The sequence below is a fragment of the Scleropages formosus genome, chromosome 2 (assembly GCF_900964775.1).
Source record: "Scleropages formosus chromosome 2, fSclFor1.1, whole genome shotgun sequence".
Classification (NCBI taxonomy): domain Eukaryota; kingdom Metazoa; phylum Chordata; class Actinopteri; order Osteoglossiformes; family Osteoglossidae; genus Scleropages; species Scleropages formosus.
Window position 1 is genome coordinate 15,807,550 of NC_041807.1, and position 135,981 is coordinate 15,943,530.

Below are 135,981 nucleotides of genomic sequence, written 5' to 3' on the forward strand. Positions count from 1 at the left end.
AACGAGTGAAAACAAGAAATAAACATGATTTCTCACCAAAATGGACTGAGATGCGGATTCTTCAAGTTTGCAAAAGCTACTTACACTGGAGGTGTGATCAGAGGGGAGCTCAATACATTTTCGGTCCCAAGAGCCTTTTGCCGATGCCCATGGAGAAGACGCGGGTGCCTGTCGTCCACATCTCCCTGTGTGTGTCCCACGTGGGGATGTCTTACTCCTGAGGGTTTCACCACACATTTCTGCTTCCAGGGACCACCTTAGCTGTTCCACTGCAGAAGATGTGAAATATGTCATTGTGTGATTTACCTACTCACCTACACTAACCCCAAAGGACTGTAGAGCACAATTTTTCACACTTTACCTGTTTGTGCTGCTGGAGGGTCTCATTGGACCTGTTCATGGTAGGTAAATTGCTCAGGGGTACAACAGAAGGGCCCTAAATCATCCTGAAACCTGTTTCCCTAAAACGCCAGACTCTTACTACACCAACCGCATTACCGAACGGCACCCCGAGGCCCTTCTCTGCAGGTCTTGTGAAAACCTTCCTCACAGAAACATTGCTCTCAGTTACTTGAGTTCCACAACTTGTGTGTCTTTATCACGGTAACATCAGCAGCTCACCACGCCTGTCATAGAATTTCAGTGCCGCTAACACCTATCTATATCAGTCGTTTTGAAGCATTTTTTGTTGAATGAATGTTAAAAGTATAAGAAACTAAATAAATGACACCTGGGGGGGGGGGAAATGATTTGGAAATTGGGAGACTTTTAAGCCGCATTCCCATTTGGAGAAACTTCAGTTTACATTCAGTTCTGTAAGTAAGGGACACGCAGTGTCTGAACTCCTCACCCTCAACTTTGCAGCTGTGTGGTTTCTCTCGAAAGCACTCGGCACCATGGACTTTTTTTTATTGGTCATGAAGAGGAACCACGGAGTGAGAACACTTTGTGAACTGCTTCTGGGAGTCAAAACCCTTTTTATGACAAAAGGTGCGTTCGGTCCGATGTTATTAGTAACCACTGCTACTGATAGGACGCAAACGTGACATTTCATGTGAAACATATGAGTCATTACTCTGGTGCACAAACCACTGTGTTCTTATTACTATACATATTGTGGTGCACAGCACCATGGGTTTGGATGGGGTGAAGAGTGATGCAGAAGCAGCGTTTATCTCAAACGTTTTGTTTGAATGCTGGTACCAGGGAAATAACATTCTTGGTCAGAGAATCCTATTTCCTCCAGGAGTCGTGCCTCCAGCCAGCCTTCCCAGCCTGCTTAGCACCCCCAGGCTCTCTCTCAACACGCTGCCAAACACAGTCACCCCATCATTTCCCCCAGAAGTGTCCCCATTGGTTGCACACTTACATTTCACATTTTTCCCCATAATGCAACTATCTACATTTAACAGGTTTCCTGCCTAAAACAGTAACGTGGGTCGTTACATTGCCTCCCCCATCAAAAAGAATAGCAGCGTCCTCACTGCTGCCTGCCCCACAAATGTCCCAATGTCCAGTGTTGTCTCTCATGTGCCTCCGGTCGGGAGTACAGGTCCCGGACGCTCAGCGCTGGTTGTTAGGGCGGGGACAATTGCAGTAGCCCGCCATGGCGGCGCACTCCGGGGCCGAGGCAGCCATCTTCGTCGCCTGTCCGCCCAGCCTCGGTCCCAGCATGGCTCCTTTCCTTGCCCATGACACGTATCAGGCTTGGTGGCACCCACATCGCTTTTGCCAACCGCCTTGTGCTCCCTGCAGCTGACCAGCTCATCTGGGACTGTCGGGTCGACTCTCTGCCACTGCTCTGCACTGTCCCAGCCCCGTTGTCGGGGGCGAACACCCCTCTTGCGCCCCAGCCATCTTTCGGCGGAGGACCTGGGCAAGCCGCCCTGCTTGCCGCTCACGCCTCTGCCGCTTTGCAGCACACCGAGGCTGCCACGATGCTTGTAAAACTGGCTGCCTCCGTTTGTGCAGCCTTCCTGCTTTTGCGGCGTTTGCTCTGACGCGCTGCGCTAACTTTGGAAAGCTTGTTGGAGCTCCAGGCAGGCTGGGCACTTTTTCCACGAAAGTGGTGAAATCTTCATCTGTGGGCGAATTCACGTTGGCAGGTTCACTCGCCTCTACCACGAAACCCTGCCTGTCCACAGGCGAGGCATGCTGCTCCGTGACGTCCAGCATGTTGCCCGATCTCGTCGGAAAAGCGGTGCTCTCCACTGGGCGACTTTCCTCAGCACCCGCCGGCAGTTCGTTGCCTTCTTCTGCCGCTCCTACTGTGGGTGCAGGGAGATCGCACTCGACCTACTCACCTCACAACTCTTTTCCAGCGTCTTCACTACAGCGTGCACTTCCCCGGTGTCCCCCTGGACACCGGTGCTCCGCAAGAGCTTCTCCACCTCGACCGTTGCAGGCTCTTCTTCTACCAGATACCGTTCCACTGGTGCGCCGATTTCCCTTTCCTTAGCATTCAAATGCTCCCGAATCCAGCCTCTCATGGTCCTGCACCATCCCACTCCTAACACCAATGTGGTACACAGCACTATGGGTTTGGAGAAGGCAAGGAGGGATACAGAAGCAGCGTTTATCTCAAATGTTTTATTTGAACACTGGCACTAGGTAAATAACCTTCTTGGTCCAAGGATCCTGTTTCCTCCAGGATCTGCACCTCCAGTCAACCTTCCCAGCCTGCTTTGCGCACGCGCTCTCTCTCTCTCAACACACTACCAAACACGGTCACCCCATCAATACCCCTAGAAGTGCCCCTAGTGGTTGCACACTTACAGTTCACATTTTTCCCCATAATGCAACTACCTATATTTAACAGGTTTCCCGCCTAAAACAGTAATGTGGGTCATTACACTGCACCCCCAAAAAGAAGAGCAGCGTCCTCACTGCTGTCTTAACTATAACACCCTTGAGCAAGGTAGTTACCCTAAATCATCGGCACATCCCCCCCAGCTCTCCAAAAACTGTACTCGTCCAGAGTCAGTAAAAGGGCTAGCAAAATCATTGTAGACCCCCTCACATCCAGGCCACTTCCTCTTCGAACCTTTGCCATCTGGCCGGCGCTACAGAGCACCGAGCACCAGGACAGCCAGGCACAAGAAAAGTTTCTTTCCTCAGGCCATCTACCTCATGAACAGCTAAATCCCCCCTAGAGAGTAAACCAGTGCAATACACAACGCTATTTATATTTATATCTATCTATCATATGTCTTACTCACATTCCCTGCATTTGTATAGAACATACCTGTACATACATGTCTAGTGACTATTTTTTGTATATTGTGTACTTTATATTTTTTATAAATTTTTTATCCTTTATTGTCATCTGTGTCTTGTTACTGTCATTCTGTCCGTGCTGTGGAAGTCTGTCACCAAGTCAAATCCCTTGTATGTGTGAACATACTTGGCAATAAAGCTCGTTCTGATTCTGATTCTAAATTGCTCGAGTATAATTACCCAGCTGTGGCTATCGGTTAATAACTGTAAGTAGTTTTGGAGAAAAACGACGGCTGTATCAGCGTATGAATAAATGAACAAATGTTAAGTGTCATGTTTATAATCATAGCAAATCACAGCAAAATGCCATAAGACACGTGTACGCAGTAGGATCGGATTATTAGTGGGACGTCTGGTGGCGGAAGGAGAAACTGCACTTCGTTGAAACACTTCAGGAGGTTCTTAACCTTTTCTAGGTCTATAGATCCCTTGGAAAAATCGTAGGAACGTAAAGGAGCCTCCCGAGAAAAGGTCCATAAATAAATTGGGTGAAACTTGAAAGTATTGCACTGAAGATTGACTACTTTCACTTCGAGTTATTCATAGGTAATAACGGTCCGCTAATATTTTTTTTAAACTTTAAAAAACTTTTATGTAACGCACACAGATTGTATTTTCTGTAAGAGGTACGTCGCTTTGAAAAGAAAAGCGTCTGCTAAATTGATATGTTTATATAATATGTACAAAAATTATTATTAAAAACATTAAATATTATTTGTCTAAGGGAAAACTGCGCTGGCGGACCGGTTCAGTACATCATCATGTCACCAAGTGCGTAGACCCTAGAGTAATACGCATTGCTGGTTTAAGGGATGTTGCGAGATTAAAACTGAGTTTGCTTTTTAAAAATATCACAATGGGGAGTGAGTAAAAAAAAATTAAATGGAAACCGTGTGTATTAAAACAGTAAATGTATGTTCATACTAGGGGGACACATGCAAACTGAACTTCCGGTTCGATCTTCGGTGAAACTCGACATGTCATGTGGCAACTTTTCACTCACGCTGTGTTCGCTCGTTTTAGGGTCAATACGGCAGGCGCTTCAAAAGTTCGCTCGGAACGCACCCGCACGTGTCGCGGCTCTGACAGACTTTCCGCGGCTCTTCGATGCGCCTGCTGCTCGTATTATGGGAGTTGACTCCGGGAGCTTTGTGCTCGCGGTCGACGCGGACGTGAAGTGCATAACATGCGGGCGCGTTCTGGAGGAGACGCTGTGCGCCGAGTGTCTCGCTCCGTGGGCGGCGCTGCGAGCGACCCTCCCTGACCCTGGGCGACCTGCGCCGAGCGCTGTCGCAGTGAAGCGGCTCGTCGGGAAGCTGGCCGTTAGGTGTGGCTACTTCTCGAGGGGCTGCAAGGAGGAGGTCCGGTTGCAGGACCTGCGGGGCCACATGGAGACGTGCGTCCAGAGACCGGCGGTACGGCGCGACGGTGGCGGTGCGCGCCGCGGACGAACTCGGAACTCGGGCGACGCGGGGTCCCACGGCGCGCCTGAGCGCTGCCAGAAGGGCTGCGGTCTCGTGTTGCCCCGCGAAGACCTGGCCGAGCGGCGTGGCAACCACTGCTGCGTCGCCGCGCTCCGAGCGCGCAACGGCGCGCTGCGCGCGATGAGCGCTCGCCTGGAGCGGGAGAGCCAGACGCAGAGGCTGAGCCGGGACCGGCGGGAGCGGCACCTGCTCGCGCAGGTGTGCGCGAGCCAGAAGGAGGCTCTGCGCGCCGCGCTCGTGTACCAGGGGCGGCTGCGCGACTACATCAGCCGCATCCAGAGCGTGACTCAACAGGTCGTCGACTGTCTGAAGAAGGTGGGAATGACTGTGAGGTGTGAGCGGCCGTATATTGTTAATATAAGCGCACACCTGTAGTTCTAATCGATTTCCTGAGAATAAAGCAATAAAATGCAGTGAAGTATTAATATTCACGAATCACGTCAGCTTTATCCGTTGCGAACTGTTGTTTCCCCTCGTGCTGTAGTAGCAGCCTGACTGTCAAGTTGACGAAGCGAAGGTACTTACCTGATTTGATACAGCAAGAATACCTTGCTTGCTTCAAAAATGGGTAGAACTAGAACATTGTTAATCTAACAATTTTGACTTGAGTACCTTTGAAGAAGCTAAATAAATAATTATTATCCGGGATAACATTTCTGTAACGGCCTTTGCTCAGCCTTCCTTCAACTTGTCAGGTACTAAAAGTGTATGGTGGCTCCTGCTCTGACTGTTTACGAGCTAGGAAAAGTAATCACATTATGGTTGACATTTGATTTAGGATTTTATTGTGGAAGTTAGTTTTTAAATCTGTTTTATATTTCCCCCCGGGGGAAAAAAAAGTACTGAGGCACATTAAGGCTTGCTTGGACATTGTGGGACATCTGCCCTCTTCACTTTGAGACATGTGTCCCTGATGTTAACTGATGCCCAAATTCAGTAGTAAATCCCTGCGTTCAGTGGCCTCCAGCTTTCACTTCTATGTAGTAATAGTGTAGTTGAGACATAAAGCCTGACAAGGCATTTACTGTCCTCTTAGCTGCCGTGTGGATGTCATACTTTGCATTTGTTTGTGTTATTACATTATCCAGGACGGAGATGTGGAAAACATGAACGTGGCCCTCCACAAGGAAACGGAAATGCTCGGACCGCGTATCACGGACGCAGCCTCTTGTCAGGTAGGCGGTCTCATTTTACCTGGATTTTGGGTTAGGCAGGTCTGTGTTCCTTCCTTCCTGCAGTAGTATACTTCTTTCTTTGAAAAACCTTGAGTTTGTGTCCATGTTATGCTCTGGCCCCTGTTGTCTTTCTCCCCATGATTATGAGACCTCCGCCAACAGGACCACTGTTGGGTTGTCCTACTGGACTGGGCGGGTATGGAAGTAGGCTCTGCCTTAGTGCTGTGCCTAGACCTTTGTAAGGCAGCCAATACAGAAATAATTGTGTTCCTTTAATCTACACCACTTTTGTAATCCTCTCCTCTCAGACATCCTTTCGTTTAAGACATTAACTGGTTTTGTATGACATCACATGTTTGGAGTTTACAGTGACACAGGAGCCTTGTTTTCCAAAAAAAACCTCATGGCTGTGGTCTTTCAAAATAAGTGAGTTTGTATTTGCTCAGGTTTTTTTCTTACAGTATTTGGATTTCAGTTGTGAAGTTGTAGTATGTAGGATTGTATTTTGGATTGTGGTTGTACCATGTACCACAGTATTCTTTGCCATGGTGACAGTTTCTTCTTTTTATGCCTTCCAGTCCTCCTGGGGCATAGGCTGCCAAAAAGGGCTCTCCAGGCATCCCTAAGAGCTGAGATGTCATGAAGTTTCCTTGTTGATGTTTCTGTAGTTCGCAAGGTTTTTGCGGTGTGGGGTAGCTAGCCCCACGCCCAACCCTCCTCCTTTCTCAGCTGGGCTTGGAGTCGTCCATGGTGGAGTTATGGTGACAGTTTAGGCCAAACATAAATCTCACCCTGTAAGTGACATTTGTCTCCTGTGTGAGGGACAATCTTGTGGTGCCACTTTCTGTGGGGGTTTTGTTTTCAATTGTTTTCTGTGGCAAGAAAACTTCCTTTTACTGGGTTTTAAAAGTAAATTGATAACCAGCTTATAATGACAGATTTTTAGAGTGTCTTATTTGATGTATAAAAGAGCTAAATTCCTGCTGCTAGTCCAGCATTATCTGTTTTTAATTTCTTTAGTGGTTAGGTAAGTGTTTATAATGCCTATAATAAGGTTTACAATGCACACATTCAGTTTTGCTTAATAGATGCAATTGCTTGCCTTCTGTTGCCAGTGCTAGGCAGTGAAATACACACCTTCAGGCAAAAAGGCACTGGTTCCAGCTTACTTTCCCAGTCCCTTTTTACCACGTGTTTCCTGTAATCTCCCAAAGGCCATCTTTAGCAGAGCAAATTTCAGGAAATTAAAAAAACTAAATAGCAGACGAGGTTCAATGAAACCAAAAGGAATAGCTTTATTTTATACAAGATTTTTCTTTTTTTTTTTTTATAAATCTTGGTTGCATTTTGTGAAAAACAGAGTTCCAGTATCCCTGATGTTTCATTTCAGTGGGTCATTGATAAAGTATTTTTCCTCTTAGGTAGTCGACTTCCTGTCTTCTGTTTTGACTGCCAGAAAATGTTGTAGAACTTCACTTGTTCATGTGCTTAATTTTTCATTGGTGTTCTTGGCATTCTTACTTAGAGAAGTGTGTACAACCAAGGTGTCAGAAATGTAACTGATGCTGGAAAAAGAACATGCAGCATTCACGATGCCATCATTTGTAAAAAAACAGAGGATAGAAGAGATGTGTCTTCATGTAAGATGCACTAAGGGAAGGAAACAACTGATGAAGGTTTTGCTTTTTTGGAAGTCAGACTCAAGATAGAAGATAACTGATAAACCTGAAGACTTTCTGTCATTCTGTATGAGTTCTTAGATAAATATGCTTTATCAAGTTGACTAATGAAGCAAGACGGGTAAACTGAAATGAAAATGACAGGGTGAGCAGAGTGAAAAAAACATTTTTGGCTGTTGATAGGAGGTGCTAGGCAGACAAAGCAGTAACGGAACTGTGCAGATACCTCTGACATGCCGCGATGGCCACCTTTCTTAGTCCGTGACCACGAATGAGGTCAGATGCTTGTGGTACGGTGTGTAGAGAAGTACAGTTATACAGCAGTACATCCTAGCCAATCTGGAAGCAGATCTGGGAAGAGAGATTGGTAGCACAGTCTTCTAACTATTAGGTTCTAATGCTTATCATGCCCCTTCATGTTTGCTAACACTAATTTATTACAGAGATCTTGTGATGCATGTGGATGTGTCATCAGTGATTTAACCTAGTGTCACTGGATGTTTCAGGTATTTCAGCTTCAGATCCCCTCACCCAGATGACCTGAGCATGGTTGATCAGATGCCAGCTTGTGTTCATTTAGCATTGCTTGGAATGCAGAACTTGCCACAGCCCTTCTGATCAATAGCCATCTAGATGACTTCTCTACATCCTTGTAACAACCTTGGTCTCTTTCTCCCCCCCTGTTGTTGGTTGCAATAACCACCACACTGTAAGCTCTAAGCAGTGAAATCCCTGAAAAGTCCCACAGCGTATTTCGACTGCTACGCGCTTTGCACTTCAGCCTTTTGGGCAGTACTCTTTCACCAGCTCCTTATACTTCAACTTCTTCCTGTGAGCATCCACTTTCATGTATTTTTTCCATGGAGCTCTATACTCAGGCAAGACAACGTGTCTAGAAATGTCTGACAGTTGGACAGTTTCTGGTCTTAGAAAGCTTTCGTTGATGGTGATAAATCTTGGCTGTCTTCCTAAGTCACCAAGTTACCATAGGTGTTTTACATGGTTCTAAATGAGTGACTGTAAATGAAAAATGCAACTGGTTTTTTGGTACATTTTGAGTCCACCCAGTATGGATGAGTGCTGTTGTTGATGATTAAATATTTGGGCAGTTGGGGTAACAGTTTTCTAGGGCTCAGTGGGCCCTAGTGTCTGTCAAAGCACATGCTTGACTACCCTCAGGTTATTATAACCAGTTAAGTTGGGGAGGGCAGTGGTGGTAGAAGCACTTATGTGTGGTTTCCACACTGACACACATGGTTGGGAAAAGTAAAAAGTAAATGATCCACAGTGAAGGGAGTTGGGGTGACATTTTCTTTTCCACTTCTGAAAGCCAAATACTAAGCATCTGCCAGGATTTTTATCACAGAAACCCTCATTACTGCATTTGGCTCATTTGACTCATCGCTGTATCTCCACTAAAGGATGGGTGGGAGTCTTTTTCTGAGTGAAACTGTTTGGTTCGTTAGGCTATTTGCAATTAACTGCCATTGATTTTCCTCAAAAGTTGGAATATGACCCTTTTGGTCACCCAAGCCAATTTTTTTTCCTTTTGATCTTATGGCTGGGGCAGTATTTAGAAAGCATAGAAAGTATGTCTGGGTTTTAAAGGTAAAAAATTAGCTTATGCTCACCAACAAATTATTCACACCTGCAAAAGCCAGTGATGTTACTTTATGCCCAAATGATTACCTGATCTCTGGAGACAGTCCTCCTAGGACATAGTTGGTCACCCCTGCTCCACATCAGAGCCTCTAAAAATAGCAAATATGATGGTACAGTACCTCCTGTGTACGGTCTTCCCTCCTTGCAGTTTTAAAGTGATGAGTTGGTTTGGCTCTGGAGTCCGCGGTGAGGCTGTTACAGTGGCACCGAGCATGTATGCTGTCATTCTGAGAGGCAGTAAGATGGTGTGGATAAACTTGAGGTTATTTCGTTTGGCAGAGGTTGTCTTGACGTGCATCCTACTGGTTCTTTGTGGCCAACTTCAGGCGCCTGTTATTTTAGGCAGGAACTGCAGAGCTGGGAAAGATCCCGGCAGAGATGACTGCAGCTGTGGTTGCTCGTCCATTGGGGTCCTGCTATCAGTACTGAGTTGAGTTTTCATAGGTTAGCAGTTTAACAGGAGCTCACAAGCAGAATGCACCGTTTCCGTGTCATGTTCGGATTTGCTTTCTTGGTTTTTCGTAATTGTGTTTGGACACACAGGAAATCATGCACTTCTGTGAATAATATCCAAGTCTGGGGATGTTTTCATATTCTTCATAGTAAGTGTAGTCGCTTTAGATCATACAAGTCACGAAAACCCTGCTACTTATACTTTACTGTTTTGGATGGGATTACTGAATCGCTGTGGAGGGTGGATGTTTGAGGTTTGAAGTTGTGGTCTCTTTCACTTACTTTACCCTGTGTTCAGCTCATACCTGTGGAATCACGTGCCTCACCCACAGTATAATTTCTGGAAGTGCATGTCATCAGCTTTGTCCGAGATTGAGGAAACTAGTGGAATAGGAGTCTTGCTGTCATCTTGTCATCAGTCTGCATTATTAACATTAATGTAGCTTGTGTCTTTATTCAATGTCTTGCAACATTAGACAAGCAACTTGGCAATGAATTATGCATTTGTACATTTAATAGGGTATTCTTACTGCATTAGTTTAAGGTAAGTACTGGTGATCAAAGGTACTACATCAGGAGTGAGGATTCAAACTGGGAACCTTCTGATTGTACGAAAGCAGCAGTAATCAACATACTTACCTACTGCCCTCATGCAGAGGATAGAGAGACAGCTGTAGCTTGAAGTAAGTGTTGATCTGTGCCTTCAATATGCAAACGTCAATGTGTATTGCTTAGGATGTTTTACTTCACATTGAAGAAATTCTACATGGGAGACGAGTTTTTAAAGAAACACCCATAAAGTTACAGTGGTCAGCTGGCTTAGTCATTCCTGGGCAGTACAGCAAGGAGCTTTGAAATGATGTTGAATAAGGTTCCCTGCAAAGATTTCTATGCAAAGCCTTCCCCTGTCTTATTTGTGGTTGTGTGTGTGGGGAGGAGACGTTTGATCACAAAGAAGTGTTGTTTGAATGTGTCTCATTGCAGCTGTTTGCTGTGCGATCCAAAGAAGGTCTTTAATCATAAATCACTGGCCATGTGGTTTTTAGCTGGCCTCCCACGGCCTGTGCCTGGCGTCTTGATCCTCACCTCTTCCTCACGCAATCCATACGTTTTACTTTCCTCACCAGCTGCGCAGTGGTCCCCTGGCCACCACATTGCCTGACACGCTAATGAAGGACAGATGTGGGTGAGTCTGCTAGTGCACTGGACTGACGTGTGTGGGGTCCTGTCAAGTTACTGTGCTCTGTGTGGCAAGTGGCCTAGACTTAAGTAGATGTGGAACAGGATTATAAGGGGAGCTGGGACTCCCAGGTGCCACATGGGTTTCCTTAAAGGGTCATTGTGTGAGCTCACATGTAGAAGATCATTCTGTTGTACATGTTCACTTGTTGGAAGGGACATTTCCTGGTCTCACTGAGGGAGTTTTTAAATTGTCTTTGTGTGTTTATTTCAGAAGCACATGAAACCTAAGTTTTTATTAATATACTTTTATTATTGCAGTTTATGTATTTACAACTATTCCTTCTGACTCAGCTTATGAAGAAGTATAGGACAAGGCTGCGCATCCCGGATTAAGATTGCAACTCCAAAAGCAGGGTTTACAGCATGCCGCTCACACAAGCACTTTATCTTTTTGACTTGAGGGGAATAGATGTGAGAAAATATCGTTTTGCAGAAAAGCATCAGATAAATGTAAATATGTAAATGGCCCTCAGTCTTATTTTTTTGTAGTTGTGTGCTCTGAAATGCAAACCTTAGGGCTGCAATGTATGCCAGATGTTCGGTTGGAGCTGGATAGGAGGGGTGTAGATCAACATCCACTCATGCAGCTATGAGTGCACTCAAGGAACATTTTTGGAAGGGAAATGTTATAGGTTTGAACACAAGACATGTTTTGTTTTCTTACAGAGAGCACTTTGATCAGTCACTCCATTATGGAACGCCTCTAAATGTTCGCTCTGTAACGACAATGGTTGGACTTACTGTTTGTTTGACTTTCTCTGCCTAAAACAAGAGGGCTACAGATGACCTGGGTGCTGAAGTGTCCGAACCATTGAATCCTGTTGTATGAAAATTAACTTTATGGTGCTCTCTAGTTTGATGCATGCAAATCACATGTTCTTTTCATAGCGATTTCCCATCAATGACTCTGGTGTTTAAGATGGATTTAAACATGTGCAATGTTTCTTGAGAGGAATTCTAGACCTTTGTTCCAAAAAAATTCACCCATGAATATGCATTAGTTTCATCATTTTCTTTTTTATGGAGTTATTTGACTTGAGGACAATGACTCAGACAATTAAAGTCATCAAAGAAGCACTGGTGGAGAAGAGCTCCGTTCTTTGTTAGCAGGAGAATGAACGTAATCTGACATGAATAACAAACAGGAGCAGGCGGGCATGCATTGTTTGACCCAGGAGGAAATGAGAAGCGACAGGCGCTCGCATTTTATTAAAGAAAAGAGCCCCCTAATTTAATTCACACCATCTTTCCTTTTTCTACCTTTTTTATTTTTCTTGCTGCAACACAATAGAAATGTGCATCCCCTGCATGGCCTGATGAGTTTTCTGTCTGATTATGAGAGGGTGGTCCAGGAGACCTGGGCAGAGTGGAGGAAAGTGAGAGGACATAATCCTGGCTTTTTGAATGCCATAGGGTCATGTGAAATTTGAGGCTCCATTCCTCTCATGGTGTTGCAGGTTCCAGTTTGCACCATACCTGCTCACTGTAATGTCCACATTGCCAGCAGCAGTAGAAAGGTACATTGAATTTAAGCTCTGGTAATTATTACTCAAATGTGCTTTGTTATAGGTCTGATTTCAAGGGCAAAATAGTCAATTTGGCTTATGTGTATGTAGCAGCTTTAATTTTAAAGGGACTGGATTTACCACTTGAGTGGGTAATTCCACATATACTTGTACAGGTGAGCAGAAAAACCGGCTAGAAAAACTGGTGGAGGAAATTCCTGGAAAGTGAAGACAGTGAAATGGGATATTTGTTTTTTGTTGTGTTCTTATGTATATGGCAAAGCAATTTTTTCTTTATAGCGCATGCATGTTGTCTGTAAGTCATATATTGAATGGAATCATGTAGATGATATGGTACATTGCAGAGAGGATAGCTGTTTCGATCACCTACTCAGTGCTGTTCCACTGAAGTCCTCAAGGTCCATGTCCAGGAAGATTCTGTTTCTGTCTGGCAGTGAACCACCTGGTTAAACATACTGTACTGGATCCAGTTTATTCCCTCTGAGCTTCTATTGCTGAAAGCCTCAAAACGTGCTGGCCCAGCTCGACAGGACCGCAGCTGAATACCCATCCTGCACCACAGCAATTATTGGTTTTCCAATTTGTGCTGTCTGTACCAGCCACATAATCAGGGCTGTTCATGTTCAGGCATAATAGCAAAGAGCTCTGCTGAATCACTGTTTTTTAATTGGCTTCAAATGTTCTTCAGTGGCATTGTTTGCAACAACAATTGGACCTGATGAGCAGAGACGTCCTAATATATCATTAATGAGGGTCTTTCAAGGCATCCAGTGATCAGAAGTCATCCCTGTTGTCCAGTTTAAGCTTCGTGGTGGAAATACAGAACTGCCCAATGATCTGCATCGAAGATGTCGGGGGAGACTCGCCTGTCTTCCTGGCCTGGTTTCCTGCCTCCTGAGCTATGTTCCTCCTTAACTGGGAGACCTGGTCATACAACACTAGTTTTATTGCAGTCATGCAACACATCTTTGTTTTTTTTTTTTTTTACTGTCATTTTCTGAGGTAAGCACTCGATTAGTTGCATTTGTTACAGTAGGTGTGTGTTTAGTTGAAAGTATTTCATGAGAGCCCATAAAACTTATTTTCTTTGGTGTGTGTTCTGGAATTGCTACTCCTTAGTGATTACCTCTCTTTTGTGTTTCTGCTTCACTTCTGCATGTGTCCTTCACTAGTTTTTTTTTAAATTTTTTTTTTTAAACTTGTCTGTGACTCGGTGCCTGTTCCGACTCTGAGGAACCACAGGTTGTGCTGTGCTGTTGGTAGGTTCCTGCTGTGTGTCTGAGCGAAGCAATACTAGCGGCAATGATGCTTCATGCTGTAACCCCCCTGCACACTTGCCTGTTAGCTTGATTTCCCATATTAAATGTGGACCTAGCAGGTGCAAATTCTCATCAGCACACGTACTAACCCACACGTACCCAGATAAACATGCACATAAATATGAATACAGATCTGTACTGAATGTCATTGTACAGAGAGAAATTGTACTTTCACACACTACAGTGACTGAGTGGAGTTTGTTCTGTTTTATCATGAATGTGTAAAATCTCAGTAATCTGTGTTTTCTGTGCTGTTTCATACAGAACTGGAAAGTTATTGTTTTTTTTTTGTTTTTTTCTTTCCCCCTTTCTCTTTCATTTATTCAAATCCTCTGTTCTACTAACTCTCTTCTACAGGAACAGCTACAGGGCTGGGAAACTTCAGATGCTCTTGGACTCATCGCTTTGTCTTACAGCTGTAGCATCGTTGCTCTGCCAGCAGATGGCAGGAAATTCATGTTAGCAGAGGCAAAATGCCTCGCTCTAAGGATACAGTTCAGATGAACACTGACTGCCGTGGAAGACAAAAAGGGCTGTGTTTATTAAAACTATAGGGTTCCATTTTGTTCCTGGCTGTTTTGAAGCTGCAAGAATGCCTGGAAATAAACTGATATTCCACAGTGTTTAAATGGTTGTTGCCAAAGAGGTGTGAAAACAGGCAAGAAGAACCACATTTCACTGGATGGTGGGATTTGGCTTTACTACATTAAATTTGGTGTGAACAGAAGGGAAAGGTGTTGCTCACAAATTGTGCTGGCTGAAAGACTGTTGTGATCTGTTGCTTTGTGGTTCTTAGGTAATGTGGCAAATAGAGGGCACAAGGCCCATCAGCTGAATAATGTGAATGCAGGTGATGATGGCAAGAAATTCAAAAGAGCATAATATGAGTTTCCTCATCCTGAGCATTTTAGTGTTATGGAACTTACCTATTTACCCGCCTACAAACTGTAACTTTCACTGGAGCAATTTAGGAAAAGCATCTTCAAGGTACTATAGCAGGAGATAGGATTCACACCTGGGTTTTTGGAGTTCTCTAGCTACTCTAACCCCTATTCCACTTGCTGCCCAGCTGTAGGCTTTGGGTTTTTTCCCCAAGCAGTATGTGCCTTATGGTGGCTAGATGAAGTGATTGTGCCTTTGTAACCAAAAGTAGAGTCTGAGCGTACAGTCACGCAATTCTTACACACACTCTGAGGTTCTGGAGTTATTCAGTGGCAGTGTGAATGTGGTAGCCCTTTCTTTAGTTCTGCATACTTTACGTGTTTGCTGAAGCTGGCCATGGACTTGACATGAAGGCCACCCTCAGATGGCTTTATGATGTCACTTGTCCCAGTTGTCTACATATTGTTCCCATGTTATGCACCATGTTCTTTTGTTATGAGCTCTTGTTTTTGTGTTCCCCCCCCTCCTCTCTCCCATTTGGAAGCAGATAATGTAAGGTATAAACTGGCAGCAGCCCCTTTGTTCATTTCATCCAACTAGGGGGCAGTTTCCCAGTGGACCCTCGCAGAGCAGGGCAAACAGCTGACACAATGTGGGTTCTATTGGTGGAGTTCCAACATCTTGCCTTTTGCTGGACTGCACCGGTGCGCTTCTCACCCAGAATGAGTCGTTCTCCCCTGGAACTCGTCCTCTAAACAAATTACAGAAATTGCAGCAGCCAGATGGGGAAGGAATCAATAGGCCATTTTACAGATGTGTAAACACTCAACCAATAGAATGGGACAGTTTTTCCTTTACTTTGGGGTGGTTTCAGCATAGATTAGCTCTAAGAATTATTGAATCTTGTGCTATGTAATAAACACCCCCCCCCCCCCCCCCCAGTTTTGTTTTTTCAGTTCATGACTAACACTTTGATTATGAAAAGTATACATTAAAGGATTTGTTTGATGTATGCTATGTTGATGTGGCAATGTATTAGATTATATATTTGTTCTTAGATCATGAAGAAGGTCTCGCTGTATATTGTTGATACTGGATGAAAGCAGATTATTAATATTTTATTCAGGGTATGTGGCACAAAGGAAGATTTGTGTTCTTCCCTCCAGCTTTGTGCTTTTAAGACCGTACTGTTGTCTCATTGTACTACTTCTGATTTATGTATGCAAATATAGAATGTGTATAGCATGTGTACATTTTGATATTTCCATGCTATGAATTTTAATAGAATATACACTTTCTTTAATTTATCTGTGCTCTAATGGCAGAAAGGTAACCACATGACTAACATGGGCCCCTGAGAGATGCATGTTGATCCCTGGCATGTACATGGCTGCTCCTTAGGCCCAGCTGGAGACATGTAAATCGGCAAGCATTAGCCCCATTCGCTGATAATAAACTGGGCAAATGTGTTGGAGTATGCATCTGGCAACAGTCTTCTTCAGTGCCTGGGGGAGTCATGTACTGCTGCTCCCCTTTTTTCCCTCCACTTCCTGGGCTGTCTTTTCAGCAGTACCAGTGGGCCACCATAACATAGGGCAGTATTTGTCAACTCTCCCCTTGCCACACGATAGGTTTCCTGTGATTTTTACCAGTGGGTTGATGGGGGCTGGGGATTAGCTTGAAGTGTTGTTGCAGTTGTATACACTGGCTGAATGACAGACCCAGCCATTTGTATATCAAATGAGAAGGGTTCATGAGGTGTTCTGGATAGGAGCTTGCTTCTTAGAATGACCCTGGGTCATTAGTTGGCTGCTGAAATGCTGTTATTTTCATTTATTTAGCTGTTGCTTTTGTCTAAAGCGACTTACATTGGTAAGCTCTTATTTACACATCTATATTTATGCAGCTAGGTAATTTTACTGGAGCAGTTTAGAGTAAGTACCTTGCTCAAGAGTACTACAGCTGGAGGTGAGATTTGAACCTGTGACCTTCAGGTCCAAAGGCAGCAGCTCTTTACATTACGGTATCAGTTAGTCACTACAGCACCACCTCAGCGGTTGGGGGTTAACGTTCTGTACATTTGTACTGTTCATATGTACTTCTCTTTATCCCGTATATGGTTGCAACGTGTAAGTGTGGCTGTGACATACAGAGCTCTTGTAAGGTCCATAACCTCCTTATCCTGTATTTTGATTAAGATTTGCATGATGGTACAGGACTCTGGAAAAAAATTAAAAATTTAAACATTTACAGTAAGTAGAAGCCCTTTGTTCAAATTTAAACAATAAATGAATTATGCAGACTAGCTGTTGAACTGAAAAGTGCTGCCTGTGGTTGGTTGCTAGCTAATGTTCTGCTGCTGCCAGAAGAAAAAGTTCTGAGAGTTCTGTGTTGACCTGTGTTTGCCATCCATGCAAAGATTGTGGCTAAAATGTGTGGAAGGGGAAATGGTGTGGAATGATGGGATTTATTTAAAATGATTTTCTGCATCAGCATTCGACTTTGAGGTGGCTACTGGATGTGCATGCTTAGCATTTGTGTCACGTTTAGGGAGGAAAAATGACCCACTTACACACATTTCGGGGCAGTACATGTGAGGATTCATTATCATCTGCCCCCCCCCCCCCCCCCCAGTACCCCATCTCTGGCAGTGTTCCATGGTTATGATAAAGGGACTGTTGGATTCATGCAGGCCGTAATAGCTTTACTGTTGATGCTCCCAATGTTCCCCATGTCATGTTGGATGAAACGGTAGACAGTATCTATAATCTGCTCGTCCTCCATCCTAGCTTCATCTGTGTTTTCAATCTCTTGGCCTGTGTACTGCATTTTCAACAGTGCACTGTGGTGCTCAGTCCTGCGGGTCTGTTTGGAGTGAGGTGATCTGATCAATGATGTGACGGAAAAGGAAAACACATGGTTGTTGATTGGGGGGCTACTTATGTTCTCATTTTAAAGTAAAATACGAAGTTAATTCTTTCACACATACTGCTATTTTGTGTACTGCCTTAGTACTATATGGTAGATATTTCTCATGAAAGCTATTTGGCAGTGTTTCCTTTGTGGTTCATTAAAGTCCATAAACAAAAGCAGCATCAGCAAAGTTTGGTCATTAAGACCCATTTAGATATAATTATTTGATTGCTGTTGTGATTTACTTTCATCGCTGTCTTCATCTCAGTTTTATCACCTGAAATGTAAGATCAGAGGTTAACAGTTATTTAAAAATCATGGTGTTTAAGTGGTCATAATGAATTATTCTTCATGGCTACCTTTGTGTGTTTTGCTTCCAAGGTGTGTTGTGGGTATGTTTTACAACTACCATATCTAGCTGCCACAGTGGCATGTTGACCTTGGCTAATCATTCATTGTTATGCATTTAAAAATGCTATACATCAAATCAGCTTCTGTTTACAACAGTTACAAGACTTCTGCTAATCTCTTCAAACAATAACTGGTTGCTTACGTGTAATTATATTGCATATCATATATTTTGTTAGCTCAGTTAGTATTGCTGTTTGGATGATAATAACTTGATTTTATGCTTGTGTGAATAGAAAATACACTTATGTGAAATAACATACTAAACTAAAGCTCTACTATAATGAACAAAATTTAGATTATTGATTAACTGTAAGCATTTTAGTGTTACAAGTTTTATTTACTTGTTTTATAATTCTTAAATGGGTATTGTTACATCTGAGAATATTTTTGTATTAATGATTAGATCAACAAGGTATCCATTTACATTAACAAGTCAATAAGATGAGGGCTCATGAGTAAGTACCGTTTTATTAGCCATTTAACAAAACCATTGGCTACATCTCTGTGCCATTCGATCTGTTGACTTTTATTATGGTGCTGGCAATAAAACCCCAGGACTGGTGCGTTTTATGAAAGGAATTTTTGCTCACTTAAGGTTTATTGCATTGCAAATATCCACGGAGCGGTACTTCGACCCAGTGAATTACATGGCTGAGTATGATGGATTTTATTATTATTTAAGACCCTACCTGGGGGACATCTTAGGTTTTAGGGACAACAAGATCACAAGTTTGTATTGGTCTCATCATCCATTACACCCCTGCTGAAGGATTTGTTTCATAATGCAATTAAATAGTGCAGTGGAGGAAAGGGATGAGGTGGCTTGTTGTCTTGATTGCAGCAGATAAAAGATGTCGGGATATTCTATAGGAACTGAGTACTGGAGGACAGTGCAGTAGGTAATTCTGTCCTTTAGTAGTCACTTTGCATGAAGTCCCTGGATCGCAGAGTGGTCATGGTGGAGGAAGTGTGAACCAAGGAGTGTCAGTGGTGAGTGGTGCTTCTTTCACATGAACAGTTGACACAGATGGGCCAGCAGGCAAGCAATAAGAAGTGAAACCCCAGCTGGCTTGCCTGGACAGAGGTGGAGTCTCCTGCTTACCTTTGACATAATGCGAAAAGGCACTTGCCGTTCTTTTTAGATAATTACATAATCTGTAACATTAGCTTATATTTACTTGCATCTGTAACAGCCTATATACCTGCTTTATTTGCTGGTTTTATTATTGTTACTCTTTATTTGGCTGATGCATTTTTGTCAAGGATAGTCAGTTCAGGTATAATGCACCCATGCATTTTGCATTTATAGTTTTCAAATAGATTTAGAAAATTCCTTAAATTTTCTTTCATTCATTTATATATTGAAAAAAGCAGCATTCTTCAAGGTGGTATGAATAATTTAAGCATTGTTTACTGCTATTGACCTGTGCAACTATATGAATGTAGTGTGGGAATCAGGTTCTGTGGTAATATAGTCTTTAGAACAGGTGAAATATCAGGGGAGAAAGAACATAGAGTAGATGTGGGGTTTAAGTCCAAAGTAATTCGAAAGGCAGTCAGTGAAAATGAAAACAAGTTGTTTGTGTCTTTGTTGCTTCTTGTAGGCCTGTGTGAAGAACCGTATCTTAGCAAATGAAGAAGCAGAACAGCATCTGATGGTGAACAGAAACGGGCCCCTTGTTGATTGCAGAAGCATGGCAGTGCTCCCTTGCCTGTGTGCTTGAGAAGGTCGCAGCCTTAAAGTACACACCATCAATCAGGGCATGCGACTGGGTGTCGTGCCCGCGTCCTGTTGCCAGCCTCCCCCACTCCCCCTTCTCTGAAGTGACAAATGGCTCCGGCATTGGCGTGCAGGCGGCTGAGCGGCCAGCATTGTGAGCACTCATAAACCCATCAAAGGTACAGTAGCAGATTGAAATGAATGGGTAGCTTGTAGAAGAGGGGCTGTTGGAGACTGTGGGTGGGGGATGAACTGTCACACCATGATTTGCCTGGTTTTCTCTGCAAAGATCTTGGGAGCTACCCTGTGCCATCTGGCTTGTCACTGGGAACCAGAAATATGATTTATCGAAGGTTTCTTGTCATTTGCTGGAGCCTATACTGTAGCCTTCATTGAGATTAGCTGACATTGACAGAGAAAAATTGTGCTTCAGCTTTTAAAGGGGTTCAGTTTGCTCTTGCCCTGCACACCTCTGGCAAGATGTATTTTTTGTTAGTACTGGTTCTCTTAACTAGAAACAAACCTCAGAGTCTTGAGCACCTCACCTTAGTGAAGTAGTAGAGTTGGTGTTGTGGTTATGATGGTGGACTGGAGACCAAAAGGTGCATTGCCAAGAGGAGAACCCCTGTTCATCAGGGAGCTACTGTAGATGGCTGCCTATGGTGCAGGAAATGAAATATTGGTAACAATTCTGCATCAATGGGCAGAAGCTTCTGCCAAGCTAATAACTCCACTGGTAGTAAAATGTGAATGTCCAAGGGCTATTGTGAGGGAATGGATGACGGATGGAGGCAGCAGTGGAGAACCAAAGTAGTTGGACCAAAAAGTTTATTTTTCTTTATATAACAATATGATCTTCAATAATAATAAAATACTTTAACTCAAGCCAAATAGAAAAACAAACATTGAGTTACAAAAAATAAGGCATAAAATAAGGGCTTAAACCCCTTGCACCAACAGCAATACACAGCTCTCCCATTCTCTGTGTGAGTCTGACTGTGAGACTCTGAGTGACCTAATACAACCTTTTATAGCAGTAACTCCACCCTTCTGGCTACACCATAACGGCCTCAACTAATTCCAAAATACATATACCCCGACAATAACACCCAACAACATAAATACAAAAACAAACCATACAAAACATTTGTCAATTATAAATATCCCTATTTTACAATATATGAAAACCATTCATCCCATTACACAGTAAAACACCCCTATCAAGTTGGTTGTGCCCAAGGACTCCCACCTAGAAATACCCTGAGTGGTTCACTCCTCTTAGTTTGCAATACAAGATAACCAGCACAACAAAGATGTTAAATTGCTGAATGGTAAGCAAAGAGATTACAGAAGTGATTTTTAAAAACTGCAATAAATGTGTTTACTTTTTAATCACCAACTGCATGTACTTGTCATACTTTTTTAATAAAAGAAATGTTTATATATTTTATATATATATATATACACACACACACACACACACACACACACACACACACACAAGCAGACTGAAACCACTTGTCCCAAGCAGGGTCACAGCGATCCGGAGCCTAACCCGGCAACACAGAGCATAAGGCTGGACGGGGAGGGGGGACACCTAGGACGGGATGCCAGTCCATCACAAGGCACCCCAAGCGGGACCCGAATCCCACACCCACCAGAGAGCAGGCACAGACCAAACCTGCTGCACCACCACGCCACCACACCCTGCTAGGAATGTTTATAGTTCATGAAAAACATGGACACCAGTAGGCCTCTCCCGACACCCAACCTGGTTGAAACAGACGATATTAAGTGAAATAATGGACCAAAATGAACAGTGTAACAGTACAAAGTGAAATGCATGTCAACAGGCAGCAGCAAGATTCAGTTTTTTATTGATGGTATTTTTGCCGGCTTCTTGCTGAATCTTTGCTACCAGCGTGTCCGTCACAGCTCAGTATGTGACAACTATGTTCTAAACTCTTGAAATGACGGTATATTACAGATGTTTCTGAATCTTTATCTTGATCAGGTATTTTCATCAGTAGACATGCTCTTTTAGTGAATGAGACTGAGAAAGTGCTAATTCTTAGTCACAGCTTGTGGTTGTGCCAAGTCAACTGGAGTCTTGCTCATCATTAAATGATTCCCCACCTTAATTGGAAAGGGTCAGCAGGGGCATTGGTAGGTCCTTATTCTGGAGGTTCTGATGGGGATTTAAACCTGAGTATCTAGAAAGAATCAGCAGACTAGCAGCATTTGAACCTAGTTGCCCCATGAAGAAATGGCAGAATCAATACTTCACCATAGTCAGTCAGTTGATTTTGTGCCACCTGTTTCATTCATGGCTGTGCTGTTAGAGCTGCTTCATTAAGATACCCTCAGTCCAAAGACCTGGTGGTCAGTGTGCCTGTTTGCCAGTTGTGTGCAGAACTTGGTCATAATTTCTCTGTTCTACCCTATCCTTTTCTCTGTCTTCAGTTTGAAAAGATCTTTGCTCTCATTGCTCTAAGTTCCTGGATCTTTGCTCTATAGTTGCATTGGCTGAGGCAAATTGCAATGTGCAGTTTACCTCTGCCATTTATAGTATACAGATCTAAACAAGTGACTCTCCCAGAAATTGTCCCAGACTGATTTGTGACAACACCAGTACTGTCACATACAGTAGCATGATTTTATCTCTCACCATTGGATTCTGTTTTTACAAAAAACAGATATCTTGTTTGTTGGCTGGCAATTTGGAGGTTTCTGCCTTCAGATTCAGGTGTCATTTTCTCGTCCACTGCAGTGTCTAAGCTACATTCATCCCCTGCCCATTATGATAACTGACATCTGGGTTTTCCATTTGCGACATTTCTATATGTCTTTCCTTGCAGAAACCTTAGTTTCCCAGAATGCAGAGGTCATGGGCTGACCCTTATGTATATGTATGTGAAATCGGTTTGACATAGTAACATTGAGATTGACATACTAACCATAATGAGATGCTGTTAAAAATATAAAATTTATAACTAATGAGCATGGGAATCCTGTGAGGTTTTTTTTCTTTCTAAATGGCAATGCCAGTCACATTAGTTATGATGAGCCAAGGGCACCTTTATTATTATTTTTTAATTATATTGCTTAATGCAGGCCTGTGTTATAAACAAGCTTTGCAGAAGATCTGATTTATGTACAGACGTGCGTCGCTTAATGAAGGGGATACGTTCAGAGAAATGCATCATTAGGCGGTTTTGTCGTGCGAACATGGAGTTGTACTTAGACAAACCTAGATGGTATAGCCTCGATGCAATCAAGAGACATGGTAAACAAGATTTTTGATGCTGCTGCTGGCAAAACACAGCATACTGTTTTACAGTAAACTTTTTTTACATTTATTTATTTAGCAGATGCTTTTTTCCAAAGTGACTTTCAGTGAACACTATGTAGTGTTATTAGCCCACACACCTTATTCACCAAGGTGACTTACACTGCTAGATACACTACTTACAATGGGTCACTCATCCATACATCAGTGGAAAACACTCTCTCTTTTTATAAATAGAAAGAGTATACTCTAAAATAATAAGTACAGTATAGTAAATACATCAACCAGTAACATAGGTGTTTATTATTATTATCAAGTATTATGTATTGTCCATCCATCCATCCATCCATCTTCCTCCGCTTATCCGGGACCGGGTCGCGGGGACAGTAGTCTAAGCAGAGCCCCCCAGACTTCCCTCTCCCCGCAAACCTCCTCCAGCTCCTCTGGGGGAACCCCAAGGCGTTCCCAGGCCAGCTGGGATATGTATTGTACATAATTGTATGTGTTATGCGGGGGTGCGGTGGCGCAGTGGGTTGGACCGCAGTCCTGCTCTCTGGTGGGTCTGGGGTTCGAGTCCCGCTTGGGGTGCCTTGTGACGGACTGGCGTCCCGTCCTGGGTGTGTCCCCCTCCGGCCTTACGCCCTGTGTTATCGGGTAGGCTCCGGTTCCCCGTGACCCCGTATGATTTGGGTCATGGGAGTAACGCCGCCGGATCACGGGTCGGCATCGTTTAGTGGGGGGTGCGGTGGCGCAGTGGGTTGGACCACAGTCCTGCTCTCCGGTGGGTCTGGGGTTCGAGTCCCGCTTGGGGTGCCTTGTGACGGACTGGCGTCCCGTCCTGGGTGTGTCCCCTCCCCCTCCGGCCTTACGCCCTGTGTTACCGGGTAGGCTCCGGTTCCCCGTGACCCCGTCTGGGACAAGCGGTTCTGAAAATGTGTGTGTGTGTGTGTGTGTGTGTGTGTGTGTGTGTGTGTGTGTGTTATACTTTTATACGACTGGCAGCACAGTAGGTTTGTGTACACCAGCACCACTACGAACATGTGACTAACACGTTGCATTACGACGTCGCTAGTTGATAAGAATTTTTCAGCTTTGTTATAATCTTATGGGACCACCGTCGTATATGCGGTCAGTCGTTAAGCGAAACGTTAAGCGACACGTGACTGTATTTATGCTGTTTTAGCTCCATAGATGAGGAACCTAAAAGAGGAATTCCTGTTTTGATTAGAGGAAATGCAGGATGAAGAAATCTCTGAATTCTGTGGGTGGAATTGGTATGCAGGACAAATGCTTCCTTTTCTCTGGCATATTCACACCATATTTGAAGCCATCTTGGGCTTCCGAACTCGGAGTGCCAAAGGTGTGGGAAAAAAATGTAGAATTCGCCTCAATTCTATTCATGAATTCTATGTAAAGGTTTTGATTAAATCACAAAAATACATTTGCTCAAATTACTTTATTCAAGCACTGTTTTCACTTGCATGTCTAACACAAACACATCTAGGATTTTCAGTCACTGAGGAGAAATTGAAGTGAACACCAGCAACTTTTATACCTAAGCAGCAGATCAGAATTTGGAAGACTATCTGAAGGTGCTCCATATCTCACGGTACGTAAAGGTTGAAAATTTGATCTGTTTTTTGACTTGAGGAAGTGGTTTACTTTATAAAAACAATGTTGAAGTTGTCAGTTTCAGTAGGTCTTTCAGATTATACATACGGATGCATACTCTTCTAATTTTACCTGCTTTCTATTTCATAACAATTGTATAGCACTGAATTCATCCAGTAGTACAACACAGTAGTATTGCTGTGGATGTCAGGAAGATCGAGTGTGTATATGTCAATGTTAGATGTGGGTTCTTGAATTTGTATAGCTTACTCCCTTTCCTGGCTTCTGCTGAGAATGATTCTGTGGGTGGAGGGTGATACCTGGACTTTGTCACACGCTGTGGAGCTGATTGGCCCTTCCTGTGTACACCAGGACTGTTTTATTTTGAGACATGCCAACCCCATTAAAACTCATTAAATGCTTTGTTGGGTCCAAAGCTCCAAGTTAGGTTCTCTGAGCCTGAAGTGAAATGGAAAAACAGAGTTTTGTATTGCAAAAGGTTTAACTATAGACCTTGGTGAATATTAGTGAAAGTTTGAGGAGACTTCATGCTGCTACACCTAGTCAGCCTGCTTTACATTCAACAAGTGCTTTTTTTTAATGACTCGACATGACTAGCCATTCTGGTGGTATTACCAGAAATTTGTCTATCGGTATACCAGCATAGCTTTTATTTTGATTGGACCCCCACCTCTTCTGGATACCTCATGAGAAGGTTTGATTACCTGACACACATCAGTACCCAGCAAAGACTCTTTTTCTCTTGCCATCTGCCTATAGGTACGCTGCAATCGGGGCATCTTCAGTCAGTCCTCACCCCCCCACCCCAGTGTTTGCTCCCAAGGTAAAGAACTTCCTTTCGGGGAGGGGGATGGAATCGGTGCAAATTCGGAGTTTTTACCATAATTCCTCACAGTGAAAACAAAAGCTATTTGCTGTGGGATTGGAATGCTTTCTGAACGGGACCAAGTGTAGCACCAAGGGGCACGTCTGCAGTGTGGAATGGGTTATCTCTTTTGTGGGTGTCCTAATACCCCCTTGCAATTAATAAATCTACCACTATACTTTTCTTTTTTTTAAAATCAGATGTGGCACGCAGGGTATGTGCCTGGTTTGGGGGGTCACCAGCAGCAGGCAGACAATGAAACAAAACCCAGATGGCCTTTCACTTATAACAGTACTACTACAAAGCAAAGGACCAGCACAAGTGAACTGTGAGGTCTAACACAAATCTCTTGAATTCTCAGTTTTTTTCTTTCTCTGATGTTCATGTTCTCCAGAACATTCCCAAAAAGCCCTCCTTACTCTCACATCTTTGAAATGTACAGACTCTTGAGTCTTTCAGATTGGCCACATCCAGTGCTTGTGTTCCACCAACAAGTTGGTGAGTGAATGTGGTCAGGGTCCTACCTGCCACAATGTATTACAGATGACAAATGATGGGGACTGCATACACCATTCTCATGTGCAAATCTGTTAATTCCATACCCCCCAACTCTGCTTCTGGACAGCACCTAATCCTATCAACCGGGAGATAATGTGGTTTATTACTAGACTACAGGAAGCAATTTGCATAAGAAAAAAGGTTGTTATTGGGAGCAGTTAATTGAAGTTAATCAGGGACAGTGTTTGTAATAGACAGTGATGTTCTGAGGGTGGAGTGGGTTTAGCTCATCAAGAACACCTTGAAAAAGGTTCTTAATTAGCAATGTTAAAATAGAGGCTCTTGTAAGAATTGAGCTTGACAGTTAATTACAGTTCTGACCAATGTAAATGACAGTTTGCATACACTGAGGACATGTTTCTGGTTTTTGAACTCATTACACTGGCTTTTGTGTGTTTGCAAATATACAACATTGAATTCATGTCACACAAATCACTTTAGAACTTAGTCATTCCTTGGACATAGTACTTAAATTGCTTCAGCTGAATATATAAAGACGGGTAAATGTTAAAGAAAAAAAATACAAATCATCAGCTTTAGCGCTGTATTTGAACAAGACTGTTAATTAAATGTTAACTTTGATAGTGTGAGATGCACATAAATAATGTAACATTGTTGAAAATTATACAGAATTTCCATTTACCTCTTGTCTGGCCCACTATGATAAGACTGTTAAGATTTCCAGGGTGGCCTGAGTTAGGTAAACTTCCAGTTGCAGGGGGGGGAAAAAAAGGGCTGTCAGTCACTGCCTTCCTTGCCACTTCAGTTCACTGCCCTTTTGCTGCACATCCTTGGTGACAGACAACAGATTAAAAAGCCAAGCACTTAATATAATGGAAACTACCTATTTCCCAAGCAATGATATAATCAGTGATAACATATAGATGTGTAATTTGCAATCAGAACCTGCCATCTGCCATCCATCTATTTAAATCCCATAAACTAAAATATATGATCTCCATACGTGTCACACTGACAGTTAAATGCGTTCTGTCAAGTTCTTATATTCTGCTTTTTCAGTACTTGCCTTCGCAGAGGAGAGCCAAGCCATGATGATTTCTGATGGTGTAGTTAAAAAGGGTCTTGGTAAAAGATGAACCCAGACAACTGCAGTGCTGTGATTTGCACTAAGTGGCCATATTTTCATCCAACCATTCCTCTTATCTGTCATAATAAAAGAATTGGGCAGCAATTTTGTGTGCAATCTCTACTACTCCAGTTCTCTTGCTTTAATTAGGTCGCCATAGTCCATGACATCTGTATTTTTAAAAATCAAATTATGGATTAGCACAGCTAACCCCATGCAACAGGAGACGTATCAAATCATGTTTCTGTGTTTAAAAAAAAAAAAAAAGTCCTTTTCAATTAGATTCCAGCATAAAAGGATTGCTTAATCCTTCTGTTGAAAATCTTGTAATGAATTTCTTCAGCCTCCAAAGCTGTGATCTGCTGACGTGTGGTGTTTTCATCAAGCTATTTATTTGTTTTTAGTGTCCTCAATAGATGCAAATCCATTCAAACTAAGCAAACATTTTGTCAATGTTTACCAAGTTTCTTCCACACATTTTATTGAGAAGCTGAGCATGTGGCCCAACCATGTACGCCAGCTGTCTTTCGTGACGGCAGTCCACCTTTGGGGATGGGTAACTTGTGACTGATATTGTGTTCATTCAGCACTGGATGCTGTGTGTGTGGTTTTTTTTTTTTTTGGTCTGTGCACATTACACAGATTAGACCTTCCAGATGTCCCACCCATTACCTTGTCACTGGTTGGCTGATCCTGCTAATGACCTGTTTTTTTGAATGGACCCAAGGTGCAAAGGGGGAGGCTCACTGAAAGTAAGAGGATAAACAGAGCTTACATTCAAGCCCTTCTGTGGTTTATCAAAGCTAGGTTCCTTTCATCAGTGCACTTCAGTACTGTGGTGACAAATGGTCTTTTCTTTGCAAAACAAAATTTCCACCTTTATAGCATGGCTTTTGTCACACTTTCTCAAGACTCAGTTTGGTAGCGTGAGTGGTCTGGGCAGTAGAGGAGATGCATAGGTAAAGGGCCCTATTCAGGCCATCAATTGTGGTGTGAAATACAGGTGAAGTATTTCCCTATTTCAAGACCACTGCTGATTAGGCCCTTGCAGTTATTTCCTTTCGCTGAAATGCACCATGTCCACTGACCTATCCGTCACTGGCTTGCATTCAGCCTCAGTTGTATCCTGTTGATGCTCTACATAAGTACATTTATCATAACTGAATATGTTCTGGAAATTCCTGAATGTCTTCAGCGAACTGACTAAAGTGTTGTAAGTAAAAACAGCTACATACATTTGTTGCATCACAATTGCCATAAGTGTATACTATGAAAAAGAGTAGAACTAATTCAAATAGATTTTTGTGTTTTATTTCTTCTACTTATATGTAAATGATCAAATACATTACACCGCTACTTTTGGATGTTGTACTTTAATTTCCCTTGTCGAGCTGTTCAGTAGGTTTCATAGGCCCTAGTCTGTGGGGGAATGTGATGAGAGGGCAAAGGTCGTCAGATTTTGATATTTCGTTTCCACAGTAACCAAGGGCTAAAGATCCTAAAAGCAAAGAAATGATACATAAACAATGCGACGCTACAAAGTGAAATAAATTTTTACGCACGGATTCATTCCATGTCTATTTTTATGTTGTGATTGGGGAAACTTGACTTTCTCTTTGCTTATTGATATTCATCAGCAGAATTTGTCTTGTTCTTAAACCTCGTCACAGAAGTTTTTAAGTCCTGGTTGGTGTTTGAACTCCTGCTCCAAAGATAAATATACTGCAATTAAAGGGTGACTCTGCTCAGATTAATACAAGATTTCCAAGGGCAGCATATGAAGATCCAGTCGAGCCAGGATCGATAACCTGCGTGAGGGATCAGAGATTACCCTGTTTTTACATAACTTTTAACATATTGCATTAAACATCCTGCAGGTATGGGAAATGCAGACTTAGAATCTGTTTCAAGGAAGAATACATGTGGTTTCCTTTGATCGGTCCAACCAATCCCAACTACATCTAGCAACATTTAATATATGCAGTGAATTCATTGCTTAGCTGATGGCTTTATTCAAAACTACTTACAGCTTTTTGCTATTGTGTACAGCTGATTGTTTCTACTGAAGCATTCACAGTATCATCCTTTTTCAAAGATACTGTTGCGGTAGCAGGGGGTGGTACTTGGCTTGGCAACTCTCAAGTTACACGTCCATGGTTTAACATTGCCTCCAGCTTTTGTAAAATGGCATGCATCTCTGCTTGTGTGGTTTTATTGTAACAAATGAAAGAATTCAAATGGCAGGTCAATTATTTCTTGTAATATAGTGGTACGTTATGTGCGATATGAACTGCAGGGGGTATGGCATGTAGCGTGGAGTGTACTATGAGGGTGCCTTGTGGTTGTCTTCTTGAATTAGCTTAATTCCTCCAGTTAAATATCCTCTGTTTGAAAGGATTAAATTGTAACTTGAGATAAGATTGCAGACTGAGCATCAGACATTTGGTGTTTTTTCTTTTCAATATATTAATACCATAGCTACCATGCCATCGAAGAGGTTATAGTGTTGAAACTGCAGTTTTTCCTAACAGGCTTGTCTTCACCTTCCTCAGTTAGTACTGTGTCTTGAGATTCCTGCCAGTCCAGCTGATTCTTTTCTTTAGATAAACTGGCTCTTTGTGGGAGTTAGCCAAGCAGCTCAAAGAATTATGATGTACATTTGCAGTCAAGCACCTGCTAGACACACAGCTAAATCCTAGACACATTTGCCTAATAGCTTATTGTTCATATTTGTAAAAGAACTCTAGGAGTGCTTGAGGTTTAATCAATGCATGCTTCAGTTGAAGGCAATTCACTGTCATGGATTGATGGGTGACATCAGATGTCCATATGGATGGCATTCTTTCTTTTATCTGCACATATATTTTGTCCACAAGTAAAGAATCATTGTGCTCTATAAATAATTAGTAGAATGGTTGTGGATATGTGAATAAGCAGGCCCCAAAATATCATAATCATTAGTCGAGAGAGACGGGGGAATGGATTTTGCGCTCTTTCTCTTGCTGTCCTCCAGGGTTGAAAAGGTGACGATTGGGTTGCATGCTGCTTTCCATGTGTCCGCTGCTGCCGCTTCAAGTGTCTTCTGCTGAGGGCTTTCAATTTCCACACTTGTTACAGAAATTAGACAGTAATGGAATATCCGAAAGTGACCCTGTGGGGTTAGGAAATGAAAATGAAGGAAGGGAAAATGAAGACTTGTTGGGTGATGACACAGTCGAGGAGCGGCTGACGGGCCAATGAGAGGCTGAAATGGAATTTCAAGTGGTCGAATGCTATTGCAGAATAACACTCTTGCAATTAACAGCAATAACCTTGAACCACTGGAACTTTCAGATAATTGCTAAAATACATTTAGCTTCTTTTTTGAAAGGTTATATGTTGCAGCCACTTGTGGTAGGAAGTTCTGGAGATTATATCTTTCTCTTGAGTGGTGCTCTTGTACATTTCCTGTGGTAGATTTGGAGGGAGCTGTTTTGTGTCTAAACAGAAACATCAGTGGCTAGAACAGATGCATTTATATGTACAATAATTAATGATTAAAGTGGTCCAGAATGCATTTAACAAGCAAAGGGTATTAAAATGTGAATGTATCCCATTAGCTTCAACATAACATGTGGACCTATAACAGAAATGTGCACTCTGGGAAACAAAAAGACATTAATCATGCCTATTAAATTTTCAGAAAAACCTAGCAAACTGAAAGCAACGATAACACGAGAGTCGTAGCTTGCTGCTTTCTTGCCATTAACATCAGCAGGAGTTCTGTTGGAGTAGTTGGTTTTTTAATGAAGTATTTCAGAAACGCTTTTAAACGTGTCTTCGTTTTGTTCTTAATGGCAAACACATATCTTCATACATCACTCCTTGTGTTTAGTACTGAAACTTATTTTCCCTGTTTTGCTTCAGATTACTATAACATGACTGCAGCCTGTGGGGTCAGTCAGCAAAAAAGAATTAATTCATTTTTAATAACTTCTTTTTCAATGAAGGGTCAGGGTGGTCTGGAGCATATCCCACAAGCATAGGGCATAAGGTAGGACATTCATTGCAGGGCAATTACTGCATACGCACTTATTCACTCATATGCACACATTAAGGACAATTTAGTCAACAATTAACCTGAAGCATGTCTTTGGACTGCTGGAGGAAACTGAAGTTTCCAGAGGAAACCCATGCTTACACAGGGGAACAGGGGAATGGAAGAATGTACAAACTCGACACAGGCTGAGCCAGATTTGAACCCATACCCAAATGCACAGCCCAGGAGCTGTGAGATACAAATGCTCCCCAGTACCCTTTATATCTTCTTCCTGAAGAAGTTGGCTGGTTTAGTTGACAGAGCCTTGCTATTCAGTGATGGAATATTTTCCCCTGATAAGTATTATATGGTGGGCAGAAGAAAGCTTAGAGTAAACATCTTTTGTTGTAAAATGTCCATATGTAACAAGTTTAAAAATGTGGAGAAAAGGAGAATGTGCTATTTAAATCCCTGAAACTATAGCTGTGAAACTAGTTTTATTGCAGCTGTTGCCAGAATCATTAGTGCCTCCATCTCTTATAACCTCTTGACCCATTGGGTTCTGCAGTCAGCAGGAGGAGTTATATTTAGTCCAAGTCAGCCCTGGTGGGTTGCTGGATTGTACCTAGTGGAATATCTGAATACAGGTCCCCCAATCCCCCATAAAAAAAAAAAAAAAAAAAAACTATTTGCAGTTTTGAACGGTCTGCTGACCTTTCCAATACAGAGTGAGCGTAGCGTGACTTTTTAAACGCTGCTGGCTCCAGAGACTCCAGCATCTGCCCATGCCACACTGGCTACAGAGACAGTCCTCTGTGCTCATGTTCGCTCTTTTCCCACCACAGTGGTAGCAGACTTCTTCAGCATTTGTTACTCAGTGCATCGAAAGATGATGGCCTGGCAGTTAAACTTCTCTGCCAAAGGCTGAGATGCTCCACCTACATTTCTTGGAAGCGCAGTAGACGCCATCTCTGTTTCTTGTTCAAGCAGCACTGACCAGCTTACATCAGCATTTATGGGCACAACTGATGCTTTTGCAGGTTATTGATCCACTTTCAACGCAGGGCCTTCCAAATAGCTCTCCAAGCCATAATTGGCATGTAATATAGCCAGGTGGAAGAACAGCCACTCAGGAATACAACAACCTGTCATCATCTGTATTTGTTAGGTCAGACCTGTGTCTGGTTGTGAAATGGCACATTTCTTTTTGTCGTAAAGGACTGATTTAATCGGGCAGCTTGTGCGATTTGTGGCGTAACAAGCAGGTCATGTGACTGGGGACACCATTGAAATAATGGAGCTTGAACCAGGAGCTGAAACTTCCCAGTGGTTCACATGCCTAATGTGTGTGGAAATCCAATTTTGCGTAGCCATAATTGAAATGTATTATGTTACTACAATGCTGGCCTACATCATTTATTGAGCTATTTCATGCTTCAGGACATGTCTGCACACTCTTTGCACAACATGGTTAATGCATGGACAAATAAATGAACCTGAAGCTTTTACATATAGTCACGTAATTGCTGTTGAGATATTTGACTAGTTACATACAGAATAGTTCATTAGAATTAAAACACGCAAGAATCAGTTAGAATCTGGAATCACTCTGGTCAAGGGGCCATGATATACAGCTATTAATCTTGATGTGTAAGTGTAATTTTTTACAATTTAGCACAATCTGAGGTGGTTCTCTACCTCCCAGTTGCTAGATATTATGTACATTTTTAATTCATTTTATTATTTAAAACCTTCTATTGCAGCCTAATTCACCAGAGGGAATCAGGGAGATGGCTAAGGAGGGAATAAATCAATGCTTTTAATTGCCACCCATTAATCATATGGAGAGTTTTTACTTTTCTTATTTCTACTACTTTTCCTACTTTTTTATTACTCATTTTTGAGTTTCTGTTCAAGTTCAAGTTTATTGTCATAGATACAAGTACCATGTACAACTATCATGAAATTCTTCATGAATGCTTCTCCACAGACGATGGGCAAAGACAATAGAAATACTGCACAAACAAGACAATGACAGTGAGTAGTGCAACAGCAATAGCAATAAATAATGGTAACAGTAATAATAATACCAGTTGACAGCCAGAGAACTCAGAACAAGAGAATAAGAATGAGAATGCTTAAAGTGGCAGTGTAATTTACCAATGTGCTTAGGAGGAGCAGTCCAACTCTAGTTACTAAAGGTGGCACATTGGTTAGTGTTGTATACTCGTAGAGCAGTGGGGTAAAAGTTGTTCCCGTACTTAGCGGTGCGGGTTCGAATAGACCCGAGCCGCTTTGCAGGTGGCAGAGAAGAGAAAAGTGCCCGTGCGGGGTGACTGTGATCTTTCGCGATGCGCGTCGTCTTTCCGAGGCAGCGTGTGGCGTAGGTGTCCCGGACCGCTGGTAGCTGCGCGCCGACGATTCCCCGAGCCGTTTTGACCACCCTCTGTAGGGCTTTATCGTCCCGTATGGAGCGGCTCCCACCCCGGGACGCAATACGCCCCGCGAGGACGGACTCCACGGCACACCCGTAGAAAGCGGCAAGGACCGTAGCGGACATCCGGGTTTTCTTCAGACGCCCGAGGAAGCGGAGACGTTGATGGGCCTTTTTGACGGTCGATGCTGTGCGCTCAGTCCATGTGAGTTTGGCAGTGAGGGTGACCCCTAGGAATCTGAAGCTGTTGACCCTCTCTACAACATCCCCTCTTATGTATATGGGTGCATGAACCGTATCCTGTTTCCTGAAGTCAGTCACCAGCTCCTCAGTTTTACTGACATTGAGACAGGTTGTTGTCCTGGCACCGCTCTCCCAGGAGCCTCACCTCCTCTCTGTAAGCCATCTCATCGTTGTTGGTGATCAGACCCACAACGGTGGTATCGTCAGCAAACTTTATGATGGTGTTGGAGCTGTGACTGGCCACAGTCATGTGTGAACAAGGAATACAGCACTGGGCTCAGGACTCTTCCCTGTGGAGTGCCAGTGTTGAGAATCAGTGGGGAGGAGGTAGTACTGGCAATCCTTTTGTGGACACCCTAGTTTTGTATAGTTTTTTATGAACATTTTTATTGTGGACCAGGGAAGATAACACAAGCATTGCCAAAATAGTGTACGGTGCGCGCACACGCACTGAGCCGGAGCCTAACCCGGCAACACAGGGTGCAAGGCTTGGGGGGGAGAGGACACACCCAGGGTGGGACCCCAGTCCGTCGCAGGGCACCCTAAGTGGTACTCGAACCCCAGACCCACCAGAGAGCAGGCACAGGCCAAACCCGCTGCGCCACCGCACCCCCCTAGTGTACAGTGTTCAGGACTTATTTATCAATCAGAAAAAATTATTGCTAGGAGTCTCATTTCATTCTGTTCTTTTTTTTAATCAATCAAAATAATCCTCTTTCGTTATAATGTAGTAGGCTGTCCTGTGTGCTAATCTATGTACAGGAATATGGACAACTGTGCAAAGTCTCATTTTATTCATTCATTGTTGCATTTTAACAGTTTCTGAACATTCATGTAAGGCGTGTGAATATGTATAAGTGGAACCATAAGGTTACTGTCATGGTCCTTTGCTGTCACAGAAACAAAGGTGTGTTACCTCAGTCCTTACCATGATGGTGGACATGGACAGTGCAAATGTGGATATCAAACTTTTATTTACAGATTTTAGATTTTGGGTTCGTTTGACTGTGAATTTTTTGATGTTTTTTTCTGGTTGTGTATTTTATTGATTAAACTTTATTAAATAAAGTTTAAAGAAAAAAATAAAATGTGGATATCAAATTTACTTACTGCTGTTGTCCCAGAATTTAATTTTATAGTTATAGCAAATTTTTAAAAGGCTCATTACTCATTTTAATTTTCATTTTTGTGTCATATTAATAATACATTCTGAAACGTTTAAGGAACTTTAACAGTTTAGTGTTTCTGAAATCCTGTTAAGTGTCCTGTTGTTAATAAGTCTGGGTCACTTGCAATAGTTGTTGCACATGGTGCACAATTCCCTGAATAGGGGACGTGGCGCTCTTGCACATGAAACCAATGAAACCAACCCCTTGTGCTTGCTTGGAGAAGCAGGAGGAGAAGAATTAAAGCAGAGACTCAGTGGAGTGTATCAGTAATCAATCATGAGCAGTTTGCCTAGCTGTCAAGAGTTCCTGCTGATTAACTGGTGTTTAATTTCCCAGATCAACAACGCATTCCTTACCTTTCCCAGACTCAACAGCAGCTTGCAGGGCCACGCATGGGTGCAGAAGGTGTGGCAGATTTACTGAAGGTGTGCTGATGTTAGAGCCGTGTCTTTCTCGGCTGGGCAGAGAAAGACAAAGCAGAACCTTGTGTCCATAGAGCACCAGGCTCTGTTTGACTTGATATGTTAATAAGTAAAGTTTAGGGCAAAGGATCATGCAGTCCTGCTTGTACATTACTGTGCAGTACTGTATTCTGTTGGCAGATAAAACTAGGGAATGTGGTACTGAGTGGCAGAATGGTGTATGATTTGCATATAGTTTATGAACACAAGTATACAGGGATTCTATGTCTGCTGTTGTCTGCTTTTCCGATTGTGATTGAATCAAGGGGTGAGCAAGATGTGCTGGTTTATCCCATGATGGGTCCGGGTCGTGTGCGCGCGCGCACGCATGCTCTTTTGCACAGGCCTGCTACATGCTGCAGGACCAGCAATCCTTTTCATGGGTGATGAATGGGTGGCTCTCAGAACGTGTCAGCCAGGCCCAGCAAGTCCCCATGTAACTGAAGGGAGAGAAACCCAACAAGAGCACCTCTCCTAACATGCTGAAAAATCTCTTGGCTGTAGAAGGGTGCTCAGCCTGGTAATAACAGTGCACTTAGGTTTATTATGAGCAGGATACATTGTGTGCTGAGAGAATATGTATGTAGTTGGGACAGAATACAACCCTGCTTTGTTTTGTAGGTGAAATGCGCTGCAGACAGAGGCGGCTGTGTTTGGGGATGCTGATTAGTGCACTGTGTGGGATTTGTAGCTTTATGCAGATTCTAAAACAACAGTGGGGCGTGTGTGTGTCAGGGCTAAACAAACAACCAGCGTCCTCTTCCAGATTAGCCCCTTCCTTTATCTGCAGACCAAGGCCATTTTATGGGGGAGTGAAAGACTGCTGCCAACTAGCTTACTGTCTATGTCCCCTTGAAAGCAACAATGAAACTACCAAGCGCAGTCTGGTAATCCTCACATTGTGGTGTCATTGTCTTCTTTCTGAAGTACTGCAGATAAAAGGGGTATGAAACAGCACAGAACTGCTTGTTGGCACACGTGAAAAAGAGGAACGGAAGTCTTGGGAGTGTTTGCACAAGCGCATGGACTTTTTTTTTTTTTTTTTTTTTTTTTTTTTTTTGTTCTTCACTACTTCTCAGGAGCAGAACACATGCACCATATTGCTACAGTGTGGACTAGGCAAAGCGCCCACCTACATTTCTCTTCATTAGACTGATATGAGGAATGTTCTTGACAGCGTGCCTATCATAACTGATGACTGACCACATTGTGGAAATACTGAGAGTGTGGTTCCTTGACCTTTAACTTCTGACTGTTCAACCCCCATCTTGTGACGTGTGAAAGAGCCAATGGCAGCAGTGCATAGTGGTAGTGTCGGACCAGTAATGACTACGCCACTGTTGCTACAGTGTGTGGAGGTCAGAGATGGAACAGGACCAAGGTGAAGTTCTTCCTCCAGCAGCTGATCACACTATGGCCTGTTAACCCTACTGGATGAGCAGGAAAAGGAAATCAGGTATTTCTTCCTTTAGCCACAGAGCATCCTTCCTTGTATTGACTTAAAGTTTATGATCCATGGTGCTATCCTAGTACACAGGCCCTAATTCACAGAGATAAATCTTGCTTTTAAAGGCTGTTAAATAGATAATGGAAACAGCGGCAGTCATACATTCTGTGAAAAGCATTAAATATCATTTTTGCAGGGAATGGAAACTCATATACGGTGCAGAATACTGTGCACTCTGACCATTTGCTATTGACAGAACAATTTATTTTTATAAAGGACAGTGAAAAATTCCAATCTACTTGCTGAGATCACATTATCACAGTAATATACGACTGCATCTAAATATAAACGCAGGGTGCAGCACTCAAGTTTCTGGCAGCTTCACTGAAATGTGTGTTTTGCGTCCAATGACACAGGCGGGACAGTAATTGAACGCATTGTTTCTCTGCAGAGATGTTTGAGACCATTCAGGGATGGGTAGAATGATGTTTCTTTTGTCTTTTCCCTTGCATAAACTTTCATTTCAACAAAAAATTCATGACGCAACATTACTGACAGCAGGGTTACCAATGAGGTACATTGTGATTTTAGAGGGAAAAACATTTTATTCATACAAGACAAAAAAACACATGCTCATTTGAGTTGATGAATATTGTGAACTCCCAAATAGGATTTCTTTGATACCGTGGCTATGCTTTCTAAATAGAAACTGGGTTGAGCTGAATGTTCAGCTCCTTCTTTGCAGATTAAAAGCTTTAATTTGTGGTCCTGTAGCCCACAGTTTGTATTCTTATGAAAAAAATGAAGTCTCTGCTGTCATCAGTAAAAATGATATATTTCCCTGTGGTCTAATGTTTTTATTTAGTCATTTTTCATTGCATGCAAATATGAAATGCTGGTACATATTTAATATAGCAGTTATTGTTGGCTCTGCCATATGCTATTGTGACGTGAGATCCTATAGAGCAGGTTTGGAGTAGAAATGTTTTAATTAAGTGTGCTCACTTTGCTACCTGATGTCATTTGTTTTGGGGTGAATTTCATTTGCATGTCTTTGGATACCAGATTGCGCCTTTCAATTTGCACTGAGCCTTTCCATTCACCCAATTTATTTTACAGAATTAAATTGTGGTATTTTTTCCCCCTGGTTAATTAAATGTTCCTTCACGTTGTTAAAGCACTCAGACTTATACCTGGCATAAGGGGGGGTAGATTTTTTTGTGGCACAAGGAGGTGACATTTATTGCTTCTTTTTTTTTTTTTTTTTTTTTTTTTTTAAAGTGTGACTGTTGATGTAGCTCATTCTCTAACGGTGAAGCTTGGAAGTGAACATCAATGTTGTCCATTATGATCCCAAAATGCCTGCTGGGGTGTTGAGGTTGAACGCTGGCAATCGAATATTGGTCTTGGCTCAAGAATTTGTTTTTGGATATACCCATGATTGTAAACCACAAATATGAAGAGAGTTAAAAGGAGACAATTTACTTGGTTCAGAAAGACCTGCTGTGGTAACATTATTCTATCACTGGAGCTGACTTCTGCCCTCTCAGCTCTGCTTTTACAGCATCTTCAGTACAGAGATGGGTTTGTTTAGCATCAGAACTCCACACATCCACCCTTCCATATTGAGATTTATGTTTGAAATGTTGGCCTTTCTGCTCTGCTGAAGTGCCAATTATCGCTAAACCTCAGTCCATCAGTGGAGAAAAGTTAACTGTCCATTATGTGTTTCAGCCTCCATCATTGTCAGTTTGTTTCATGACTGAGATGGACAGAAGAGCGTCCGGTCATTGTGAGCCTCATTTCTAACACCCTTGCTAATGGCCCAGGCCCAGGATGTGGGAACGGCTGGTATGGCACATTGCTCACTGTTTTCTGGGAAGCTGCATGATGTGCTCTCTCCATCAGGCATATTCACAGCACTCAGAAGACAATTACTTGAAAGACTGGTGACTGGAGTGAAGGTGATGTGTGACTTCTGGTCTATTTGTTAGGACACTGATGAGAAATACCCTTTGTTCCCACTGTGACCCCTCTGTGACCTCTTCAATACAATTACAGCAGCAGCTTTCTCTGGTTCTTAGTGCAGGAGATAGCCTGTCTTTGTGTGCTTTCTGAGGATTTGTCAGTTGAAGGTGACATAAAATGAGTCTCAATCTCAGGCTTTAGGAATAGAAACTTGTTTTCTCAGCATGCTGTTTTTAATGCTTTTTGTAAAATTTACTGCTGTATAGAAAAAATGGAATGATTGCTTGTTGGAAATACAACAGTATAATTTACCTAAACTATGATTTCAAATCAAGACTGCTTATGAAGGCCTACACAAAACTGTGGAAATCATGGATAAAAACTGCAAATTGAAGCTTTGTCTCCATGCCAAGGAGAAAGCGAACAAGTCACCCTCAGCATGGTAGAGACAAGGGCACAGGATGGGGATATCTTCAGAATATGAAATATATATAACTTCTAGCTGAGCAGAGTTACTGAAGCACCCCTGTAATGAGCAATTCCAGTGCATGCAGAGCAGTGCCAGAGAAAGGTGAATTTAGTGAAGAGCCACTCCATATTTTGCTCAATTACAGATGGCAATGTAAACAGCCTTTTTAAAAAAAAAAAAAAAAAAAACACACCCTGAATTGTAACACAGTGAATGGAAATACTGCCTCATTGGCTCTCTGTGGAGCTGGAGATGCAATAAATAAGGCAGGCATTTGGTCTTCAAAGAAACCTACTGTTATTATTTCACGGTTTCATTTTCAGCACCAGAGAGCTAGCTGTGTGCTCAAATTCAAACTATTGATTTTTTTTTTTTTTGCCCCCTACGTCCTCCCTCTTAAATGAAATCTCAAAAGGAGTTTTTTAGTGTCTTTACACTTACGAAAAGCAGCAAATTTTTTTTTTAATTTATTTAAAGGTTTTTTTTTAGTTGTGTCTCCAGTGCTGGAAACATTTCATGTACTTTTTATATATTGTGCTTTCCCCAAAGGATCTTCAGAATTTCCTGTTGTAATGCGGACGTATCATCTCTATAATTTGAGATAGGGAGTTGCATGTATTAAGGTCATGTAACATTCAGCTTGAAGTGACCTCAGAAGCTCCTGATTGGCTAGAGCTGTGGTAATGAGCTGCTATTCCAGTTGCCTGTCAGAGCCCATTAACAGCAATGAAGAGCGCCTAGCATGATTAGCAAACTGGGCCTGCTGTGATTATGTGAAGGGTACCTGGCCAGAATGAATAACATCCTGGTCATTGAGGATAGACAACTTCTGTAAAGGCCAGAAGGGGTTCACCTATCAAATTACTGTCAGTTATGTCAAAGGGCAGGCAGCGGAATGGTACCATCTGGAACAGTTTATGCTTACAGTATGAACTGTGCCATGAACTAAAGGTAAACTGACACTGCATGTCACTACTTCTATTAACCATTTAGCAAATGGGGAAGGGGTGGGACTTTTTTCTGTTCAAAGTCCAGTATGGGTCATTTAATGGATAGAATGCTCACTCACATCCGATTTGTGATCAGCCTCCAAGGTTCTACTTGGTTGTTGACCAGAAGGACCTTCACAGTCTTGGGAGCTAGTCCTGTGTCTTTGAAGCCTACCTACCCCCCCCCCCCCCCCCCCCCCCATTTTAAACACTCGTTTAACATGGTCTAATGTGCTCTACCTTGACAGTGCCCACAAGTTAATACCTTCCATTTCTGAATGAGTTGGGTCACTTTACTGAGTGCTTGCCTTCTACTTGGACAAATCAGTTTTTACTCATGTGTTAACTGTTTGGTTAAATGGCAGTTTCCTTTGCAATATCCCCTCGACCAGCATGAATATAGCCAGAAAGGAGTTTACATTTAAAAAGTGCTCTCTCTCCCTGGGGCAGATTGAAACAGAATTGGCAGCTGATATATAGGGTGTTGCCGCTGGTGCACAGATCAAATGACACTAGGAAGAAAATTGGCTCTAGGTATTTAGTCACTGTTGGTGGGATTGGGAGTCTCTGTCCCAGGCTCCCTTAATGTGTCTTAACCATAATATTGCAGAGTTTAAAGGAAAAGTATTGGGGAACACACACACACACACACACATTTTCAGAACCGCTTGTCCCATACGGGGTCACGGGGAACCGGAGCCTAACCCGGCGCGTAAGGCTGGAGGGGGAGGGGACACACCAAGGACGGGACGCCAGTCCGTCGCAAGGCACCCCAAGCGGGACTTGAACCCCAGACCCACTGGAGAGGAGGACTGTGGCCCAACCCACTGCGCCACCGCACCTATTGGGGAACATATGTTGACAAAGGTGAACCTCTTGCTGGTATCATAACAAGGTGTCCCTTTCACATGGTGGCAGAAACTGGCTCAGTGATGGCTGATATCATGAGTTCTGGTAGAATACTGTAGAGCACAAAAGTTACTTGAGACAAATCAAATTTTTTGACTCTTGTGAGGATGATTTTTTTTTCTTGTGTTTGTACAATTTCTGAGATATATAGCAGCATTCTGTAAATGTTACTGCCAAATATGCTACTGATGTTTATTTCATACCTTGTTGTTTGATTCCTTCACAGATGTCTGATTCAGAGGCTCTCGCACAGGCTTCCATTTATTGTTTCCATCTACTTCTTGAGGCTCAACCATCTTCACACCATCTGCGATAGATCCACTCCATAATCCCTCCCCCATACTTATTTATGATCTGCAGAATCCAAAGCACAGACATAAAGATCCATTTCACCGTACTTCCAACAGTACAGGGAGAAGTAAGGATTTAATTTAAATAAACACACTCACCTTTCTGTCTAGCCAGCAGATTGTTGACTAAAAACCGTTTAAATGGGCACACTGCTCGCTGATCTAGGCTGTTCTTTGGATGAATCACTGTGAAGAGTTCTTCATCATGAGCACTGTCAAACAGCACCGTTGCTATGACGACAGCATCCGGATGGCCCATTTGGGGAAAATACTTGGAGAAACTAACACTCTATCATTTGAAATTCAGTAATTTTGTGTTGCTGGTAACCGGGAGTTCAAATCACGCTTCCTGGAAATGGTTTTTCCAGCATAACTATCAACTGGCAAGAGGTGCAATGTTTGACTTTTTCACGGTCAAGTTGTTCTCTAGTGAGAGGAGGGAAAGGCCAGTCTAGAGTCATACTGACATCTTGTTGTCATCTGGTGAAACTGGGTCTTCAGCCTTGCTCTTCTCCACATTTTCTTGTAGACTAAAACATATGTCTACTCTTGGAAGCAGGGGGTTAAAGACATTGCAGACGGGTCAAATTCCAAGACAGGGTATACTGTTATACCTTGGTATTTGACATGAAAAACTATATTATACCAAAGTTTATAAATGAACTACAAGATGCTTAAGTTCCTTTCTTTAGAAAAGGGTATGCTAAATGATAGCTATATTGCTTGAAGCTGCTTTTATGTCCTAGAAGAATTTGAGCACAAAGTGGCATAATAAAACAGATTTCACATAGTATGCAGCAGTGATAAGCAATGGTCCAGTACACAAGAAGAGAGATAAGCTTCAGTGGACTAAAAATACACTGGAAATATAAACTTCAGTGCACTAAGGCACCATATGAAATTCTTTTTAGAAACCATTTTTAATGTCCATGTGTTCAAACCCATTTTCTTATTATTTTTCTTTTTCCTCAAAGGCCCACAGTAGGTGGACAGGACAATTTGACCAAGGTGAGTTCTTTAAACTGATACTGTGAGTGACTATTAACATATAAAATGGAAAGGTCATTTGACCCCTCTTGCATTTCGACCTCAGGGTCGTACTACGTTTGTTCTTTTTTTTTTCTTTTTAAAAACGCAATTGTCTGATTAATGGTTTCAGCTTTTTCGGTAACCACCTCCTAAGGGTATGAACAATTCTATTACTTTTTCAAGCCTTGCACAAATCTGGTAAACCTGTGCAACACACAACCACAGATACAGAGAAGAACTTGGCAAACAAGGAATGAATATACAAATATTAGACGGGAGTATACAAATGTAAGACGAGACCCAGTATGTTTTTTTTTTTTTTTTTTTTTTTTTTTTTTTTCTCTCCCTCCTCCCCCCTTTTTAATGAGTTTCAGACTTGTGCATTAAGATGTCGCTCCCTATCAGTTTCACCTGGGGGAGATACACCTGTCATACACCTGCACAGCTTTGTGCCGCTGAACAACATTATTTTTGTTGTTCTCATATCAGGACCCCCCTGGCTATCTTCATAATTCCACAGCAATCTATGTACAATGGGAGTGGGGAAGCCGCAAGGCCAGTCCCATGGCAGTTGCATCTCTAACTGTTTTGGGATTATATTAAGGTAGATATTTTTCAGTTGTGCTCTGGCTATATTAAGACTTTTTCTGTAAAAAGGGATAAAATGTAAATGGAGGGATAAATGCTGCAAATGCAGTAACACTACATAGTATCCATTGTAAGTCGCTTTGGAGAAAAGCGTCTGCTAAGTGAATAAATGTAAATGTAAATTGAGGGTGTCAAAATAAATATCCGCATGTGAAAACAATGAGCTCTTCTGGGATGGAACAGCATATCAGGGGGTGTTAGAGGCACTGATATCCACAAACATATGTGTGGACCAAAACTGGTACCACCAACATTTATTTTCAGTTTTTTTTTTTATTTTTTAAATTTAATTTTTTTGTTTTGACAGGTGTGTGTGTGTGTGTGTGTGTGTGTGTGTGTGTGTGTATGTATATATATATATATATATATATATATATATATATATATATATATCTTTTTTTAATCTTTTTAAAGGCGGAACACCTTAACTTCTAGTGGAATACAGAAGTGTTATGACTTTAGATATATTGACGTGAGGTCTTTCTCCATACCAAGTTAAAACACGCACTGAGCTGATTTGCAAAACAATACCACATGAAATGTTCTGTTCTGTATCTTCAGTTTTTCCAAAACCAAATATGGTACAGGAACACAGACGTATATCTTGGAGAGAATCACTTCGCTGAACATATATCTTTTATGACTCCTGTAAGAAGGAAAACGGGATTCTCAAATTGTGTTCCCCCCAAGGTCAAGTGGAATGCAGCAACTGTTGAATTCAATCTGGGGAGCTGCTGGGACGACAGGTTTTCATTCTCTCTTTTTTGTATTGTGAGAAAAAGGAGGACACAAGTTCACTGAGTATAATTTCATCACACCCACTGGAGACTTTAGCTCAGTAGATCTGGCATTCAGTCTTTTTTTTTTTTTTTTTTTTTTTTTTTTTTTCTTCTTCAAAAAAATCATGTTTATGGTTTGGTTATTGCTATTTTGATATTCCAATTAATAATTTTGCTAATTTTGGTGGCTAAAAGCTTTTCTGTCTGTGTTTTTCTGCCATAGGGCTTTGCTGGGTCAACAAATTTGTGGCCCTGACGTTAACATTAACATCCTGGCCTTCTCTATATCGACACAAAACCCAAGTACAAATGGAAGGGGAATTGTCATTGTTTCATTATTAAGTGGTGACCCTTAATCCGATATACTGTGGCTTAGGGGACAATAAAGTTTTATGGTTCTATTAGGGAATCGCTGGGATCAGCACATGCCATACACAAACTGTGGTGGTGTACCCTTTGAGAGAACACTACCATGGCTCTCATTGTCCTCTGAACAGATTGTCCTATAGATCTGTTTCCCTGCCAGGGTGGAGTGCAGCTCTGTTCCGCAATCTGGAGCTTATCGATTGCATTGATTGGGTCCCCGCTGGCAGTCGACTGGAGGTTTGCAATCAATAGACAGGGTGCAGTGTGAACATGGTCTTTGCTCGTCTATTGTCCTCAGAAAGATTGGTGGTTTGGCCCCCAGCTACAGTGAGCCCTGTGGGCCTTCAGTAATGGATGATATACCCCTTACACAGGTTAGAGAGGCTGGGGATGCCATCGACCCTGTGGCACCGGTCAGCAGCATAATCTTTATTCCACGTTGAAAGTTTTAAACAGTGGCAATGCTGATCTGTCCTTACCTCTTAGGTCTTGTGAGTTCTATTGAAATTTCAGTTGACGTTTTTGCCTTTCAGGTAGGAAAGGGGATGTAGGGAGCTTCAGTGAGGCAGAAAGTAGTGTAACGGAAAGTGACAACTCTAACCACTTAAAGGATTCTGCTATAGTACCTTTGAGCAAGGTATTAACCCTGAATTGCTATAGAAGAACAAAAAAAAAACACTCGGCTGTTTAAGCAGGTAAATGTATGTAGCATAAAATTGTGTGTCACTTTGGAGAAAACTGTCAGCTATATAAATTAAAGCTGCTTGTTTCTTCTGGTTCCGGTCACGTAGAGAGCTACACTGCAAACACTTCAGTGATTTTACAGATGTATTTGGTTTATTTCGTTATAGAGGAAGATGGACCGCATTTCATTAGGTTTGAGAATGACCACAGTCATACTGCTTTGACCCAGAATACACCTCTTCATTCTGGGTAACAAAGCTACATGATACTTGGATCCATTAGCAGAAAAGAGCTTTTCAGCTTCCTGCAAGGTAAAGATTGGCTTTGTCTCACTAAACTCACACAAGTGCAGACATACTGCAAGTGTGGTACTGGCAAGATAGATTTTGGTTTTTTTCTCCTCCTGTTTGTCCCTGAAGTGTTGCACTGTGGTGGTGTGGACCCCCCCTGTCTCAGTCAGCAGGCTTTCAGGTTAATTGCTCTTTTTCCAAGCCAGGCTGAGGGCCCATGGACCATAATCCTTTTAAATCACCTGTACAATGGAGGAACATCTGGCTGAGGCCGCTCAGCGGAGCAGAGCTTGGGGGGGGGGGGGGGGCGGTCAGTGTGAAGATGCAGGCCAGCAACATGAAGGATGCCCTCCCCACACTGAGGAAGAGTTGCCTTGAGCACACTCCCTCACTGGCACACAGCCATGCAAAGTACCTACAGTCAGGATGCCCATGTGGAGGCTCCCATTACAGGCCACACTGGGGGGCTCAAGTTGCACCACTTAGATAATTAAAAGACTGCACATCTGATCCTTCAGGAGGTGGACTTGCTAAAGGAAAAGGGTTTTCCATCAGCTGCAGTTAATCAGCTTTCATCAGTGTGTGAGTGGCTTCGGACCAGTTGTTGAAAATATTTATGTTATATAGACCTCTTATTACATTTTCTCAATGTTCTTTGTCAATCATTTTGAAAGGTTTATTACATGTGACCAGCACAAATGTGACTTGTGGTTAGAAAAAAAAAAATCCTCTTTGTGATCATCACAGGGCAGGTCAACTCATGCCTAACGGTGGCTGAGCAAATTCAGTTGGGGTGACATATTCATAGATGCTAGTTCTGCAGTATCTTTAGGCCATGCTCTAGCTAATCTTGAAGACTTGGTAAGATAGGATAGGATAATACTTTTTGTCCCTGCAGTGAAATTTACACACAGCAGCTCAACATGATGCATAACAAAGTACATTCTAGTGCTCCATGACAAAGGTGTAATGTCATACCCACCCAGCAGGACTCAACATTAATCTCTTATGTTTGTTTTTGCAAAGGACTGGTACATTTTAGTGGGGTTGCTATAGCGCAGTGGGTTGGACCAGGTCCTGCTCTCTGGGGGGTCTGGGGTTCGAGTCCTGCTTGGGGTGCCTTGCGACGGACTGGCGTCCTGTTCTGGGTGTGTCCCCTCCCCCTCCGGCCTTACGCCCTGAGTTGCCGGGTTGGGCTCCGGTTCCCCGCGACCCTGTATGGAACAAGCGGTTCAGAAAGTGTGTGGGTGGGTGGGTGGTACATTTTACCTGTTCCATCAAATTTTGCACCTATCCAATTGTGGAACATACTGGAAAGACAAGAAAAAGTAAATGAATCATTTTAAAATATCCTTAAATTGTCTTGCTTTGATTACAATCAGGGCATCATATTTATATTTACATTTACATTTATTTAGCAGACGCTTTTCTCCAAAGCAACTTCCAGTGAACTCTATGTAGTATTATGCGAAAGAAAACGTATGAAAAGGCCCCAGCATTAGGAAATTGCCCAAAGTAGTGAGATATTGATGCTGTTTTGCCTTTTTTTGGATATTGAGCGTTTTCTAGAAAGAAAGACTTTTGAAATGAAAATACAGAGGGTACAATTAGTGACATAGTAGATTTTTTTTTATATGTCTATTGTCATTTTGCAAATTTCTTATTATTTCAATTTAATTTGTCCAGCAATCTGCAAAACAGTTATCAGAATGATTCTACCTGCCTAAATATCAACTGTTAATTTTGAGCCCTGACCAAATCGCACACTAACCTCCAAGTACCGTGTGACAACGGGCCATACAACTGGCTCAATACGAAAGTAAGTCAAAAGAATCCATAGCTTTATATATAGACTTTTCATCACGAATATATTGCAGATGCTTTTTGACTCCTCCTCATATAAAGCTTGGGGATTTAAATAAATACATTACTGAAATATTAAATGAAGTACAACTACTGAAATATAATATGTTATAATATTTTACAGCTAAACCGAAATTCCAAACATGCAGCAGTACAGTCTGCTGCTGTTGGATGGAAAATCTTTGTGTTATAATTGCTCTCATGATGCTTTTGTGTGTGCTGCATTTTCATTGTCTTTGAGAAGCATGGTAAGTGGGACCACAGCTGTTTTGATCTGTTCATCTACTGTGCTACTTGTGTTGCTCACCTGTGAAATACATATGGGATGGCAGCCACATAGTCAGCTTCACCTTCAGAAGCTATGCAGTTAAAGAGAGAGTTGGAAGTTCCTTTATGACAAGATTTTTTATTTTTTTTTTCTCTATCAGCACAAGTCAGATGCACCCTCACTCAATACTGGAGATCTCCAGTTTAGGCAATCTTTTGTGTCACTTTAAATCTTTTCAGTTATCAGTCATCTCAGAAATCATAAACAAGTGACTGACTTAACTGTTACTGCTTAACGCTTTCTCAAAACAGTATTTTATCACTATTAATATATTTAAACCTATTCCTTTTAGTGTCGGTTTTCTCACAGTGATTTATAACTTTTCCCATTTATGCAGCTTCATATTTTACTGGATTATTTCAGGGGAAGTACCACCCTCAAGGGTACAAAAACAGGAACTCCGTCTTACAGCTTTGAAGTTACTTGTCCTTAACACTGTTGTCTGCAAGCCTACGTTTTAAACTAGGCCAAGTGACTTGAGATTCATAGGTCGTGCACTGCAGGCTGCACGATGAAAAGGGCTGACTCATATTTTGTTGCAGTTCGGGAAAGCTGGTAATCTGATCTGAGGACATGTAAGATCTCAAGACATTTCACTCAAGATGTCAGATGACAGGCTGTTCAAACATGCTGACTTAAAAGTGTTTTCACCCTGCTGAAATATCAGCCAAGAACAGTTAAACAACTTGCAAAATTTTTTATGGATACATATTAAACTTAGGGGACTTAATTTTCTTTTCTGAAGTGCCTAAGCAAGGCCAAATGAGTCATTATTTTTTACTTAAGTCTTCCTAATGCAGCATCCAAACAAGGCCATATGTGTCATGTTTATTAAATCATCTTTTTGCCATCTGTTGAAGCTTACATGAAAACCCATCAAAATTCCAAGCCTATTCCTGCGACGTATGTTCTTATTATTGTTTGCTCTATGTTATTATGCCCTGCAATAAATTAGCATCCCATCCAGGGTGTACCTTACTTCATGCTTTAAGCTTTCTGGATAGGCTATGGACCACCATGACTCTGCATTGAACAGGCGCGCGCGCGCACACACAGAGAGAGCCGGAGCCTAACCCGGCAACACAGGATGCAAGGCTGGAGTGGACACGCCCAGGATGGGACACCAGTCCGTTGCAAGGCACCCCAAGCGGGACTCAAACCCTAGACCCACCAGAGAGAAGGCACAGGCCAAACCAAGTGTCTGATCATAGTTGAATGGATGGATGCAAGTTTGTGTGTCTTTATGTGTACGTACTATATTCCAGACATAATGGTGGTCAAGAAAGGAGGAGAAGATGGCACTTGTGATAGATGTGGCAATCCCAAGTGATGGCAATATCAGAAAGAAGGAGCATGAGAAGATCCAGAAGTACTAAGGGCTGAAGGAAGAACTGGAACGGATATGGAAGGTGAAGTCCAGCGCGGTCCCAGTGGTAATAGGAGCTCTCAGGGCTGTGACCCCCAAACTGGGAAAGTGGCTCCATCAGATTCCTGGAACAACATCTGAAGTCTCTCTCCAGAAGAGTGCAGTCCTAGGAACAGCTAATATACTGCGCAGAACCCTTAAACTGCAAGGCCCCTGAGGCCTTGAGGAAGACACACACACCACCCCATGTGGGGAAGAGAGGGAGATTTTATATATATATACTGTATATAGTATACTCGTGTATATATGTATGTACAGGTGGTCCCCAATTTACGATGGGGTTACGTTCTGTGAAACCCATCATAAGTTGAAAATATTGTATGTCGAAAATGCATTTAATACACCTAACCTACCGAACATCATAGCCTAGCATACGTGCAATGGCCATTATGGGCTTGCTGCCTTCATGCTAGGCAATTATCTGGAGTTTCTCCTCAAGAGTAATTGCCCTCGTCTTCTTTTTCCCACCAGTAGCAGGAGACACAGATGGGCGTTTCTGTGACATTATGGATGCACAAAACACAACTGCGTGACAGACTGGGAGATGTGGATCGCTGCTGCTGCCCAGCATCACAAGAAAGTATCGCACCACATATCACTTGCCCGAGAAAAAAATCAAAACTGAAGTACGGTTTCTGCTGAATGTCTGTCGCCAGCTCACCATTGTAAAGTCGAAAAAATTGTAAGTCAAACCATCGTAAATTGGGGACCACCTGTACATAATTTTTTAAATTTATTTAAAGTATACATGTGTTTTGTATGTCAGTACATGTATATACACGATGGAGCATGTTAGGTAGCCACAGTGGGCATGGATTTGTCATCTGAAAGTTGCTAGTTCAAGCAGCACTTTATACTCCTGTTGGAGTTCATCTGAACATGGTACTTCCTTTGTTGATCTTCAAGTGGAATGAAGCATTATGGAATAATTTTCCATGTTGGTGCTGAAATTTATCTGAGAGTTTCAAACCTGGTTATGCTGAGGGCTGTGTGTATGTAAATACTGACCCAGCAAACTCAACACCCCCTGGCTAGTGTGACATGTTTGAACCATGCTGTTGCAGCTTTTTCTGCACTGTTTTCTACAGACTGTCTTTAATTTCTAATGAATAAGACATGTTCTTTGCTTTCCATACATGATTGTATGTTTTTAGGATTATCTGATGAATTCTGATTTATTTTGGTAGCTATATTTAAGTTTTTAGATGAAAAGGTAAAGGTATACACATGCAGTAAGCCTGATGCTGGGTAATGTTTATGAGAATACATGGCAAATGGTTGATTTACACCATTGTTATTTTCACAACTGAAAACTCAACAGGCTTTCTCCTAGTATGTATCTTTACTGCTAGCATATCCTGAAGGGGATGAAATTGATGTGGGTCATCTATTCAGAGCCCTCAGAAGAGTGCTGAGCGCAGTGATAAGCTGACAAACAACTTGCCTCTGACTTGCTATTGTAGAAGAGAGGTGAGTATTTCTCCTGTGTTATCAGGAGTGCTATGGACAACTTTCTCTGTTATGGATTCATCATCCCGCTTTATCACAGGGATGTCTTTTCAGTGTCTTACACTGGTATTCTCATACTTCTTTCCTGTGCCTCTGTTCGTATTTCTTTGCCTACACCGGGTCTCACTCCTTTTTAGGTTATTTTTCTTTAAAAATAAATCTCAACTAATGCACAAAATGCACAAATGGAAAGGGTTGTTGTAGAAGTAGTGGGAATTTCAGTTTTCTTTGAAGCTGTTACAGCAAACCAAGTGCTACCACTGTCACAATTACCTTTCCACTGCAGTGGGGCAGCTGATTGCATAGTGTATAGAGCTGCTGCCTTCGGATCCAGAGGTTGCCTGTTTGAATCTCATCTACTACAGTTTCTTCCTAAAATTGCTGCAGTAAAAGTTACCCAACTGTCTAAATGGGTAACTAGGTGTTGGTAGCTCAGCAGTGTTAGTTGTTTTGGAGAAAAGTATGTGGTGAACAAACAAATGTAATGTTATTCATCCTCCCTCTGCACATGAGCAGTTGAGTGAATGGATCATTCCTAGTCAGAAGTCACCCTTTGGCTGTTTTTGAATTTAACATCTGGCTCCAGCTTTACAAGCTTGTGATCCTTTTTCAGCAGAAGTTGGATTCAGGAACATGCAGGTAGCCCAGTGGAAGAGAATGCAAGGACTCTCCATGGCCTCGTGGGTCTGGGATGTTAGGGTAAGAGGGGGAAACCTTTCTAGTGTGGTTGGCAAAGGGCAACATCTTGATGAATGAGTGAGGGATCTTCGCTCTTCACTGGGAGACAGAAACCAGATAAGTCAAAGAAATATAGAGGCTGGAGAGTTGTCGAGCCATTCCTCTAAGCTTGCTTAAATAACCCAGTATTTACAGAGGTTTATAAGCTTGAACTGGTTTCCATGACATTACTCTGTGAAAGAGAGCACTGTTCTACAGTGTACATTTTCAGTGTTTATCAGTTTTTATGCTTTGATAATACTTAATGATATCTCCAGTTATGAAGAGACAGGATTTTGGTTTAACATTTGAATTATGTCTTTTCTGTTCTCGTGGACCCTAGGGTTTGTTTGCGGTCTCGGTGTTTCCACGTTTACCTTGCTGTTCAACTGATGTGGTCCGTTTGTGCTCCCCGAACAGGGCTCTCACAGCACTTTGATGTCGAATTGACACTTTAGCGAAGAGCACTTTGCAGGTTGGGTATTGCCTGGCAACTGAACAAGCACTCTGAGGCATTTGTAAAGCACAGGGGGTTTGATCTGGACCACTGTCATTCAGTGCAGGTAATTCTCTGGGTTCCATCCTGCTCTGGTGGCTGAAATAAATGCTCACATGGGGACTTAGGGTCTCATTCTGGTGGTCCACCTAGAGCTGTCCTACTAAAGAGAAGAAATTTACATCCTTTCTTATTCCCAGCTTGGAATGCAGATCTTTACCTGCTCTGTGTTTTTTGTGCCTTTCTGTGGCTCTCTGCATGTCCTTCATTTCTCTCAGGGTTAAGAATAACTGAGTCTTATGTCTATTTCTTTTTGAAGCTGGTCTATACTATTGGTCTCTAAACTTCCCCACAACCTTACAGTAACCTAAACAAAGACTCTTCCTTTATCATGTAATCTTGTAACTTGGTATTATTGCTTCTGTGGACTGTGAAACAAAAGGATTGTGATATTCTCCTCCTTTCTATAGATGGTGGGGTGAGTGTATGTGTGCATTTGTATGTATAGTATGTGGTTTTATTAATCTTGTGTGGCAATGAGACTCAAACACTTCCTTTTAGTTGAAGCTCCTCCCTTCTGCCATTCTTTCATGAATATTCAGCAGCTTTGTGTCATTATTCATGAGCTGGAATCCATGCAGTCATGAGCATTGAGCTGATGATGAGGGGGAGTGATTCCACAAACGGGAGTCACAGCACCAGCGTGTGAGCACGAGTGGAGAAAGGACCACCGCATGCTCTCTCTCCCTCTCTCTCTCTCCCTCCCTCCCTCTCTCTCTCCCTCTCTCTCTCTCTCACACACACACATACACTCGTGCGCCAGACACGGCTCCAGAGCGCGCAAACCATGTGCCTATGAGTGTGTGCATGCTAGAAAGAGACCTGCCACAGAGTGACGGATGAGAAACGGAACGGTGGTCTGGAGGGAGATTCCCCGTCTGTTCTGCCACCCGTTTGCCGTGGGGGAATCTAAGCGCGCCGCTCTTCTGCGTGCTTGCTACAATGGGCTGTAATTTGTGCTCCTTGCAGAAGCGTGAGGAACACTACAAACTGCTATATGAGATTGCACAGGTGAGTGTAGAGTCTCTGTCTCCATGAATGAGTGTGTGTGCATAGGGATAAATGCTGCAAACTGCTCTATGATATTGATTGCACAGGTGAAACTATGGAGTCCCTATATCCATGAGTGTATGAATATGTGTGTCCTTTATGTGACTGATTGTACAGTTGAATGTGAAGTCTCCCAGGCTCTGTGTGCTATGTGAGGTTGTCCATTTGGGGAAAGAGCTTCTGTTCCTAATAGTGTTTGTGTGCATTTGCACAGTGCATAACAATAACACAGGTGAGGGCAGGTGGCTGGATCACCTGCCCTGTGTTTGTTGATGCAATGTGATTCTGGTGTGCGGTTCTTCTTCAGGGGCGTCCTGTTTCCTTTGACAGCTGAACTCAACGCCGTGTCCGGCATCCTCCAGGTGTGTGTGACACCTTTATCTCAAGCTGACTATGGTAACTGGATGAGCACCTGCACAACTGAGTGTGAAGGTCCTTCTCATTCACACCAGTAAGAAGACAGGACTTTCTCAAGCCATTCAGGATATTATTTTATACCTCCCAGAAATACTTGAATGTTATTCCAGACATGCCCAAAAATACGGGCACCCATGGGGATGAGGGCATTAGTGTTCACATCACAGGTGTCTTTCCTCTTTATGAATGTGGCTGAAAGTGTGTATGACTCGCTGATCTGTGTGTTTCAGTGTGTGACTGTTGCTCCTTGTGAGAAATGAGACAGGTGTTGATCTTGGTTTCTTATTGCATTTTTTGGCTCTCTATTTGTTGGTGTGAAATTGGGTTGCTGCACTGGATGAGAACACCATTTTCCTGCTCCATTTGGTACACTGTGAGGAATATGCAATACCATAAGACATGGCAGCTAGTCTGTCACACTATTTATAGTTTTACAAATGACTTTTGTTTGCACTGTGAGTAGTTCTTTATTGTTTATGTGCGTTGACGGAGCGCTGTCTACCACACGCGTAGCTGAGCGAGTCGTGATCATTTCGCTCAGTCAGTCAGTGGGTGTTCCGTGTTTCAAATGAGTCCTCCCAAAGCTGCGGATGTGACTGTCTTCAAGGCAGTGTGATTGCAGCCTGGTTAACTCTGCTTTAAGAGGCAGATCTGCGGATTGACGTTGCTCAGCTTCAATAGCGAGAAAACGGAGTAGGAAGCCTGTTGATTCGTGGCTCTGAAGTTATCATTGTGCAGAGAGCTGTTCTCCTGCGTGCTGGTCCATGTGGGGTTTGGAAGTGACTGTCAACAGTCAGAGACGCACTGCTCGGCTTGGCTCCTGACCCCTCCTTCTTCCTCTCTCTGTTTCTCTCACTTTTTGTTATGGCCCGTGACCCCTCTGGCCTCAGTGCTATTGTGACTCTCGTTCGAATGGTTACTCTCAGGCCGCTGGGTAGTCAACCACGTGCGCAGCCGCTCCCTTGATGCCGGGTGCTTCCCGCTCTCCGTGAGCTCGACCTGCTGAGGGGAGAAGCTGGTGAACTCTGCTCTTGCTAGTATAGTTCACCATGGCTTCATCACAGATGTGTTTAACTCCTTAGTGAACATTTCTATTCTGAAAAGAGGGCTTGTCTGAATCTGAAACAGAACCTGTGACGTGAAGGTACAGTAAGCCAGTACCATGCTGTGTGTGTTGAAGTCTCCATTTTTGGGCTGCCTTCCCTTTGTTATAGTATTTTTTTTTTTTTTTTTAAATTTTGTCAGTTCGAATGAGTGACCCCATGGATGCTTTGTCAACAATTCAATCTGTCACTGACTTCAGCTCCTGTAAATGTGCAGCATGCGGCTGCCTCTGTGTGAAAGGTTGTGGTCCGAGAAATCCCACGGTTTGACTAACCGGCAGTCCAGCAGATAATACAGCGCGTTTTGTAATAGAGTGGTTTACACACCGGTGGTAATCCCATGATGCTGTCTGCCTAGATGGGAAGTGAATGTCAAATCTCTGGGGTTAAAGCAGTGCTTGCTCATTACCACTAGGCTACACTAACAGTCAGTGCTTGGATTTTCGTGTGTATTGTGTCCCACAGCCCTCTTTGTACAGCAGTCTGACTCCACGACGTATTACACAAGCACCGCTGCTACACTACACCTGTTGTTTTTGCCTATTTTTCCTCGGTGTATACCTTTTTCAATTATCCCGTAATCCTGGCTGTTCCGGGTTGATTCACTGCTTGTTTCCTGAGCCGAGGCTTGTGGCGAGCAGAGCATAAGCCACGGGAGATGGGGACAGCGTCACGTTGGCGCTTCTTCCCCTCGGGACTTCTGCTGAGATGGATGTGTTGCTGAGAGGCCAATAAGGCCTGCTACTAGCAGATAATTAACTGATAAATTAAAAAAAGAAAGAAAAATGGAGCAGATTTATGTTGTGAGCATAACGAAGTCTGATGTCATGAATGAATTGTGGAGTTGCTCTTGAGTTCAAAGTGTAGATGTTTTACTTGATATCAAAATGATTTATTTCACTGCTATTCCATGGCCTTGGCGGAGGCTGTGGTTCTTTGCAGAAGACTCTGTGGACCTGCATGGCAAGCTGCAGGTTCCATTCTGTGGGCTTCAGATGGGAGAGGGGACGGAGGTAAAATGAGGCGGAGCAGGGCAGCCAGTAAGACTTGGGGGCTCGGTTACAGAGGGGGCCATGGTGGTGCTGTGCTGTGCTGTTCCAGGTTGAAACTGGTGCCGTGTTGATCAGTAAGGTGGTGTGCGAGGGGAAAGGGGAAAAGCTGCACCTTTACATTGAAATGCCACAACTCTCTCTCTCTCTCTCTCTCTCTCTCTCTGTGTGTGTGTGTGTGTGTGTGTGTGTGTGTGTGTGTGTGTGTGTGTGTGTGTGGGGCGGCTGGTGGCGCAGTGGTTACAGCTGCTGCCTTTGGACCCAAAGGTTTCAGTCTCGCCTCCAGCTGTCATACCCTTAAGCAAGATACTTATCCTAAAATTGCTGCAGTAAAAATTACCCAGCTGTATAAAAGGTAAATAATTGTAAGTATATCAACATTGTAAGTTACTTTGGAGAAAAGCGTCAGATAAATGAAGTATTGAAGTAATGTGTAGATGTGTGGTTGTGTTCCTGTGTGTATGTTTCCAGGTATCTATGTATGTATGTATGTATGCATTTATGAGTACGTGTTCGTCCCTGTGCATGGCTCTGTGTGTGTGTGTGTGTGTGTTTGAGAGAGCGAGAGAGAAATGGGCCTCAGTGGAGCGATGTCTCTGAGCCTCAGTCATCCCGCTTCGCCCCTTTCACCGCCTGCTCTCTCCTGATTGTTAGCTACAAATGTACCCATCCATCTTCTTGTCCTATTACATTTTTTTGAATGATGTTCCTTGCCCATTAAAATTGATAGGAAAGAACAAAGAGGGGGGGGAAGAAAAATGCGCCTTTTGATTGATCTGGTGTCCACTAGGAAGATTGTCTTGAAATATAATATGGGCTCCAGAGCGCTTTCTAAAATGGAATAACAGCACATTTAGTGAGGAATATCCGGGCTCATATGTGCCGGTCTTAGCTGTGATTAGGACTGTGCCGTGAGAAGCACTTCCCTCTCCGCCTTTTAATCAAGGCTGGGCTTCTGCTAACGTCCAGCATCGGAGTCCAGCGAAAATACATGTCACTTCATATTGAATGCTTATGGGGGCATTTATGATATTCAGCCGGGATATTAAATGTGATCCTGTCTCGTTTAACGGCTTGCAGACCAAGACAGCCCTCCAGGCCTTCGCCAATCTCCCATGTCTGATGATATCTTCATTCTTTCCTCTTCTGTGGGACTGTTATCAGTTGAATAGCCCACTGCTCTATTAAAGCTTGCTTCTCTCTCGTATCAAAAGTGGTACGTATAGCGTGAAGACATTAGAAAGAAAATAAGCCCTTCCTTTTTGGTCCATGTTTGAAGATGTGAATGTGGATCCTGCCATTTTTGACGTACAGTAATAGTAATAAAAAAAAAAAAAAACGGTATTTTACTTTGACAGTTTTGTTAAAACTGTGACACGAGCCTGTGCCATGCAGAGTGGAATCAGTGGCAGCTCAATCTATCAATCATCCGGCCAACTAAGTCTCCTTCAAGATGGCATCTGAGAGTTGGAGCAGGGTTGATGAATTGACCTTTTCCTTTGCCATTTTTTCCCCCCTTATCCCAAAAAGTGCATGGCTGACCTTTTCAGTTGTGTATGAAACTCTTCTTAGCCCCTCACCTGGAAAAGGAGGGCTCTTCAGAGTCGGGTTTCGCTGCCAGCTCAAATCTCCCTCATCTCTCTCTAAGTGCCGCTTCTTTTGGTTAATCGGCCTGCCACGGAGACTGAGGGCTCAGGACGGATCTGGAGTAAGGCCCTTGGATCCGTGCATCGTTTCTGCAATCATATTTGCTGCTCGCGTGTAGCACAGTTCCCAGGAAGGCACCTTACCCCACGGCTTGCAGTAGCCTGTAGCAGCGCACGTCACCACTACAGTGGCAGTTTGACAGCGCAGTTTGACTGATGCTTTTTTTTCACGCCTTTGTTTCTATTTAGTTGTGTCTGCCTTCTGTCTTCATCCTCGGTGAAGGTATTGTGTGTCATATCAGAACTGCACTCACGCTGCGTTGACAGAGGTTGCAAACCCTGGTGTCGGCTGCGATTCGGTCACCGTGTGAGCGCTGGGCACATCGAGGATAATGACAGTACCCTGAGACTGAGATTGCTTGCACAGTCTATGTCTACGGTCCCAGCAGCATTCATGAATAACGTCACATGCAGTGTTTGGGGTTTGCTTAGTAACAAAAAATTAACCACGGTAGCGTTCTTAGGCACAAAACTGCATAAAAGGGGACTGTGTGCTAAATACCTTAGGCCATTGTCGCATTGTCTGCAGTATCAAATTTAACACCTTTGAAGGTAAAACATTAGATTTTCCTGTGCGTTTGACATTTTTCATAATTGAAGTTATTTGCTTCTCTGCAGTAATGAGTGCCAGGCATGCCCCCCGCAGGGGTTCTGCCACCAGCAGCTTGGTGCTGGACTTTGAACCATTTGATTAAACAAAGTGACAAAGACCCACGAAAGGAAGCTCGAGGCCATCCATCCACCCGCCTGCATCCACGAGCAGCGAGAGTGATTAGCTCCATTTAGGGTGGCAGAAGGAGCCCTCATTAATTCATCGTTACTTTTTAAAGGAGGTATTTTCTGGCCCAATTAAAATGGACCAGTTGTGTTGGAATAACAGCACTTTTGCAGTTGGGCTAAAGCAGAGAGGGGAGAAATGCCCTTTGTGTCTAATTGGGATGTGACCTGAGCCCGACCCGTCAGAGATGGCGCGCGTGTGAATCCCTGTGATCTCGGGTCATTATCCTCCCGAGGTAAAATTGCTGCCTGCTCCAAGGACGTGCCGAACATTATCCCCTAAGCCATTAGCAGAGAGCCTGATTGAGACGGTAATTGTGTAATGGAGGCAGAGTTTTGTTGTTTCCATTGATTAAAACAACCGTGTGTTGTTAATGCTCATCATTTTGTCTTGCTTCTTTATGTGCGGAGGCACACGGATCCTTCGGAGGAACAAGTCCCAGGAGGTCTACAAAATGTGTTCCTATCAGAGAGTAAAGTCGGATACACCGCTGTGGGCTGTTCGCCCTGTGTCTGAGGCTTCCCGGTGAAAGGGAGCATGATCTCAAGGTGCTAATCCAGATGATGAAATTCTAAGGCTTTTTTTGCCACTCGAAAAATCGCGGGCTAAATAAGCCGTTTTCCTGTTTTTTTGTTCTTGGTCAGTATATTAAACAATCACGATGGATCTGTTACTCTCTTACACAAGTTTCATCTGGGTGTTCTTACCAAGCATCAGCTTTAACATGTCAGGCTTTTAACTAATAAAATGATGCATGAATCTTTCTGAAGCAAGTGTTGTGAATGCTGAAAGTGGGAGCAGTTTTCATGTCAGTGAGATTAATAGGATGCTGAGCTGGTGGAGAATCCCGGCACTGGCGTGTCGGGGATGGTCGAGGGTTGGGGTGGCTGGTGATGGGCCCGTTCTCGGAGCTCTGGTGACTTGGACAGGCCACATGCTGTGCCACGGGTCACAGAGTGCATTCTGCGGAAGCTCTGATAAGACGGCTAGATGGTGGAGTGGGTGAGGGGTTGGGGGGTTGTCAACTCACCTCTGTGCTCTACCGCAAGCGCAGCTAGGCTTCCTGGAAAAGATAAGGAAGGTAATGAACAGCTAACAAAGCTTCGTACAGGAAGTCATTAGCATCTCCATACAGCCAAAAGCTCTGCTTCTCAACGGACTGCAGACATGAGAGAGGATATTAGAGCTGATTAACTATTATTAGCAGAACTACAATTCCCAAGATCAGTTTTCTTAACCCTTCATGAGTCATGATTTCTTGTAAATGGGCAGCAGTGATCATACTGGAAGGGAAACATATGAGAAGTTTTTACACAATCTTCACGGGTAATGTTATGCGGTTAAAACGTTTAACCGAATACTGATCAGCTTTTCTTTTATACTGTTGAATTTTTTAGACTTTTGTAGATGGTGTTATATAGCATTCATGCCAAGGACACCTGTTTTTCCCCAAGTTTTAACTGTGTTTCTGATGTAATAGTCCACTGTCATTACAGACGGGAATTCGGTGGGAATGCAGCTAGTCTTGTGATCCTCCAGTCCAATTTTCCCCGGTGGACTTCCATTCCTTTACTAGCAGGCCTTATTGTTCAGAATCTGTTGTTGCTGGGCAACTATCATTTCGCAAAAAGTGTAGCAGCTCACTTTAATAAATCACCCGCTCCCATGGAGCAGCCCGCTCGACTGATTGCTAATAGGTGAGGCCAAGCTTACGCTGGTCGCTGCGCCTATTGTTTTTTTGTGCCATCCCGCCTCCCACTGCCACAACAAGGGATGTTTGAGAAACACCATTGTGAGCTAAAATTATTCAGTAATTATTTGATAATCTTAGGAACTCTGAAAATATGCCTTGCTTACTCACACAACTTTTAGGTGATGTATAAATGTTGGCCCAGAGTAGTGTTGATGGGAGTGCAGAATCTCGCCCTTATTATCTCAGCGTGTGTGAAAGTGCCATGGCGACCATTTGTGTGGTTTTCTAGGCGAGGGAGAAGCGGAAATGGTTTGCCAGTGCTGCCTTCTGTGCATGTCTGTGGGGTGCAAACATGGAGAGTGCAACCTCCACACAACCTGAGCTGCACTCGAACCCATGCCCACGGTGCAGCTAAGGAACTTGGAGGCATTAGGTATTCCTTATTAACTTACTGCTGCAGTATAGTTGTGGGTTGAAAAGAATGCACGATGAACTCCTGGGAGGAATGGTCTTTGGGTTTGAAGAGGACGGGCTTCTGACCAACGCTGCTATCGGACAGCCTGCGGGAAGCGCCGTGCAGATTGATACACAGTCCGTTCTCAGGAAGAATGGCTGAGGGAGGTAACCTGCGCTTGTCCCATGCCTCGTGCTCCTCAAGCTGAGGGCTGCTGTACGTCGCGTGCGGCAGATTCTGCGTGAGCTGGAAAGGATGCCGTCTCGCAGGCTCATCTCTCCAGAGTTACGGTGCTGTATTGTGTATTCCAGTTATGAGCTGTTGGTTGGGATGGGGGGGGTGCAAACAGATTCTCGGATAAACTGTATTGAAGGGAAGCTGAGAAATCCTCTGTCAGCACACGAGACAGTCCTCAGACAATTAACACTTTCCTTGAAGATTCTATACCCAGCCGTGCCCGCTGGTGTCCAAGACTTCTCCGAAAAGCACTTTGCAACAAGTGATGGAGTTGGAGCGTGAGCCCTGCAACGGGTTCAACCAGCTGTCTGCAGGCACCGTCCTTCGTACTGCAGGACACAACTTAAAGAGAAGCCTCTCACTGTTTGCTTCCAGCAGACTGCATCGGTGGAACATTGGGGTTAGTTATTGCTAAGTGTCTGCTCGTTACGATCTCAGAAACTGTCCTTAATCCTTAATCTCGTTAGTTGATTGTGTCATTCGCACATGAATAATTCATGAGCCAGTGGTGGATAGTTAGGGATAATCATTAATTATGTTCATCAAAGTGTTAAATTATGAGGAAAGGGTGTTTGCATAATTGTTCAACTAATGTGAACTAAAACTATTTTTTCCTTGCAGTTTACATTCCATATATCCATTACCATGACTTCTGGTATTTGCTGAAGTGTTAAATCATATTTTGTGTGGGAAGTCATTTGTGTGGGCTGTAAAAACCCCTGGGAACAGGTGTCGAGACGGCAAACGTAGTTAATTTGAACGAGGAGTTCAAAATGGATGAATCGCATGACCAGTTAGCGCAATGCTCTTGCAGACGTATTCGACGACAGGGTATATTACACAGATGCTATTTATAGTTGCGTGATGGCGGCTGCACCCAAATTGTTGTTTCCTAATTGTTTTGGCTTCTTTGACTGAGCCCACATCAGTCCTCCCTCACAGGCTCCAGTTGTGGCCCGCGCACAGCTAGAGGTGCTCAAAGCTCTGGGCAAGCGTGAAGCATAAGCTTCCAACCCCACTGACAGATCGGCCCTGTTCTCCCACCCACCCACCCACCAACCAACCCACGTGCGCGCGTGCACACACACGCACACCACACACACACACACACGCCTATTGTTTCCTTTACGCCGCATTCATGAAGATGCATTGTTCATTACATCTTTTATGCCGCGTCGATTGTTTAATTGCAGATTAGAGAATGATGTGCCTGTGATGACTGCCTGGGGACACCTCAGACAATGAGGTCCAGCGTCTGGCTCTCTCGGTAAACCAACCAGGCTCTCACAGGGACGGCGACAAATGAGCAGGCTCTTCTGTGGAGGGCCCTTCATTGCAGCCCTTTAGTGCACACTGCAACAAAGACTCTCAACCTTTCTGGAATTCTCTTTCACCCCCAGCAATTATTCACACACCCCGCCCTTTTCGTTACCTCACGCTTGTTCCGTCACTTCAGTGCAATGCTCTCATTCGTCTTCATCGCTCACCATCCTGATGCATTCACTGTTATGACGCCACAGATACGGAGATTGACAGGTGGGACTCGTCCTCCGTGGGGGTCGATGCTCGGCTGCCTTGATGAAGATTCATTTGTTTTTGCTTGTGGTTCGCCTGCCTCGTATGAATATCATTCTCCCTGCTGCTTTCATCACATCAGCTTGAACAAACATGTTTGGGAAGAGTGTGGCATTACACACACACTGGCACGCGCAAGAGAATCATACTTTGCACAGTCTGCTCTCTAGGTCAATTAGCAGCGAGTGTGTATTTGAAGCAACAGGAATTACTGTTCAACCATTTATGAAGAATGACCTAACACAAAAGCTGCGCCTTTTGTGTGTTTCAGTAATTGGTACTTAAGTCCACGCTGCATCACATCTATGTAGAAATGTGTGTGGATTCTGATTTGAACTCAATGGGATGGCGAAAAAATGTAGATGACTTCTACATAATGGTAGGAATGGTGGGGGGGAAATATGAGAACCAGACCAGATCTGACACCAAGACTGGTCTGACAATCCAGCACATCTGTTACACCCCAGGAACGCTGAAGCAGAAAGTTGAGTCTGATCCGTGCCACCACCAGCATTGTGTCCGGGAGTCTGTGTTCCAATGGGTCGCCAAGTTGGTGTTTCTAAAGCATCTGTTTGTGTTCTCATTAATAAGCACTTTCCTTATGCAGTTACTCACAATCCTTGTCAGCTAGTTCTGGTGTATAGGGAGAGACCCATTCGTTACATAGACATTCATTGCCCCTTCATGATATATGCTTTGCTTACAAATGCATTATTCATCTGGTACTCAAAATGCAAAAACAGGCATCGTGTTTAGATTTCTTAAAAAAAAAAAAAAAAAAAAAAAAAAAAAGATCATGGTTGTTACTTTTTTTCCCCGTAAACTATGGATGGTGAAGAAGTTTGAAACTGAATTAGCAAATTTTTCTCCTTTTTATGCTCAGCCTTTTTTTGTTTCGAAATCAGGCGACATCGATACAGTTTGCTGTACCAGTCCCATAAGCACATTGTAAAATCTCATAGTGTGGAAGAGGGATGCCGGTGACTTCTCTTGAACTATTCCTGACTGCTTTTCATAATCACTTAAGTTTTGCCTAATGAACGAGTATGATTTCTGTGTGACTAATGTATTCTTGTGCTAATATATTCATATATTTTGTGCTTACCCTTGAGAAATTGAAACCTCCTGATGAAACACATAAATAGCCCTGATATCTAATGAGATCTGGCAGCTTCTGGCTAGTGTTATTTGGAGCTTTCTTTATTATTTTTTTGTACAGTTTATAATCAAAACAATCAGTCGCTGGGTTTTGATTATTTTGAGACGCCCTTATGACTCAAGAAATGTTGTCAGTTTCATTCTTTATCCCAGGGCTTTTGCTTTCGCTCTTCTCACTGTTTGAAGGACAGCATGAAGGCACAGCAGGGACGACCTGGGACAAAGTCAGCGATATTCATTTGTTTGGCTCTTTGCCGAATTCAGCCACTGGGAACCATGAATTACAAAGATTGTAGTTGTCTGACAGAATGTACTCTGTTTTCGTTCCCAAAGTGTTGTCCTTGCTTGCAGATTCAAAGCACCTTCAGTGACCTCTATGACGGTTCTCTCATCTCGGCCTCCTCATTTGTGCTTCACTGTCAGAGTAAAATCTTGTCATTAGTGGTGGGAGCTTCACTGCTCTACTGGTTTACATGTCTCATTAGTGAGGGGGTGGGGAACCCATGTCAGCCCAACTTCACTGCGCATTTCTGCCTTGTTCCGGTTGGCTCACGTATTTCACTAGCGTTTGGATTCCGAGCGTAAGCCTTCCTCGGTACAGAGTGTTAAGTTACTGTTGCGTTGTTGGGTGTTTCTGCCCTGCACCGACTGGCTTATGCGAGTTCATTGCGTGCAGATGTGCCCCACGCGAGAAACTAGGAGGTCAACCACACAACAGCAACACTGGCAAAGCCACGCTGAAGCAAGAGATGAGTCGATATTCAAAGAGGGAGGAAGGAAGTGATCAGAGCGCACTCTTTGATATGAATGGAAGCGATGGCAGCAAACCTGTGCACCAAAATCGATGCAAATTCCACATCTCTTATGTTTCCCTTTTAAACCCAAGCGAGTGACGTTAAACATTTGCGCGGATTCCGTTCTTTATAGTCTCTGCAGTTTCACGCCGTGCTCTGTCCCATCTCCCCCGGCACTTAAGCAGCCTGACATAGCATCAAACCGGCTTGTCTCGTCTCCCGCCAGATGGGCTTTGAGCTCCCTCGGTCTCTCTCGTGCCACTCTGTCACTCCCCGGCACAGATAAAGACTTCAGGAGCAGATAATAGGGAGGGGGACAGAGGGGTTTGTTACTTGTGCTCGGTTTCTGGCTCGGAGCTGCAGCCAGTAAACCCGGCATGCTGTTGCACGTGGCTCCGGTGGAACTGACCAAAGCTCTGCCATCACTCACTGAGACAGTCTGGAGTTTATTGGCTTTTTGTCAGCTCTTTGTTTTCATTGGCATACAAGACATGAGGCTAATTGCTCCTTTTTGGTCACGAGAGTGACTTTTAAACAGCTGCTGCAAGCTTGAGATACTTCCAATTATACCAATGTGTGTAACAAGAGAAATGTACCCGGAACTTCATTTTTCTAAAGGTCGTTCCTTCAGGTGGACATGTTATCGCTATAGTTACAGCTGATGCCTTCTCTCTCTTTTTTTTTTTTTTTCTCTTCCCCCCCTTCCCTGAGCTTGTTGGTAGCAGTCACAGATTCAGAAAAATCGCTCTCACTTCTTGTCTTCATTCTTGCGTCAGTTTTATATGGTAATAAGAGACCTGCTGGCAGAACAGCTTTTGGGAAGAAGACCTGCGCCTCTGTGTTACCGTGACATCCACGAATTCACTCAGCCCCCAGCACATTTTCTGTAAATATACTTTTTTAAAAAAAAAATCTGAGACCTAACCTGCTGCCCCTTGGATCACAAAACTTGGAACTTGGATAACAAAAATTCTACCTGCAGATGTTCTCATCGGTGCAGCCTAGTCCTCCAGTGTCACATCTGGCATCATGCACAGAATCATGCTCACACAACGAAAGCTTTATGAATGCTGTCATTATATTTTGATGGCATGCACCCTGTGTTCCGTTCCTTTTTTTTTTTTATCCTGCCTGGACATAATTACCTGTAATGCTAGAGACAGACTAAATATAATGATTTGATAAAGCTGAAACACATCCCTGAGAAAGGGCTTTTAGGTAGCCTGGAGGAAATGGATATAATTATAGTGGTTTCTGTAAATCAAAGCTGTTTTGTACTGTTTTTCTTTCTGTTTCTATAGATAGGAAGCGTTTTCTTTTTCCTCTCAAATAATGTTTTGTATTTCAGCAACACATACTGCTGTAATTTCACAGTTTGTTGCTTTTCATGTGCCTTTAATTAAAACACTTCATTTGATTTTTACAGTAAAAAAAAAAAAGCTTTAGATCACAGATCAGACTTAAGATCTGCACCAAATCTTAAAATTGTAAATTAGAATCTGAGCCTGAAATCTTAAGCGCACATATTTAAATCTCATTCATTTACATAAATGTTTCATTAACCTTGACCAATTACATTTGTGTTCAAGTTGCCGTCAAAATGATGTGTTGCACCATACATCACTTAAGTCATTTGAAAAACGATGCCTGCCGTTCATTTGCGCAGTTTGTTACTAATTGGCTTTAAATGAATCTCCCAGCTAGTTCTGTGGTTAAACAGTGGTTTAGGGAATTTATCAACAAGACTGTACTGCACTTTGTGACGTGTTGGACATGTCCTCCTTCAAGGTTTCTTCATCTCTTAGTCATATGCTCTGTCAGGTACTCCTGGGATGGCATATCATTCATCCATAATATGTCTGCTGTGTGATTTTTTTTTTTTTTTTTTTTTTTTTTTTTTTTTTTTTTTTTTTAAACATTTGATTTAATGTGTTACTGTGCTCAAATCAAATAGTGTTATTATTTATTATATTTAGTCAATGTGACTCCTTTTTAAGCACCTTGGTAGTGCTGCTAATCTGCCTCCATGGTTTCCCCCTGTGGAATCATCCCCATGCAAGGGTTCCATTGTGGGATCGTCCCCTCGTATGGATTCTAATGTAACATCAACCCCGGCATGGATTAGAGTGTGGAATCAGAAGGTCAGCGCTACCCCTAAGCAGGGCAAGTTTCTTCATCTGATTCGATAAAGCTTCTCCATGGAGGCAGTTTGGAGATGATGTGGAGGAACTAATAAAGACCCAGTTATTCACGAAGCCATTTGATGGCCATAAATTGCTGATTGCCTTCGATGAGGGTTTGAGTATGGGGTAGAGATAGCTGGCTCCTTCATTGCTGGAGCTCACATGTGGCGAGGGTGACAATCACACAGCCAAGTACTGCATACAACTGGACACAACTAAATCGGAGGGGAATGGCTCTAAAAAAACCTTTTAACCCATCTTCGAAAATTAACACTTCTCAGAGACACATTGAAATGAGGGATAGCAGTTAAAATGACAACATGCTGTGCATAAAATTCAATATTAACCTGAATGTTGAAACAAAATGAGAAAGAGTCAAGTTTGTTTTATGTCCCCATATATGAACCTTGACAGGAGTCGATATCTTAATGTGAAAAATGGCCTGAGGCCATGTACAGAGTGTGTTTTATGTTTTATGGGGTTAAAGGCTGGCTGTTAGTGGGCTGTGGAGATGTGGGGATTGTCAAATTTCCCCGGTGGCCTGATATTTTCACAACAGTGCCATGTCATTGCATCCGACCTGTAAGCTCCAGGAGCACTTCAGACAGCAGAGCGGACTTCGTCTTATGATTCATGTACTCGTTGCTTCTTCACCAAAATATTGGCCTTGATTTTTCAAGAAGCCTGAGGTTTATTGAAACGAAGCCATTAGGATACAGGTACAGAGAGTGAGGTTTGAGGTGAATTTGCCGTGGTGTACGACAGAATAGGTTTCTCAAACCTCGCACCGTGTCACATCTCTGCTTGGCTCTCTTTTCCATCCACTTTTGGGTCCTTTCAGATAAAAGAGACCTTAACCGTATTCCATTGCTGCAGGTGACAACGTGATACTGTTGCTTTCTCTAAAAGGCGTCTTTTAAAGCACTTGACTGCAGAAATGAAGTCATGTTCTCGATACTGAGTAAGTCTAACCCAACGGACTTTGCTGAATAAATTGGCTGGTCTTTTTATGCAAATTTTGTATAAGGCTTAGTGTTATTTGGGTGAAAGAAACCTTCTTACCTTGTATGTGGATCAAAACTGCTGAGTAAATGGTATACGAGATCTTATCATGGGCAGATCTACATCTTCATGTTTTACCAGCATACATTAACTGCAGCCAAGTGAACAAAATGTGACATTAAATGTGTTCTCACACGTATGCTGGGAGCGGTGATGTTTATCAGCTGGCTCCTGGCACCCTGGGTAAATTTCCCATTTTGAGTGGCTTTGATTTAAAATGCTTTGAAAATGTGGTCTCCAAATGTATATAGCTATATGACTACAGGATGCAAAGAAATGTCAAGAACATTTGGTTTAATTGGCCCTGATCTGAGAAGAACAAATTACCTGCCCCAGTAATTCACTGCTTTTAACGGTTTCTAGTTCATGGGGACATCGAGCAAATACTGAAAGCACAATATTTGAATGAAGCCTGTAGTGCCTGGTATGAAATTGAGACATTAAATACTTCATGTGAACCTTGACATGGGTTTTGTTCATTATTAACATTCTTAATACAGCCAGTATATATTTTCCTTCTTTGAAGTCTGTCCAGTGTTACCCCATGAAATAAGCCCCTGGAGACAGAACCAGTGGGAAAAAGGGAATGCAGTACGTTCGAACTCGACTCCATTTTCAGAAATAGGCTGTATGTAATTTAATAATGTATAATAATTTTTCATAACAATTGCTTAATTATTGAAAAGCCTGTATGCACCTACTGCTGTAATGTTTACTGGTGCATGTGGTGGTGGTGGTAAGTGACAAGTGGACTGTACTTAAGAATCAGGTGTCTGCATCCAAATCTCCATCTCTTGATATAATGCACTTTTGTTATTGTTCTCTGAGATGTACGTCGCTTTGGAGTAAAGCGTCTGCTAAATGAATAAATGTTAACATATATCTATAGTCATGGAGTTTTTAAACAAAAATTGGGGAAAAAAGTATGAGACCACCCCGCACCCCTGGAAACAATATCAGGCAGAAATAAAATGCTTAACCTCCTACAAATGTCCATAGTCTCTTGTATGCTGCTCATAGCACCTTGCGAGCATCCCACTTGTCTTTAATAAACGTCTTTTATAATATGAATGTAATATATCTTTTATAAAATAAGTGTGTGTTCTTGTAGCTCATCATGTGATTAAGTTGCGCCACGTGATCCTGTCTGTGCCCCAGCTGCTGTATCCTGGCATTGTCCCAGTTCTCACCAGACCCCCCCCATAGCAGCACTGGGCTCTTGCCTCACACACTGCTCACCTGTTTATTTAGGTTGGAGGAGGAGGCTGGCAGTGCAGCCTCTTCCTCCAAATGGAACACACCTGAGGCTGGATGACCTACTTGCTGAGGCTGTCCCAGCTTGCCTCTAAAGCCCACTGCATCGTCTTTCTACCTGCCTTCAGCACTGCAGGTATTCCTTTTACCTGGGCTGTGGATTTTTAACCTTGGTTCAAATCAGGATCAATCTCTGTAGAGTTTGCAAGTTCATCCATTCTTTGTATGGGTTTCCTTTAGGTGCTCTGGTTTTGTCCCACAATCCAAAAGCATGTTTCACTTAACTGGTAACTAAATTACCCATTGTGTGTGCCTGTGGGTCAGTGTGAGTGAGTGAGTAAATGAATGATTGAATGATCTTGTTTGATTGCCCTGCGATGAACTGGTGTTCAGCTCAGCGTATACCTTGGTGGATCACAGCAGCCCCACCTTAGATTCATGGTTATTGTTAACGGGTGGATGGATCAACGGGCTCCCTCAGCGTAGCAGCGGCATTCTTTAATTCAGGTACATTACCAAGGAATATATATGAAACGTTTCTGTTGTCTCTAGATCGATTGGTTGTTTTTCTTTTTAATTTGTGGATTTATGTTTTGATGTCAAATTTCCCACCACAGTCCACCCAGCCAATAGGATTTTGTCAGCTGAGGTAGGTAAAACACAAGGTACGTGCCCTGTAAAATTACAAATAAAAACATTTAATTAAGACATGCATCAGCATTCAGAAGCTGTAAAACTATGTATGTGGTTAATTTGATGCCATAAAGAAGTTAATGATGTATTATACTCTATTGCCCAGAGTTGATTGCGCTGTGGTTGTTTCTGCTTAGGGAGGGACATAAATCACCTTGTGGCCATTGTAAATCATCTGGTGGCTGCATGATGTGTGTGTGCGTGTGTGTGTGTGTGTGTGTGCGCGCGCATGTGCGGCACAGAGGAGAATCTGGCCAACTTTATCCATCTGCATCAAGGGAAACCACATTTGAAAGGGACAGGCCTTCAGTTTGATACAGTCAGTGTGGACTTTTGAGTCTATTAAGGCATTGATGGGAGCACACCAGATCAATATGTCGTAATAGTGACATCTCTGTGGCACAGGCAGTTAAAACACTTCCTACCTTGTGTCCTGGCTGTGCTGTGTTGACGACTGTGGTGGGGGGGGGGGCACAGATACAAACACAAACAGCAGTGTTTTTTCACGCAGATGTTACCTGCACTGTGCTTGTGTTACATCAGCTCTTTGTAGGGATCTGTATGCATTTACAGCCTCAGTATGTATCTGGGTAGAGCTGAGTTCAAAAGCTGAGTGGGACAGACCTCACCCCATCCGCTGTAGCTGTTGGACTCCAGTCAGGGGCTGGGACAGAACATTGGGAAGATGGATCGCCCATTTCTCGAAATGAGGACGCGTGTTTTAGCAGTAATAAAGACAGAGGTTTTGAACACTAGCATCATCGTGAGCCCCTTGTCCTCCATCCTTGCCCTTGCTTCTGAAGCACGCAAGCAGATGGACAAGAGAGCAACCCTCCATCCAGAGAGTAGTGGTGCTCCTCTGGCTAATATGCAGCACAAACACAACACAAGGGTGACAGATTTTCAGCAACAGATAGACTGGCTCAGATCGATATGTTTGTGTTGACTGTTTATGGTTGCAATTATGAACACATAACACTCTGTTAAGAACAGCTTTTGTTCACACGTCAGTGTTAAAACAGCTCATCTGTGTGTACACAGTAGATGTGAGGTTTTGTTGTTATGCTGCAGATGAAAAGGAAGTCATGTAATGTAATCACAGACAGCTGGAGATTCCAGTAAATGTTGGCATGTATGATTCTTGGATTGTAACAAACCAGGTATTGAATAAGGTAAATTTATCATTGTTCTGACCCATTTTGGTGTCCATCAGATGTTGGGTAGCCATGTGGTCTGAGCTGCTTGTTCTTCCGTGTATCAGAAAAGAGTGGGAGGGTGGAGGAGCAGTCAGATTGGCATTAATGTGATTGTCACATGGATCTATCAGTGACCACGGGGCACAGTGTAATCCACCAACACTCAGTAAACCATGTGTTACTTATAATTTATATGTTACTCATAAATTATTCATTCCATTTGGCAGTGGTCTGTACTGGTGGACAGTTCACTGTAGTGTGTGGCCCGTTTCAGTTCAGTGGAGCTTTCGGACGAGAGCGGAGCTTACTGCGGTCAGTCACCTGCGGGGCATACTGGAAATTTCATCACAAATGTCATTAGCAATTGGCGGCTTCATCCATCTGGTCCAGGTCCTTTGCCTCATGGACTGGTTCCTCTGGCAACAGAAGTAGAGGGATCTGCTGTTTGATTTTGGAAATGTACCAGGCCAGACTATGGCACTGAGTGTAGGAGAAGCATGTCTGCTTAAAGCACTTTGACATCTTCTCTTCTCTGTATTCATCTGCTTTTGTTTCAGCTGCTCTAGGTCTTTATCTGCACGGCATTGATGGCAGACCCACTGCTGGTCTTCTGCCCACTTCACCTTCCACTGGTGATTAATGCAGCATCACCTTGGACAAAGGTCACCTCCATACCCAGAGGAAGTACCTGAGGATAAAGAATTAGTGGTTATTTATTGTTGGGATCGTTCCCCCTAAACAATCCCTGTGTGCATTCGGATGACCTCGCTGTCAGCTTGGCCAAGTCTGATGATGGCTATTCGATATTTTCCGACAGCACAATCGGGAGGGACACAGTTCCTTATATGTTTTGAAGTCTTATAGGTCTTTAATTATGTTTCTTTGCAAGTGAAACATCAGTAGGTGTGCTTTCATCCGCAGTCAACAAAGAATGTTTCCCACAGGCGTTGAGGAATAATTACTTGTAAATCTACAGATTATTCTTGAAGCCACAGAGCTGGAAGCTTTTATCAGTATTGAAACATGCTGAAAATAGTTAACCGATCTTGAAAATTTGAATCCAATATCGCCCTGGCTGTTCTCATCCCGGTATTTTATACACAAAATGCTGCATTTGTCCCAGAGCCTGAAAATATTCAGTTTTCTGGGGTCATAGTTTGTTTTGGGCATTAAGGCACTGCTCATTCCGTGTGTATTTTTCCTTTTCTTATCTCATTACAGAATCAAGTGGAGTGGGGACTGTCTTATTTCCCAGCTGCCACGTGTGTATTCCCTTCAGCGCAGCCTGTTCCCAATTGGTTGCTAGCGCACAATGGCTAATACAGATGCTCCGGTGGTTTGTAACACTCGGAGAAGCAGTCAAGATGGTCAGCTGGCATGCTAGCTGTTATAGCAATCAGTTTGTCATTGTTTTGTCAGGCCTCATACACTGCGTCATTTAAATAATCAGTCAGCCTAGGAGGATGAGAACGGTTGACGCTTTGCAGCTGCGCTACTGTAAACAGCTGGCTCCTTTTTTTCCCAGCCGTCTTTCTGCTAGAAGATGCGATGAAAACTGACTTACTTTGGGTGTATGAGTCAGCCGTATCATAATGGGGCACTGTAACTGAGCTCAGGATGTCTGTGCGTTGCATCAGAGGAGCTTGATGACTCAGACCAGCAGTCTTCAGATGTCAGTGATCCTGACATTCTGCTGACAAAGATGCTCTTAAAAGGTTTTGAAAATAAAGAAGCCATGTGAAGAATGAATCCGCCTTGAAGAAACGCTCGTAGACGCATAAAAATTCTCTGGTTCCTCTTAACTGTTTAAAGATGCGTCTTCTTGAAGTAAATGACACATTTTTCTGTCTTCTAGGTGAACGGGAAGGACCTTTCCAAAGCCAGCCATGAGGAGACGGCCGAGGCTTTCCGCAGCTCCAAGGAGCCCATTGTGGTTCAGGTGCTGCGGCGGACACCTGTCTCCAGGGGCAGCGGGAACTCTCAGGACGTACACGTGGTGGACGTGTGCACGCAGACAGACATCACGTTTGAGCACATTATGGCCCTGGCCAAGTTGCGACCCACCACCCCACCGGTGCCTGACATCTGTCCTTTCCTGCTCTCAGACAGGTGTGTCCTCCTCTGCGAAAGCTGTAGCACTTCTTCAGCACCTTGCTGCTTTGAAATGACAGCCGTCACAGTGAATACTACTATATAAACTGGGCCACAAAAGCCACACTACATTTGGTGAACAGTCATTAGTTTAAAAGGTTCATAATAGAGTTGCACTTATGGTATAATTGAAGGGTTTTATTAGACTGAATTATGAGTTAGTGTTTTAAGATCAAAATGAAACAGCTTGTTCATCCTGTATCAACTCTTAACCGCCCTCAGATGACTAATGGTGGTGAGATATCCCAATGGAAAACCCCAGGAGTCTTTAAAATCTCTTTAAAACTAAATTTAGTGCAAAACTCTAACAGGAATAACTCCTACTTTGGTCTAAAAGAAGCTTACATGATGATTATGAAAAGACAGGCAGACAGACAAGCAATATGCTGAGATGCAACATTTTCACTCAGCCTTTTGGTATATCCCATGTTTCACAAAACCAATTATTTGACCTTTCATCTGTAACAGGATGGAGAAGTCCAAGATATGGCAGATTTTATTGACACGATGTACAGTCTCTTGTATTATCCTTTTTCATTTTAGCAAAGACCATAAAATTTTGTATTTGTTTTCCTACTCTCATGTAGCCCGAAGAAAGTTATGACACTAGATACTAGGCGATAATGCAAAAAATAAAACACTGTGACATTTATTGTGCTAGCTTTATCATCCTAATAGCCTGCTTTAAACTAAAAGCCATATATAGCAAATGATTAAACATATTTATTAGTTGACTGAGGAGTATTTACTGTTAATTAAAAACAAGAGGTAATGACTGTTCATTTTGTTTCTAACATAATTACCAATGCGTCCACCACTTATGCTACAGGTTACAGGTTGTTTTTATACTTCTCTGCTTCTTTCTGTGGAAGTGTTTAATATTTTCTTTGATGTTGAGAGTTTTGTGCAGAAATTTTCCTCCAGAAATCCTCTTGAGAACAGTTCTTCTGAGATCAAAACCTCCATGTGATATGAAGAGAATTCCACTTTGTTAGCTACATGTAAGAGAATTCCCTGCTGGTTATTAAATTTATAAAAGCAAGATATGATTAAACAACAATGTGGCATTGTGTATGCATGGCCCTTGTGTAATTAATTAGCGCAAAGGCTGTTCTCACACGAGCGGTGTTTGAAAAAGGGCATTACGGCGATCTGTTTCTTCTATGGGGAACGTCAAAGCGGAGTTGGAAGATCTTGTTCCTGGGCCAGAAAGTGACACAGTGGTTGTGTGACCACAAACCTGAGTGTGAAACAATATCCAGGAGTTGTAATAAGTTTCTTTGGATAAAACATCAGGTAATTAAAAACAGTATTTATTTTGAAATGTGTCCGCTCCCTCCTCACCCATGGCAGCAGTCACTCCCTCCACACGATGGAGCACGAGCTCTGCGATGGCTCAGAATACCTCTCCAGCATGGCGGCCCACGGGGAGAGGACGGACGAATTTGAGTACGAGGTAAGACCCTGTTGTGCCTCCTGTCTCTTTCTCTAAGCGCTCGTAACACCCCTTTCTAGAGGCTTCTTGTGCCCTTTGTCAGTCAGCGTTACAGTTCATGCATGACAGGGCAGAACAGAGTAGTGCGTGCAGGTCAGCGAGTGACAGCTGACAGTTCATGTGCAGGACCTCAATTTCCTCTTTGTGGGGATTGCTTGCATACAGTTGCTAGAGAAATGTGTTTGCCATTTTTGCTGTCTTTAAATGTAGAGTGTTTTCTCCAGACTGTGCTAATCCATTTCCATTTATGGCCTTGATGAAGTGAAGGAAAATAATTAGTATGGATACAATGGCTGTTAAAGCATGCCACCGATCGATGAGTCCTTCACAGTGGACTGCACAAACAGTTTGTATGAGCGAGGACATAAGCTTTCTTTGCAAGGCTGAGGTGAACATCACCCAGTATGACCACTGTCCCCAACCGTATGACTTCGCTGGAGCCATCGCTGGTCACGGTTATTAAGGCTGTAGCAAATATCCATTTCTGGCGATGAGAAGGGTGTCTTTGCCTAAGCCTTCTATTCCTTCATCTTTTTTTTTTTTTTTTTTTTCCCCCCCTTCTAAGCTATTGAAAAGTAGACAGACTGAGACAGCCTTCAAGACGCCTGGCAATTACATTTCCCTTCATGTCATTTACTTTTCATGAAACAATCCTCCTTGTGAGCTCGAGCTACTCCTTTAACTCTGAAGTGATTTGTACATTTGTGTGTGCCGCCATACTTTGTTAACTCTGTGCAAATATCAAACATAGTCTGTTCCTCGGGCCTCGTTTTTATTAACCAGTCCTATTACACATTGTGTGCTTTCAATTGTCCTGCGTTTGATTTCATGCTTGAAAGGTCTTTTTTTTTTCCCTCTTGTACTAACCAACCCCTGCTTCTGACACAGAATGTCTTCCAAGAATACTGCTTAAAACTGAATGCCACACACACACACACACACACACACACACACACACACATTTTCCGAACCGCTTATCCCATATGGGGTCACGCGGAACCGGAGCCTACCCGGTAACACAGGGCGTAAGACCGGAGGGGGAGGGGACACACCCAGGACGGGACGCCAGTCCATCGCAAGGCACCCCAAGCGGGACTCGAACCCCAGACCCACCGGAGAGGAGGACTGTGGCTCAACCCACTGCGCCACTGCACCCCCGATCATGTATCTATAATTCATTTAAATACTACAGCTGTCAAAGTGGCAGCATTATTCTTTAAAATAATATCAAAAACACCAGACTGCTTATTAGTCAATATATCTCAATGCCACATCTGAATAAATTCTGTGTCCGTCTTGGGTTAGGGGTATCAATTAATGAGCTACCTCAAGTCAACAAAAAAGGGATAATAATGCAGACACCCCTCGACTTACGCATATAGACCGTTCTTCAACCCCTTACGTAAGTCAAAATTTACGTATTTCCCCTCCCCTTCTGTTACAGATCCAAGCCTTCTCATTTCCCTTGCATTTGTTGCAAACACAGGTATAAAAAAAAAATTACACAATATAATTCTCTAGCAAATGTCAGATATATTAAATACTGTAATAAAACAGGCCTAGTCAATGAATTAAATTTCTACATTTCTAAAAAAAGCATAATTTAATTTAAAGAAAAAAACTGACTACTGCATACAGTATGCGTATTGTACTATGCGTGCTTACGTTATATCTAGTAGTACGCTGGCACACGAGGGTACTGCTGTTGTGTAATTTATAAATTTTCCATCTCAGTTATTGCATCTTGACGTTTCTTCGTTATTATTGTTCTTTTCATGCTAGCTGTTCCTTTTACGTGCTCCTTTATGCGTGCAGCATCCTTCACTATCGCATTAACAGTGGATACGGCTAAACCTTGTTCCTGTGCAATAGACGATAATTTTTGTCCACCTTCATACTTCCTTATGTTTAACTTCATCTCAAAATCGATTGCTGTATGCTTACGAGACGATTCTCATTTTTCTTCAAGCGCACGTTTACCACCAAGGATTGTAAATAATGAAAAGGGTAGAAAATACGCGAAAAAAGCACTACACTAAAGAGAGGAGATGCGTTCACGGCTCAAAACGCAAGAACTGGAAAGATGCAGCTTCCTGCCTTGTTTGTCTGCGTCAGTTTGCACTTATTGTATTTCGGCTGTCTTATTTTGCGCTATCCGTAAATGTGTATGACTGGAATTTTTTACCCAAGTCCGGATATACGCAAGTCAAATTTACATACAGTAAGTAGAGGCTTGTCTGTAGTAATAATAATAATACTTATGGTCACAGTAGCAAAAGGACCATTACTTAATATGGAGGTAAAACCCTCAAAACCGACAGACAGGTCCCTGGGTTTTAGTAGCATCTATTGGCTTTGAAATTCCACATCCCCAACTTAAACTCAATGCTTTTCATCGCCTTGCATAATGCAGCTTAAAATTTGTGCAGTGACACATTTATTGAACAACGAAGACACCCTCAAATTTAACTAAGTGGCTTTGGCATAGTACAAGTGGTCCCTGATTTACGATGGTTCGACTTACGATTTTTTCTACTTTACGATGGTGAGCTGGCGATAGACATTCAGTAGAAACCATACTTCGAATTTTGATTTTTTTTTTTTTTTTTTTTCCCCCCGGGGCAAGCAGTATGCGGTGCAAAACACTCTTGCGATTCTGGATAGCAGCAGCGATCTGCATCTCCCAGTCTGTCACGCAGAGGTGTCACGCCCACGGTCACGCGCATGATGCCTATGCCTGCACCTGCCACCGATCAGAGAGGCCGGGTATTAAGGAACCGTGCTGCCACACCTGTTCGCAGAACCTCATTTTGAGCAACCGCATATCCAGCGCGTCTCTGTAACCAGTGTTTTTCTTCGCCCCTCTTCCTACCTTCTCACTACAGACCTTTGCTTGCTTTTTCGCTACGTCTCTTGTCTCATCCTACTGAATCCCGTCCGCGAACTGCTCGACCCACGCCTGTCGCCGACAATGGTGTTTGCCTGCTCCTTTTGTCCTGTCTTCGGGAAAACACACCCGCATTTGGGGTCAGCAATAATGCCTCGCCTTCGCTTTGTTTGCAATGACAAGAGGTGTGTATTAGGTGTACTAAATGCATTCTCGATTTATGATGGGTTTCGCGGAACGTAACCGCATTGCAAGTCAAGGACCAGCTGTAAGCATTTCTATCATCAGAAGAGGGTAAAACAAATCTGAATAGCTGATAAGAAGGAAATCTAAACATTTGTAAATAAATCTTAATTCAAAGTTAGGATTGGGTAATATATCAGATGGTTTATTATTCCCAGTGATCCACAGTGACCTTGATCTTGACTGCCCCTGGTTGTAACCTAGCCAATTTGCGGGTGTTTTCTGGCCTGGTTTGGCTCATCTAGGGACATTTCTCCAGCACTATTCAGATATAGAAAGGAATGATGATGCTGAAATGTCTTCCTATGTCAACTGAAGGGCAAGAAAACTTGAGGTACTAACAGGGACATCAGGTCCACTGCAGGTAAAAATAATAAATGTGTTTTCAGCACTGTTTTCTGTGAGTGTTCTCACCTTGATATTCTCAGGAGTGTGTCGGATTCTCAGTGAGCAGAGATGTTCCTCTGTAACCCCCCGTCCTTCCGCTTATCCTGGGGCACCTAAACTGCTGCTGAACTTCCTTGTAATCAAAGGGCCAATTATTTTAACTGTATACACCGTATGCTGGTGGAAGGCGGTAGTCTCCTCTAATCACACAATCATGGTCACTAATTTAGTGTCCTCCTGTCTGTGGTGTGGGTGGCCTGTCAGAGAACAGGAAGAACTGGGAGAATCTATAGCATGAGCCTGATGGATGTGGAGACAGCCCCTTTATGCTTTCCCAACCCAGTTGTCAGTAGTTGCCGGACTTCTACAGGAAAATGAAACTCCTCTTTTCCTGTTTCAGGAGTCCGGAGCTTGTCCTGCAAGTGTGCGTGGCTGCTATCCATTTTATTTATTAATGCGTTCACCCACATGTCTCTTTGCACAGTGTGCAGCTATTGATTAATTATTCCTCTGAACAGGAAGGTGACAGGGTTCTTAAGCAATTTGTCTTGCCCATTTTCATTGTAGACAGTCTAGGTTTTTACTGTATTTTATAAAGACCTTTAGCCAATCTGTATACTTCTGGCAACTGAGGAGTGATAGCATTTCTTTCCCCATTGCAGTCGTACTGGTCAAAACATTTGACTATTACACGATTCATCCTCCTGACCCATGAAAATTTATATATAAGGGTTGGTTTCCATATTGTTCTAGTGTCATGTGGAACTGCTGTTCAAAATCACCCCAGTACAACACTGCCACTGTTTCTACTGCCTGTTTCACAAGCACTTTACGCTTGACAGGAGTACAGTCCATGAGCATAATTTACCAATGCTTTCTGTGTCCTTCTCAGAGCGCTCTTGCCTCTTCAATTTTTCACATGCGATACCACTCCTGAGACATTACGCTGGAGATCTGAGCTCACATCAGATTGAATGTAACGAGAAGCGTGAAGATTCTCACACAGCATGGCATTTTATCTCCTTTTCTTAGGAGACGCTGGAATCAGTTTGCCATTCAAGGATAGTACTGGCCGACCTTTCGCAGCAGGTCAGGCTGCACTGCAGCAAGCATTGTGGGAACTTCAAGTTTGTCTCTATGGCAGCTTAATTTGTCCTTTTTAAGGCTACTCTTTTTTTGAATGTGTGGTCCTGCTTTTAATTTTTAAAAGTGTTGTCACCCACTGCATTTACATGCTTTTCGCCAAGGCAACTTGGAGCGTTAAGGTTCTAGCAATTATTCACCCATTTCTATAGTTGGGTCATTTTAACTGAAGCAATTTAGGGTAAATACCTTGTTTGAAGGTGCAATTCGAACCTGCAACCTCTGAGTTTAAAGGCACCCAGTCTAAACACTACACCACCTACTGCCTGTACTAGTATCTTTCAGAAAACATCTTTATAGCCATATAATTCCATGTACCATTATGAGACCTTTGCCAAAACTAGTTAGCAGCCTCATGGAAGAAGGATGCTTTTCATTAGGCCACTCCTCTTGACGACAGACACCTCGACTGGGTTCTTTCGACAGGGAATGCAAACAAGTTTTTTGCCACCTCCCTGATTCTTTTCATCCTTATCTGTCATGTTGTTTCAAAAGCACAGCGGTTGTTTTGTCAGAATATTATTGTGCCCCCGTTCTCTCAAATTAGAGCTCGGTGAGGCTGGAGCCACAGTCAAAGGCGTGTACCCCATGAAGCCCCCCCCCATGGTTTTATTTGATATTAATGTTATTGCTAATAAAGTGTTGGTCACCTGCAGAGTTCAGGAAAATTGTGGCAAATCCGCTATTTGCAGTGGCGGTCGTTATCTTAATGAGGAAAGACGGGGAAGCGCTGAATAAAAATGAACTTTTGGAAAATGGACATCAAAGATTAGTAAACAAAAATATTTTGCCCATCAGTAGCTGATTCTTAATGCAGCAGTCTTTAAAATATTGATTTGCTCAGAATGGAAATATTATTTATAGCTTGAAGCACAGAGCGCCATTCAGTCTGAGGCCAATGAAGGAGAACTCTGAGGCAATTATAATGGGTGTTTGGTAGGCTTTTAAGCAGTTTGAAAAGTTGCGGAAGTGTCAGGGGAAATCTCTGAATTCCAGCAGAAACGAAGCCCATACAGCTACCAGGGTCCTCCAAGGGGCACATGATAAATATTTTATTTCCACTTGTAACTGTGGGAGTGAAGCGTCCATGTTTACTGCATACATGAGTGAGAACTTGCATAATTAAGACTAACTAATGCATTTGTTTTCCAGAAGTTGTTCCAGAAATGTTCTTCCTGGGAATTGCAGCTTGATCTGCAAAGGGTTAACAGTGATCTACATGGGATTTGCAGTCTTGATTTTTTTGGAGTTCACCTTCCATTGTTGGTGTTCCTAATGCCTGTGCACTGATCTCCTCCCGTCCCATGACCCCACCCTTCCTGAACAGGAGGTGGAGCTGTGCCGCCTCAGTAGCCAAGAGAAGTTGGGACTGACCCTCTGCTACCGAACAGACGAAGAGGATGATGTCGCCATCTATGTCAGCGAGGTGAGCGCTGCCCGTTACCCGAGACAGTTAGAGCCTCTAGTTGCTAGGGACCTGTAATTATAACTAAAACGTTGACGGTGCAGTAGGGACTCAGATGTTGTACGCCTTAAAGTAAGCCAGTCTGAATCAATGGGTGAAGTTCGTACCTGTCAGATTGCTACGGAGAAAATTGGCTGAGGAACCGAAACGTAATGTAAATACTTTGCACTGTGGTTATTGAACCCTGAACATCTGTTTACCAAACAGAGAATACACCTCTTATTGTGCAGGGGAGATTTAAGTAAAATAACATGTTCCCATTGATCCATTGTAATAAACTCTTTTTAAATTGTGAAACAGATGGTGGCTGCAATTAGTCCACGAACGGGTTAACGTTATTAGAGATTTTGGAACATTCTATACCCCGTCGAATTGTTTGCTCCTGTAGATAGCTATGCAGAATGAGCCATGCGTGGAGAGCAAGTCAAGTTTGTAATGTGATTTACCCCCCTGTATGTTTTAATTGTAGTTTTTAATTAGTTCTGCGTGACACCCTTCTCATCTCCTGCAGAGTGTAAAATGGCACCTTTTCCCATTACTCATGCACCCCACTCAACACAACCCCCCCATCTTCAAAAACACACACGCAGATCACAAGTTTCCTTCTAGGGATTTACTGCCGTATCTCACCATAGCTCAGACTTTGTGTTCTCATTGCTTCTGGCCCAAGGAGAGCTACTTGAAAAGTTTACCAGTAACATCAGATCAGTCGATACGGAAGCAACTACTTCTCCAATTGGCATCAGACTCTCCAAACAAACCCACAAAGCTCACCGTGCTATTTTAAGACAGCTGATCAAAGAAAATGCTAATTTACCCTTATTATGAATGCGTGTATGTGTTTCATATTTGTGCTTTTGAGGAATTGTGTTTTTCCTCTGTTTTTTGTTTTGGATCATGTATTGTTGATGGCTTGATCTGTGAATACGCTGCAGTACACTGGTATTTACTATGAAAATAGCATGGGACAGAATACTACTTAACAAAGATTCTATTTTCAAGTATGAAAACAGATCTTGCTTAGTAGTACACATTCCAGGCCTAATCATTAGTGACACAGAATAAAGTCTTGTTATGCTTTCTGATACAGTGGGCTTTTTTCTTGAAAGCAGTCTTTTCCAGTAAACGAACAGAGTTTGACAGAAGTGCAAACTCAGAAGAAAGTAAAAACTGTTACAAGTAGAAGCGTCAAAACAGAAATATTCTTTATGTGCGGTCACAGTGAAATCCTGTCATATCTCCAAAGATTTCAAAGTATCAACTAAGAAATAGATATCTGCATTTTTTTTTAGCAGTCTTGAACTGCTCAGATTCCTTAGAGTTGCTTCCTATTGCTCTTTGGTGACAATACCAAGTTGGCTGCAATCCCGTGCACGTTTGTTTGAAGTCATCTCAGACCAGCAAGGTGCTCCAGGCACAACAAAGGAGAAATTTTAATAGTGGGCTTTCAGAGCTGGCTCTCTATTCACCACATTAATGACACAAATACTGGGTTATGTGGGCTTTTCTCTTGAAAGCAGTCTTCTTTCAGTGAGTTCCAATTTGTCTATTATGATAAGTAAATGTAACAAATATTGTGAAAGCACTGCCTCCACACCACAGAGCACAAGCAGATTTATGTTAGACTGTCAATATTTATATTTGTTTTATGGTAGCTCTCCTGGTGCACACATTGTGAAGGAAAATGCCTGGAGTTTCCTCAAAACTGTCAAGTGGGGATTGGCTCTCCTGTGGCGGACGGTTGGTGGTACTGGCTTAAGTATTAAGGTCTACGTCAGGCTGATTTTGTTTGACATCTGGCCTCCTGGTAATATGTCACATTTCACTGTATCCCAGAGTCCTGTGAGGACAGAAGGCAGAGATGCTGGGCATTCCAGAATGAAGTGTCAGGACCCTGAAACACACCTACCACTTAGTTAGTGAGGACAAGGCTTTTGATTGTTTCTTATTAAAAAAATCAAATACTAAGGCACATTATCTTGTTAAAAATCAGAAGCTGGATTGAGTGAACTCCATATGATCTCCTGATCATAATCACACGCTATAAGCCAGTGATCCACTTATAACAATGTGAATTTTGAAATCTAATACAATCCATGGAGCAATTTCATGCTTAGAGTCATGCTTAGATTACACTGTAAAACTTGTAGAAGTTCAAAAAGTGAAAAAGGCATTCACTGCATTCATACTAAAAGAAAACTTCAGATAAATGTAATAATAGATATGGAAGAGGGTGCGCGGTGGTGCAGCGGGTTTGGCTGGGTCCTGCTCTCTGGCATGTCTGGGGTTCGAGTCCTGCTTGGGGTGCCTTGTGACAGACTGGCGTCCCGTCCTGGGTGTGTCCCCTCCCCCTCCAGCCTTGCTTCTTGTGTTGCTGGGTTAGGCTCCGCTTCGCCTCGGGACAAGCGATTTTAGACTGTGTGTGTGTGTGTGTGTGTGTGTGTGTGTGTGTGTGTGTGTGTGTGTGTGGATATGAAAGATTACTTATTACTGTGTTACCACTGGGTGGTGGTGTCAAACATTCCATACTTGCAATGTCATTAACCCCTACTACAGGTGTAAACCCATCTGGGGATGTCGAGGTAGACCTACAAACTCACTTCCCATTCCTGTTTCACAGGTGGGTCCAAACAGCATTGCGGCCCGGGACGGCCGAATTCGAGAGGGGGATCGGATCGTACAGGTAGCTTGAAAAATCACTGCAAGTGTCCCTGGCCATGCGGTGTTATGTATTTGATGAACAACTGGTTGTATAATAATAAGAAGAGGGACTCTTGTGCTACTGCATGTTGTAGTTATACACCATATGTTAGACATTCCTGTAAGGATTCTTGTGTGTACTCTTGCAGTAAAAGGTCTAATCTGTTGGACTGCAGTAAGTGTCCATGATTGTGCATTACTTATTTCTGCTCTTCGTGTAAGTGTAAAACATGCAGCATGTTGGTATGCACAGAAAATGTTAAACAAAAGACACCCAATTGTTTTTGCTCAGTGTCACAACCTTTAGAGGTGCAATGAATTTTCAGCCCTGCCCCTAGCTTTACAGTTGTATGAGCCAGGCACCTCCTCTTGGACAGAGAAAACAGTTTTTATGCCATTACCTTGGAGCACTTTTTGGACAAGGAGATTGTGGTGGACAAAATTAGCCAGGCAAAGAATTTCACAGTTATTGAGAAAAAAAATCCCTACGTAGAAGGAGTGTGGGCTGACTAAGGGCAGGGGGCCGTCAGCGAGCACCGTTTGGTCACAGACGATACCTGAGCGGCTCTAATTGCCTCAAGGCGACGGTGCATCGCAACCAACTCCAGTGCCTGGACTTTCAGACCAGCGAGCTCCAGTGCTATTATCTCTTGCTGACAGCCCCATTACTCTTAACAGGGAAAGACAAACACCACCTGTCAACGGCCAGTTAATTGTGTTGCCACATGTGTTGCCAGGATGCTTTTATGAACATAACGACTCATCGCCGTCCACTGCCTCCCTTCATCAATGCATATTCACTGCTTTATCCCCACCCCCACCAGGATATTCACAAATACTTACTTTAGAACTTGTCTTTGGAGGAGTAGAGTAGTGGCAAAACTGTCTTCCATAGCACCATCCCCATACCAGTTCTTCCTTATATATGTCATTTATGGTGTGCTCAGTGGGTAATTGCGGCTTCCTCATTGGCGTATGTCTTTGTGTTCCTGTGTACTGTAGATCAATGGCCGTGATGTGCAGAATCGTGAGGAGGCTGTGGCTGCTCTCTCCAATGAGGACTGCAGGAGCCTGGTACTCCTGGTTGCCAGGCCTGAGATCCAGGTGGGACACAAACTGCAAGGTGACAGTTTGACGGTTTGAAAACAAAAAAGCATTGTCCATATTATTAGCTCAAGATATCAATAAAGATATGACTAAAAACCAGGTCACTCTGCAGCTTTGAAATAGCAGAGCTGTGATACCAGTTCTTCCAAACAGACCTAACTTATCCTATCTTTGTTTATCTTGTTTGGTTTGAATAGCTCTGCTTTTAAGCTGTCCAATGAAAGAACTGTTCAGATGCCTCCTGGCCTATAGATGCTCAAGGGATTGTTCACTCTTGTTTGAACGCCTTGCAAAACTGATGGAAGATGGCAACATTTGAAAACTGGGAAGCATTTTATTTTGCCAATCTGAATATCTTGGAAGGGATGTGACAAAGATGGTACACAATGTTCATTTCACTGCAATGACGACCAGCACATTTGCCGCTCTCCATCCTTTATTTTTATGTCGCACAAGTGTAATTGACTTCAGACGGCAAACTATAAAAACTAATTGCATGGTAATATGGAACGAGTTCAAGCCGCGGGCCAAGCAGAACGGGCTGGGCCGTGAGCTACCGAGTGTAGATAAATGAAGCACAGTAACAGAATCCAGCTTCCCTTTCACTAATTAAACACACCTCTGTGTTCATTAAGTTTGAACATATTCATTGCTTTGTTGTTTGAATTTTGAGGTCAACCAAGGTCATAGATCAGCAGAGGTCAATGTAACCTCTTTTGTTGATTATTCTACATGAAAGCAGATATGTAGCTGTAATGCTAAAGACATACAAGTCAGCTATTTCTTTGTGTTGTTACTACAGATGGTAATCGATGAGGTAAAATTTCACAGAGCTGTGTCCTATAGAAGGTGTTTGTTGTTTGAGAACTACATCTTAGAGGACAGAAAGTTCAGAACTAGTCCCCTTTGCCCCTGCAGTTGGATGAGGGCTGGCTGGATGACGAGCACAGTGCCTTCTTGGAGGAGCTCAAGATGGAGATGCTAGAGGAGCAGCAGAGAGAAGAGGCACAGGACACAGTCAGAGAGGACCTGGTGAGAGCCTTTTTCTGAGCATTGAGTTTTGATACAGAGGCCACCCTATATACAGCATGTCTGCCCCACCACAAATACCCAGTACCTTTAAACCAGGAAAGTCAAGGCTCAGCTGGTAAAGCATATAGAGTGATGAAAAGTTCCTGGCTGTAGACTTCTTCCTGCATCCATACACTAGATGATTCATCATGTCCATGAGCATTCCTGGGAGTCACCTTGTATTACCCAAATGACTCAGTGATGATGGTGATAATGATAATCTTGGCCATTGTGCTGTACCCTTTAACTTCTCTGTGTCTTTCTAGAAAGAGTCACCTTAAGGGGGTGGAAGAGAGGGGGGGTAATTCTAATAAAGTCTGACCAACCTCTGCAGTATACAGTAACTCACTGAGATTACCCAATATTACATAAAGGGCATTTCCTCTTCCTACCGAATAAAGGTTATCCTTGTGCTTCATACTCAACTTGATATACTGCCATATCTACTCAAAAAAAAAAAAAAAACTTGTGGCTTTGCTCTCTGAAATACCAATGCATGTATAAAGGACATTTCGAGTCCCCAAACAGATAGTTATTTACAGTTGTAGATTTTAAAAGGATTAGCATACTGTAAATCCCTTGATTTTTGAATTTCAAACAGAAATTCAAAGTATGGTAATACTGGTGCAAAACAAAACATATGAAGCAGATGTATATTTTATTGTAATTACTTTAGTTTCTTGCCTCAGTTGTTTAATACTTGAGTACGTATAGTTTGCTGAGCTGCAAAAAGACTTCAGTACAATTGGCAAGAGAAACAACTAGAACAACTGCCTTATTTATTGAACACTTTTTCTGTAAAATGTAAGTCACTATCCTAGTTATGCTCTTCCGTCATGTAGCTTTTACTAATGTAAATATGCTGCTTTTCCAGTCCAAGAAGGCTGAGGAAGATGACATTACTACAGACACAGTTGCCTGTTCCTCAAACCACCAGTACAAGGACAGCACACTGGACCACACGAACAGAAGAACGCATAGCGATGGCCATTCCCAGCCGGGGGTCCTAGCTCGGGTCCATAAGACGTTGTCCAGGTACATACGAGACAAGCGGGAGTCGAACCAGAGCCAGTCTGATACAGGCCCCCAGTTTACACACAGCCTTGTAGCTGGGGGCCGCCTGAACTCACTCTGTCCTGGGGTACCCGAGGCAGAGGAGGAGGAGGAGGATGAAGATGAATGTGACCACTTCCAGCAGCTTCTGGAACTCAAATGCCAAATCCGGAACAGTGGTGAATATGATGTGTACTACAGTCGGCACAGCACCATCGAGTGCAGCCTGGCAGAGCAGGATGGGGTTGGCCGAGAGCTACGCCTCCTCAACGAGGAGCTGAGGAACATAGAGCTGGAGTGCCAGAATATCATGCAGGCCCACCAGCTCCGTAAGGCCCGGGACCAGTATGCCGATCGGGCTACCCGGAACCACAGCAATAGGGCAGACTCCCCTCGGGGAAAGCTTGTCGACATCAGCGAGCGTCTTGAGAAGTCAGACAAGGACAGCTCAAGTGCCTATAATACGGCGGAGAGCTGCCGCAGCACGCCGTTGGTCATGGACCGCTCCCCTGACCATGCCCCTCTCACCACGGACCGTTCCCCCGACCATGGGCCACTCAGTGTGGACCGCTCCCCTGACCATTCCCTACAGAGGAGGATTCAGATCACAAACCAGAAGAACCTCAGTGCCACTCTTGGTGCTCACCACAGCCACCCAGTCGCCAGCCAAGCCATCGCCAGCAGTCCTGAGCAGAGTAACCCATCTGAATCTGACCAGCCGATTCCTGCAGATGATGAGGGCTGTGGACAGGACGAACCCCTAGTGCCCCAGTCTCCCTACCTGTCCCCATACCATAGTTCCCAGTACCGACACGCTAACATACCAGCCCACGCCCGGCATTACCAGAGCTACATGCACCTTGTGCAGCAGCGCTCGGCAGTGGAATTCGCCCAGAGCCAGCTAAGCTTGGTAGGCGTCGAGCCCAAGATGGAGTGGAAGGTGAAGGTCCGAGCTGATGGCACGCGGTACATCACCAAACGGCCTGCCCGTGACAAGATACTCCGGGAGCGGGCCTTGAAGATCCGTGAAGAACGTGCTGGCATGACCACGGATGATGATGCAGCCAGCGAGCTCAAAATGGGCCGCTACTGGAGCAAAGAAGAGCGCAAACAGCAGCTGGCCCGAGCACGGGAGCAGCGCCGTCGCCGCGAGTTCATGCAGCGCTGCAGGCTGGAAAGTCCCCGTGAGGCCCCGCAGAGCTCTGGTGAGAGCCGCAGGGAGGTCAGCATCATCGAGCTGAGCCACAGGAAGATGATGAAGAAGCGCAACAAAAAGATCCTGGACAACTGGTTGACCATCCAGGAGCTTATGACACATGGTGCTAAAGCACCAGATGGTGCCAAGGTCCACAATGCCTTCCTGTCCGTCACAACTGTGTGAAACACACGCTGCCCCATGCAGTGATATTACTTGCCTCGTTCAATGTGGCATTTTTATGAGACAAAAAGAGATATTTTCACAATTTATAACTTGAAGGACATTTTATAAACAAAGTTTTCAACTTGTGTTCACAGCTTTTTTTTTTTTTTTTTTTTTTTTTTTTTAAAACTTTGTCTCCTTTCTTCATAAATGTTTTTGTATAAAATCAAACTGTGATCTTCATTGTTCAGCTAGCCCACAATCTGCATCATGGCAACACTGCTGCAGAATAAATCAAAATATTAATATATAGTTTATCCATGCATGACCGGATATTGGAATGACTGGGTCAGTTGAATCGCAATATTTTTTTAATTTTGTTGATACATTAACAGAATTTTCAAAATAAGGAAAAATTAGTAAAGTAGGACTGTTCCTTTAGTCAAGTCATACAGGGATGAACTGTACTTTTAATTTTGGATCTGTTTTTGGTTCTGTTCTGCACTGGTTGTCTGAAGAGGTCCTGTGTGGTCGGAATGTTTGACCATGTAACTTTATTCTTAATATGACGCTTTAGTTCAAGGAGCCATATTAACAATTCACAATATTCCTATTCCCACATGCGCTCTTGCAAACATACATTTTAGCTCTATGTGTAAACTGGCATAACAAAAAATGTATAATAAAATATCTTGTAGTATCTGAGAGTTATTCCCAATCCCTCTGTATGGTTGACAGACAAGTACTTGTAACCCCAAGGCTAAACCTTGTATGAAGACTGTCAGCAGTGGTGAAGGGCTCTAATTCTCATTGGGCTTCATGAGAGATGGCAATTGTACATGAAAATTGTAATTTTCCTTATTTCAAATGTAGCAGGAAAATAACCAACATCCTAACAAGCATAACATTCACAGGACACTTAAATTGGCATAAAACACATGATTTCTGTAAAGAACAGATATGAGGGTCGCAGGAAATCACAAGTTTTAAAGACGGAAGCTTTTTTGGAAGCTTGACAAAAACATCTTTATACATAAACAGATCCTGATTTTATTGTATGCTTGTATGTTGTGTATAGTAATTTTATCCAAAATTTGTAATTAACCTTAAGCATTGTACGATTACGGGATTTACTCCAGTTCTTTTACATGGTTAAAAATGCCAAATGTTATATTGCATTAGTCTATTATAACCCAGCATTGATATGCTGGCAGTGTTTTCTTTGATTTCTAGGCCATACAGTTTCATACAAATTTCAGATTTTTTTTGTTAATATATTGTAAACTACACTTGTAAATTGTATTCCAAGTCATTGTCTAATGTCTTTTTTGCGGTAATATGTAGGTGGCAAACATGTAGCCAGTAAATGTGTAGTAATTGTGAAGAGAAATTACATTTGTGAAACAAATATTAATAAATTATTGTTTATCTTTAAGAAAATATAATGGATGTTTTCACTGTGGTATGATAACACAGTGCTGATCATGCATTATCATGTTTGCAATCCACTTTGTTAATAAACTGCAAATACAGCGAGTGGTTACCGCATAGCTATGAGTCCCACTCGGAGCTAAGATAAGGTCCCCAAAACTAGGCCCCGATCATATTTACCATGTCCGTATCATCGACGGTAAACAACCGATGGCAAGGAGGGTCTCGGAAACGGACAACCGATGTTTACGAAACGCCAGCGACAAATTAAATACTATGGTACCTGTTTGGGGACTTGCGGGACATCCTTCGCACCTAAGTGAGCATCCTCCTCACAGATGATTTGGACACCACACATCTGACGTTGCTGTCACCCAAGCCAAGTAACAGAGCCAGATTTACTTGTCTGTAGTTCTCCCTTCTCTGGGTTATGTGTCACTGCTTTTAGCTTCGCATTAGGCAGCTAGATGGGTCTTAATCATACATAAGCAGAAGGAAGATTTCAATTAAAAAGCCCTTACACACGAGTGGTTCGGGCTCATTAAAACACACGTGGCAGTGAATCATTGTGGTAGGCGCGAGCGATCCGGGCCCCCCGGGGGGGGGGGGGGGGCGGCACTGACTCTAGTTCCGCTCTAATGCCACATATACAGTACCCTTTTGTAATGCAAATTGCGTGTTTGGTCTGAAATTAATTCTTTCGGAACAATAACGCATATTTGTCGCACTGTGATAAGCCGTTCTAACGAAGGGAAAGCCCACTTCCAGGCCACTGTTCTTGCTGTGAGGATGAAGCGTGACGTGCTGCCGCTGTCAGCACACATACGGCGTTGGCGTTGTTCTCATCCGAAAGGTGCGCGCAAGAAGAAGGTCAAGCCTGGCAAGGCTCTCTCACCCATCCCTCCCACCCGCCGTCTCTTTTTTTTCCCCACCATTAAATAGTCTTTTTACCCTTCAACTTCCCTTTTCATAGCTCGACGTCTCGTGGAAAATGTCCTGCGGAGAAGTAAGCGAAGCCCGTAGTCTAGAAGAAGGGAACGAGGACTCGGGGAAATGGCGTATCGATTACCAATCTCTGACAAATAAGACAAATACGTGCTCGTATGAGTTGTTCTAGGAGAATGTGTACATTTTATAACCACAGGGAAACTGCCAGGAAGCAAAAGCGTGCATTTAGTTTTTCTTTATTTTAAAAAGATTAAGATTTAAAATGGCAATTCCGATGTGAGAAGGGGAACGAAATGTGTACGGTATACTCGACCTCGGTATTTTGTGTCCTACACAGCAATAGCGCGTGGCGTCGTGCACAACACTAAGGCTGAAACCACTGCGGGGATAAACAATGCACAGTATGTATTTCGGAATACTACAAGTAAAAGAAAAACGTCAACAAAACTTTAGCCTGATTTGTCAGGACATATTATAAAATTACTGTCCCTTTTGCTCTACGCATGAGCAATCTTTTCATTCTTACAGTGACCTCTCGGGCTCGTCAAAAAGAGGTGAGTGAGTTGCGCGAAGGTCGTGCGACGGTCCGTCTCGTGCACGTAGCGGGGAAATGGCGTCTGGGACACAATGTCAAAGCGATGAGGCGAACGCCTTCTTACCAGTTCACAGGCTCAAAGCACAACTGGAACTGTTAATGGCCGATGGGGCCCTCTGAACACAGAAAAAAAAAAATACGTAAATATAAACATAAAAACTTATGCCTCGAGGTACACCTATTCGACGAGTCCCCAGAATTTGACTTTACCAAGAGTTTCACGTAATAATATTTCTTCTCACGAGGCGAGGACGCTTTTCTTCGTCTTCGCGTCCTTCCCGACAGCTGAGCAGCGCGATACTTTTCATTCGGACTTTATTCTTTCAACAATAACACACAAACAAACAAACAAGGCGGGGAACTGAGTCACCAGCTTGGCTGAGTGATGATAGAAGCGGTGCGGGATCTCAGGGCTCAGGCGCTCTGGGACACCATGTCGCCTTTTCGGTCATTCCAAATTCATTTACGATTACGTCCTTTTTACTTATAACTTTTGTTTTCATTGCTCTTTTTGCATTAAAAGTTGAATTAATACGTACATATCCAGTACCACGCATGTGTTCTTTTGTGTATAAGAGCAACGAATAGCAACGAAAGAGCTTAAGGACGTTACGTAGAGAAGCAATTAATGAAGGAAAACTGCGTTGTTATGTTGTTATGATAATCAATGTTCAGTAAAAATTTGGAGCAGTGACAGGAGATCACTGTCAAATTTACCGAAAGACGTTTCATTTCTTTGGGACAGTCGCTTTTTTTCGGCGGGAAACCTCCCTAAGCGCTACTCGCTGCCAAACCGTGCTGCCTCCGATTTGTAATAATGGTAATATCTACACATTTTGTCTTTATATACATTTCAACCGCCTGTTCTGTCAGTAATCCCTCTCCTGCGATCGAACACAAATATTCACTGACACGGACGGTTGATAGTTAATTGTAAATTTGCCAGGCCAGGCAGTCGTTCAGAGAGCGGGGTCCCATCAACCGAGCTGTGAAGGCGCAACCCCTGGTCGATAACAGATTATAAATGTCAAGCCATTCGCTTTGAGGTTAATTCAATTATCCCGTATCGAATGGGTAACATTAAGAAATGTTTGCCACATTTTAATTGCTGCCCTGTAAGAGGTTCGCTATGGATGGTTTTGATTGGTATTCGACCAAGCAGTCTGCTGGGTTAGCCCTGCAGTGGGGTTCAGGCCTAAAGCAACATCTTGCCCTCCTGCAGTGCCTCTCTTGCCAAACCCTTGTGCCGTAGGCCTGGCTACCAGAATAAAACATGTACAGCATATCTACCCATACACACATTCTGTTACTTACTTAAGAGTCTGCAGTCTGAAGGATGTTTGTTTGAATCTCTCTCCTGATGTAGTATCCTTGATCAGGGTACTTGCTCTGAACCGATACAGCAAAATATTGTCGTGTATGAAGGAGTATATCAATATAAGGTTCGTTATTTAACATTGTAAGTTGCCTTGAACTGTGGCATCAACTGAAAATTGATAATAATACTATAAAAAACAGTATACAGGCTGCTTACCTTTGGGATACACTGTTATTATTCACTTGAGTTTGTGTTCTAGCCACTTCTGATTCTTGACCACTATGTCACCTTTTGCCAAGACACACATAATTAAAATTACGCAGCTTTAATGTACAAAATACTTAAGAGACGCAAAGGAAATACGGCATGAAATGAAGTCTTGTTTAGGAAGTTCACAACTGGGACCTCCCCATGTTCATTATTAAAGATGAGATGTCTTTTTTAATAACTTTTTCCTTAAGTTTTTTTCTCGGCTCTGATTACTCCCTCTGTCATTTGCTGTTTCCATTTAACCCTAGCCAAGTGCAAAAGTGTCTAATTAAGCAAAAGCTTTGAATATTTTATGATAATTAAAGAAGTAATTACAATAAAATTTTCATAGCGAGGCTGCACCCCTAGTATTCCCAATTAAGATCTTCAGAAAAAAGCAAAGCACAATATATTATTTATTGGATTTTTAATTAAGGAAATTACCTTTATTTAGAATTTAATACCATCTTAAATTATGTCCATTGACACGCATTTTATGTACCAGAGTTCTTATGTAAAATGATCACAACAATGCTATCAACACTGATACATTTTTCATTAACTTTTATTAGACCTCAGAACTGTTGCTTGCAGGTGGTTACCTGGAGTTCCTCTAAGAAGCACTGTAGCACTCTTGTTATTTCCACTTTCCATCTGTGAGTATCAGATTGTTTCTGGGTGGGCTATCCCTACATAAAAAAAGGCCCTGTGATATGGTTAACTATTTGTAGCTGTCAAGTCATAGTGACACATGCTCTAGTTCATGCTGAAATACATGGATTAAAATCCCTGACTATGGAGTAGATTAATCAATCAAGACCAAAGAAGATGCTGGCAAGTGCCAGTTGTCCTTGATTTATTCAGTTGCTTTGCTGGACTACAGAGCTGTCATTGTGCCAGAAGAAAAGGCTCCAAGGCGGGTTAAAGCCAGGGGAAGTGTAGATACAATCTTACATCGCATCATCTCCTTGTACGGATATGAGGTCGTTCATATATCAGGGTGCCATAAATTTTAATAATGCCAGTACCAACATTTGTGTTAATTCTCCTAATAGAAAAATTGTTCTGTTTTCTAGATTAATTAAAAATGTGTTTCATTGTTCTTATTGTTTGCACTGATGTCACCCTTTATCCAGTATCGCAGTTTCAAAAATAATCTTTTCAGTCCCCTTTCTGTTTTCTTCTTTTTTTGTGAGACAATACCTAAAGACTGCTCAGCCATGTAAATCAGACATATCATTGATAGCGAGCTCTTCCACCTCATCATTTGTGAGCCCTTACCTCAGAATGCAATAAGAACTTCTGTAATTCTCTGAGCTCAAGTTCTCTACATGTTATTGGGGGTAAACATAATCCTCTCATTCCCTTCTCGTGATATCACAGTGAACATTCCAGGAGCAGTCGTTATGAACCATATACAATTTGATTAATATCACAGTGTAATTTTTTTTATTCCATTTTGCCTGGATCACTATGTAATTTCACACTTAACTAGGATTTGCATGGTAAAAAGTTGTAGAATTTCATTACTTTGATCATTTTGATTCTTAAAAAATGCTTTTAATACGTTTGTACAAGCAGAAATCTGACATATACCATGCTGTGGTCTCTTCACTCACAATTTTCCTTTTTGAATTGTATAAGTGTTCTCTGACATGTTGAGAAGAACAGACCAGTATCCGATATTAAAGGAATTACTGATTAACTGTAGACCTACTTGTAAACTCTTATTTTCTGATGCATTATTAAATGCATTTCTTACTGAGTTCACATTAACATGACAGAAATTATAAACTCTAATTTGCAAGATAAAGTGTCTTCTGTTATTTTATTGCTCCGTTTTTGGAGAAATTTAAATGATCTAATATAGTGAACAGTCAGCATGATGATTCCAAGTATCAGTACAACAGAGTTCAAGGAAAATGATACACATGTGGCCTCAGAGTAGTTTTAACAGCAAGAGGATCCATACTGTCTCCTGTAATTGTTAAAGATTTGGTTGGGACTCCGTAAATTGATAAGGGTGCTGGTAATTGGCCAAGGGGCAAAATACGAGAGAACAATTTGCATTCAACTTCCAGTTTTCACTGTTTCTCTGAAGTGCAAAACCACAAAATCATGTAAACATTGTTTTCTAGTTTTTATATCTTATTTGATTTCTCATATCCTGTGATGAACTGGCACAGCGTCCAAGGTGTACCTGTCCAAGCCTAGCATACAGTGATTCTGGAATAGGCTCTGGAGTGCTGCAACCTTAACAAGGACAATGGGCTATGGAAGGTGAGTAAGTGATTTGATTTATCTCTTAGTTTTCAGTCAGAACAGAATATTCAGTACATAGTATGCTGATTTTATTTCATACTTTAGTGTGAATGATAGCAGCCTGTGATTTGAGTCTTTGAATTTGTTGCCATAAGATTGCCCAAAATTATTGAGGTCTTCAGTGTTTTTTGCTACAGGTAATTGTACATTGCTTTTTCTATTAATCAAACCACTTTCCAGCTGGGTGAAAGGTTTTATCTCTCGACCCTGCCTGTACATTTTCCCCTATCTCTAGCCTGTTTTGAACTCCTTTTCATACTGTCCACAGGATCTTGATATTTCAGATGTGGTTTATGGCTTTATTGCTCAGTTAAATATGTATGGCAGAGCGTGCATGGGTTTCACAATCTAAATATCCTAGAGGTCCCCTAATTCCTCATACTTTAGAAAACACACAAAGAAAGCTCCAAGTTCATTTTTCTTTCAAAGCCACATGGTTGGGGCAGACCTTTCGTGCTTGGCTGTTAAGATTTTGTTTCTTTTATGCTCTGTGCCACTAGATAGCTCCTGAGAATCATTTGATGTTTTGTGTTCATAATGTAGTCTGCGGTAAGACACGGTTAATTGCACGGTCATTGGTTGTTTCTTAAATTTATTTTTCAGAGATCTGTGGATTGCAGATTACTTTCAGAGATCACATTAAACCATTAAACTGGCACTTTCAGCCGAACTGAAGCAATTCTCAGAGAGCCTGTGGGAGTAAGTGATTTCCAGAGCAGTCATGGCACGTGGTAATAGCGAATTGCAAAGGATGCTATTACCTGATTGATAACTTGCAGGGCCCCTCGGCTCAATCTTTGGTGACCTTGTGGCTTTATGATACCAATCCATTTTTAGGTGGTCCACCTACGTTTACGATTCATAGACTCTCGATTTTTCAGACCACTGCAGCCCATGGGCCATTATGGGTTTTGAAGGAGGACTCCATTACCACAAAGTGCTTACATTGCTTGGCCATAAAAATAACATTAGGCATAATTATGATCGTTATAGCGCATACTATTTTTCATATCGATTGTGAGCGACAGTGGAGAAAAAAACAGAAAGGGAGTCTATGCAGAGCTACTTCACAATGCTGTTTTTTTTGCTGACGGTGGGAAAAATTGCTTGATGTGCAAATTTGTGTCTGGAGAGATGGGGTTTATGGGAAAACGCAGCCTTTGTGTCTCTTCCTGGGCTGTCTTCTGCAACCGCTGTCACGGCTTGAAGAAGTTAAGAGCTTGAAAAATTAACACATTTTTGGAAAATCGTCTCCTGAAAGCAAAGCAAAACACCCACCAAGACGTTACTGCAAAACAAAGCATGCTAATTTACCTTCGCAGTTTATAAGTCACTGTCAGAAGGTTGTTCATACTTTTTTAAGAACATCCATATTGCGCTCTAAGGCTGTGCAAACGTGAAGTGAATTTGTCTTCAGTGAATTGCAGCTATTGGCAGGCAGTATTCATCATCAGAGTGCAAGGGAAAGAAAGTATCATCTGTGCTTATGTTATTTTGGTTGACAAAGTAGCAAGAGGATACATAGGTCCGGTTGAGTTTTACCATGTGCTCTAGATTGTGCTGCTGTTATACACACATTCACAGATGATGTATTTTGTATACTTTAATGTTGCAGTCATCAGTTCTGCATGCGTCCACATAGTCAGACCTGTAATAATGCACACATGGTATTGCAGCTGTTGCAGTTGGGTCGATATCTTGGGCTTTGTTTGCCACTCTTCCACTTTCCTGTAAATCTAAACGCTACATTAAAGATGTTGTATAACCCTTAGGGTCATGCTCCAGTTTTCTGTGCCTTTTCTCTGTCTTGTTTTCTTCCTGAAGCTAAACTTAAGGCATGTGCCCAAGAGAACAAGGGAGGAATTCAAGAATATCCCAAAATGTTTTAGTTACATTGGCAGAGATTTTATAAAACCATCATTGGCAGGTGCTTATTCTGCAACTTTATGCCAAATATTGGCTTCACCCATCAGCAATGGGAATGTCATTTGACAAAGTGCCAGTACTTTTATTTTCTAAAGGCATTATAATGATACAAATCTAATAAAGAAAGGGATTGAAATGAGGAGTCCCTGTTGCCCGACGAGCAGAAGCACCACATTGGAAGCCAAGCAGATTAGAGGAGTCTGGCTTTGTACCTTGGGGGTGAGATGACAGGTGGCAGGACTGGTGGTGTCTACATCTGACATTACTTCAGTGACTTCTGGAGCCACAGAAGTTATATGGTCTTCCTCAAGAAAAACTGCTACTTTTTCAGTATGAACAGGCCATATGGTTTTCATACTTTGGTTTTAAATTAACTCACTTTTGTATGCTTAAAAAATATGCACATCTCCTTTTCAGTATATTCTTAAAAAAAAAACATGTATATACAGTATATTTACATTTATTCACTTAGCAGACACTTTTCTCCAAAGCAACTTACAATGGATACTATGTAGTGTTACTAGCCCACACACCTTATTCACTGCGGTGACTTACACTGCAGGATACACTACATATAATGGATCACTCATCCATACGTCACTGAAACACACACACACACACACACACACACACACACACACACACAGAGAGCAGGGTTGCGGCGAACCAGAGCCTAACTTACCAACACAGCGCACAAGGCTGGAGGGGGAGGGGACACACCCAGGACAGGACTCCAGTCTGTTGCACAGTGACCCAGCAGGATTTGAACCCCAGACCCATCACAGAGCAGGACCCAGCCAAACCCACTGCTACCATGCCTCTCTCTCTATATATATATATATATATATATATATATGTATATGTATAGATATAGAGGGGAGATGTGTGTGTGTATGTGTGTGTGTGTATACATATATATATATATATATATATATATATATATATATATATATATATATATATATAGCGAGAGAGAGAAGACTGATGAAACCAACTATATCTTATATATAATATAAGATATAGTTATATGATACAGGAAAAATACATACAATATACTAACTAGGCTAATTATTATGTACTTCTAAATTAGCCTGCTTTAGTATATTTTTGATTGTACGGTACTTGCAGAAACTGCTTTTTTGTAAGGGTTACATGACCTTTATCAATTTCTTCAGATTTTTTGTTTCAATGCAGATATTGGTCCACAAATCTGAGTGACATGGCATTTGACACCTGTCAGACTCATCAAAGGAAACAGTTGGGTAAGCCTTGTTGAATACATGACTATTGATGATCCTGATTCACACAGCATATTGGCCATGGTGATAATATCATTGTCATCATCAATAACATCACCTGTGGCGGTCTTGAAGAACAGCTCTCATCTTAGCTTCAGATAAAGCGAGAGGAAAATCCATCCTCTGATAGTCACGCCCGACAAGTACGACGGGAAACCGGATGCCTGCCAAAGCTTCCTGCTCCAGTGCGAGCTGGTATTCGCCAGCCTGCCGCACACCTACCAGACAGATGATAGTAAGGTAACCTGATTTCTTTGCTGACAGGTCCAGCGCTGAAATGGGCCACTGCTATCTGGAGCAACCGTGTTCCCACTACCTATGATGCCTTCAAACAACACTTTAAGGCCATGTTTGATCACCAGCTCACCACTCAGGATGCAAGCAACCGGTTGCTGCAGATCAAACAAGGCAAGCGCGCAGTGTCGGTGTACTCCCTAGAGTTCCGTACCCTTGCGGAACAGAGTGGGTGGAATGAGGTGGCTCTCCTGACCAGCTTCAGGAATGGTCTCCATCACCGGATCCAGGCCAAGCTCACCTACCGAGGGGAGGGCTGGACCCTTGCAAGTTTGTGGAGACCACCGAGGCTATCAACAACCTGGCTCGTGATAGAGCCCCACAGTCCTGGGTGGTGCCCGCGCTGTCTAGGGGCCTCTTAGCTGTCTTAGGCGGAAAGGCAGCGCTGGATCAAGGACAGACTGTGTCTGTACTGCGGGGACCCCGGATACATCCGCGCCTTCTGCCCGGTTTGACCTCCGCCACTAATGGACTCCTGCCAGGAACCGAAGGTCAGTGGTGTCCGTTGTCCTATCACACAGCTAACAGTACCTATAGTCCTGTCTTGGGGAAGGGATCAGTCCTCTGTGTGCGTGATGGTGGATTCTGGGCTCGTGGGCTGTTTTATGGACTTGGTGTTTGCACACTCCCATGGCGTACTGGTGCGGGGCTGCAGTGTGACGTTATGGGTCAGCACACTAGATGGGCATCCTTTGGGTTCTAGGGTAGTGGAAGCATGAACTGAACCAATCAGTATGCAGGTTGGGGCTTGTGACAAGGAAGATATAGTGTTTTTTCTCATAGGGTCACCAGACACCCTCATCATCCTAGGGTTCACCTGGCTAACCTGTCATGACCCGGTGTTCGCGTGGAGCAAGGGTGAGCTAGTGGAGTGGACAGTGCACAAACACCTGTCTCTCTTTTTCGTGTCGGGCCACTTCCATTGAGAGCCCTGAGATGGCCAGGTCTATTGCTATTCCGCAGGAATATCAAGGCCTTATGGAGGTCTTCAGCTAAAGCAAGGTTGCTGCCTTGTCCCCTAACCGGCCTTGGGACTGTACTACAGACCTCCTGCTGGGTACCACGCCCCCTAGGGGAAGGATATATTCTTTGTCCCTGCCCGAGCAGCAGGCCATGCAGGAGTATGTAACTGAGGCGTTGGCCTCGAGGATCATCTGCCCATCCACGTCCCCCATCTCGACAGGGTTCTTTTTTATCGGGAAAAAAGATGGGGACCTGTGCCCTTGCATCGATTATCGGGGCTTAAACGCTATCACGGTTAGGTATCCTCATCCCTTGCCGCTGATCACCGCTGCTCCTGAACAGGTCCACGGGACTCGGGTATTTACAAAACTAGACTTGCGGCACGCGTACAACCTCATCCAGATTAGAGAGGGAGATAAATAGAAGACGGCGCTCAGCACCTCACTTGGCCACAATGAGTACACAGTCATGCCATTCGGTCTGTTGAATGCGCCTTCTGTTTTCCAAGCTTTTTGCAACCATGTGTTGGGTGACCGGGTTAACTGCTGTGTTCTGGTCTACCTGGACAACATATTGATATACTCACCATCTCTTGAACAACACATGCTGCAGGTGTGACAGGTCTTAACACGCCTTTTGGACAACCACCTCTATGTGAAAGGAGAGGAGTGTTTATTCTCCAGACGCAAGTCTCCTTCCTTGGGTTCCTGCTAAGTGCTGAGGGAGTGGCAATGGACACAAAGAAAGTCCAGGAGGTGGTGGGCTGGCCCAGACCTAAAGATGGTTAAAGCCCTACAGCGGTTCCTAGGTTTCACTAACTTCTACAGGCTCTTCATCAGGGAATTCAGCTCAATCACCACCCCCTCATGGTGCTCACCTCAGGTAAGAGGGTCCGGCTGGCCTGGAACGAACAAGCCGCAAGTGCCTTCTGGGAGCTCAAGGGGTGTTTCACGACTGTGCCTATCCTCCGACACCCTGACCCTGTGTTTCCGTTTGTGGTGGAGGTGGATGATTTGGTGATAGGAGTCGAGGTGGTGTTGTCCTAGTGGCATGGAACTCCTCCAAAGATGCACCCATGCTCGTACTTTTCCCATAAGTTGTCCCTGGCCGAATGCAATTATGACATAGGCAACCGGGAGTTGCTTGCGATCAAATTAGCCTTGGAGGAATGCTGCCACTAGCTGGAGGGGGCGGCGCATCCATTCCTGGTGCTCACAGACCATCGTAACCTGGAGTATCTATAATCAGCGCGCTGACTGAACACATGCCAAGCCAGGTGGGCACTGTTTTTTACCCGTTTCAGGTTCACAGTGTTTTACAAACCTGGTGCCAAGAACACTAAAGCCGATGCCCTGTCTCGCTTACCCAAAAAAGACTCGCTGACTGACCCGCCAGAGCCCATCCTTCCGGAGGCCTGTGTGGTGGCCCCTGTATGATGGCAGTTCCTCCAGGACCTCCGGGCCGCACAAGCAACAGACCCGGGACCAACGGGCCAACCAGAGGGTAAGGCGTACGTGCCCATCTGTGTGCGCCCGACGCTGATGCAGTGGGCCCATGAGTCCCCAGCCGCAGGCCATTCTGGCACCCGCCGAACCTTAGCCCTTCTGCAAGGCCATTTCTGATGGCTCTCACTCCGATACGATGTCCAGGAGTACGTGAAGGCCTGTGACATATGTGCTCAGGCAAGAACTCCAAATCTGAACCCAGCAGGTCTGCTGGAGCCCCTTCTTGTTCCAACCTGGCCCTGGTCCCATGTGGCGGTGGACTTCCTTGTGGATCTGCCTCCCTCAGATGGTAACACCATTGTCTTGACCCTCATCGACCGCTTTCCAAGTCATGTCGGCTGATCCCCCTGCCTAGGCTTCCTACCTCATTGGAGACTATGGAGGACCTGCTCTACCATGTCTTCCGGCTCTATGGTTTCCCATAAGACATAGTATTGGGCAGGGGGCCCCAATTCACCTCCAGGGTCTGGAGGGCATTTTGGCGCCGGTTGGGGGTGTCGGTGAGTCTCACGTCAGGGTACCAGCCCAAGGCCAATGGCCAGGTAGAGCGGCTCCATCAGGGTCTCAGCTGTTTCCTGAGGAGCTATTGTTGCCGCGCACAACATCAATTGTCCCGGTTCCTGCCCTGGGCTGAGTATACACATAATGCCTATCCCACACGTCTACAGGTATATCTCCATTCCAATGCATTCTAGGATACCAACCCCCGCTGTTCCCCTTGCATCCCGGACCCAGCATTGTGCCAGCGGTGGATGCCTGGCACTGGGGCAGCGAACAGGCCTGGCGTGCTGTACGGGCGCAACCTCCAACAGAGTACGCGACGCATGAAGCAACAGGCTGATTGGTGCCGCCGCGCCCTCTCCTTCCTCCCCGGGCAGAGAGTATGGTTGTCCACCTGAGACATCAAGCTGCGATTATTATCCAAGAAACTCAGCCTTCGCTACATAGGTCCATTCAAGGTGCTCCTGTGGGTCAACCCAGTGACATACTGTTTACAATTGCCCCGGACACTGTGTATCTGTCCCATGTTCCATGTCTCCTTTCTCAAGCCGTGCTCTACATCCCTCTTTCAGTCTCCGCAGGCCAGTGGGCCCCCTCCGCCAACACAGGTAGATGATGTTCCCGCCTACTCTGTCAGGGCTCTTCTTGACTCCCAACGGCAGCGAGGGGGCTTACAATACCTAGTGGATTAGGAGGTCTACGGGGCGGAGGAGCAGCGTTGGGTTCCCGCACAGGACATTCTTGACCCAGTCTTGATCTTGGACTTTCACAGGAACCATCCAGACCGACCGGCGCCCAGACCCAGAGGTCGCCCCAGGGGGGCCCGTCAGACGGCTGGAGCTGCTTGTAGGGTGGGGGATACTGTCACACGCACCTCGCCTGCACTGGCGTCTCATCAAGATGGTGCAGGATAAAAGGACGGGGATTCCATGCCTGCTTGCAGAACCTCACTTGAGCAACCACTATTCCCGTGTGTCCAACGATTCATGTCCTTCTCTAGGCCCTGATTTCCTGGGTCCCTGGCTTCCTGACTTTGTCTCATCATTTTCGTCCTTCCTTAGGTTCAAGAAACCCTGAGTGCTCATTGCCCGACCTTCGCCTGTCCCCGACTACAGTTCTTTGTCTTACGCCCAGGCTTTGATTCTAATAAACGGAACCTGCGATTGAGCCCTACTCACCTTCGCCCCGGCTTCCGTTGTTCCAGCATGACAATCCGTGGCACTAGCTCGAATTAGATATTCACACATTCACATATTAATTTCAAAGTGTGAAAAGTGCTGTATTAGCATCTCTACATGTACATAGTTTTGAAGAATGTTTTTTCACTCTACACCCACTGACTTACATGGAAACATAGCTTAGTGTAAAATTTCCTTCAACTCCCCAATGAGCAACATCCAACATTCATGCTGCACCCCCCTCTGGTCTTATCTTGCTTCACTTTCATTACTGGTGACAGTAGCACAAAACTGACATCAAGAAGCAAACACATTAAATGTGGCACACACAAGCTGAAAATGTAAAATAGGCCTACATATTTTTCCAATCCATACTCAAGGGATACCTTAAGCGTTAACTGCTTTTCCTAACTCCGTATTTTATGTAGATCTGCTTTAGCTATGAAGTGTTAATTGTAACAATTTTCTTACACAGGATGAAGTAAAAAGTAACAAACATTCCATTATAAATAGGCCTGTTGTAAGTACACACTTTTGTTGCCGTACATTCATGTACAATTGTACAATTGCACAAATATATGTTGCCACAAATTAAGTCAAAAGCACCATATTATGGTGATGAGTTTTCCATTTCTGTGTTCCAGTGGACACATTGGCCTTGAATCTAGCAGGGTGGTCTTTAATTCAACATTTTAATCAATTTGTGATGCATTTGTTTTGGTCATTTGCATCTGTCTGGACATTCTCAGTAAGATCAGTGAACCCAGCAGTTTTAATCACAGTGAGGATTCACATCTGAGGCAACCCTTGTTGGCATAGAGGACAGATGGCTCGATTCTGTTTGACTGGCATCTACAGATTTGTGTGTATAAGTGACCTCATCATGAATATTGTTCTGCATTGTGGATTATCTGTCATCAGTTGCAGCAGAGTAAACAGACAAAATGTCAGTTGCATGTGGTTTCCATCCAGAAGTCCCTGACTTAGACTCTGAAAGGCATTAATATTGACAGCTAAGATCATCTGGAAGATCTGGCCTGACTTCATGGTATAGACAAGCTTTGTTTGTCCTTTTATTATTTCCCTAATCAGTGTTCCATTATCTGTGCATATAAGCATGGCATTCTGAACATTTTCATGCCAATAGCTCTTCTGTCTCGCTGATATGCACACACACAAAAAAGAATCTGAAGACATGGGCTAAATTAGATTTCCCTCAAAATTGGAAATGGGTCGGTCAGGTTAATACTTCATCTTTTAATATGAAATGTCAGGAAATCAGATAGCTGTTCCTTTAGTTTTGACTAGCAGAAGATGAAATGCAGACGTTGGTGAGAGCAATAAGCAACGTTAATTTCATGTTGCCATTAGATCTCCTTGTTAAAATGAGAAGATTTGATTTCAGTCTTAGGCATTAGGAATGACTACTTAAACTTGTGTATGGTAGTCCTTGGATACATTTTCACAGATGGTCTTACACAGTGTAACAGGTTGTCTACTGTTATTCAGCTTTATATTTTCCAAATTACATTAATGTATTTTTAGCTGATATCATTTTATCACATTATCAACAGACCACAATTTGAAAGTAATAAAATGTTTTTTTTTAGTTCAGAATCTTTTCCTGTAAAAATATAAACTAAATGAATTATACACCTTTTTTAATGTTTAAGGGACAAGAAGAGAAAAACATTTCTTAAGCAATCCCCATTAAAGGAAAGGTTATAAGAAGCGTGTGTATTAGTATGCATGTGACTTCTCTCCAGAGGTTCGTCTCAAACCCTGTTGCAGATATTGCTGTATATCTCCTGTCTTTGACTCTGCGAATCTATTTATTGCTCTCAGGCACTTCATGTAAATGAGTCTGAAGCTCTTTGCTCTGCCTCCCGCTATGACCTGTTGACAGCCGTCTGTTTCTGCTGTTTAATTTTCCTGCCTTCCCAAGTGCGTTTCTGTTTTCTTTCATGGGACCTCAATTAATTCTCCCGATATTACTCAATTCCTCATTAAATATGGCTCTTCCTGTCCACTTTGGGATCAAAACATTGTTATTGCTGTGCCAGTGTTCAGAGACTGGATATTTACCCGTTCAAAGCGTGACATGTCAGAAAGTAAAACATTTTTGCTGTTTTAATTTTCCATTTTTGATCCTCCATATGTAAAAAAACAATTCTGTGAAGATGCCAGTATTGACTGCCAAATGAGAATTTTTTTTCCGCATTGTGTTTATACAGCCTTTAAGTAAACAGTAACATCTGGCAAACAGTGATTGACTAAGCCCCAACCTGCCTTCTTCTCTAACAAAAGAAGTTCATGTGCTCATTACATCGCTATCATTGCCGTAACAATTAGTATGAACTGTTTCTAAATGCAGTTAAGCACTGGGGCTGGTTTCTTACTGTAATGAAATGCAGTTTAGAAAATGTAATGCATTGGATATTTTGATGAATAATGTTGCCTTGTGCAGTTGAGGTCATGACTAGCTCCACAGTAGAGTGATATACAGGGCTTTGATACTGACCTTCTGCTGTGCACAGATGCTACTGACATATCCATGCATCAAGATATGCAGGAGAATTGTTTGCATGCAGATCCATGTGCAGCTGTCAGGGGACAGGCCCTTGGAAGAGGTTACATTTCCACCTGCTCCTTGACCATGAACGTGCTGGGGTTGTTATGTCCAAGTCAGACCCATCACCGAGGAGCTGAGCCAGACAGACATGTTGATGCTCTTGGCAGTGACTCGGCTCAGCGAGAGGACTTTGGATACGCTAAATCGTGTTGGAATTAAAAGGGCACCCGCCAGAGGCACAGAACAATTTACAGCAGCGTTGTTTGCTAGGGGAATAAGACGACATATTTTTCTGTCACTTCTAACAATGATCGGATCCACATGTCATGGGCACCCATTAAACTGTTTTTTTCTTTTTTTGAACCTATCAAATAATCCACCTGCTTTTTGTGTTTGTACTGTATTAATTTATTAGCTCAGAATATAGTCAAAACGGTGTTTTCTTACAGCTAGTTTTTGGATTTTACTGTGCTCTTGACATTGAGCTCTGTGTAAGTTATTTAAGTGGACAGCTGGCACCATAGTGGTTAGACTTACTGCTTTTGGGTCCAAAGTTCGTAGGTTCAGTCCCCACCTCTGGCTGTAGTACCCTTGAGCAAGGTATCTACCCTAGTTTGCACCTTTTAAAATTACCCAGCTGGATAAATGGGTAAATTAATAATTGTAACCTTAACACTGTAAGTCACTTTAGAAAGAAATGTCAGTTAAATGAATAAATGTAAAATTTCAGTACTTTAAATAGTTCTTCAGCATATTTTAGAGTCTTTCATAACTTCAGGTTTCATGCAATTTCTGCATCTCCTCAGTGTTTTTCAGTATGTGCTGGTGGTCACATCCCTTCATGGAAATGCCCATCTCTATTGCACTGCAGCCAAAGGAAGTCTGAGCGCAGATGGGGGTTATTTATTGAGGTTTCCCGAGCAAATACACTCTGTCTAAGGATCCGACAGTTCATTTTCCTCACCCCGCTTCTTACTTGAACACAATTGATATGCTAATCATCAACTTGGGCTCAAAACTCACCATGCAGCTGACTCTATGATTGGCTATTGTGCCCATAATTCACTTCCACCCTTTTCCTTCTTGTTCAAGTCTGTGTTGCCAGTAACAAGGCTCGTCTTTTTTTAAAAAGACTAAAATCTTTATCCTAATCTCATAGGAGGATCATTCTATTTTTTTTTCCTCCTGCCTTTCTTCCAAATCCACCTCCTGGCCGTCTGGGGCTGATAAGCTGGACATGCTGGCCCTGAGATTGCAATGGGACCAAAGTTATCACTTAAGCCATGTCTGTGTGAGTCATGCATGACATTTCCTGAGCTGGATGGTGCCTCTTAAGAAATGAAAAGAAAATGGAGGGCATTTTGGGTTTCTAATGAAAGGGAAGTTCAGAATTTGGTGGGCCAGTGGGTCAGATGAGAAGGGTGATACAGTCTGGTCTCACTTATGGCCTTGGTCTGCTCATCAGCCTGTCCCTTTCTAGTATGGTTGTACATGCATATAGTTTTGTCTGAATAAACTAGCTCATGTTGTGTGACGAGCAGCAGGAGACGCGCTCCGTCCTTTATGATGGATGCTATACGATATTCATTTGGCCACAGCTGCCTGAGCTGTGTTGCGATTTGACATCTGCCGCGTTCCCTTTTAATAATGTCCCAGAGTTCCCCCTCGTTTGTGTGTACCTTCCCAGGTGCCGCTAATCTCCTTCGTTATTAATCCGGGATAGCGGAAAATGTCATGTCTGCCATCTTCTGTAAGGCCCTTCTTCGTTTACTTAATTTATTTAGCCCTCTGCTGAGAAAGCTGACACTCCCCCATGCTCACTTCTCCTTCACCCCAACACTCATCCACTGATGCACTGATCCACACAGATTTACCCCCTTGTTGTGCTGTCATAGAAACGTCATTTGCATATGTGTTACTGGTCCTTTTTCTGCCAGATGCTTTTCTTTTCGCTCTTCGATCCTCTGTTGAATCGAAAGAGTTATTTGTTCCTGGGTGTGTGCACGTGTGTTTGCATGTGTCTGAATGAAGGGTGGGTCTCTCATTTCAGCAGTGAGAACACAAGTATACATAGCTCGCCTGTAAATCCTCAAGTCTTTTTTCATGAATCCAGCACCCTTCTGCTTACTGCCCCGGTAATATTTTGATATACCTGGTTATTGGTTATTTACCTCTGGTAAATATGATGTAAGCTTGACAGCTGTTGGCTGACCTTTTAATGGTATTGTGGTGTTTGGCTTGGGCGGCTGTTAAAGTTTAAGGTCTCCGTGCACAGGCAAAATGTACACCTGCTACCCAACACCTGATGCTTATCCTTTAGACTGTACTTTTTGATCCTCTTTCATTGAACACAGCGTCATTAATTTGACTCAAAACAAGAAAAATTGAACAACTGCAACAGAAATCTGTGTAGCCTTGCCATTCTCAAGTTATGACAACATAACAGTACACTAAAAAACTCCATACATTTTGGATGTTTTTGTTATTATTTGGAAATAAAGTTGTGATTTTTTTTTTTTCTATTTACTTATTATGCAAATAGACAAAAGCCTCTAAGTCTTCACAAATGCAAATATGTGAAACCTATGATTTGATGAATATATAAATAGGTGGAGATATTTTTAAAGATATTTTAAAGATATTTTAGTTCACCTTTAAAATAATTGTTCATAGAATTAATATCAACCAGTCTGTGTCAGCTTTTCTCTTACTATATAACATTTTAACAAAATCATCATCATCCATCTGCTTCATCTTGTTAGGGCTGTACCACATGTTTTCCTCTATAATCTGGTCCAGCTGAAGTTCTGTGCATCTCTGATATTTTTATGTTCCTTCATGAATTTTACAGAGAGGTTTTCTGTTGCATCCTGCTGCTACAGGCATTCCCTTAAATCTGTATTGCTAATGGCCATTTTAGTTTCTTTCACCACATTCTCCAGCATGATGGTTTAACTTATGAAGAACCCATTCATTGTGATTTACAAATCTTGTTACCGTGACATTAGCCCATTATCCCATAAATAACTTAATTAAATAAGGTCTTACCACATGGAAATCGTCTTTGAAGACTGATGAGCTACATGGGTGAACCAGTGCTTTTGGTGGCTCTGTGCAGGGTGACCAGCTGAAGAACTTCCATAATAAGAAACGTGAGGCATGAGTAAAACTGGCGAAGAGTCACGTCAGTCTGAGGATGCCTTGGAATTTCAGTGTCAGTTTTGGGACCTTGGGTGAAGCTCCACATTTGGAATACATCTACAGTGAATTAGGAGTCTAAGCTTATTTCAAGTTAGTTTGCCGTTTTACTGTACTGGGTATTCAACTGAAAACCTTCAGCCAGTGAGGGTAGGAACAATAATTAAACTCAAGTCTCCTCAGAACTGCATTTATACCAGCATGGGCGTAAGAGTTTATGGTAGATCTGTTTCCAATAAAACAAAGGATTTGTTTATGGGCAAGTTGGGGGATATTAATCCACGGGTAGATGCTAAATCAAAGCAGTGGTGGCGATATGTGAAATGCCAAACCCCTCCAAAGGGTCATAGAAATTGATTTAAAAAATATTCCTAAGGCCCATAAATTGAATTTTTTACTGAGCTGTTTGATTTATTCAGTTCTTTGTTGCATCAAAGAGAGAAATTAAAATCCAGCAACAAAAGTCTCCTTACGGTTTGCAGTGATGGTAACTTTTAACACCAGTGTGGGCCAATAGAGGGAATCTGTTCTTTAGATGGCTTTTTTAAGTAATTATTTTTTATAACATTGTGTCTTCATTGTACTTCTGTGTCATTAGCATATTCACATTAGTTTTATGGTTATTATGAACTCATGAATACTTTATTTGGAATATGTTCATGTAAACTGTGCATTTTGAAAATGGAATCCTGAAATTGTTTTAATAGTTTGTTTTTATGATGAATTATGAATGTTTTTTACAGAATTTATTGATGGTTCATGGTGTTGATGTGTGATTCATATACATAAAGTCAAATGCTTTTCAAAAATTTCCCCCGTAAGGGTGGGTCTAATGAGCTCCTCAGCTCACTTTGAGCTTTTCCTATTTAAAGAGAGAGTATGTGTGTGTGGACCATTCAAGTTGCTGGGTCAGCTTCCTTGATGTTGGCAGTTTAGTTCTTGGTGTTTGTGTTCAGGGACTTTTCATATTGCTGTGCTTTGGCATCAACAAATAAAGTGACTTTGTATTAGTAAACCTTTTGTTTGATGTTGGTCCACCTTCTTATCCATAGCTGCAGGATGGCGACCATAGAAAAGAACCCAGTGAAAGTTTCACATCCCAGCAGAGCCATCTAGATATATGAATCCAGTATAACTTACAGTTTCAAGAACACCGTAACCTGGTTGTAGCTATCGGGCTTTCTTGCTGACTTCACTCCCAAGAGGGGAAAAATAAATAGCCTTTATTATGGCTCTTAACACAGAAAAATCACACAAGAGATCACTTAAAATAGAATTGTGTACATGTGTTCCTCTCAAAGGATGCAAACTCCTGGTGTGTTTGTTGCTATTATATCGTCATTACAGTATGAAAAACAACTTCATTAGCTAGGGAAATCTGCATCTGTGTTTTTATTCTACTGTTATGTTTTAAACAGATTTACCAAGGAAATGTGAAGTTTTTTGCTATTATTTACACTGAATTTGACTGTTTCATTGTGATGGACCAAGAACAACATAGTGATTAAGTATCAGGAGCTGGATCACAAGGGGACCAAACAATGATATATTGATTTAATATATTTTAAATATATAATTTAATATAAATATTATAATATATTTTATATATTGATTTAATCTGAATTAGTATAAGATGCAGAGAGTATACTGGAGACATACTGGAGAGAAAAAGAACAATAGCTCTTATTCAACCATAAATATCTGAGTTACAGTAAACGAAAGAGACAATACTTGTATAGTGATTGTATCTGCAGGGGGTGCGGTGGCGCAGTGGGTTGGACCGCAGTCCTGCTGTCCGGTGGGTCTGGGGTTCGAGTCCCGCTTGGGGTACCTTGTGACGGACTGGCGTCCCGTCCTGGGTGTGTCCCCTTCCCCCTCCGGCCTTACGCCCTGTGTTGCCGGGTAGGCTCCGGTTCTCCGTGACCCCGTAAGGGACAGGCGGTTCTGAAAATGTGTGTGTGTGTGTGTGATTGTATCTGCATGTTTGCTGAATATCAAGAATTTTTTTATGTTATTTTAAAAAAAGTAGATTTTTTTTATTTACCTCACATAGTACTTCTTCCTTTGGGTTCAGTGAGGTATTGTCAGAAACCTCTACATGACCAAGTTTTGTCTGTTTCCTTCCAGGGAAGTTCACTAAGCCAACGTTTCTGCTGAAAGTTGAACTGTTTCATCTAAAAGGGCAAGCAGAAGCCACCCATTGTTTTGTTTTTAAGTTCCGAACCTTGAGCAATAGAGGCATTATACAATCCTCTGATGAACTGGTTTAAAGCAATGTCAAAGGTAAAAAGAACAACATACACAGTACTGAGACAGCCTGAAAATGCATAGCACTGTCATGCAGGACATTACCTTTCAGTGGAAAAATTACCTGGCAGAAATGTGGTATCTGGGCATTGATCCAAGGTTATACAAAAATTTCTTTGATGCAGAACGGCGTCCGTTTTTTTACTCTACAGGAAAAGCACGTGGAAAATATTGTTCAGTGTTTAATTTCTATTTTACATCATGCATTGCTTACCTAACTAATTTGATGTCCTCAGTTGTCTGGAAGAGTAGTTTTTATTTTTCTTAGCAGGTCAATTACAGAACTTGCTCCAACTTCATTAAATATTAAACACTTAGCTCATAGTGTCATAGAAGCTCATAGTTCTTATGGTGTCATTATCAAAGTGGGCGTGTTTTTCCATGTTTTATGATTTTAGTTCAGCTGCAACTTCTTCCCTTTGGTTTGTAGTCATCAATGTTTTTAAAACCTAACTGCGTCTCTGAAGTTTTTTGGACCTGATTCCACCTGATGAAGTGACTTATATACTCTTTCAGAAGATGTTCTAGGCCATCAAGTGATAAGCTTTTTTATAGTTCTGTATAGAATTACTCCTCATCCATTCATTTAATACATGAAATTTCAAAATCCTAATAAGTGAAGTTCTGCAAGGCCTTTTGGATATCTGGCACTTTTATGGCAGAAACTTTGCAGGTTATCTTTCACGAAACAGCCCACCTGTCCTGCCTCGTGTAGTTTCATCAAGGAAGGTGAAGGCTGGTTATTACCATCCACAGCTGCCTTCACTTGACGGGATGCTCACTGAGAACGATGCTCCCTCCAAGACACAGAGTAAACACATCATCTAAATGCAAATAGCCAATCGCCCCCAGCTCCATCTCATCTTCGTCTTTGGGCCGGCATGGGTTTAGCATATTGAGGTGCATGTTCTTATTAGAGCACAGGAAGGAGATGACCAGTCTCTGATCAACCGTTTTGAACTTTGGCCATTTTCACTCTCTTTCCATCTGTTTTTTGGTCTGCTAACTTGCAGTGACCCTGGCTACTCTCCAGGTTTGATGTTGGTTAGTGTTCTTTTCTGTAGGCTCTATAGTATGCATCTGTAGCCCTAATTCTAAAGACCAGTTGCTGACCTGGTGTAGTGTAATTCCTTGCAATTCTCATTGAGCTTAAAACCACCTATTTTGCTGTGATTTAAGAGCTATCAACAAGGGCAGTAATGGACACCCCAAAGCATCTCAGATACTTTGAACAAATATGTTAAATTTAGGAGAGTGTCCAGTGTATTTTTCAAATGGCACTGATTGTGACTTGCAGGATACCTTTAACCATTCTGAAGTGCATATCTTGTGATCGCTCATGTGGTCAGTATGTTCTTGGACTGGCCACCATGTGGCTGTGCTGTGGCTACAAGCATGTTTAATATTAATTGGACTATACCTCAAAATTTGAGCTGTCCACATACCTTGAAATTCGAGGTACAGTCTTCCCCACAGTGGAGGAATCATTTGTATTTCACACAAATGATTATGACCTGTTAGATCTCTATATCTACCACATCTTTGGCGGTTCTCAAGATGTTGATGTCACACCACCGACGTTGGACAGGACGAACACACCTGCAGCGCATCAGGGAGACAAAGCATAAAAGGGTGGTCCAGCCACACCAGCTCGCAGAACCTTGCTAGAGCAACCGCTTCCTCTGCGACTTGCTGTGCTCCTTGTCTCCTTGTTCCACGCTGCCCCTTTGTCCTCTTCCCTTGTTTCTCCCTTGCCCCTTCGGATTGTGTATTCTGGCTTCCTGACCTCCGGCTCCGGTTTTCTCCCACATTCCAGAGACATGCTATTCAGGTGCATTAGGGACTCTAAGTCACGCAGAGTGTGCAAGTGACACAGAGCGTGTGTTTAACTGGTGTTTGGGTGAGTCATTCATTCTAAGTAGTGTATCTAGCAGTGTAAATCAGCTTGGGTGAATAAGGTGTGGGCTGATAACACTACAGTAGTGTTCACTGGAAGCTGCTTTGGAAAAAAGCATCTACAAAATGAAGTAACGTAAACATATGTTTCAAAGGAAGATAGCGAGAACAGTTTGCACCGAGAGCATCTTTATGACCCATTTTCTTTCTTTCACTAACTCTCTTTCGCTAATATGACGTGAAGAATGGCTTTTGAGGCTAGGGTTCTTTCAAAAGAGCCAGGATAAAGAATGAAAGCTCAACCTCACCCACAACAGATGGCCGTTGAGAACTCACAGGACAGACAGACACTTAAAATCAGCGAGAGAGATGTAGCTGAAATAGGAGATTCTGCTTGTCATTGATTAAAGTGTAATTGATGACTGGTCTCATCTTACTGAGACAAGCTGTCCACGCATGAGAACCCCCAGCAAATCACGCCCCTTGTGTACTGTGACTTAATGTTGAACTGATGTCATTTTTCACAGGATGAGGCGGTAGCCACCTTTTCTCTTAATTTGTCGACAAGTTTCATACCACCGCCACCACAGGTATTGATCTGAAAGCCATGCAACATCAACAACCGCCGTCACAGCGAGCCGGAGCCTTACCTGGCAACGCACGGTGCAAGGCTGAGGGAGGGACGCACCCAGGACGGGACGCCAGTCTGTCGCAAGGCACCCCAGGCGGGGCTCGAACCCCAGACCCGCCACACCACCAGGCCTCTCCTTGATCTGAAAGCTTTTAAGCAAGTTCAGTGACAAGTTTTCAGACAGTTTAGTATAAAACCACATAGTATAAAATAGAAATGGGTTTCTGGTAGGTGTGCATTTTTATCCTGATTTGCTTCAGTTGTTCAGTGGTATTAAAAACAGAACGTGTAAAGCTGCAAAAGCTAACAATAAAAATAATACATTTTTCATGTGCCTCAGGAGGAACTATTCCTAAAGAACGATCACCGATTGTCATGGTGTTCAGTTCTCTCACAAACAGCAAGGGTCCCCTAAGATGCTGTTTGAAGGCTTTTGCTTCTTTCAGATGGAATGTTTCATGTTCAGTTCACTTCAAAGAATGAGGGAAAAGGGAGGATGGCATAAGAAAGCATGGGAATGTGGGGTAACTAGGAGCAGACCTGCACAGCAGTGTTTCCATACCATCAGGGAAGATGTAGAATGTAAGATAAGCTCATATTGAACCAGCTTTTTTCTTGGAGTTGGGACTATTTATAGGAAATTATTCCAAAGGATTGAAAAGGTTCAATTACTTCTGCAGTCTTTGTTATGTACGTTAGGTACCTCATACCTTGTTAGTTCCTTCAGATGTGTTGCCAGTTTGAAAAGCCATAACACGCATAACTAATTCTTCATACAGCCTCCCCGGCAAAATTAATTCTTTGCATGCCACCTGAGATAATAAGTGCATTTTTATGCATCGAGTTAATTCATAGTTAATTGTGGTTCTTAGATGGAATTGCTTTGAGAGAAAAGACAGATAAAAATGTGGATGTGAAGGTATTGTTCACTGGTGGTAAAGGTTGTTGGATATTGGTGCTTATGAACTGGATTGTGTTTCATTTAAAATGAGATCTAAATGAGAAAATGTCATTCATTTTACATAGCATTAATTTTCCAAGAACCTGCCTGTGGCGACTATATATAATGAAATGTGATCAGAGCGCGTTTGGTTGGGCTTTCAGTACCTATTAACAGTTCTCTTCCGTCAGTGTTTCCCAGTGTGTTTCTCCCTTTGCCATGAGCATGTATGAAAGTGTGATGTTTTTAAGTGTTCCTGGAGACAACAGGGAGCCGCAAAACTACATGAAAATTTAATTAATGTCCTGTAACAAATAACTTCTATGCATCCATTCACATTTACATACATTTATTCATTTAGCAGACGCTTTTCTCCAAAGCGACGTACATCTCGGAGAAATACAATTTGTGCATTACCTTTGGAGAAAGAGAAACATAATTCCGCACATGCGATTCTTAAGTGAACCTTGTTTGTTTCTTTCCACTTGATGCACCAATGTTCATCGCAAATGCTGGTGCATAAAACTCAGGATAGACTAATCCTGATCACCTTCCTACAAATTTTTATTTTTTTAGAAGGTACACAAACATTTACATACGATACAGGAGTAACGGCTGTGTAAAGGGTTATCTGGGCGTAATCATAAAATTACGTTGCATTAACATTTACACCATACATGAACTTAAGAGATCTTGGGCAAAGTAAGCTTGGGAAAGGTGAATGTTCAGACCCTTCTTGAATACAGACAGAGTTTCAGCAGTTCTGAGTGAGAGGGGTAGGTCGTTCCACCACAACGGAGCCAGAACCGAGAACCTCCGTGCTTTACTTATCATGCGTGGGACTACCAAGTCAGCAGAAGCAGGCGAGCGAAGCGGTCTAGTTGGGGTGTAGTGGTTGATCAAGTCTTGTAAATAGCTAGGAGCAGTTCTATTGATGCATTTGTAGGCTATTTTAGGCTATTCATATAATCATGAAGTTCAAAATATGACAGTATAAAAACACTGGAAGCTGTAAACTATATTATGCTCATGTAGAGATTATTTTAAGAAAACAAATTTAACTGATATAATACCCTTTATCATACTTTGCCAAGATAGAAGCAATGATAAGTAATTTCTTACTTCTATATCAGCAAAATCATAATGCTTTCATTCGACAAGCACTTTTGCATTTTATTTAAAACAAAGGCAAAATACTGCCTAATGAAAGCCCATGTGGTGGTGTATTGATTTTACCAGACAATTTGTTTTGCAATTAAGGTGAACTTTTGGACAACCTGGAAGGATAACATTTGTCCTGGGGATTAATTCTGTGTCAGTCAATGTTAGTCAATAAAATTTTTGATGTTAATGCGTGTAAGTATTTAATACATGGCCTTAGTATTCCCATTCTACATCACAGTCAATAAATCAAAAGGAAGAATACCTTTTTATCTTGTGTAAACATTCATATGGGAGCTGTCATAGATGTTCGGATATTAGCCTTTATGCTTAACCTGCTGGTGTCAAGGTATCCTTTCTATGTTGTGCTGTATGACTGGAAAATGGAGATATGTCAGTCTAACACCGGTGGACTCGGTGATAACAAATCTATAAATGTCTGCACTTCTGAGCCCAGATGTCGGGACTTGGTCTTTTCATAAAGTCACGATGGAGGCGGTCCAGGGCAGGGTATAATGGGAACTTGAACTGAGGCCTGGAAAACACGAGGGGAGGTTGGTCAGGAGTTTTGAGCTCCTCCCACTGGACACCTCTCATCTCAGATATATAGGCCTGCTCTATCCCAGAAAAGGTAAAGGAGTCTGCCCTTTTGCTCATAGACAGCTGGCTACAATTTGGATCTGCACAAGGGATGATGGAGCTGGGCTTGGTGGTTCCTTTTGTCAGGTTTCCTGCCTTCTCCAGTAAGGTGGTCCAGCCCTGGGGGGGTGCTGTAAGCTTGCTGCCTTGTTTGCTAATGACTGGCAATACTCCCCTAGAGGCTGTTCATTTTCCAGTCATATCACGTTTTATGAGTCCCAACAAAATGGCACTTTGGATTAAGAGGTGAAATGAGTCTGGTCTGAGAGGTTTAGGGTGCGCTCTGGGTTTCACAGGACGATCTGTCTGGAAGGGGCCAGTTGCAGGGTGGCTCCACTGGGAGAGATGTGAACACACGTTCTGGAGCGGTTAGGGTGAATCATTGCGGCTTACAGTTAATTCTCTCCGAATTAAATTTGAAGATGGCACGGGTAAATGTCAGCTGTTCCCTGGCTGTGGACAGCTGTAATATTCTGTGTTTGAGGAATAAACCCTGCACTCTTCATTGACACTGACTCCCTTGTGTCTGAGTGATGTGGGCTGAAGGCTTTCAACTATTACTCCGAAGAAATGAATTGTGTGTCTTTGTATACCTGGTTTAATATTTACAATGGAAAATTTGCGTTGAAATGAAAAGGATAACAACAGATACCGTCTCAAATGATTTTAGTTAAAAACATAAATATTTGACGTGTGTGTACCTGTGTTCTTGATTCTTATTGGGAGTGCAGACATGAGATTTGCCGGCATAGCAATTTCATTACTTTGCCATCAGTGTAAACATTTGACCCTGAACATTTCTTGTCGTATCGCTTAGCGTAAACTCCAGAGATGACTATTTAAAATCTGTGACAAAAGTAGTTATTTTCTTAGTTTGCGGTAAAGGATTTCTCTTTTCCGTAATGATTGCAGGAGTACAAGCTACAAAAGTGTGAACCTTACACATGATGCCTTCTTACGAACAGAAAGGTGACACAATGCACAGTGGAATCGTTATATACTGTAGGCACTTCCACCTTATTTTTTCCAATTTCTAATGTCAGAATGATCCTTCTCACCTGAGTAATTGCGCACACATATTGCTGTAATTTTGCAAAATCTACGTGATTAAGCAGCCAAATGGCATTAATTTCTGGGAAGCTGACACCATATATCACATTTTAGCAAACAATGTTTTTTTACAATTCATTTTTAATATTTTTTTCTTGTCTGATTTACTACACCCTCTCTCCAGTGAAACTGTTTGCAATCACATGTAACGAATTAGATACTCCATTTAGTTTGATTTACTAAGTAGGTGACATTGTGGGATTTGTGATGAAGCCCACATCTTCTAAATGCATTATCTGTTAGTTCTGGATTATAATTTTGGATCATTAAGATAATTAAAGTGTATAAAAGCAAAGTCTTGAGTTTTAATTGTTCAGAGGGCTCAGTGCAATTCCATAAACATGAATATTCTAATTCATAATTGTTCAAATTCATCATATCCGTTCAAATTTATTTCAAATTCATAATTGTTGAAATGTACTAAATATGAAAAAACTAAATATGATAAATATGACTCAGAAGAGACTGAAGCACTTTCAGATAAATATTATGATGCAATAAATGTTGAACTGAAACACTGCGAAAGACTAAATCTGTCGCACGGCAATTTATGAGGTGTTAAGTGATTTTTAAAACGATGAAGAGATATTTATCATAAAACAAGGGTTAAAAGAGGATGCTTGCATAATTCTGATTGTTTCAGATTCAGGAAACTTAAAATGAATGATGAAATTATGAAATACAAATTCATAAATATGAATCTTTACATCAATACATTCTGCCATGTATAGGTGTAAATATTAGTATCTGTGTGCATTTGAGAAAGACACATTGGGATGGACATGCTCATGACATTGACTGCATTTGTCTAAAGGATCTGTTTGTAATTTTGTTCATTAAGTACTTAACTTCCGTAACTGAAATGGATGTAGATATCTCTGAGAGACAATCTGTTGCTGTTTGGTTTTCTAGGGGAGGTTATTCACACACAGTACTTTCATATCAGGGAAATCTTCTACTCCATGAGGGAGGCAAGGTCATGTGTCCATAAATGCCCTAGATGGTTTGTGACATGTGTGGTGTAAGGTCAGGACCATAAATACGGTCTTGTAATATCTGCTGTCTGATTGAATGAATCCTTGATCCAGGAGAGGCCAGGAGATATCAAGTTGTCAGATTTATGTGGTGGCAGGTTCTTTTGTATTCCTGCTCTCCCCTCACACAATGACAGTTATAGCGTAAGGAGGTGTGATGTTGAGGGCATTTGAACACCAGTCTCTATCCTTCAGAGATTATACATATTTCACAGTACATACCTTCTGTGAAGCCAGCTGGTGTTTCACCATAGAGCCACGACCGAGCATAATCATAAAGAGGGATTTGCGTCTCTTGTGGTCTGATGTACACCGCTAAGCAATAAACCAAACTTCTGAGAGAACATAATAAACACAGCATTAAATAGCATTTGTCCACAGGGGTGGACAAAATTACAAAAACACCTAACAATATATTAATATGAAGGATCTTCTAAGGAGTAGGGTCACCCTTTGCCTTCAGAACAGCTTGAAGCCTTCTTGGCAGTACTGAACTATGTGTAGCTGGATATTGCGCCATTTTTCAAGAAGAGACGCCTCTAGTTCTTTGAGGGATGAAGGTAATGGAAGTCTGCTTCATGCTCTGTGCTCCACAACTTCAAATAAAGCTTTAGTGATGTGTAGATTTGGTGACTGAGTAGGCCATGGAAGGTGTTGAATTTGTTTAGTGGTGTGGGGGAACATCATCCTGGATTATGGGAATATTATGAAGCAACAGCGCTTGCACCATAGGCTGCACCTGGGCCAGTAAACTGACTTTGTACTCTTTGGCCTTTAAATGACTATGCAGCGCAATCATTAGACCTAATTACTCCCACAAGATGGCCGCTCAATACAGATCCTTCAGCATTTTTACAGCTAGCAACAAACATTGTCGATCACAGGCATTGTTTGTTTTCTTGAAGGATCTTTGCCATGGTCATTCAGTGCCTTAAACATGCAACTGTCTGTAAATCTTACTGGTATCCAGGAACTTAAACAAATGCATAAGGAAACCATTACTGTGAATCAGACCATTGAGATGGGACAGGTGTACAGGAAGCGTGTTACCTACGACTGTGTCTTCTCACAGAACTCCTCATTTCATAGGGAAGAAAAAAGGCCTGTACACAAATTTTGTCTAACATGTTTATATAATAAGACACCAGTTTCACAAAGATGGAACCCTTAATTTAAATTTTCATACTTCTTTACTCCCCCCCCCAAATAACCTTTGTTTTGATCTTAATATCTTCACATGGAAATCATAACCTGCATTTCAGTTTGTATTCGTCTATAAAATGGTTATGTTGTTTTACATGAAACGAAAGGAAGAGACTTCTGTAAGACTACAATTCTCAGAAGAAAGTGTCACTGAAGATTCTGTGCTCACAGACATTTATTTCACTACTTCTGCTTTGTCTTTCCTTTTAACATCATTTCTATCACACTTACACTGAAAAACACAACTGGGGAATAAGGAGCCGTCGTAGATCAAGCTCAGTCCTGAAGTACTGCCTGTCAAATGAGCAGCAGTCTTGCTCTCGTCTTCCTTTCTCCTTTAAAAATGAAAATGATTTTTCTGTTTTACTGAGAGAACAAATCCAAGGTCAAACGAGCTGGAGAAATGTGTGTGATTTAAATAACAGTTTGTCAAATGGGGTGAAGAAATGTGTAATTTTTTTTTGTATTAGGTAGCTTTCTCGTAATCCATGTAACGCGGTGATAAAAAAAATATCTCGTAATTACTGTCTACCTGAAATGAAAAAAAAAAAAATCGGGGAATCCTGAGAAGGTGAGCCTTACCCCCAGTGTGAAAAATGGGAACCTGGCCTGTCTGGCTGTTGAGGAGTGCATTTCTTTGCATTTAGCTCTTGTGCCTGAAAAACTACTTTAAGAAATGCAGTAAGAAGGTCTGTGCAGAATAATATAAAGACGGGGGAGAAAAGAGAACATTTACTTGGACATTTCAGTCTATTGTAATAACTACCAGTGTAATTCTGCCTACTTGAATTTGACAGGAAAGATTAAATATTGGTAAAAGGATGTGGAATAGAAAGATGTGCCTTTAAGAGAGCAGAACATGGCTGCATTGTCCTTAAGGACCCTGATTATGCATGTCACATTGCTATGAGTAGGCAATGAGCTGTTAAACCCTTAGCGCTCACCTACACCCCTCTCCAGCTCACAAGCCAAATGAAAATGCTTGTCGGAGCCTCCCTCCACAGGAGCTTCCCTAGGGATACCACTTGGCTTCTTGCTGGCCCAGATCTGTCCTGGATCTCCACTGGGGATTCGATGCCACGCGTTCACCGCCAGGTTTAGGGCCTGCTCTTCTGCAGAGTGACCCAACGCTGGTCCTCTGCTCATCTCACATCTGGAATGTAAAAATATTTAGAATGGTATTCTAATGAAACAGAATGTGACTTTTCATGCCATGACCACTTTAAAATTAAAATGAAGTTCAAAGATTTTATGGTCTTTGAAGGTATCTAGGTGATTTCCTATTGTCATGGCGGGCCGAGAGAACCGGGACGGCAGGACCCAAGTGCGGAGTCGTTCGTCTGGATTCAGGGGACTTCTCGGTGTCGGGGACAGGCGAATGGTCGGTCGATCGGCAGTCAGGGTCAAAGCGGGGATCCGTGGGCGAGGTCAAGAGACGAAGCAAAGAGTCGGTCGGTCGGCGTTGAAACGATGATCCGTGGACGTGGTGAAGAAACAAAGTGAGGGGTCAAAAACCGGAAAATGTGAACTGTGAACTGGAGATGCGTGTGAACGAGAAGTCAAAAGGAAGGGCGATTGTCCCTGACGAGATTCCGCAAAGGTATGGGAGCTGAGGAGGGTCTTTTAAAGGGTGAGTGGTTAATCAGGTGCTGGAGCAGAGTCAGGTGTTGTCGGCTGAGTTGTGGGCATGGACGTGACACCTATCATATCACAGTCAGCAAAGTGTACGTGAATACGAAGACCATAAGACAATGAAAAGGACAAATTGGTGTATTGGTGGTTGTGGACTCCAAGCAATTTTCCACAGCGACAGAGGATCGTGTGTTATCTTCTTGGTCCAGTCTCCATTCTAACGAATGCTCTCACACAACATGTGGCATCCAAAGCCAGAAGACACGCCTCATGAACTGGATCTGTAGGACAGAGCTCTGTAAAGACCGGCATTTTTGGATCGGTGCGTTCATGCGTTCCAGCCACAGAATAACACACAGCAGGTCTTGCTGAATTCCAGCTAGATGCCTCAGAATACCCCAGTTTTTAACACTGGGGAATTCAGGACAGTTGGGAAAATATTTTGACCTTCTTTATTTTTTAGTTAGCCTGTGGGTCTCTGTAGTCTCAGCAGTTTTTCATAGCTGTTTACACAGGAGCAAAGAGCCAAATTCAGGACCTGGTATAATGAATAAGAAGTAGCTCTGCAATGTTTCATTTAGTTACTGTCGTTTTAAAATTCTCACCAATTCAAAAATTGTATACATACAAGTGAAGACTGCAAGTGCAATTTTATTTGCAGTTTTTACATCTGCGTTTTTTTGTAGATGATCCTGAAGCTGAACGATATTGACACAGTGAAATTGTCACTACTGAACACTTTAGATTTGTCTGTACAGCAGAAAAAGAAAAACTGAAGTCCCAAAATTGCAATCGCACTTGTGAGAGTTGCTGAGATGGTGGGTTTGAGTTTCCCAACTGGGACTGGAGGTGTCTGGGGAGTTGTAGCACAGAAATGGGTCAGGGTTGCAAAGCTCAAAACGTGTATGCACAAACGCACAGACACAAGCGGCTCTAGGATCAATACTTACACAACAGAAATAAGTTCTTCTTAAACGTTGTAGCGGAACAACCATTTGCTTTGTTCACCAGCCTTATCTCCGTACAACTGTCTGCTCGAGTCCAGGGTCGTTTACGTTTTACATTTTCGTTTACGTTTATTTGTTTAGTTATTCACATAAGTGCATCACCTGTTTAGGCATTATAAGCTTCTTAAAAATCAGAGTGTCTTATAGAAGTAAGCTACCGGTCTTTCCAAAGCAACTTACGGCTTCGGTAGCGCTGAAGCCTTTGCAGGAATGATCTAATACACAGTCTGAATTCACAACAGAAATGGACCTCAGTTACTTACTAATTCAGTGTCCACTGAGATTTTTCACTAATGTAGAAACATGCAAGGTGCAATAGCTAATTTTCTGTGTTTCACAGGGGAAATACCTGCCTGCCAGATAAATATCTGTTAAAGAATACAGAGGATGTGTAAACTGTCAGTGAAGAAAGATTGTTCTGCATACTAATAACGGAAGCATTTTTGACATGGAAACTGAGGAAGCGCAATTGTCAGAAGCGCGAGGGGGGACCACATCACCAAAGCATAGGCCTTGTTTCAGTTTCATGCATATTTAAATCCAACAAAGAGAACAAAACTCAAAATCACTGTGAAAGTCAAAGAGCACAACTGGTCTTGTGAAAAAAAGTTACAAACGCCAGACAACAAATATAAGGAAATGCTGTTGGGAGACATAAGGGCCAATAGACCTTAGGAGCCCTGCTTTCAGCGGTGGTCTAGCAATGAATATTTATCCTCTGTTAATTTAATGACTTCTTACACATGTCTCTTCAATAAATTACACTGTCTAGGATGTATTAAAGAGGAATAACATGTCTGATGGAGATAATTGGTAGTCATGAACTCACCTGGCTGTAAAAATGTCCTTTAACAGAAGTTTGACTTTGATATAGTTTTGTGGCGCATCAAAATTAATTGCTTGTGTTGTCGGCGCGCTTGGAATTTTTGAAGTGTCTCTTTCATAATTTTCACCCGTCATTTTACATTTTCCCGCTCTTCGTGGAAGACAGTTGAGATAACAATGGTTATAATTTTCAGTTGCCGTGAGACGTGTTCGCCGTACGGTAATTTGGGGACGTTTCATTCGTGTCGCTACAAAGGCACTGGTGTGGCGAGTGAGGCCGAGCTTTGACAATGAGCCCTGAGTTGCGCTTCTCGCCGTTAAACTGCGTGGCAGCCATTAATGTCAAAGCGCTTCAAGGGAACGCCACCGATCTCAGGGAGAGGACCGCCTGAGGCATAATTACTCGTGTAATATCTGTTTGTCAAAACAATTCACAGCCACATCACCCATTACATACATGCATCTCGGAGGAAAGCTATTCCGAAGGCAACCGGTGGTGAGGAACGCCTCTGTGTGAGAGACATGTTATGTCAACTACACAACTCATTGTTTTAGAGTGAGACCATCATTGTCATGGACTAATGCGAAGGGTTCCAAAAAAAAAAAAAAAAAAAACAAAGCTTCCTAATGGGGTGAAGCTGTACTGTACCGGTTCTATCGCTTCGGTTTACAGTATTGAAAAGAAATGAACTGCTGTCTTGTGCGGTTAAATGTACTTGAACGGCAGTCTCTCTGAGTTCATTTTCATTTAGCCGTATCGGTCTAATCGCGCTAATCTCATTGACAGTACAAATGAGAAAACATTAACATACATACACACACAGCCAAGAACCTTTCCTACTACAAGGATGGATTTGCAATGCCCTTTTTTGCCTCAGTCGCTCTTCTCTCATTCTTAATATTCATAAAAATTTCATAGTGGCTGTCGTTAGTGGAGACATGAGAGCAGCATTTCCCCTTAAATGTTAATTAAATTATAAATTAAATTGAATCTTGAAAAGTAGAGACCATTTCCGAGATTGGTTTCCTGGAGAATTTAATTCAACTTGTCTTTTAAAGAACATTAAGTGAATGGGCCCTTCCATGTTATTTTGTTTCTTTCCACAGTTTTACGCCATTATGCTGGTTTTACACCAAAATTAACTGGGCGAGCGCAATGATGGCATCCATTTTTATAGGTAAATCATGAAGGTCTAAATGATCCCTAACGTTTTATCTTCTTTTCTCATTCTTTGCTCCAAGCAGAATATGTTTCATGCCTTTAAGGTTCATGTACTTTGGAGAGACAGGAAGGCTGACAAGACCCAGAAATGTTGCTTATGCAGTTTGTATGCACTTCTTTTGTTCTTTAGCACAGTGAAAAAACATAATAAAACATATTAAAAGAAATATGAAGGAAATAAGTGAAAAAATAATAATAAAAAATGTAGAATGTTACTACAACGGTACAATTTTATTCTCTATATCTATATTTTGACACCTTTTATGTGTAGGAGAATAAAGCAAATTTAAAAAAAAAAAAACAAACATTTTTTTAAAGTGTATACTGAGGTCTGTGATGTGTTTTGCTTTAGTTCAAGTTAATGTCTGAATTGACTCACCAGCTCTAAAGGTGGACAAGGCGGTTTAGTAGAACACCCAGTAAATAAACCTTGCGTAGTTTGATTTTGGGTTAATATCTTGGGTAGACATTTAGAGGTGTAAATTGAAAAGAGGTTAACATGGTGGACCTGTAGGGTAGTTAAATTTATAGACTGAATAATGAGGAGCAATTTTGGAGGCTTTTCCTGCTTGAGGGAAGAGTGTGAGTTTGTAGGTGGTCAGCTTACTTAGAAACATCTGATTCCCCCAGGACAATTTTTGGTGATTGTGTTACTTTACACCTTAGAAAACGGTTTTAAATATACAGGGAATTCAAACCTAGTTCAATTTTAAGTTTTACGCTGAGTCAGTACCAGCTATACTGATTCAGCAAATACGTCTATTTATTTATAAGTCTAGGAGTCTATTTATGGATTGGGTTCTGGCAGAGATAGTTAGCAAAGTTCATCCTCTCATTCCGCCTGTCAAAGTACTCATTGACTTTTGTTAAGCACTTATCCATGTCAGCGTTACAGTGGTCTGGAACCTATCCCGGAAGCACGTGGTGCTAGGTGAGTCAAAGTACGCCCTGGAAAGGACACCTGTTAATTGGGAGGCGGGAGGACACACCTTCACTCACACACACTGAGGGCAATTTAGAGCTGGCAGTAAACCAACCTGAAGCTCACATATTTGGAAGGAAAAATACATGGATTTGAACAGATACAAACTCAGCACAGACTGAGCCAGATTCATGCCTACATCCAAAGCGCACAGGTGCTATGAGACAACAGTGTAACACTCTGCACCACCATGCTCACCTCAGTTGAAATACATTATGTATAAAGCCAAATACACTGGCTTCTCTTTATATGAATGTTATAAATTTTCAAGGATACAAACATCCACCGTCAACAGCCGCTTGTCGCGGCAAGCCAGAACCTTGCCTGGCAGCGGAGGGTACAGGGTCGAGAGGGGAGGGGGCACTCCCAGGATGGGACGCCAGTCCATTGCAAGGCACCCCAAGCAGGGCTTGAATCCCAGACCCACCACGCAGTGGGCGTAGGCTGAACCTGCCACAACACCCCCTCCAGGATACAAACATCCTTTGGCTTAATGCTATTTTTAAGTGGTTTTCTTCAGAATTCTATTTTCTAAAATTTCCATGACAATAAAACGAACCTGTGTATCCACAACCGACCATTAGACAGAATAGGCACAGCAATGCAGGGCTGTCTTTATTCACCTTGTTTCTACAGTGTTTAGAGCTTGTGTCTGTTCCTGAGTGTTGATCCATAAGATGAGGAATACTGCAAATGTTTATGGGATGGATCAGTTAAGTCTTCACTGAATTCAGAAGACTGTGGGAAGAATGTATTTTTGTTTTGTCGTTTTAAATGCATTTTAATGTAGCACAGTTAAATGTTAAAGTGCAAAGTCTTAGTATTCTTTATTTATTATAGTTATATCCAAGATTTTTACATACATAACTGTACCGTAAATAAATAAATATCTGTATTTATTTATCTGTAATAAGGGGGTGCGGTGGCGCAGTGGGTTGGACCGCAGTCCTGCTCTCTAGCGGGTCTGGGGTTCGAGTCCCGCTTGGGGTGCCTTGCGACGGACTGGCGTCCCGTCCTGGGTGTGTCCCCTCCCCCTCCGGCCTTACGCCCTGTGTTGCCGGGTAGGCTCCGGTTCCCCGTGACCCTGTATGGGACAAACGGTTCTGAAAATGTGTGTGTGTGTGTATTTATCTGTATAGATAAATGTTGAAAGTTCAAGGAAACTGATAAATGTTGTGCATATTTATATGACAAATTGGTCAAATCTAGAATTGTGTAGGAACTTGTGGAGATGACTATCTATTTTCAATCATTTTAAATAAGTTCTAATGCTGGTATGGTGGCACAGAAGGTAGTGTTGCTCTCTCACAGTGCATGAGTGGTGTGAGAGGGCATGGGTTCAATCCTTGCTCACTCTGTGTCGAGTTTCATGTTCTCCTTGTGTCTGCATGGGTTTCCTCCCACAATCTAAAAACATGTTGTTCAGGTTCCCCCATAGTGTTTGAATGACAGAGAGAGTGTGTTCCACTGATGTATGGATGAGTGACCCAGTGTAAGTATTGTATCTAGCAGTGTAAGTCACCTTGGTGAATAAGGTGTGTGGGCTGGTAACACTACATAGTGTCATTATAAGTTGCTTTGGAGAAAAGCATCTGCTAAATGAAGTAACATGAATGTACTTATATTGTAGCTTGAAGTTAAGGGAGGGCTACCTGTTTAAGGTTTAATGATCAAGACTTGGTAGGAAAACTGAAGTTGGAGTTAAAAACAGACTTCTAATGCTGCATGTGTTCATAATATAAGGAGCCGGTGTAAAAATGACCAAACATGATATAGGCCAGCAGGAGATGTAGTGATGTGGTAACTAGATTTGCCTCCAGAAGGTTATAGATCCAAATCCCATGCTGTTCTACAGCTAAATCAAGGTATATAACTCAGTTTGCATCAGTAAATGCTGAGCTGCTTAAAAGTGTATCGGTATAAAAGTTTTATCGAAAAAAAAGAGAACAAACGCATGTAAGCAATTAAAACAAATAAATGTATTCCCACCAGAGCAGTAACTGGGAGCAGACTTTACAGCTCAGCTCTGAAAATGACTTGTCTTTCCCAAGTCCCATTTCCCGTCACGTTAGTGCTCATTAGTTTCTGATGTCATAAAATGTTAATGCCACCGGTGAGGGTAATGCAACGGGACTCCCACTGAACATTAGGTGTGAAAATGGGATATTACTACCAATTTTGCTTAGTGGGATTGATTGTACCGTCTTGGATTTCTGCCAGATGTCATCCTGCATGTATTCCATCATTAGAACTGGTTACTGGGCTCATTTTTTCTGCGACGAGTGCCTGTACACTAAATGCCTTTATAAAACGCATTATTCTAGGGGCATTCGGATATCAGCTTACTGTAGAGTTATGGGAAATTCCAGGTCATAAACTCTGTGGTAATGATCAGCTAAACCAAGCAGTACGAAAATTTGAACAGCTCATTCAGAAAGCAAAATTGGTGAGGAGGGTATATGGCTGTCGCAAATGAAATCTTGAGGGACATAGATAAGACCAGCCCCGAAGGGGTCCGCCGGATACCAGAGAGAAATATTGATTTGCTATCGTTCGTGGATGAAGACAGAGTTTACAGTATGCCATTTTTTCCTGTACATCATTTGCTTAATGAAGGCTATGTCTGACTCATAATGTCCCCTCCAGCCAATGGCTTTCGATTTATTTGGGCCTGTACTTGTGCAAGCGGCTTCCAGAAAAAATCGATGCGGCGCACTAAAGTGGACCCAAGTGTACATGGAGAGCTCAAGCAGTAAAATGAGTGCATTTAAACATGTTAAAGATGTGTAAAAGGGTTTCACTTTGCAAGGGCAATGCAAGTGCAAAAGGTTGCCTCTGTTGACGTATTTTAAAACTGATAGATTTGTAGAGGAAATGGTTGTGTCTGTATTGCATCAGCAATTGGATTTTGTCTTACTTAACTTTCAAACAGGCTTTTCTGTAACAAATTACTGCATGTACCCTCCAACGATTTAGATTATGCAGTTTAGGGGAAAAAAAGACTATGATGTTGAGGACAAGAAAGGACAATCAGACATGGCAGTACTGGATTTTGCACACACAATTGGACTCATCCAGAGCCACTTACATGATACAGGGAGTGTAAAGTAGAGCAGAGAAAGGACATTATTCCTGTTCCCAGCAGTCTCGACTGTGCTTGACTTTGATAAGGGGTGCAGAGTGCTGTAGACACATCTAAGGTCAGAGAGAAACAGGAGAGTGTATGAAAGATCAATGTTCCTTTCCTTACCTGATCATTTACCTGATTATGTGTTATAAATAACAATCTCAGCTGTAACCCTTGTAACCCTCCCTGAGAGAAACCAGCCGCTACTGGGGTGGGGCCTGAGACCTGAGTGAGAGTCGGAGGATGCTCTGCAGCCAGCGGCGGGGGCTGGAGGTGTTTATCTGACTGGAAGGGTCACTGTGGTGGGGGTCACAAGGCTTTGGAGCCTGACTTTGCCCCGTGGAGACTAGAGGGGTTCTTCAATGGAGAGGGGTGTCGGGTGACTCGTGTTGCCAGTGCTGGTGCTGCCTGTCCTTGGGGTACTTCAGGGTTCTGCAGCTTTAGTGATACAGACAGGCTTTGACTCACCGCCTGGGGAAACCTTTAGGAAGCTTATAAAGACAGTTGTAAAATGATAATTTATACTACATGTTGGTCCTCTGGCTCCCAGATTCCCCAGGGCAAAGAGGATATCCATTTCAGTTTTTCACAAAACCTCTAAAGGCTCTTTGGAGGTTGTTGAATAAAAGATACCCAGAGTCTTTTTCACCCAGACATGAGTGTTTTCAGGTTCTGGTGTGCATTTGTGTGATCTATTGGCCCACTTGTTTCTTAAAGTAATGTGGTCTGGTGTGGAGCAAGACAGATACAGGTAGTCCTTGACTTGATGGGTTTCCGCTCCTAAGGCCTCGTCATAAATCGACTTAGTCTCAAATCCCCTTATAGCGTATCACATAAACCAAAAGGTATGTTAAAAAATTAAGTGCATGAATGCTATGTTGTATAATGGCCTTTCTTATATTTTTCACTAATTTCACAAATTAGTCACGATGTGTTAAAATAATTCCAGCGTAGAATAATATACTTTGCAGTGTCCAAATTTTCATGCTATGCTATTTTCACTTTCACTTCTCTTTTCTTTCGGTTTTTTTCTTTTCTGTACCACCTGAACATTCACATTTTTGATTGCTAGTCATTGTCAAAAAAGTACCTTGAATGGAATCGCAAAGGAAGCGTTTTGTAAACAAAACAGAGTTGCTGACTGACACCCTTACTGAGTGTACAAGAAACATGGTGCCTTGTGGCAACGCGCTGAGCCGATGTTATATAGCAGATGGAGTGGCTATCGCTGGACGTTATGACCAAATGTTGGGACTCCAAAATAATATAATAAGGTGGATGGGATGACCAGGGTACGTCCGGGTTGTAGCAAGTTGTATATGTCATAAGTCAAGGACCACCAGCGCTCATAAAACAATGAAAGCAGGCAAACAGAAGCTCCAAGAAACAGCAACCGAAATTGACCAGGATAACAGCAACTGTGGTCCAGTCCCGAGAGTCCTCCTGCTCCCAGCAAAACTTCCCCAAAAGTCTCTCTGTCCTATTCTGTTAAGACAGGGCCAGACAGTGGAGAGCTCTCCATTACGGCAAACCCTACCCCCTGCCATGGCTGCACATTCGTACAAGTATTAACTATTTAAGTAAGAACGATTTCCAAGTTGTTATTTGTCTGTACAGGGGGTGTAGTGGCGCAGTGGGTTTGAGTGGGTCCTGCTCTCAGGCAGGTCAGGGGTTCAAGTCCCGCTTGGGGTGCCTTGCGACGGACCGGCGTCCCGTCCTGGATGTGTCCCCTCCCCCTCCAGCCTTGCGCCCTGTGATGCCGGGTTAGGCTCCGGTTCCCCGCGACCCCACTTGGGACGAGTGGTTTCAGTCAATATGTGTGTGTGTATTTCTCTATAAATAATAATCTTGCGCTCAGCAGAATGTAATGGAATTTTTTTTCATGCAGCTTTTTATATTAAAAGCTGTCCTCAGTCAACTCCTCACAGTTTTGTTTAAGTGCGATTTTAGGCTCTCGTAGCTGCATAGTTGTCAAGTTGTAGGACCGCGGCTCAGATGTTTCCATCAAATTTGGAGGGGAAGCCAGTTCCCTGAGGTCAGCGTGACTGAAGGAAGTTAGCAGCCTCCTTTCTGACATCTGCTTTTTGCACAGCAGAAAACCAGTGAAAGTCTTTGATTTCCATTCAGCTCTCCAGTGTGGTCCAATGTCTGAGTGAATGCCATGGCACTTATAATAGACCCACGTGCTGACGTATCCTGTATCCGTGCAAGTGCTATGCGGGACATTAATAAATAGCATTACCACCCGAAAAAATTAATAAAACAATAAACTGTAAATTTGTGTAGTTTTTCAATTATGTTTTGCTGTGCACGTAACATCTGAAGAGGACTCGCTATTGCAGTAACCTGAGCGAACGTTTCTGCTGTGGAGCTTGATTTCGGACCATTTTTAGAAGTCATTACACACAAGGGAAAACATCCATTCATTTGTCTCGGACACCGCTGACCAAACATTTGTGGCCTCGTCTGACTCACGCAGCAGCTCATTTGAGCTGTTGGACGATCGCTCGCTCGCTCTCTCTCTTTCTCACTCTCCCTCCCCCTCTCTCTCGCTCGCTCACTGTTCCTCTCTGAGAGAAGGGATTTTTCTAAGCTAAGTCTCTCAGCCAGAAAAGCCCTGGACCGACTCATCTTCACCGCGACCACACATGCCAGGCGGGACGGTGAGCCCTCAGTGCTGGCGCCAAGTTGGCCGGGCGACGCGGAGGCTGGGTTGGACTGGGCCGACCCTGACGCTAATGGGATTGGCTTGAACCACGCAGCGGCTGGCGGGTGGGCCTGCGGGTTCGCGGCTTCGGGGAGTTCACCCAGAGGTCTGCCCGTCCTCTGGATGGAACCGGAATGCTGCTGTATACACCCTGAGAGGAGGCCCCTACAGCAGAGCATCATGGGACTTTGGACCCATTAGGTGTGCTCTTCTACACTGCATGATGGGATCCATAAATTAAAACAAGTGCCTCCGCCAATCTGATAAAAATAACGCATTGAGGGGTTCATATGAGATTTGTTTTGAAAAGCTCCCCGTATACACAGGACATGCGCAAATAAGTTCCGAACAATAGTGGCTATGGCGCACGTGATGTATAGGATAAACGACAACGCGTTCTCCTCTCCTTGACACGTACCTTGATCACAATAATGGAGAAAAACAGACAGATTAAAATCTTGAACCTCACCATTCTTCTTAGCTGTCAATCTATGCAAGGGAATTGGAGAACACTGCGGTCCATACGTTCATTAGTGTTACGCTGTACGGTCTGGCTCTAAGCACCTTATTGTACATCCCTTAATTTTTTGATATGCAGTCATTCGCTACGCTGAGGCTGCTCCCCCCAAAGTGAAAGCCATGTAATGTATAATGTATATCCACCATAGAGAGATCTTCTTCTGCCCATAATCCTGGCTCTACTTTCAACGCCGTGTGTGCTTAATCTGGCTAATTTAAAGGATGTTTTGTCATTAATTGTGTTGAATCCGCAGTGCGTGCTATTGTGAAAGGTTTCAACTGCATTTCTGAGCACACATTGTAGTCGTGGGCTTATCCTGCTGAGCTTTGTTACACGAAATGTGTCATTTTCAGGATAATGCACTGGTACGTTGAACTATTAACTGTTCTTCTCTTCTTTTATTAACTCACCCACACTGAAGGTTTACTTTTCCACATGATGATTTAAAATGATATAAGAAGAGCCTGTAAAAACTGACGGGAGATGGTGTATATTTTGCGGAAAGGGAGGCTGGAGCGACGGGAATGTCTGAGCAAATTTTTAGCACTTGAAGTGATGTTTGCCACCTGCAGGGACGGTTAAAGATCCAGCTCATAGGGCTGCTATGCATGATGGGCATTTTGGTACAACTGTGTGCAGAGATCTGGTTATTAAGGAGGTGGAGGTCTGATTCACACCCCTTACCTGTCTGTCTATGTGTCACTGCTGTGTCCAGTACCGAAAAACAGCTTTCACCCCATCTTACTCCTAATAACAAACACTGACATGTCTGTATGTCCCATCTCGTGGCAAATGTAATGGTTTTACCTCAAATCCTCAGGTAAGGCACCACTTTTGTTTTCATGTCATATTCCACACGCACACATCATCTGAAACCGCTTGTCCCAAGCAGGGTCGTGGGGAGCCGGAGCCTAACCCAGCAACACAGGGCATAAGGCTGGAGGGGACACACCCAGGATGGGACGCCAGTCCATCGCAAGGCACCCCAAGCGGTACTTGAACCCCAGACCCACTGGAGAGCAGGACCTGGCCAAACCCACTGCACCGCCACACTCCCACATCATATTCCGATGTCATTTATTGCAGTTTATCGCACTTCATTTAATAAGTAAGTGATCTGAGGCAGGGTAAGAGCCCTATACATTCAGACAATGAAAAGAAGACGCACAACTCATGGTTTGAGCAGGCAGACGAAGAAAATTCAGTAATGCAGTACTGGTGAACGAACACAAACCCCATGCTGTAGGTGGCTGTGAACACCCAGAACACTTTCCAGGGACACCGTTTTAATTCCCGCAAAATCCAGAGACCTTCTGCGGTCTCTCTGCTGGCTTGCCACCTACTCAGAGGGAGCCAATAGCTCCATCTAGTGAAGGGAGCTGAACCCAGTACACCTGCAAAAGTGTTTTCAACCGTCACAAGTGAGACGGAACACGCATATTCATTCACATATTTAAATGCAGTACATATTCAGCTGTACCTGCAGATATTGCTCCGTGTCAAAAACGAATGCGTACGGACGATGGAAAACGGTGAAGGGGAAGATGACATTGCCTAATGTGGGCTTGTCTAGAATGATTAATCTGCAGAAAAGAACAAATATTTCATGCCCTTAATTTCAGCTTGACTTAAGGAGTGACTTAATGTAATCAGAGTGCGTCTTGTATGACAGCCCGTGATTAAGATCTCGCTGTCAGTGTAATAGCAACGTAATGAGCCTTATCTCGAGCCACAACTGTGCGGAGCAGTGGTAGCGGTGCACTCATTAGAACGTCCTTTCTGCTCAGTCACATGCGGCCACTAACAGGGTGTCCATCTCAAGCATTTTATATACAGTATATATATTATATATATATGACTCGGTTGTTGGAAACTCTCATTAGTTCTCGGAAAAACTCATCTTTTCATTCAAAGCTTCGATGCAATCGGCGTAGCTGGTCCAGTAATTCGTTTTCCTACTCTATGAGCCCTCTCTGACTTTCCTCTTTTGAAGACATTAGTAACCAAAGTCTTGCAAAAATAAAAGCTGAAAAAGAGGTAGGAAATTATAGGCAGCAGGTGGCAGAGTAGTTTAGAGCCTGCGCTTGTTTCTATGCAAGTAGGAAACGTGTGCAAGGAAATTAACAACTTCATTCTACCAAATACCTCTATATAAATGGATGCCTTTGTTACAAACCGGCTCTGGACGAAACCCTTCTTAGAAAAGTTTGTGATTATAGTATTTAAAATAAAAGTCCTTATATGTCTTTCTTTACTTTTATGATGTGCGAAAGAGCCAGAGGTTATTATACACGTGTATTCGCAATTTCTCAGTGTACTGTTTCTTTCTCTACTGTTGCCGTGACCCAGTGCTGATGTAAATATTAATAATACAAAAACAGGCACGTGGAGACGGCTGTAGAGCAAGGCCACCGACATTGACAGGAAGGTCCTGGAGGCACCGAACATCCTGTAATTCAAAGAAAAAATTCGATGAACTGATTATCTGCTCATCGGATAATGAACATTTTCAAGAAGTACATCAGGCCTATAAAAATCTAGCGGTCTATTTCTTTCTTGTTAATTTCCGTTTGAAATCTCTATGATGGTGAAACGTTCTCCGCTGTCAGTGGGTAAAGGACGATAGAGGTGCACCCCCTACCCCCAAGCCACAAGCCAGCGCCAGCACTCTATCACACACACTTTATGAACATCTAAACCCACGGTGGATGTGGAAGTGCCCCCAGCTTGTCCGCCTATAGATTATTAACTGTAACATCGATCCACGCAGAGCGCTCATGGGAAAGTGCCATTCGTCTGCTTCCCTCTCACTGCTCCCCGAGTGCCTCGAAGGGACCTGTAATTGAAAACCGCTTTCTGAAACTCATTTTTAATACAAAAATAAATGTGCCTGAAATAATTCAACTGTTCTGGGGGGTGTAGTATGTCGATCTCCAGCAATAAGGATGGTCCCTCTCCACCAAGATACACTGGAAACAACTGTTAATATTGGAGAACGCTGCTTTTCCGATGCTAATTACTTTATTATGTAACAAGGAGTTTTTTTTTTCTTAATAAATTAACCATTCGTCATCAGCGGCACGTGTAGCACTGAGTATTCATCTTACAGCAAGTTGATGTTGTTTCTCTCTTGGTGTCTGTGTAATGATACCAGGGACAAGGCGATATTTATATAACTCCTGGGCGTTAACTGCTCAGAATAGTGCTCCTGATATTTTTTTGGTTCCCAATACCTGATGGCTTGTTGCCTTTCTGGCACGAGGTGAATTAGAGAAGGAGGGAGAAATACATCTGGCCTGTTACAAAGGGGTAAAAAAGCAGCATCACAAATGTAGTGAATTCTTGCTTTTTATTGTAATTTAAATAGGTTGATAGCTGAGATGACTTTGGTCTAAAACTCGGGGCCAAATTGGATTTCTGTTATCAGGCGGTGGGGCGCGGAAGGAACGGTTTTGTTGCATCGGAAAGCAGAAACAAAAACTCGGGTGTTGATGACGCTGACCTGAAGAGCATACGCATGTGGAAAGAGCAGCACTTCACATGCAGAGAGTCCCCACATGTGTGCGGTGAAGGCCACTCCTGTCGAACCTTCTCTTCTTTAGCTTAGCAGGAGCATCGAGTGCAGGTTTGACACATTTCTAGGGATTTTACTAATTGTTTATCCCAGACACAGCAGCAATTCCACACCTGTCCCAGCAGCAGGAAATTCATTGTTGAGCACAGACAGCATGGACCCAGGGTCTTTGCCTGAGGGCAGAGGAAGGATTCCCATGACCCCCTGCAGCTGCCACCTCTGTGGCCACACCCACGTCGCATTCTATTGTGTAACAGGACAGAGAGCAGCTGTGAGTTGCACCTTTCCCCGAAAAGCTGTACAGGTGTACATTCCCATAGGTGACAAAAGTCAGTGCAGATGAGCATGTGCCCGATATTTAACAAAACTCTAAATTTGTGTGAATCAGCTCCCGCTAAGTGCAGCCCATGGCATGCGGAACACACTCACACTGACCTCAAATGACTCTTCTTCAGGTTGCAGAGCCCAATGAAAAGTAACCAACATGCTTTTGAAAGCTTGGGTTGATGTCTTGGAGTTACAGTGTCACCATGGCTACGGCAGTGGCCCGCGAGCAACGCGTGAGCTGAAATTAAGAACTGCTGCACTGTTGTCTGATGCCCGTCTCTATCGCTGCGCAGTTTCTCTGCCTTCAGGAGCCCGAGGACGTGCGAGCCGTGTGGCTGTGTCCTTTTGTCCTTAGAACTACAGCTAACCCGCAGACTCAATTCCCAAATCCTTTGTAGCCTGGAGCACAGCATCTGAATTGCTTCCTTAAGCTGTGAGAATTGTTGCAGTACAAAATTTAGTGACTTATGTACCAGCTGTAAGGTGTATGAAAATACTTGCTCAACCTGTAACTTAGATGTTAATGTTTAGGGGGCAGTAGGAAGCATAATAGCTACTGCATTACACTCAATGGTCCCAGGTTTGACTCCACCTCCCCCTGTAGCAGCTTTGGTGATCAAGGTACTTAACCTGAATTGATACAGTTAAAAACCACCAAGTTAAGTAAATGGGCAAATCGTTGTAAATAGGTTAATATTGTAAGTTACTTTGTAGAAAAGCATGAGCTAGATAAGTTAACTAAACATGACTTCATATATCCTGTAGTTTATTTTGTATGGATGAAGAGCTTTGATTAACAAGCCCCTCCTGGCCATCTCTACTCCCGTCCATGAGACCAGAAGTTCCTCTCCGTCACCACAGCCACCAGCCCGTGACTTAATCACTGGCGCAGCTGGCTCTTCTGGTCCATTTACTTCCCACCAGCTCACCCCTCTGCTTTCATCTTCTGCGGAACACCAAGAAGGAAGCAGGAGATAACATTAACATTAATAATCCGCAGGCAGGGTCACGCAGAACAAAACAGACTTTAAACAACCACTTTCAGCAGGGTGGGGGAGAAAGGGAGTGAATCAAAGATTTGCATTTCTACACAAAATTAAATAGGATTTATGCAGAGAGCTGCGGAGGCATCGATCCGCAATACATTTCACCTGAAGGTACGCAGAAGATTCCAGCTTAACTTTCCTCCACAGCCTCTAATCACCTCTGTGGGATAACGGATGCCACTGGGTCTTGTTCGTGCAGCTCGCTCTACAGGCTGTGCAGTAGCCTGCCAATTGCGGCCAGGACTGGAGCGATTAAGGCACTTTGAATACAACTGGGCAGCATCCAAAACTTATAATCCTGCTTTTCCTCTTCTCTATATTAATCAACAACACAGGAAACTTAGGAATGCTGCTATAAACATGGTTTGCCTTTTGTCTTTCTTTGCCGAGTTGCAGCTGGCAGTGTCAGTCCTGGCCTCTAATTCAGCCTTTATTCTTACATTTCCATGCCTGTGGTGCAGCAGAAGCTCATCATGCACAAATTGGTTATTTCAGCAAATAAGC

General features: G+C 42.8%; 2 protein-coding genes across 2 annotated transcripts; one reads left to right on the top strand and one right to left on the bottom strand.

The window, feature by feature from the left end:
* Positions 1–226: 226 nt before the first annotated feature.
* On the bottom strand, positions 227–5,641 carry LOC114912480 (uncharacterized). Its single transcript, XM_029259660.1, has 3 exons — positions 5,624–5,641; positions 4,342–5,066; positions 227–269 (listed from the first exon to the last, which is right to left on the bottom strand). Exons 1-3 carry the CDS (start codon positions 5,639–5,641, stop codon positions 227–229), a joined length of 786 nt encoding a protein of 261 aa, XP_029115493.1.
* Positions 5,642–5,866: 225 nt separating this feature from the next.
* Positions 5,867–87,436, top strand: LOC108931400 (PDZ domain-containing RING finger protein 4). Its single transcript, XM_029259667.1, has 8 exons — positions 5,867–5,935; positions 72,083–72,336; positions 73,732–73,834; positions 79,861–79,959; positions 82,619–82,681; positions 83,701–83,802; positions 84,724–84,837; positions 85,751–87,436. The coding sequence occupies exons 1-8, from the start codon at positions 5,867–5,869 to the stop codon at positions 87,308–87,310; spliced, it is 2,364 nt and encodes a 787-aa protein (XP_029115500.1). The 3' UTR covers positions 87,311–87,436.
* Positions 87,437–135,981: the final 48,545 nt, after the last annotated feature.

Coding starts and splice junctions, on each gene's coding strand:
- LOC114912480 (XM_029259660.1), bottom strand. Junction 270..4,341: donor CAGAGCCGCGACACGTGCGG/GTGCGTTCCGAG, acceptor CATCTTCTGCAG/TGGAACAGCTAAGGTGGTCC.
- LOC108931400 (XM_029259667.1), top strand. CDS start 5,867: ATGAACGTGGCCCTCCACAAGGAAACGGAAATGCTCGGACCGCGTATC. Junction 72,337..73,731: donor CCTTTCCTGCTCTCAGACAG/GTGTGTCCTCCT, acceptor CACCCATGGCAG/CAGTCACTCCCTCCACACGA. Junction 82,682..83,700: donor AGGGGGATCGGATCGTACAG/GTAGCTTGAAAA, acceptor TGTGTACTGTAG/ATCAATGGCCGTGATGTGCA.